At 41.5% G+C, this 144179-nt stretch overlaps 1 protein-coding gene across 2 annotated transcripts; it reads right to left on the bottom strand.

The window, feature by feature from the left end:
* Positions 1-45576: 45576 nt before the first annotated feature.
* Positions 45577-112831, bottom strand: msn.S (moesin S homeolog). 2 transcript variants are annotated; one of them, XM_018232910.2, is made up of 13 exons: positions 112663-112831; positions 77948-78031; positions 62165-62260; positions 59450-59724; positions 57626-57709; positions 56435-56581; positions 55905-56001; positions 54906-55069; positions 51121-51251; positions 49496-49656; positions 49113-49205; positions 46585-46818; positions 45577-46192 (listed from the first exon to the last, which is right to left on the bottom strand). In XM_018232910.2, exons 1-13 carry the CDS (start codon positions 112672-112674, stop codon positions 46028-46030), a joined length of 1743 nt encoding a protein of 580 aa, XP_018088399.1. In that variant the 5' UTR covers positions 112675-112831; the 3' UTR covers positions 45577-46027. The 2 variants fall into 2 exon arrangements, with proteins under 2 accessions (XP_018088399.1, XP_041431000.1); XM_041575066.1 differs by lacking the exon at positions 112663-112831 and adding an exon at positions 86492-86512.
* Between the last annotated feature and the right edge of the window lie 31348 nt (positions 112832-144179).

The raw sequence follows: 144179 nt of genomic DNA, 5'->3' as shown, positions 1-144179 counted from the left end.
CCTTGGCCATTTAACTACTTAAAGGAGTAATATATGGAATGCATGCAATATGAATGATGTTGTGGAACTACATCTCCCATAACCCCACAGAAGCTAAAGAAACCAGTCGCTGCTAGATGTCATCCAGGAGGTATTGTCAATAACAAGTGTAAAAGCTGTGTGTTTGGTTGCTTCTGATTTACTAGAGATGAAGCAAACCCCGCACCTGCTTTTGTATTTGTGGGATGGTTACAGAGAGTGTCTGTATGAAGTAGAAGGATTCCTAAATGTTAACAGTTGAACAGTGCCCTTTGAGTTAACCCTTTATATTGAATGCAAGGCTTTAGTCATAACCTTGTACTGGGGCAATTAGCTTGGCTTATCAAAGCATGCACCTCATGACATCAATGTTAGGGCCACTAAACTCCACTGTGCTATCCCTGCACTGTCCTTGCAGCTGCGAGCCGGCTCGTCTTATACTTGATGCAACAGTAAACCATCTGATGTCATCTCTCCAGGCATGCTGATCAGGGAACTTGCAATGAACGACACTGTAGGCTTGTGTGTTGCAAAACAAGTTCAGTTTATTATGGGTAGTACTACAACTTATATAGCATAGTAAACAAAGAGATTCCATTGTGATGTCATACACAATGTAACTACCCTATATTTGGTAATGTTTGAACACCTGAGTGGCTATAGTAGGTTTACACAGTCTACAACTTGTGTGTATTTGATAATAAGCATACTTGTGCAATCAAGTGTTCAGGCAGGAAAAGACATTAGCCCCTTGCAATCCCTTTCAATCCCCCTTTTAGTCACATAAGTGACTATACGCGAGCAGCATGAATAAGCTTAAGTTGCAAGCCCTCAGAAGAAGTAATTAAAGATGAAGTTAATTTCCTGATATAGGGAATTATACAGCAGAAAAGAAATGAAACAAAAATTAAGACAATCAATAAGGTGACACCGATCTGAGCTAAGATTTTTTTTTGCCAACGGAATTATACCAGAAGGTGGTGCCATCACTTTGTCTGATTGCAACTTGTCGTTCATTAGTAGACTGACCTCCTAAGGTGGCGATGGGGTTTGATCGTTCATGGCGATGGAGTGTTGTATTGCTCTTGAAAAACTGGTAACAAACTGATCCCAAAGGGCTGTGAGGGTTTGGGTAACATATGCAGTTAAGGATTATCATAATCGGGAAAAATAGAAAAAGGAAAGTGCCAATTATGCACCATAGTGCATATTTTGTGGACTTCCTCATCATCATCGGTGGTGTGAGGTCCTGAGACGTCATCTTCGGGTCCTTCTGTGACGGATTTGGTGGTGGTGTCATGTTCCGTGTTGTCAGCTTTACTCAGTTCCGGCGTTGGAAGTGTTGGCGCGAGTTTCACTCGTGAAGCGTGGATCCAATGGTCGCTGGCATCGGTGAGGACTGCTGTCCGTGTGATGGCAATCACTGTGACTCGTGGGCCAAATGGGAATCCCCCTTTTCGATAGCGATGGAGCTGTCGAACCACAACAGGATCGCCTGGGCGAAACATCACCATAGATGCCATTCAATGTAGTAATAAGATTACGTACATACTCCTCATGAATTAAATTAAGATCAGTGTGTTGGATGACTAAGGGGCCTTTGACCCAGGGAGTGGGAAATGGGCGTCCCATGACAATTTCAAAAGGAGATAATGTAGTAACTGAATGTGGTGTCATGCGTATTTCAGCTAGTACTGCAGGTAAAAAAGGACTTCCAATTAGTCCATGTGGCAGATGTGGCTTTGGTGAGCTTATCCTTTATGGTGCGATTCATTCGCTCAACAACACCGGCACTCTGTGGATGGTAAGGAATGTGAAACTTCCATGTGATTTGTAAGGTGGAAATTAGAAGCTGGAGGACCTTACTAACAAAAGCTGGGCCATTATCGGAATTAATTTGTTGCGGACAACCAAATCGGGGTATGATGTCATTAACTAGGAACTTAACAACGGTTCTACCCAGAGAGAGAAATGGTCGGTAAAAACAAGCAAATATTCCTGTAGTTTGCCAATCTTAGGAATATGAGTAAAATCAACTTGCCAGTGAGAAAAAGGTGCAATTGGGGGAGGCAAATTTTGGTGTACTTTGTGTGTTCCTAAGGTGTTGGCCCTAAGACAGGTGAGGCAAGTTTTAACAAAGGTAGAACAATGCTGTCTGAGATTCTTTGCGATGAAATGTTTTTGCATTTCAGCCAAAGTGAGCTTAGAACTCCTATGGCCAATGCCGTGAGCTTGAGAGATAAGTAGGGGTAGACTGTTTTCGGGGATACCCACTTTGCCTTGGATGGAATAAAGACCAAACTGGTCAAGGGTAAGATTTTGCTGTTCCCAAAAATGCAGGTCAGTCTGAGTGGCAAATGTTTGCAAATACTGTAAAATTTGACTGTCTGGACAATTCGGAGGTGTGTGGAGAAACATGGGGATGACAGTGGGAGTGGCAGAGGATGCAGTAGTTTTGGCAACCTGGTCTGCTAGGGCATTACCGAGGGAAATCTCATCAGTTCTGTTGGTATGTGCCCTGCAATGGATAATTGCAATTTCAGAAGGAAGTTGGATGGCCTGTAAAAGATTATCAATGAGGGCAGGGTGTGCGATTGATTTCCCATCTGTAGTAACATAACCTCTTTGTTGCCAAATTTTGCCAAAATCATGAACTACCCCAAAAGCGTATCTACTGTCACTGAATATATTAACGGGGCGGTTGGCAAACAAGTGACAGGCCCTGGTGAGTGCTATAAGTTCTGCTGCTTGTGCAGAATTAACAGGGATAGACTTAGTCTCAAGTACAATATTAGGGAGTTGGACAACTGAATATGCTGCTTTGTAGGTGTCATCGGAAGGCCTGGAGCAGGAACCATCAACAAAAACGTTAGTGGCATGTGACAAAGGAGTGTCAGTTAGATCGAGTCGAGGTGAGGTAGAGTAGTGGATAGATTCAACACAGTCATGAGGATCGAGTATAAAAGCATTAGTAGGGTCAGACAAATGTAATAGAGCATGCAGTATGGCAGCAGGCCCTTGAGTGTTGATTGCGTATTTGATCTGTAAATTTGCAGTACCTAATAGAATAACTTCATAGCCACTTAATCTTTGGGAGGTCATGTGTTGGGTGGTAATGTTCTTCAATAGGTGAGTAACCTGATGTGAGGTGTGCAAAATAGTATTGTGGCCTATTGTGACAGACTGTGACAGTTCAACAGCCATAGCACTAGCTGCTAAAGCTCTGAGACACGCCGGCATCCCCTGTACCGGAAGCGGCATTACTTTGCAAAAATAGGCCACAGGACGAAAACTTCCCCCAGATTCTTGAGCACAGACCGCAGCCATGGTTTTACAGGTGTCCTTGACATACAAATGATACGAAAATAGAATCACAGCACCATCCAAAGCGTATTTTTTCTTAAAAAGCCTTTATTGCATTCTCTGGCTTGGATCTCGAATAAACAACGTTTCAGGCCTATGTGGCCCTTTGTCAAGTTAACAAATTACTGCTGATTGCACAGTTTTATACTCACATATTAGATCGCCCTCTAGGGGCCAACAACCAAAATTGATTGATACAAAAAAAGGAGGGACATAAAGGCAACATTGTCAGATACATTATAGCATATGGAAAAGTATCCACTTATTTCCTGTAGATTCTATTCTTCCTGTAAAGGATTTAATTCTCATAGTATGGTATCTGCAAGACAATAAAAATGACCAATGTTTGTGGACAAAATGATTTAATACTAATATTAAAAACAATCATTAAAATACTATCGGTATATGGGATGTAAGTCATATTCGCGATTAAGGCCATGGGGTTCCAGTGTTTCCAGACGACGTATCCATTGTGCTTCCTTTTTTAGCAACATTTTAACGCGGTCACCGCCGCGCTGAAGTTTTGGAATATTGTCAATTATCTGAAATTTTAATTGCTGGACCCCATGACCCTTCTCAGCGAAATGACTAGAAACCGCTTGATCTAGTTTTTTTAGTTTCACTGCCGATTTGTGTTCCCGTATTCTGTCTTTTATGGCACGAGTTGTCTGCCCTACATAAAGTCGACCACATGGGCACTTGATTGCATAAATTGCAAATGTGGTATTACATGTATAAAAACCATGGATCTTTATCGGGGTGCCTTTTCGGGGATGATGTACCACATCGCCTTTAAGAACATTCGAACAACAGTTACACGACAGGCAAGGGAAGGTGCCCATATTTCTAGGGCGCAAAACCCGTTCTTCCCTTGAACATCCTCCCAAGTCTGATTTTACTAATGTAGATCCTATGGTATTGTTCCTTTTATATGACATAAGTGGCATGTTTTGGAAAAATTCTACCTCAGGGACCCCATCTCTCAATATGCCCCAATGTTTTCGTATGATTTTAGCTACCTCTTGGCTCACTGTATTAAATTTCAAAACAAAGGGGATACGCTTGAGTTCCCCCTTGTTCTCACATTGGAGACTTGCATGTGAGGCTTCGATTCCCTCACGTTGTTTTTTGAGGAGCCCTGGGGGATAACCTCTCTGGAGAAAATTTGTTTCCATTTCATCTAACCTCTCCTGTTGCAAACTACTCTCTGTCACTATTCGCTTGACGCGAACAAATTGTGATTTCGGTAGCGATTTTTTAGTTTGTATGGGGTGGAATGAATTATAATGAAGTAGAGTATTTCTGTCTGAGGACTTGCGAAACAAATCCGTAGTCAGAGTATCCCCCTTCCTTATAATAGAGGTGTCCAAAAATGCAATCTGTTCAGTGTTAGAATTCAAGGTAAATTTTATAAAGGGTAAGGCAGTGTTGATCTCTTGGTGGAATAAGTTGAGGGTACACGGTGGCCCCGTCCATATAGCGAACACGTCGTCGATAAAACGAAACCACGCAACACAATGTTGCTTAAATAATATGTTTGGATAGATAAATTTTAGTTCAAATTCATTCATGAAAATGTTCGCATATGACGGTGCCACGTTCGCACCCATGGCCGTACCCCTTTTCTGTGTAAAGAAACTGTCTTGAAACATAAAATAATTATTGTATAGGACTAACTCGAGACATTGCATTATAAACTTTTTTTGTGATCCATCCATGGTTGGATCCTCAGTCAGTTCGATGCGGACAGCCTCCAAGCCCCCATCATGTGGGATGGAGGTGTAGAGGCTCTCCACATCAAACGTGACCAGGATCGCATGCGATGGAACATGTTTAAATTTTTCCAATTTCAGCAAAAAATCATTTGTGTCCTTCAAATAAGATCTATGTTTCAAGACATAACCATTGATCATTTTGTCAACGAAGATAGAGAGCGGGGACAAGACAGAATTTATGCAAGAAACAATTGGGCGGCCAGGTGGATTATCTAGCCGTTTGTGAATTTTTGGCAATATATAGAAAATGGGGGTAACCGGGGCGGTTTGTTGGAAAAATTGTGCTAATGTAGGGTCAATTACTTTCAGCTGTAGAGCATCCATGATAAGGTGCTCTACCTTTTTCTGTATGGCAAATAAAGGGTTAACCTTAACACAGTCATAAGTATCAGTGTCTTGTAATTGTCGCTTTATTTCGCTAATGTACATAGTCTTATCCATAATCACTATGGCTCCGCCCTTATCCGCCGGTTTAACTATCAACGTATCATTCTGTTTGATTGCTGTCAATGCATTATATTCACTAGCGGAAATGTTATAAGGTATTTTATGTAACTCCCCATTTCTATATTTAGCCTCCAAATTCACCATATCACGTTTAACTTGAGTTACAAATGCATCAACAAAAACATTACCCTCATCGGGTCTATAAGTGCTAGGGGTCTTCAATCCCAAAGAATGTCCCATAAAGGTGTTAATACAAGGGTTAGCCCAATCACTTGTATTTTTTGCAAATTGTGATTTTAATTTAATGTCTCTGAAAAAACGATACAGTTCTAGATCTAGCTGAAAGAAATCTGGGCCAGTCACTAGGGCATAGGATAGCCCCTTAGCTAGAACTTGTTGCTGGTCTGGCGTAAGTGAGATGCTAGATATATTTACCACTATCTCCGCCTGCGGTAGGTTCCCGATCGGCCTCTCTTTTTTTCTTCTGTGTTTTCTCCCTGCGCGCCTTCTCCTTCGGACGCCGCATCTGTCGCTTGTGATCCACTTAAAAAAGAGGACGTTGTAGAGTTGGAGTCGGATCTAGGGCGTGTAGGTGAATAACCTCGTGGTGGATGTGCTCTGTGTCCCCCGTGGGTTCCCAGACTGCGCTTGTTTCCACCCATACCGTCATGTGAGGGCCTGTTCCAACGGTATACATTACCAGTACTGTAGTCGCCGGCATCTCTTTGGAACTTAGAGCGCTTCCGCGCTTCCACTTCACTCCGGAACTTCTGTATATGGTCCGTCAGCTTCTCGGTCCCCTCTGCAACAATCTCAGGAGGAAAGGAGTTCCGCATCTCCAGTTCCTGTGAGGCAATCTGTTGTTTGATCGCAGGTAATTCTTTTTGGAGACGCTCCATGGTGGCCAGCATTAGATCTAGGGAGCATTTATTAATGATAGCTTCCCATCTTTGGCAAAAATCTTTGTCCTCTGCAAACAAGGTGGGGCGCAAATGGACCCTCAAACCCCTGGGTATACGGTTAATCTTCACATACTCCGATAGTGTTCTCAGGTGTAGGTCATATGCCACTGATTTCCTTTGGGAATTTTCCAATTCTCTAAAGTTCTGCTTGCAGTCTGGGAACCCGCGGGGGACACAGAGCACATCCACCACGAGGTTATTCACCTACACGCCCTAGATCCAACTCCAACTCTACAACGTCCTCTTTTTTAAGTGGATCACAAGCGACAGATGCGGCGTCCGAAGGAGAAGGCGCGCAGGGAGAAAACACAGAAGAAAAAAAGAGAGGCCGATCGGGAACCTACCGCAGGCGGAGATAGTGGTAAATATATCTAGCATCTCACTTACGCCAGACCAGCAACAAGTTCTAGCTAAGGGGCTATCCTATGCCCTAGTGACTGGCCCAGATTTCTTTCAGCTAGATCTAGAACTGTATCGTTTTTTCAGAGACATTAAATTAAAATCACAATTTGCAAAAAATACAAGTGATTGGGCTAACCCTTGTATTAACACCTTTATGGGACATTCTTTGGGATTGAAGACCCCTAGCACTTATAGACCCGATGAGGGTAATGTTTTTGTTGATGCATTTGTAACTCAAGTTAAACGTGATATGGTGAATTTGGAGGCTAAATATAGAAATGGGGAGTTACATAAAATACCTTATAACATTTCCGCTAGTGAATATAATGCATTGACAGCAATCAAACAGAATGATACGTTGATAGTTAAACCGGCGGATAAGGGCGGAGCCATAGTGATTATGGATAAGACTATGTACATTAGCGAAATAAAGCGACAATTACAAGACACTGATACTTATGACTGTGTTAAGGTTAACCCTTTATTTGCCATACAGAAAAAGGTAGAGCACCTTATCATGGATGCTCTACAGCTGAAAGTAATTGACCCTACATTAGCACAATTTTTCCAACAAACCGCCCCGGTTACCCCCATTTTCTATATATTGCCAAAAATTAACAAACGGCTAGATAATCCACCTGGCCGCCCAATTGTTTCTTGCATAAATTCTGTCTTGTCCCCGCTCTCTATCTTCGTTGACAAAATGATCAATGGTTATGTCTTGAAACATAGATCTTATTTGAAGGACACAAATGATTTTTTGCTGAAATTGGAAAAATTTAAACATGTTCCATCGCATGCGATCCTGGTCACGTTTGATGTGGAGAGCCTCTACACCTCCATCCCACATGATGGGGGCTTGGAGGCTGTCCGCATCAAACTGACTGAGGATCCAACCATGGATGGATCACAAAAAAAGTTTATAATGCAATGTCTCGAGTTAGTCCTATACAATAATTATTTTATGTTTCAAGACAGTTTCTTTACACAGAAAAGGGGTACGGCCATGGGTTCGAACGTGGCCCCATTCATATGCGAACATTTTCATGAATGAATTTGAACTAAAATTTATCTATCCAAACATATTATTTAAGCAACATTGTGTTGCGTGGTTTCGTTTTATCGACGACGTGTTCGCTATATGGACGGGGCCACCGTGTACCCTCAACTTATTCCACCAAGAGATCAACACTGCCTTACCCTTTATAAAATTTACCTTGAATTCTAACACTGAAAAGATTGCATTTTTGGACACCTCTATTATAAGGAAGGGGGATACTCTGACTACGGATTTGTTTCGCAAGTCCTCAGACAGAAATACTCTACTTCATTATAATTCATTCCACCCCATACAAACTAAAAAATCGCTACCGAAATCACAATTTGTTTGCGTCAAGCGAATAGTGACAGAGAGTAGTTTGCAACAGGAGAGGTTAGATGAAATGGAAACAAATTTTCTCCAGAGAGGTTATCTCCCAGGGCTCCTCAAAAAACAACGTGAGGGAATCGAAGCCTCACATGCAAGTCTCCAATGTGAGAACAAGGGGGAACTCAAGCGTATCCCCTTTGTTTCGAAATTTAATACAGTGAGCCAAGAGGTAGCTAAAATCATACGAAAACATTGGGGCATATTGAGAGATGGGGTCCCTGAGGTAGAATTTTTCCAAAACATGCCACTTATGTCATATAAAAGGAACAATACCATAGGATCTACATTAGTAAAATCAGACTTGGGAGGATGTTCAAGGGAAGAACGGGTTTTGCGCCCTAGAAATATGGGCACCTTCCCTTGCCTGTCGTGTAACTGTTGTTCGAATGTTCTTAAAGGCGATGTGGTACATCATCCCCGAAAAGGCACCCCGATAAAGATCCATGGTTTTTATACATGTAATACCACATTTGCAATTTATGCAATCAAGTGCCCATGTGGTCGACTTTATGTAGGGCAGACAACTCGTGCCATAAAAGACAGAATACGGGAACACAAATCGGCAGTGAAACTAAAAAAACTAGATCAAGCGGTTTCTAGTCATTTCGCTGAGAAGGGTCATGGGGTCCAGCAATTAAAATTTCAGATAATTGACAATATTCCAAAACTTCGGCGCGGCGGTGACCGCGTTAAAATGTTGCTAAAAAAGGAAGCACAATGGATACGTCGTCTGGAAACACTGGAACCCCATGGCCTTAATCGCGAATATGACTTACATCCCATATACCGATAGTATTTTAATGATTCTTTTTAATATTAGTATTAAATCATTTTGTCCACAAACATTGGTCATTTTTATTGTCTTGCAGATACCATACTATGAGAATTAAATCCTTTACAGGAAGAATAGAATCTACAGGAAATAAGTGGATACTTTTCCATATGCTATAATGTATCTGACAATGTTGCCTTTATGTCCCTCCTTTTTTTGTATCAATCAATTTTGGTTGTTGGCCCCTAGAGGGCGATCTAATATGTGAGTATAAAACTGTGCAATCAGCAGTAATTTGTTAACTTGACAAAGGGCCACATAGGCCTGAAACGTTGTTTATTCGAGATCCAAGCCAGAGAATGCAATAAAGGCTTTTTAAGAAAAAATACGCTTTGGATGGTGCTGTGATTCTATTTTCGTATCGTTTATCCGGTTGGAGTGGACAACCCTGCACGTGCACCATTTCGATATAATTTTGGTTTGGGTGAGTGCTGACCAATTACTCCCTTGACATACAAATGAAAAGGTTTAACATAATTAGGTAAACCAAGCGCAGGTTGTCACGAACACGGTACTTCCAACCGCACGTGACTTTAGGTGTGGCTATCAGGGGTCACTCACTCAGTCTCTCACCCACCTTGCACACAGGTTAGACTAACCCAAAAGCACCCCAAACACCAACCAACACCCACAAAACTCATTCGCTGCCACCATCTATCATTCACATGCGATAGAAACCTAATGTGACCATTCCCCTGTTCTCTCTAACAGGTAATAACTCACAATTCACCAATGCATTAACACTCTCTCACTATAGTCAGTTAGTTCCAACTGACTCAACAAGTACTTCAGCATGCAGAGGGTTAAGGCTCACAGTTACACTCTTTCAGGCTAGGTTCGTTTAGAGCATCAAAGACAATCTTATTAAATTCTCTTTAATATTATAAAAGGTATAACAGTGCAAAATACAAAAAAGATGTTACAAAAGAGACATACATTCAATAATACAAACAGTTGTAAAATAAAAGGGAAAACATGGAAAACCTATACTTAACTCCAAAGATATAGAATTCCTGGTCCTGGAGGCAAGGGGAAACAAACGGGATAACTTCCAATCGCAATTGGTCCTCCAAAGTAAATCCAAAGTTTAGTCAGAAGAGCTGACTATTTATTAGTGATTTCAGGGCATCAGGTAACTGCACACTCCCCCCTCCCTCAGGAATGTAAGGGGCGTGGCCTAGCAGGACACGGATTGAGTTTTTTATGACCTCCTGTGAGTAGGAACTGGACCAAGAATATAATGACCATAACTCCTTATTGGAACATAGGAGAGAGATGATATTATATTCATTGGTTATTCATTCTCTCAGGGATTCCATAGATACTAAACATCAATACTGTGTGACCTGCCCCTGCCCAGATATCCATATCTAATACACAGAGTACCAAACCTAGTCGTGTTTGGACTCGTTGGAAAGATGAAATTGCCTCAAACCCATCATCAAGTTTTTATACTGTTGGTACAACAGGTCTGGGTTCTGTAAGGATAAATATATTTAAGGATACATTATATGCGACCTTCACTTCACCTTTAAGGGTCTTGCTGGGAACTTTAAGTTCTCACTCCTTGGGCTTCCCCCTCCCCATGGAATGGCTCTTATCAGCCAGGGCATGGAGGAGGGCATTACAGCTCTGACCCCTCTGACCATAGTGAAAAGAGGCCTGTTATGTGACTGATTTAGATGGCAGAAATATTTCTCATGATACCTTGGCCTGTTTTATTAACTATTACAGGCCTGTATCATGACACAGGTGCTGTAACCAATGTCTGTAGGAGAGAATGAAAAGCATTAGTCATTTGTTCAGTCCATTGTACGTAAGGTGGTGCATCCTTTTTAGTACATTGTCTTAAGATATTGTCAAAGTAAGAACAGTTCGGTATCCATTGACGGCAATAATTGACGATGCCAAGGAAGGACAGCATTTCCTTTGGAGTTTCAGGTTTTTTTGATCTTAGTCAGTGCTTGTACTCTCTTTGGGTTTATTTGTCTCTGGCCGTGGGAAAGAATGAATCCCAAATATTCAACAGTCTCAGCCCCCATCTGAGCTTTATATTTAGCAACCTTATGACCCTCTGCTGCCAGATGTTGCAGCAGTGAGGTGGTATCATGGTGGTTAGCTTCCTGGCTTGGACTACACAACAATAAATCATCAACATACTGAAGCAGGACAGAACCATGGCCGGGGGCCCATGACTTAAGGGTATGCTGGAGCACCAGGGAGTAAGCCACTGGTGAATCCACTAGGCCTTGGGGGAGGCGTTTCCAGGTAAGTTGGAACCCCTCAAAAGTAAAAGCCAAAAGTAACTGTGTCTCAGGGTCTACTGGAACCGAAAAAAATGCATTGGATAAATCCAAAACCGTGAACACCAAAGCATCACACGGAATGGAGGTAAGAAGAACCGTAATGTCTGGCACAATAGGTGCAATTGGTATAATTAGTGAATTAATAGCTCTTAAATCTTTTACAAATCGAAATTCGTTGTTCTTCTTAGGAACTGGATTGATGGGAGTATTGTAAGGAGACACAACACTAGTGAGGATATCCTGATTAAGGAATATCTGTATTAACGAGCGGATACCATCTAACTTTTCCTGTGAAAGAGGGTACTGTTTTATGTATACTGGATGTGAGTGTGGTTTAAGTAGTGCTTTGTAAGGTGTACAGTCAACAAAGCCCACATCAAATTTGTCATTAGCCCATACAGACAGAATGGAAGGGTTAGTATAAAGGTCGTTAAAATTTAGAAAAATAGAGTTAGTTTCGGAAACAAAAATATCTGCAGAAAAGCCCCCATCAGGGGAAATTCTGATGGATTGAAATCCTAACTTGTGGAATAGATCTCTGCCTAACAGATTTTCGGGGGAACCAAGGGATGAGTGTAAATGGGTGTGAAATGGTACGGGTAGAGCCTGGGCATACAATAGGTGAAGGTGGTGTTTGGAAGGTGGGAGTTAGTACCCCGTTAATCCCAACTGAAGGTATCGATCCGTGTCTCCCTCCCTTATAATATTTTGTATTAATGCAGGAGGTAGTGGCTCCCGTGTCCACTAGGAATAATAAATCCATTCCTGCAACGTTTAATACAATGTATGGGTCTGCACTGGATGAGGATGAGATGACAGGGAAAAGTGGGGTACAACCTTCAGGGCAGCCCTATGTAGAACCTGGTTATACCCATATCTTTTTCTAATTCGGGCATTTGGGGTATCTCGATTTTTATCAGTATCTACTGTATCTAAGCCAGATAGGGGGAAGGCCGGCAATGGGTAGGCTGCAGCTTCATACGGGGTGGGGCAGGGACAGGCATTGGTTGTTGAACCAATGGGGCTGCTTGGACTGGTGCTATAGGGGCAGCTTGGGGTACTATAGGAGCAGAAGCTACAGCAATGCAAATCTCATCATCCTCCACGGTGTCTGGTTTATGTGTCAAATTGGGGTAGATAGCCATGTAAGGGGGTGGGGTAGTATTAACAGTTTGATCACAGGTTGTAGAGCACTGTGAATTGTGTCGTTTAGATAGTTTTAAAACACCAGTTTTTCGAGGATTGTAGTTCTTAGGGAGGGAAGGTGTAGAGTACCAACCTGGGGCAATCTTAAGACAATTTTCCCCACCCGGTGTCATATATGTATAATCCCATTTAGGGTCACCTTCTTTCTTCTGAACACACATTTGATAAACTATATTCATATAATATAAATCATCAGCTCCATCACATGGAAAAGGATTGTCTCGCTCTAAATGTTCACACCAACCTGCAAGATTATCTACCCAGGGGTCAACATAAAATCCTCCAGTAGGACTACATCTATACACATACTGTTTGCAAGTCTCATTAAGGAGGGGCGGTGGTACATTTTTTGAAGTCTTACCACCCATCTTGATTCAAGACAAGTACAGTCTACAAATAAGATTAGTAAGTATCAAAAAGAGAAAAAGAAGGTATAGGATAGACTAATTGGTGGTGTAATGATTAAATGTAACTCACAGTTTTCCTAACGAGAACTGTTTATTTGTTCTTATATTATAGGCTGACTCTCTGTTCCAGGTTTATTCACCTATTGCCTGGACTCATAAATCTAAACTTTTTGCAGGAAAGATAGCCTCGAACTCTGAACACGCAAAGTTTATACGTCTACGGTGTATAATGGGACAAGAATAGGCCGAAGGAAGAGAAGTGAAATAGAGTCAACAGAAATATTGGTTAATCAATTATGTGGACTATCGAATTCAATAAAAAAACAAATATCTCAATACCTTAAATTCTTATCAAAGAACGTGTCATGTACGATTGCAACGAAACAGAGAAGCCAGGGCTGAACTGAGATCAAGGTCCCAACAATACCCGTTAGCAACTCGTGATCACTCTTAACGCTGCAACCATTCACAGATATATTTTAAAACACAAATACACAAATACACAAACAAGACAATAATACGCATGGAAAGATGAATCAGTCAGTAAGAAATGGTTCCCGTGCACAACCTGAGTATCCCTATTTTATTATACTACCATGGGATCTCTATAACCCGTCTCACCCATACATGAGACAGTCTCAACCATACATGAGACACTTATTTAAACTGGTAATCATGCCCTTGTCTCAACCATACATGAGAAAGTCTCAACCATACATGAGACACTTATTTAAACTAAGGAATCGGTCAATCGGAAAGAGCCAAAGGTAAGAGAAAAGACCGTCAGTTCAGACAGTGATTCTACTTACCTCTGGATTTCTAGCCGTTCCACATCTGACACCAGAAAACTGTTAGGGCCACTAAACTCCACTGTGCTATCCCTGCACTGTCCTTGCAGCTGCGAGCCGGCTCGTCTTATACTTAATGCAACAGTAAACCATCTGATATCATCTCTCCAGGCGTGCTGATCAGGGAACTTGCAATGAACGACACTGTAGGCTTGTGTGTTGCAAAACAAGTTCAGTTTATTATGGGTAGTACTACAACTTATATAGCATAGTAAACAAAGAGATTCCATTGTGATGTCATACACAATGTAACTACCCTATATTTGGTAATGTTTGAACACCTGAGTGGCTATAGTAGGTTTACACAGTCTACAACTTGTGTGTATTTGATAATAAGCATACTTGTGCAATCAAGTGTTCAGGCAGGAAAAGACATTAGCCCCTTGCAATCCCTTTCAATCAACAGCCAACACCATTAGTGGGCACTGATCCAAGTTCACAAGACTTGCACACGTTTTTCCAAAGCAACTTCTGTGACGTATATAAAGTGAATAATGTACCCCTATTGTAAAATATAAGGATATTATAAGTCCCCAAGGAGTTCCAAGTGCTTTAATACAGGTCAGCAAACTCAGAGGTGACATCCTTATTTTTTTCAATAGAGAGACACATCATTTAGTATAATACAGAAGTTTCAGTGAGTCATATGGAATTATATCATTAAGCACTGATATAACTGATGCCATCACTACTCACTATACTGTATGTATATATATATATATATAGCTATTCATCTCAGAACAAGGAGCCATCAAAAAGGAAAAATGTATACTGTGTTGAAGGAGTTGATCACTGAGGGTGCCAATTTTTTTAAATTTGCTTCTTCAGATCCTGGTCTGGTGCTCCTCTTTGCTGAAAACCCTGCCAGCTTGGGGTATTCTATTGAGTACTGTGCCAGCATCTTGTTTCAATATGAAGATTTTCATTCATCCAGGTCATGGTATATCTAGTATAGGTCAATCTAAAAACAACTGGACTTGCTGAGTAATCAATGAAGACATTTCACTACTCATCCAAGCAGCTTCTTCAGTTCAATTGACTGGTGTGGGAAGTTTTTGGCATATAAACTCTTGTAACTCTTCACATTGTAACTCTTCAAAGAGGTTACATCTGAAGAAATTCACAGAGGTGTTGATTCTGTGTAGTTGTGATAGGATTATCCAATGTGTCATGCAACTCATAGATACAGGTGTTACCTGTGAGAGTTGCATGAATGGATGTGTGAAGTGTTCTAAATCCGCCGGGGTACAGATGTTAGAACAGCATTGTATGTAGCAGACAGGTGGTGTCGAAGGCCCCCGCCTCTGTTCAGAGATGGTCTCTCCACCTTGACATGAATCGCCTCTTTCACGCCTCGTTCAAACCAGCGGTCTTCTTTATCCAAGATTTGGACCTTGCTATCTTCAAAGGAGTGTTTAAAAATGTTGATTGTAATTTGTGTAAATCGCCACTAGATGGCAGTGGAGGTTTAATTTAGTTTAGTTGTAATTTATTCCCCAGACACTAGAGGCCACTATAGATCACAGAAGGGCTATAAAAGGAAGTGCCCCCGCCCAAGGTGAGCAGTCTTGATGGGAGGGCGTGACAGAAGGGGCAGTTGGTCGGTGAGTGAAGACATCAATGATATATAGGAAACGCTCGAATAGGAAAGATCTTAAGTAAAGCGAGCACTAGGTGCATGAGCTAGTGAGGATAGTTAGCAAGGGCAGCTGTGGCCCCATTAAGGAGGAAAGTGGAATTTGTTTCCTATGGGCACTCCGTAATTAAGGGAATCAGTGGAAGTTTAGGACAAGGTAGGAAGGATACCTGGGTCTCTGGACAGGAATTGGATGGAAAAGGTCCTAACCTGGAAGAGTGGAGGGATATCACCCAGAAGGTATTTTCATCTGGTTCACCCCCTTACAAACGCAGTTTTAATCACCCCAGTCACTGTTTGCTCCGTACTACTGCTGTATACTTGTACCAAGTTCGTCTGGAACCGGGGACATGATTTACGATGCAGAACAGGTGTTATCTGGAACCATGGGACAGGTGCGGGTGAGTGCTCGCAGTTCATGCTATTACATACAATAACCCGCACATCACTATTGTTCATTAATGACTTTGGGGAGGGTATTGTAAGTAATGTATCAGTCTTTGCAGATAACACAAAACTATCCAGCCCAATTAATTCCATCCAAGATGCAGCATCCTTGCAATAGGATCTTGACAAACTTGTAATCTGGGCAGCTAAGTGACAAATGAGATTCAGTGTTGATAAATGAAGACTGAGTCTGAGAGAATGAAGACATGTCATGCACCTGGGATGTAAAAATATCCAAGCCACTTTTACCCTTTAATGGGACTACACTAGGCGAATCCATAGTGGAAAAGGATCTTGGAGTCCTTGTAGATAATAAACTTGGCTGTAGCAAGCAGGGCCAGGCCATGGTAGTTTGGCACCATAGGCAAGGGCTTCAATCAGCGCCCCGCCCCTGTTCTGTATGACCATTTCCCACCTAATCTATCCTGGAATGTCCACATTTTACTTTTAACACAACTCCTAAGAGAAAAGTGCAATATAGGTCTAAGCTAAAACCTGCTCAGTGATGTGGTAACCCTTTCACTGCCAGCATGCCCATTTTTGCGGTAGCTTGATATGTTGCTGCAGAGATTTCAACCAATCCTTGTAAAATACTGTGCTGTGGCAAAAACACCAGAAATATTTAACTTACAGTTTTAAACACATTCAACCTTCAAGTAAAAAAAGATAATAAATACAGTAAAATATTGAGAAGTAAATTAAATAGCAATTTTCTTGCTTTTATGGCAGCAAAATGATCTATAACAACATCAGAGCCTATTTTCTTTGCAATCTCATGCTCAATTGAAAGGATGCTTAAGTTTGAAAGCCTCTCTTGTCCTATAGTTGAACGTAAACAGTGGCATAACTCCCGAGGAAGCAGACCCAGCAGTTGCGGGGGAGCCCGGGGGTACAGGGGGCCCAGACTGGGGCCTGATTCCTCAGTAGCATGTTGCACCGGCAGCCAGGGAACAATTCGGGGCTGTGCAACGTCACTTCGAATGGGCGTGTCCGCCTAATCCTTCACTCTGCCTTCAATGAGGCGGGTGCTTGTGAGTTCTGTGTGTTAACCACGACAGCGCGCACTGTGGAGGGAGCTGGTGGCAGGGGCAGAATTTTTTAACTGACCAGGATCTTACTGGAGCTCTTCAACCCCACCCCACACACCCACACATCCCCTTTTTCTACCCCGACCCGCATCTACTCACTCTACTTGCAGCTATTGATTAACTTTGTACCTTGCAGCTCTCTGTCTTTATAAAGTTCCAAACGCAATGCACAGTGGGAATTGTAGTTTTCAACATTTCAGTAATACAGTGTGCAGACTGCTTTGAAAGCGTGATAGAGTGTGTGCAGGTGATAGGAGGCCTTTGGGTTTAACACAGGACTGGAGTAAGGACTGGCACACTAAGGGGCACAAATTGCTCTCTTTAGCCTGCCCTTCACTTTGCAGTTCTACTTCTACTAACTGCCACCAGAAAAGCCCAGTGCAATCCATATCATGCCCCAGAGCAGCACACTTGGCATTAAGATAGGGTTGCCACCTTTATGTTGGGCTGAGACCGGACGGGGGACGGGTCCGTGACTTCAGTGGGCATGTCTGTGATGTCAGTGGGCGGATCCGTGACATCAGTGGGTGGGGCTATGGCGCAGCGATCAGCAATTGGCCATGTCAATTTGGAAAACCGGGCAGGAATTATGGACCTGGGCAGCCCATACAAATACCGGGCTGTCCGGGTCAAAACCGGACAGGTGGCAACCCTACATTAAGACTATACCTCCCAAGTCAGGGCAAAGAATGAGATTTCTTTGAATTTCCCACTTACATACTGGTTTTGTTTGGAGAACTTTGTACCTGACTGTGGATAAGGTGATAAGGCAGCGGCTGACAGATAGTAAATGCACTTGGCTCGGAGGCTTCCCCCACACGAACAATCAGGATAGAGAGAATGCTGGTAAGAATAACTGACTGCTCCACCTTTATTAATCCTTACTCAATGTTTTTTTACGCTGTCTATATTCTCACTTCCCTTATCTTGAAGCAAATTTCTCCTCCCGTTGAACACTTATTAACTCTTTTAAAAGAGAAAAAAGTACCCCACTAGCTTCAAACTCGCTCAGCAGTCTCTAGTAGTTTAAAACTACCTAATTCAAATAGTCTCTATTGCGTGCAAATTTACTAATTGCTTTAATATAAATACCAAAAAAGTGCTTGTGCTATGATTTAACCAATTAAAATCCAATGATTACGAATTAATTAAATAATTGTGATACAATTCATTCTATTATATATACAGGGGTTAAGAGAAATTGGTACAGATATACCCTTAGCTATAACCAATTCTATTTAACGATAGTATATATCCTTTTGCAACAGGATATATTATAGTCTAAGAGTTAATAGTAACCCCCTCCAATCAGCCGGGACTGTGGTCTCAAATTTTAATCTAATCCTAGACTGGAAGAAAACTATATAGGCCTAAAAAACCACAAATCCGCGGGCTCTTGTGAGCTTTAGTATCAGATAGATTAGCGAAGAACCGAGCACTGGTTGAGGTTTGAGACCTCCCCACCCCTCCACTACTTTGAAAACCCAATTGACTTAGATATAAAAAGTTTAAGGTTAAAAAGGACTCAGAATAGTAATACTGGCTTTGTCAAGGCGTAATGAGAAAGCTCCCCTGCCGTCGGGTTTAAAACACTTCCGTATGGTGCGTCACCTTGAGGAGTTATCGCGAGACTTCATTCCGCCTGTCCTCGCCCACACATTCGACGTACGTCTTAGCTTGTGCGCGTCATCCTGGTAACCAGATTCACGCTATTATCCGACAAGGGGAATCTGTGAAGGCGCAACTGCCCTCTGACACTTCTCCATACATCTTATTAATACGGTCATGATTCTTAAGCAGTTGGGGGACTTTCTACTTGAAGTAGATCAATTAATTTAACCATTAACAGATTTTTACTGTGTATATATATTTAATTATTTAAAACCGTATTTATTAATTATTTATTAAAACATGAATTAAAAATATTTTTTATATTTTTATTTATTTATACATTAATCATGTTTCTTTAAAATTGGCTAAATGAATAGATCAAGTTTCTTTTCTAAATTTAGGTACTAAGGTGAATAAACTATTATTATTTTAAATAAAGGATGTAAATAAATTGTTCTCATTTATTCCCTTAGGGGACACTGTGTTCATTCTAAAGATCCAGTAACTCTCTCGTTTCAACAGGGTTTGTTCCAGGTTTCCTCTACGTATTCCTAATTCAACTTTTTCCAATGCCCAGAATCTCATTGTAGAGGGATCTTTATTGTGTGATTTTTTAAAATGTTGAGCTACCGTGGAAATTGTTTTATCATTCTTACTCTCATTTCCTGCTGTTCTAATCGTACTGCAATGCTGCTGCATTCTTGTTTTCAGCATTTGTGTAGTCATCCCTATATACCTCTTATTACAGGGACATTCAATACAGTATATTACACCTTGGGTCCGACAATTTATATAATTGTTCACTTTATGATTAATGCCAAATCGATCCTCAAAGTTAGTAATTTTTCGCATCTTAATGCACATATTGCAGTCGCCGCAGGGAAAGCACCCACAATTTTTGTGCTTGCTATTACGTGAGATCTGAAAGTGACTCCTAGTGATTAGGTCCCTCAAATTCAGACTCCTCTTATAGCATATTGATGCTCTTTTCTGTAATATCATTCCAAGGGTGTCATCTTCCAATAGTATGGGCCAATGTTTATCCAGAATGGTTTGTATCTGTGAACTATCAGCGTAATAGGTGGTTATGAATCTAACCACATTATTCGGTTCCTGTGTTTTTTCTTTGGTTACTAGGAGCTGGCTTCTATCAGTGACTAGTGCTCTATGATAAGCTTTTTTCAGTATCTTACCTGAGTAGCCTCTCTGTTTAAGTCTAGTTTTTAGTTCTATGGCCTGTTCTTTGAAATACTCAATAGAAGAACAGTTACGTTTAAGTCTTAAAAATTCACCAGTAGGGACCGATTTTTTTACTGAATGTGGATGGAAGCTGGAGAAACTTAGAAGTGAGTTGGTAGCTGTAGATTTTCTAAAGTTTTTTGTCACCAAATTCCCCTCCTTTGTGACCTCTATATGGAGATCAAGAAAGGAAATAGATTTTTCAGAGAGTTCCATGGTTAGCTTGATGTTACGATCATTACCATTAAGTAGAGTAACAAATTCAATAGCCTCTTCCCTGGTGCCATCCCATATCACCAGTATATCGTCGATATACCTAATCCATTTTAATATTTTGGGTTGGTATGAGGGCTGGATGTTCTTAACAATAGTTTGTTGCCAATGCCCCAAAAATAAATTGGCATAAGAGGGAGCACACGATGTACCCATGGCTGTCCCTTGTATTTGGAGGTAGAATTTGTTATTGAATGTAAAATAATTGTAATTTAACACAAACCTCATAAGTCTGCATAAAAAATCAATCATACATTCTTCCTCCCCAAGATCTTTGACCAGAAAATATCTTAAGGCTTCTATTCCCAGATCATGTCTAATAGATGTATATAGGGACTCTACATCCAGAGTCATGAGCAACACAGATTTTTTATTGCCCAGTTCTTCTATCTGGGATAAGACATCCAGTGTGTCTCTTGCGTAAGACTCTAATTTCTCAACCATCGGTCTTATTCTGAGATCAAGATATTGACTGGCCTTTTCCGTAAGATTTCCATTCCCGGATACAATAGGTCTTCCGGGAGGGTTGGATAGATTTTTATGGACCTTGGGAAGAAGATATAAAGTAGCTATCCTGGGACTCTCTACTGTCAGAAATATTAGTTCCTTCTTAGTGATTAGGTTATCCCCAACGGCTTGTTTTAACATATTATCATAACTTACGTTAAAATTATCTGAGGGATCCCCCAAAATCTCTTTATAACAGAGGACAGCTGTTTCTCCGCTTCTTTCAGATACATATCATTAGGCCACAATACAATATTCCCACCTTTATCAGACGGTTTAATCTGTATATCATTCCACCCTTTCAACTCTTTAATAGCTTTGTATTCATCTCCCAATGTATTATTCTCATAAATATGAGATTGGATATTAAGAATATCTTGGATGACCATATTTAGGAAAATACCCACATTAGGGCATATATTGGATGCTGGGGTAAAAACTGATTTGTTTTTGAGTTTCTTTTTCCATTCATCAGGCGAAGGATCTATACTATTGTCATTTCTTACATCAGCCTGATTTTCCTGGAATAATTCCTCTAAATCTTGTAAAGCTTTTAATTCTATCTCAGTTAACCCTTCTGCTTCCTCCATTTTATCCTTCCCAAAAAACTTTTTTAAAAGCAATTTCCTAGCAAATAGATTAAGATCTTTGATAGTCTCAAAGATATCCAACTGAAAGGTGGGTGAAAAAGACAATCCCTTACTGAGAATATTAATATGTGCTTGTGTGAGGTTATGACTGGATAAATTGATTAACAATAATCAATTTATCCAGTCATAACCTCACACAAGCACATATTAATATTCTCAGTAAGGGATTGTCTTTTTCACCCACCTTTCAGTTGGTCTCAGAATAAGACCGATGGTTGAGAAATTAGAGTCTTACGCAAGAGACACACTGGATGTCTTATCCCAGATAGAAAACTGGGCAATAAAAAATCTGTGTTGCTCATGACTCTGGATGTAGAGTCCCTATATACATCTATTAGACATGATCTGGGAATAGAAGCCTTAAGATATTTTCTGGTCAAAGATCTTGGGGAGGAAGAATGTATGATTGATTTTTTATGCAGACTTATGAGGTTTGTGTTAAATTACAATTATTTTACATTCAATAACAAATTCTACCTCCAAATACAAGGGACAGCCATGGGTACATCGTGTGCTCCCTCTTATGCCAATTTATTTTTGGGGCATTGGCAACAAACTATTGTTAAGAACATCCAGCCCTCATACCAACCCAAAATATTAAAATGGATTAGGTATATCGACGATATACTGGTGATATGGGATGGCACCAGGGAAAAGGCTATTGAATTTGTTACTCTACTTAATGGTAATGATCGTAACATCAAGCTAACCATGGAACTCTCTGAAAAATCTATTTCCTTTCTTGATCTCCATATAGAGGTCACAAAGGAGGGGAATTTGGTGACAAAAAACTTTAGAAAATCTACAGCTACCAACTCACTTCTAAGTTTCTCCAGCTTCCATCCACATTCAGTAAAAAAATCGGTCCCTACTGGTGAATTTTTAAGACTTAAACGTAACTGTTCTTCTATTGAGTATTTCAAAGAACAGGCCATAGAACTAAAAACTAGACTTAAACAGAGAGGCTACTCAGGTAAGATACTGAAAAAAGCTTATCATAGAGCACTAGTCACTGATAGAAGCCAGCTCCTAGTAACCAAAGAAAAAACACAGGAACCGAATAATGTGGTTAGATTCATAACCACCTATTACGCTGATAGTTCACAGATACAAACCATTCTGGATAAACATTGGCCCATACTATTGGAAGATGACACCCTTGGAATGATATTACAGAAAAGAGCATCAATATGCTATAAGAGGAGTCTGAATTTGAGGGACCTAATCACTAGGAGTCACTTTCAGATCTCACGTAATAGCAAGCACAAAAATTGTGGGTGCTTTCCCTGCGGCGACTGCAATATGTGCATTAAGATGCGAAAAATTACTAACTTTGAGGATCGATTTGGCATTAATCATAAAGTGAACAATTATATAAATTGTCGGACCCAAGGTGTAATATACTGTATTGAATGTCCCTGTAATAAGAGGTATATAGGATGACTACACAAATGCTGAAAACAAGAATGCAGCAGCATTGCAGTACGATTAGAACAGCAGGAAATGAGAGTAAGAATGATAAAACAATTTCCACGGTAGCTCAACATTTTAAAAAATCACACAATAAAGATCCCTCTACAATGAGATTCTGGGCATTGGAAAAAGTTGAATTAGGAATACGTAGAGGAAACCTGGAACAAACCCTGTTGAAACGAGAGAGTTACTGGATCTTTAGAATGAACACAGTGTCCCCTAAGGGAATAAATGAGAACAATTTATTTACATCCTTTATTTAAAATCATAATAGTTTATTCACCTTAGTACCTAAATTTAGAAAAGAAACTTGATCTATTCATTTAGCCAATTTTAAAGAAACATGATTAATGTATAAATAAATAAAAATATAAAAAATATTTTTAATTCATGTTTTAATAAATAATTAATAAATACGGTTTTTAAATAATTAAATATATATACACAGTAAAAATCTGTTAATGGTTAAATTAATTGATCTACTTCAAGTAGAAAGTCCCCCAACTGCTTAAGAATCATGACCATATTAATAAGATGTATGGAGAAGTGTCAGAGGGCAGTTGCGCCTTCACAGATTCCCCTTGTCGGATAATAGCGTGAATCTGGTTACCAGGATGACGCGCACAAGCTAAGACGTACGTCGAATGTGTGGGCGAGGACAGGCGGAATGAAGTCTCGCGATAACTCCTCAAGGTGACGCACCATACGGAAGTGTTTTAAACCCGACGGCAGGGGAGCTTTCTCATTACGCCTTGACAAAGCCAGTATTACTATTCTGAGTCCTTTTTAACCTTAAACTTTTTATATCTAAGTCAATTGGGTTTTCAAAGTAGTGGAGGGGTGGGGAGGTCTCAAACCTCAACCAGTGCTCGGTTCTTCGCTAATCTATCTGATACTAAAGCTCACAAGAGCCCGCGGATTTGTGGTTTTTTAGGCCTATATAGTTTTCTTCCAGTCTAGGATTAGATTAAAATTTGAGACCACAGTCCCGGGTACTCTGCCTTCTTTGTCTTTGTGGTGTCCCAGGGATAGAAAAAATTAGGTAGTAGATTTGGGACAACTCCACCTCCTCCTCTTTTCCATTTCTGACTTAATTTCTGAACCTGAGCATTGTGTGTTTTTTAATATTTATCCTATTTATTGCGGTCTCTATTTAATCAATTCTCTCTCAACTATAATTTATTGCAAAGCACTATTGAGCACTTTCAATTTTATGAATTTTTGATCAGTTTGGATGAAATTACTATTCTTCATTAATTGTTAAGCACTTGCACTTTAAAGTTTTTTAACTTAAAGTGATTGGAGGGGGTTACTATTAACTCTTAGACTATAATATATCCTGTTGCAAAAGGATATATACTATCGTTAAATAGAATTGGTTATAGCTAAGGGTATATCTGTACCAATTTCTCTTAACTCCTGTATATATAATAGAATGAATTGTATCACAATTATTTAATTAATTCGTAATCATTGGATTTTAATTGGTTAAATCATAGCACAAGCACTTTTTTGGTATTTATATTAAAGCAATTAGTAAATTTGCACGCAATAGAGACTATTTGAATTAGGTAGTTTTAAACTACTAGAGACTGCTGAGCGAGTTTGAAGCTAGTGGGGTACTTTTTTCTCTTTTAAATTATTAATTTGTATTGACTAAGGTCAGACCTCCGCTTCTACCGCAGGATAAATTTATTTAACAAGGGATCACTTTTTTGTTTGATTGTTCACTTATTAACTCTTTGAGCTTTAACTTCCTGATTAGTCTTTTTGAATTTAACAGCCGAGGCATGTATACATGGAATTAACCCTGTGCCATCCTACTGTGAATTCTGGGGGTATTTATACATGGAATTGCCCCATACCATCCTACTATGAATTCTGGGGATATTTATACATGGAATTGCCACTGTGCCATCCTTCTATGAGTTCTGGGGATATTATAAATTAAATTACCTCCTTCTTCCCTCTTGCCTAGCCCAAGGTTTCACTTTCAAATCTTGTAACCTTAGTTTTACAGGAACTATCACAGAGGTGAATGCTGTTCCCCATGCTGCAAAGCAGTTATAAAGGTGAGGGCTCTAAAAGCATTGCCCTGCCTAGGAACCTATCTAGTGTTAATCTAACTCTGATCATGGATGAGCTGAAGCGGGTCTCCCACAATTATTTGTGAATGTTGAGAATTGTTTTCAGTGTATTTTTCAGTATTTCCCAGCGACTGGTAGATGAGGAAAAGAATGTGAATAGTCATTGAACTGTACCAAAAAAAGGTTTTCATTTCGGCATTTACAGAGGCTGCATGTACACCTGCCAGGTTGAGACTGTGTGCTGCACAAGGATAATATTTTACAAATATCAAAACAAGCAAGAAAAAAGATCGCTGGCTTCTAATCTCAAGTGGACCAACTTGACGATGGATCTATATGCATGTTAACCCCAATCGCTCCTACCAATTTAAACAATTTAAGCAGATCAAGCATAACACTCTTTAAAGACGATTGAGGTAACTAGCAACCACACGGTAATTCTTACCGCATGGAACGGGATGGCCTGGGTGTCCAAACCCCAGGCCTTTCACTTGCAGTCAAACAGTTCTAATCCAAATCATAATGAACTCAGCTTTAGCTTGGCACTCACCGCGTCTATCTGATGGCCCGGGTGCTGTGCCCCGAACCCGTAGCTTGGGCGAAACAAATCTTCAAACAAGAAAAATGCACGCACTCCTGCAGCCGTGATAGTTGAGGTAAAAGAGTGTCTTTATTTCTTCATGTTAAAAGTAACGTCCTAAGGACGTTACTTTTAACATGAAGAAATAAAGACACTCTTTTACCTCAACTATCACGGCTGCAGGAGTGCGTGCATTTTTCTTGTTTGAAGATAATATTTTACATACTCATTTTCTTGGAAAATTCTTGCCTGGACTCCGTTATACATCCCAGCCATATTTGCTGCATTATCATAGCCTCTAGTATCCTTGATATCAATGCCATTTGTTAGTAACTAGTTTAACATTTCTGAAGCCAAGTCACTTTAAGTTTTCTCTTTGGTGTGGATGAAGTCTATAACATTTTCTTCAATTGTCACCTTCCCCTCAACCACACTGACATAACGTAGGATTTCACTCATTTGCTTTTGATCTGGTGTACAGTCAAAGAGCAATGAGTAGTATTTAGCTTCTTTTATCTTACCAATAATCTCCAATCACACTCTCTTTCATAGGATGCTGATAAACTCATCTTGATCTTATGAGAGAAGTAATTAGTGGAACCTTTTTGGTGAGTTTCAATCTTTTCTTTTAGTACTATGTTATGGTGGCCTATTACTTCTTTGTTATCTAGATATTTGCCAGCATGTGGGCTACCAATAACATCCATTGAGTCTCTAAATGCCAAGTAGTTCCTTGCACAGAATAAGATGGCTTCTAAAATGCACTTTAACACATTACACCACTTCTGCTAAGTCATAATTATTTTTTTTAGTTCCCCATCTATGAACTTTCCTTCCTTCGTCCTTTTTTCCTTGAGTTTCCACTTTGAATGGTTTTCACGATGATCTGCAGAATTGTCATGAGCTGAAATGCGTTGGTTCAAATTCTTCCAGTCAGAAAAGCCCTTTTTTGGGTTTATTAGTGAAAAGGTGTGTTTGCCAAACAAAATACATGGAAAACAAAACAATGCATTTGATGTTTTGGAGTATAATAACCATGTTCTTTTTCTTCAACTGGGTATTTGTTTGGTGAACCACTTAGGGTTAAAGGAGAGCTCCTTGTGTGACTGAGACTTTCCAAAATACCCATCTTTACCTTGATCGGGGCCCCCGCTGTACAAAGTACCTGGCCCTGAGGGTGGATCATTTAGATTTATCTCTATGTTAGCAATGTCTTCAGTCAGAGTATCTTCTGATATAGTGTCACCCTGTGTCATACTTTCCCTGGCAATATGTGAGCAGGTGGCACATATTCCAATGACACTTTCCTCACTGTCTGATTCTGCACAGCTTTTACTGGCATTAATTCTAAGTCTTTGTCAGATTCAAAATTAATTTCTGGAGCTGTTTCTATGATGCTGTTGCCCTGACCACTTAAACCCTCTGGTGTATTCTTCTGGATTTGAAGGTGTTTCTGCTTCTGTACTTTTGCTTGGTTTTAGTCATTTTTGAAACTCCTGTGATAGTTTACTTGCTTCTTCTTCCCTTATCTTTCTTCTTTTTCTGAATTCTACACCAGAAGGTTTTTTGGATGACATTTCTTACAAGTTAAAGTAAAAAAAAAAAAAAAAAATTAATTCAGGGTGTTCAGGCCATTTAGATCATGCATAAAGCACAATCGCCTATCAATAAAGTTTTCTCTGCTGGTGTACATAGAGAAAGGCAATTTTCTAAAAAAAAAAAAACTAAAAAAAAAACACATTTTAACACACGCTCAACAAGATAACCTGCCTATCATTGCACACACATATTGGGGTCAGAAGGCAACGGAACTCAGTCAGTCTAAAATGTTATTGTTACTTTTTTCCCAGATTTATCTTTCAGTCTCTCACTCGAAAAACTACCAGGTTGCTAGGTAAAATTGGTCCCTACCAACCATATATCTGCTGGAATGTTTGGAGAGATGCTGAACAAAAATAACTGGAAAAACCACAAAGAAAATTGACTCAGAATATTACAGAATCTACATCATACTAACTTAATTTAATGTAGAGTATCACTTTAATATAGGGTGAACTGATCACTTGAAAATTCAGGGACACTTCTGATAAATATATAATGTTGGGAAGCACTGGTTGCATTTAAAAAAAAACAAAAAAAAACTTCAATAAGTTCTGCCCTGCTCTTTGTATTTTTTAGACATGTTCCTGAATTGTGATCTCTTCATCCTACTTTAATGCATCACCATAAAACATCTGAATGGTAGACATATTATAAAACATAAGGCAGAGCAGGCATAAAATCTTGATACTCAGGGACCACAAGGCAACAACATTATAAAGACATATTATATTGATAAGCAGCAAGGAGTGAGGTTTGAGGCCCAATCTGAAGACAAATGGAGCCAGTGTCACGAGGACAACCTGATGGCTTACAGTTAAGGCACACTGAATTCTTAACTGCCCTTATTTAGTAAAAAAAATGTAGTCCTATACATTATAAACATCAAAAAACTTATCATTAAATCTAGGCAAATCTAGCTTTTTCCTGAATTTTAGTATTTTATTTTTATAATAAATCACACAAAGTCACAGGCAGTGCATCAGCCCAAACTTACAACCAAATAATCATAGCGCATGTAAGAAAGCAGCCCCCACCCCACAAATACAGCACACATAACTCTCCAGTACAACAGCCCCACCCCCCAGTCACACATGTTGCTCCACCTGAGGTCCAGATAGTCAGATAGAATTAATAAATGTGTCAGCCACATAAAATTAACCCCCTTCTTGATTTCCCCATTTACCAGTGCCAGCATCCATCATCTGGCTATACGGTATGTAACTGTGCCAAAAGCAGTCAATCCCTCATATTGCCCCCAAGTCCCCAATCTGTACCTGTGCCAGCAGCAGCAGCCACAAAATCCATCATATTATTGCCCCCAAGCTAAATCTGTTCTAGAAGCAGCTAAAAATCTATCAATTATCTGTTTACCTATGCAAGCAGACATAGGTCCCAAATTTCTATCTATGCCAACTAGGGATGTAGCGAACGTCGGAAAAAAAGTTTGCAAACATATTCGCGAACTTGCGTCAAAAATGCGAACGGTTCGCGAACGTCGCAAACCCCATAGACTTCAATGGAAAGGCGAATTTTAAAAGCTAAAAAAGACATTTCTGGCCACAAAAATGATTTTAAAGTTGTTTAAAGGGTGCAACGACCTGGACAGTGGCATGCCAGAGGGGGATCAAGGGCAAAAATGTTTCTAAAAAATACATTGTTGACACAGCGCTGCGTTTTGTGCTGTAAAGGGCTGAAATCACACTACATTTCTAAACCTGTGTAATAAACTGCTTTAAAACGTCCAGCGTCTACATGTAAAGGTTACAGCCTGTTCACACGCAAAGACGAAACGCGGCGCTTACTGCAACGCAAAAAAACGCAAAGAGCTTTAATGAATGATACCGTCAAGTGAGCAAATAATAGTTGTTAATTACTAGTTGAGCTTGTCACCTCCAGGATGTTCGTCCTGTTGGTGGCAATATTTCTGTAGTGGTGTGTTTAGCAGTCACCGTGCTTGTGCGCACGTGCACGGTCAGGCAGAGGTAATTCAATGTACAGTGAAGTGAACCAAAAAAACACTGATTCTGCAGTGTGGGCCCAGTTTTGGTCTACTTTATTGATCACCTGCGGTGACCATAAAAGATGCGATTTTGCCACTGTTGCAGAACCCTGAAAAATTAGGCATGTGTACTTTCCTGAAAAATTATGGTTTTTTTGTCGCAGCCACTGAAGCACAGAGGCCAGAAAAAATATGCCATATGAATGCTAAAAATATAATTTTTTTGGTCGCAGCCACTGAAGCACAGAGGCCAGAAAAAATATGCCATATAAATGCTAAAAATAGTCATTTTTTTTGTCGCAGCCACTGAAGCACAGAGGCCAGAAAAAATATGCCATATAAATGCTGAAAATATTCTTTTTTTTTTGTCGCAGACACTGAAGCACAGAGGCCAGAAAAAATATGCCATATAAATGCTGAAAATATTCAATTTTTTTGGTCGCAGCCACTGAAGCACAGAGGCCAGAAAAATATGCCATATAAATGCTGAAAATATTCATTTTTTTTTGTCGCAGCCACTGAAGCACAGAGGCCAGAAACAATATGCCATATAAATGCTGAAAATATTCATTTTTTTTTGTCACAGCCACTGAAGCACAGAGGCCAGAAAAAATATGCCATATAAATGCTGAAAATATTCATTTTTTTTTGTCGCAGCCACTGCAGCACAGAGGCCAGAAAAAATATGCCATATAAATGCTGAAAATATTCATTTTTTTTTGTCGCAGCCACTGAAGCACAGAGGCCAGAAACAATATGCCATATAAATGCTGAAAATATTCATTTTTTTTGGTTGCAGCCACTGAAGCACAGAGGCCAGAAAAAATATGCCATATAAATGCTGAAAATATTCATTTTTTTTTGTCGCAGCCACTGAAGCACAGAGGCCAGAAACAATATGCCATATAAATGCTGAAAATATTCATTTTTTTTGCTTGCAGCCACTGAAGCACAGAGGCCAGAAAAAATATGCCATATAAATGCTGAAAATATTCATTTTTTTGGTTGCAGCCACTGAAGCAAAGAGGCCAGAAAAACTCAGGATTTACCTGGATTCAAATGAAACCAGTAGGGTTTGCACCCTAGTTTGTAACGGTGGCGGAGGGAGGAGGACGCTAAAGGACAGCTGTGTGTGGAGTCATGAGGCGTGCAGAGAAGGACAGCTGCATGGGGAGTCAGAAACTCAGAACAAGTCTTCCGGCGTGCAGTAACCCTCCGAGATCCACCCCTCATTCATTTTAATAAAGGTCAGGTAATCCACACTTTTGTGACCTAGGCGAGTTCTCTTCTCAGTTACAATCCCTCCTGCTGCACTGAAGGTCCTTTCTGAGAGGACACTTGAGGCGGGGCAAGACAAGAGGTTCATGGCAAATTGTGACAGCTCTGGCCACAGATCAAGCCTGCGCACCCAGTAGTCCAGGGGTTCATCGCTCCTCAGAGTGTCGATATCTGCAGTTAATGCCAGGTAGTCCGCTACCTGCCGGTCGAGGCATTCTTTGAGGGTGGATCCAGAAGGGTTCTGGCGCTGCCTTGGACTGAAAAACATTTGCATGTCTGACGTTACAGAGTGGCCAAAGTGCTTTGTCCTTGCAGGTGCGCTCGTGGCAGGATTACTGGCACCTCTGCCCCTGGAATGTTGATGAGTTCCTGAAGTGACATCACCCTTAAAAGCATTGTACAACATGTTTTGCAGGCTGGTTTGTAAATGCAGCATCCTTTCAGACTTGTGGTATGTTGGTAACATTTCTGCCACTTTATGCTTGTACGAGGGTCTAGTAGCGTTGCGACCCAGTATAGGTCCTTCTCCTTAAGCCTCTTGATACGGGGGTCCTTCAACAGGCATGACAGCATGAAAGACCCCATTCTCACAAGGTTGGATGCAGAGGTATCCATCTCCGCTTCCTCGTTATCAAGGACTGCATCATCCACGGTCTCCTCCCCCCAGCCACGTACAAGACCAGGGGTCCCCAAAAGGTCACCACCAGCCCCCTGGGAAGCCTGCTCCTGTTGGTCCTCCTCCTCCACAAAGCCACCTTCCTCCTCTGACTCCACTTCTGACACCTCTCCCTGCGTTGCAGCAGGTGCCTGGGTTCGTTCTGGTGATTCCGACCAGAAATTGTGCGCTTCCTGCTCCTCGTCACGCTGGTCTACAGCCTCATCTGTCACTTGTCGCACGGCACGCTCCAGGAAGAAAGCAAAGGGTAGTAGGTCGCTGATGGTGCCTTCGGTGCGACTGACCATATTTGTAACCTCTCAAAAGGGCGCATGAGCCTGCAGGAATCGCGCATAAGCACCCAGTAACGGGGGGAAAAAATCCCCAGCTCTGCAGATCCAGTCCTACCACCCAGTTCAAACAGGTATTCGTTGACGGCTCTTTGTTGTTGCAGCAGACGTTCCAACATGAGGAGCGTTGAATTCCAGCGAGTCTGGCTGTCGCAAATCAAACGCCTGACTGGCATGTTGTACCGCTGCTGAATGTCAGCAAGGCGTGCCATGGCTGTGTATGAACGTCTGAAATGGGCGACACCTTCCTGGACTGCCTGAGAACGTCCTGGAATCCTGGGTACTTCGAGACAAAACGTTGGACTATTAAATTCAGAACATGTGCCATGCAGGGCACATGTGTTAAATTGCCCAGTCTCAGTGCTGCCAACAGATTGCTTCCATTGTCACACACCACTTTTCCGATCTTCAGTTGGTGTGGGGTCAGCCACGATCGGCCTGTGACTGCAGAGATGACAGGAGTACAGATCCGGTATGGTTTCTGCTTTCCAGGCACGTCATCCCCAAGACAGCATGACAACGGCGTACCTGGCACGTCGAATAGCCTAGGGGGAGCTGGGGGTGCACAGGTGTGGAGGAGGAGGACCCAGCAGCAGAGGAGGAAGAAGATGAAGAAGACGAGGTAGAGAGCGAAGGAGGAGTAGAGGTGGTGGCAGAACCGCGTGCAATCCGTGGCGTGACACCAACTCCACTGTCGTTGTTGAGCCACACATTCCCTGCTTCCCAGCCATTACCAAGTTCACCCAGTGGGCAGTGTAGGTGACATACCTGCCCTGACCATGCTTGGAGGACCATGCGTCAGTAGTCATATGGACCTTTGGCCCAACACTAAGTGACAGAGATGCGGTGACTTGGCTCTGCACATGGTGGTACAGGTGTGGTATTCCCTTTTTTGAAAAAAAATTGCGGCTGGGTACCTTCCACTGCGGGTGTCCCAATTGCTACAAATTTGCGGAAGGCCTCAGAGTCCACCAGCTGGTATGGTAAAAGCTGGCGGGCTAAGAGTGCAGACAAGCCAGCTGTCCAGACGCCAGGCAAGGGGGGTGACTCGCAGACATTGGCTTCTTACACTCAAACATGGCCCTCACAGAAACTTGGCTGGGGGCAGATGACTGGGAATGGGAACTGGTGGTCAAGGTGGAAGGCGGAGTGGAGGGTGGTTCAGACGGGTCAAGGACAGCAGAGGTAGAGCAGTAAGATGCTGGACCAGAAGGAGGGTGGCTTTTAGTTTGCCTGTTGCCTTTGAGGTGTTGCTCCCAAAGTGCTTTGTGCTTGCCGTTCATGTGCCTTCGCATAGAAGTTGTACCTATGTGGCTGTTGGGCTTCCCAAGACTCAGTTTCCTGACTGCACTCATTGCAAATTACAACACTTTTGTCAGAGGCACACACATTAAAAAAATCCCACACTGCTGACCTTTTTGAAGCTGGCAATCTGGCGGTAACAGTAGAAGTTGGCGGCGTTGGCGGCAATGGCGGGCGCGTTGGCCGGCTGACCACAGGTGCCGATACATGTTGTTGCCCTACTGTTCCCTGCCGAGCTGTCCTCCCTGCTTCTTCTAAGTCTTATTCTCCTCCTGCCTCTCTGACTCTCCGTCTCTCCATCTGAACTATCCTCCTCTTGCTTTCTTCTACTGGGCACCCACAAAACATCAATCTCCTCATCATCATTCTCCTCAGATGCATCAATTTCTTCTGACAGCTCACAGAAGGAAGCAGCAGCGGGGACCTCCTCATCACTCATTATGTCCATCTCTGTTGTGTTCTCTGCCAGAATTAAATCTGGTGTAACGTCCTCATCTCCTTCATCTTCTTCTGCCAATAATGGTTGCGCATCACTCAGTTCAAGAAACTCATGTGAAAATAACTCCTCTGACTCCAGTGAAGAAGGGACGCCAGTGGTGGAGGAAGTGTTACGTGGGGTGGCCATAGCAGTGGAGGATGAGGATGTTGTGGTAGAAGTTAGAAACGGTAGAGGATGGGGTGTGCTGTGTAAGCCAGTCAACTACCTCTTCAGCATTTTGGGAGTTCAGGGTCATTGCCTTTTTAAAACTGGGCAATTTCCTAGGGCCACAGGATAGCATAGCAGCACAGCCCCTAGTGCCTCTGCGTGGCGGCCTGCCTTTGCCTGGCATTATTTTTAAAACAACAACTCAGGTGGTGTTTCTGGAGACGGTATTATTATTGATATTTAGACAGTATGTGAACAAGCTCACACAGCTAGGTGGCAGTTGTTTGAAAATGAAGAACACACTGGGCAAACAATGCTACAAGGTCAACGTATACACTACTACAGCAGTGGATACGGAATATATTATTGCTGCTTGAAAAACGTCACTCAGGTGGTGGTTCTGGAGACGGTATTATTATTGATATTTAGACAGTATGTGAACAAGCTCACCACAGCTAGATGGCAGTTGTTTGAAAATGAACAACACACTGGGCAAACAATGCCTACAAGGTCAACGTATACACTACTACAGCAGTGGATACGGAATATATTATTGCTGCTTGAAAAACGTCACTCAGGTGGTGGTTCTGGAGACGGTATTATTATTGATATTTAGACAGTATGTGAACAAGCTCACACAGCTATATGGCAGTTGTTTGAAAATGAACAACACACTGGGCAAACAATGCCTACAAGGTCAACGTATACACTACTACAGCAGTGGATACGGAATATATTATTGCTGCTTGAAAAACGTCACTCAGGTGGTGTTTCTGGAGACGGTATTATTATTGATATTTAGACAGAATGTGAAACAGCTCACACAGCTAGATGGCCGTTGTTTGAAAATGAACAACACACTGGGCAACAATGGCTACAAGGTCAACGTATACACTACTACAGCAGTGGATACGGATATATTATTGCTGCTTGAAAAACGTCACTCGGGTGGTGTTTCTGGAGACGGTATTATTATTGATATTTAGACAGAATGTGAAAAGCTCACACAGCTAGATGGCCGTTGTTTGAAAATGAAAACACACTGGGCAAACAAATTGAAACAATGCCTGCAAGGTCAACGTATAACACTACTACAGCAGTGGATACGGAATATATTATTGCTGCTTGAAAAACGTCACTCAGGTGGTGTTTCTGGAGACGGTATTATTATTGATATTTAGACAGAATGTGAAACAGCTCACACAGCTAGATGGCCGTTGTTTGAAAATGAAGAACACACTGGGCAAACAATGCCTACAAGGTCAACGTATACACTACTACAGCAGTGGATACGGAATATATTATTGCTGCTTGAAAAACGTCACTCAGGTGGTGGTTCTGGAGACGGTATTATTATTGATATTTAGACAGTATGTGAAACAAGCTCACACAGCTAGATGGCAGTTGTTTGAAGAACACACTGGGCAAATAATGCCTGCAAGTGCACTACTATTGGTGCACTACTATGAAGAACAGCAAACAGCACTGTACACGTTAAAGAACAGTAAGATAAGTAAAATAAAAAAAAAATTATATGTATATTAAAAAAAAAAATTCTCGGGTTGGTGCTGCTGAACTACTAGGAGCAGCACAGTAGCACACCAGTCCCACTCCCCAACACTGCTAGACTAATAGCACTGGGCTCTTATAGTAGCAACTAGCAAAGTAAAAAAACAAAAAAGAAAATAAAAGCAGTCCTTACAAGGACTATTGGGTTATTACAGCAGTCAGCAGATGAGATCAGAAGAGATCAGTGCCCACAGCAGGCAGCTAGCATACAGAGCACTGCAGTAGAAGGTAGATTACTAGCCAGCAAAGCTACCTAACCTGAAATGTCCCTCAAATCCCTGCAGACTTCTGGTCCCTCCAATACAGAGCAGTATCAAGTAGATACTAGCCAGCAAACTTACTATCAGAACTGTCCTCAATCACTAACAGCTCTTCTCCCTACACTAGCTCTTCCAAGCACACACAGGCAGAATGAAAAAACGCTGCAGGGCTTCAGTTTATATATGGAAGGGGAGTGGTCCAGGGGGTGTTGGGGTGGTCCAGGAGGGACAGCTTCCTGATTGGGCTGCCATGTATCTGCTGGTCTGGGGTGAGAGGTAAAAAAAAGCGCCAGGTAAGGCGAACCCAAAATGGCGAATGTCACGCGACGTTAATGGAGCCAGTGTCACGAGGACAACCTGATGGCTTACAGTTAAGGCACACTGAATTCTTAACTGCCCTTATTTAGTAAAAAAAATGTAGTCCTATACATTATAAACATCAAAAAACTTATCATTAAATCTAGGCAAATCTAGCTTTTTCCTGAATTTTAGTATTTTATTTTTATAATAAATCACACAAAGTCACAGGCAGTGCATCAGCCCAAACTTACAACCAAATAATCATAGCGCATGTAAGAAAGCAGCCCCCACCCCACAAATACAGCACACATAACTCTCCAGTACAACAGCCCCACCCCCCAGTCACACATGTTGCTCCACCTGAGGTCCAGATAGTCAGATAGAATTAATAAATGTGTCAGCCACATAAAATTAACCCCCTTCTTGATTTCCCCATTTACCAGTGCCAGCATCCATCATCTGGCTATACGGTATGTAACTGTGCCAAAAGCAGTCAATCCCTCATATTGCCCCCAAGTCCCCAATCTGTACCTGTGCCAGCAGCAGCAGCCACAAAATCCATCATATTATTGCCCCCAAGCTAAATCTGTTCTAGAAGCAGCTAAAAATCTATCAATTATCTGTTTACCTATGCAAGCAGACATAGGTCCCAAATTTCTATCTATGCCAACTAGGGATGTAGCGAACGTCGGAAAAAAAGTTTGCAAACATATTCGCGAACTTGCGTCAAAAATGCGAACGGTTCGCGAACGTCGCAAACCCCATAGACTTCAATGGAAAGGCGAATTTTAAAAGCTAAAAAAGACATTTCTGGCCACAAAAATGATTTTAAAGTTGTTTAAAGGGGTGCAACGACCTGGACAGTGGCATGCCAGAGGGGGATCAAGGCAAAAATGTTTCTAAAAAATACATTGTTGACACAGCGCTGCGTTTTGTGCTGTAAAGGGCTGAAATCACACTACATTTCTAAACCTGTGTAATAAACTGCTTTAAAACGTCCAGCGTCTACATGTAAAGGTTACAGCCTGTTCACACGCAAAGACGAAACGCGGCGCTTACTGCAACGCAAAAAAACGCAAAGAGCTTTAATGAATGATACCGTCAAGTGAGCAAATAATAGTTGTTAATTACTAGTTGAGCTTGTCACCTCCAGGATGTTCGTCCTGTTGGTGGCAATATTTCTGTAGTGGTGTGTTTAGCAGTCACCGTGCTTGTGCGCACGTGCACGGTCAGGCAGAGGTAATTCAATGTACAGTGAAGTGAACCAAAAAAACACTGATTCTGCAGTGTGGGCCCAGTTTTGGTCTACTTTATTGATCACCTGCGGTGACCATAAAAGATGCGATTTTGCCACTGTTGCAGAACCCTGAAAAATTAGGCATGTGTACTTTCCTGAAAAATTATGGTTTTTTTGTCGCAGCCACTGAAGCACAGAGGCCAGAAAAAATATGCCATATGAATGCTAAAAATATAATTTTTTTGGTCGCAGCCACTGAAGCACAGAGGCCAGAAAAAATATGCCATATAAATGCTAAAAATAGTCATTTTTTTTGTCGCAGCCACTGAAGCACAGAGGCCAGAAAAAATATGCCATATAAATGCTGAAAATATTCTTTTTTTTTTGTCGCAGACACTGAAGCACAGAGGCCAGAAAAAATATGCCATATAAATGCTGAAAATATTCAATTTTTTTGGTCGCAGCCACTGAAGCACAGAGGCCAGAAAAAATATGCCATATAAATGCTGAAAATATTCATTTTTTTTTTGTCGCAGCCACTGAAGCACAGAGGCCAGAAACAATATGCCATATAAATGCTGAAAATATTCATTTTTTTTTGTCACAGCCACTGAAGCACAGAGGCCAGAAAAAATATGCCATATAAATGCTGAAAATATTCATTTTTTTTTGTCGCAGCCACTGCAGCACAGAGGCCAGAAAAAATATGCCATATAAATGCTGAAAAATATTCATTTTTTTTTGTCGCAGCCACTGAAGCACAGAGGCCAGAAACAATATGCCATATAAATGCTGAAAATATTCATTTTTTTTGGTTGCAGCCACTGAAGCACAGAGGCCAGAAAAAATATGCCATATAAATGCTGAAAATATTCATTTTTTTTTGTCGCAGCCACTGAAGCACAGAGGCCAGAAACAATATGCCATATAAATGCTGAAAATATTCATTTTTTTTGCTTGCAGCCACTGAAGCACAGAGGCCAGAAAAAATATGCCATATAAATGCTGAAAATATTCATTTTTTTGGTTGCAGCCACTGAAGCAAAGAGGCCAGAAAAACTCAGGATTTACCTGGATTCAAATGAAACCAGTAGGGTTTGCACCCTAGTTTGTAACGGTGGCGGAGGGAGGAGGACGCTAAAGGACAGCTGTGTGTGGAGTCATGAGGCGTGCAGAGAAGGACAGCTGCATGGGGAGTCAGAAACTCAGAACAAGTCTTCCGGCGTGCAGTAACCCTCCGAGATCCACCCCTCATTCATTTTAATAAAGGTCAGGTAATCCACACTTTTGTGACCTAGGCGAGTTCTCTTCTCAGTTACAATCCCTCCTGCTGCACTGAAGGTCCTTTCTGAGAGGACACTTGAGGCGGGGCAAGACAAGAGGTTCATGGCAAATTGTGACAGCTCTGGCCACAGATCAAGCCTGCGCACCCAGTAGTCCAGGGGTTCATCGCTCCTCAGAGTGTCGATATCTGCAGTTAATGCCAGGTAGTCCGCTACCTGCCGGTCGAGGCATTCTTTGAGGGTGGATCCAGAAGGGTTCTGGCGCTGCCTTGGACTGAAAAACATTTGCATGTCTGACGTTACAGAGTGGCCAAAGTGCTTTGTCCTTGCAGGTGCGCTCGTGGCAGGATTACTGGCACCTCTGCCCCTGGAATGTTGATGAGTTCCTGAAGTGACATCACCCTTAAAAGCATTGTACAACATGTTTTGCAGGCTGGTTTGTAAATGCAGCATCCTTTCAGACTTGTGGTATGTTGGTAACATTTCTGCCACTTTATGCTTGTACCGAGGGTCTAGTAGCGTTGCGACCCAGTATAGGTCCTTCTCCTTAAGCCTCTTGATACGGGGGTCCTTCAACAGGCATGACAGCATGAAAGACCCCATTCTCACAAGGTTGGATGCAGAGGTATCCATCTCCGCTTCCTCGTTATCAAGGACTGCATCATCCACGGTCTCCTCCCCCCAGCCACGTACAAGACCAGGGGTCCCCAAAAGGTCACCACCAGCCCCCTGGGAAGCCTGCTCCTGTTGGTCCTCCTCCTCCACAAAGCCACCTTCCTCCTCTGACTCCACTTCTGACACCTCTCCCTGCGTTGCAGCAGGTGCCTGGGTTCGTTCTGGTGATTCCGACCAGAAATTGTGCGCTTCCTGCTCCTCGTCACGCTGGTCTACAGCCTCATCTGTCACTTGTCGCACGGCACGCTCCAGGAAGAAAGCAAAGGGTAGTAGGTCGCTGATGGTGCCTTCGGTGCGACTGACCATATTTGTAACCTCTTCAAAAGGGCGCATGAGCCTGCAGGAATCGCGCATAAGCACCCAGTAACGGGGGGAAAAAATCCCCAGCTCTGCAGATCCAGTCCTACCACCCAGTTCAAACAGGTATTCGTTGACGGCTCTTTGTTGTTGCAGCAGACGTTCCAACATGAGGAGCGTTGAATTCCAGCGAGTCTGGCTGTCGCAAATCAAACGCCTGACTGGCATGTTGTACCGCTGCTGAATGTCAGCAAGGCGTGCCATGGCTGTGTATGAACGTCTGAAATGGGCCGACACCTTCCTGGACTGCCTGAGAACGTCCTGGAATCCTGGGTACTTCGAGACAAAACGTTGGACTATTAAATTCAGAACATGTGCCATGCAGGGCACATGTGTTAAATTGCCCAGTCTCAGTGCTGCCAACAGATTGCTTCCATTGTCACACACCACTTTTCCGATCTTCAGTTGGTGTGGGGTCAGCCACCGATCGGCCTGTGACTGCAGAGATGACAGGAGTACAGATCCGGTATGGTTTCTGCTTTCCAGGCACGTCATCCCCAAGACAGCATGACAACGGCGTACCTGGCACGTCGAATAGCCTAGGGGGAGCTGGGGGTGCACAGGTGTGGAGGAGGAGGACCCAGCAGCAGAGGAGGAAGAAGATGAAGAAGACGAGGTAGAGAGCGAAGGAGGAGTAGAGGTGGTGGCAGAACCGCGTGCAATCCGTGGCGGTGACACCAACTCCACTGTCGTTGTTGAGCCACACATTCCCTGCTTCCCAGCCATTACCAAGTTCACCCAGTGGGCAGTGTAGGTGACATACCTGCCCTGACCATGCTTGGAGGACCATGCGTCAGTAGTCATATGGACCTTTGGCCCAACACTAAGTGACAGAGATGCGGTGACTTGGCTCTGCACATGGTGGTACAGGTGTGGTATTCCCTTTTTTGAAAAAAAATTGCGGCTGGGTACCTTCCACTGCGGTGTCCCAATTGCTACAAATTTGCGGAAGGCCTCAGAGTCCACCAGCTGGTATGGTAAAAGCTGGCGGGCTAAGAGTGCAGACAAGCCAGCTGTCAGACGCCAGGCAAGGGGGTGACTCGCAGACATTGGCTTCTTACACTCAAACATGGCCCTCACAGAAACTTGGCTGGGGGCAGATGACTGGGAATGGGAACTGGTGGTCAAGGTGGAAGGCGGAGTGGAGGGTGGTTCAGACGGGTCAAGGACAGCAGAGGTAGAGCAGTAAGATGCTGGACCAGAAGGAGGGTGGCTTTTAGTTTGCCTGTTGCCTTTGAGGTGTTGCTCCCAAAGTGCTTTGTGCTTGCCGTTCATGTGCCTTCGCATAGAAGTTGTACCTATGTGGCTGTTGGGCTTCCCAAGACTCAGTTTCTGACTGCACTCATTGCAAATTACAACACTTTTGTCAGAGGCACACACATTAAAAAAATCCCACACTGCTGACCTTTTTGAAGCTGGCAATCTGGCGGTAACAGTAGAAGTTGGCGGCGTTGGCGGCAATGGCGGGCGCGTTGGCCGGCTGACCACAGGTGCCGATACATGTTGTTGCCCTACTGTTCCCTGCGAGCTGTCCTCCCTGCTTCTTCTAAGTCTTATTCTCCTCCTGCCTCTCTGACTCTCCGTCTCTCCATCTGAACTATCCTCCTCTTGCTTTCTTCTACTGGGCACCCACAAAACATCAATCTCCTCATCATCATTCTCCTCAGATGCATCAATTTCTTCTGACAGCTCACAGAAGGAAGCAGCAGCGGGGACCTCCTCATCACTCATTATGTCCATCTCTGTTGTGTTCTCTGCCAGAATTAAATCTGGTGTAACGTCCTCATCTCCTTCATCTTCTTCTGCCAATAATGGTTGCGCATCACTCAGTTCAAGAAACTCATGTGAAAATAACTCCTCTGACTCCAGTGAAGAAGGGACGCCAGTGGTGGAGGAAGTGTTACGTGGGGTGGCCATAGCAGTGGAGGATGAGGATGTTGTGGTAAAGTTAGAAACGGTAGAGGATGGGGTGTGCTGTGTAAGCCAGTCAACTACCTCTTCAGCATTTTGGGAGTTCAGGGTCATTGCCTTTTTAAAACTGGGCAATTTCCTAGGGCCACAGGATAGCATAGCAGCACAGCCCCTAGTGCCTCTGCGTGGCGGCCTGCCTTTGCCTGGCATTATTTTTAAAACAACAACTCAGGTGGTGTTTCTGGAGACGGTATTATTATTGATATTTAGACAGTATGTGAACAAGCTCACACAGCTAGGTGGCAGTTGTTTGAAAATGAAGAACACACTGGGCAAACAATGCCTACAAGGTCAACGTATACACTACTACAGCAGTGGATACGGAATATATTATTGCTGCTTGAAAAACGTCACTCAGGTGGTGGTTCTGGAGACGGTATTATTATTGATATTTAGACAGTATGTGAACAAGCTCACACAGCTAGATGGCAGTTGTTTGAAAATGAACAACACACTGGGCAAACAATGCCTACAAGGTCAACGTATACACTACTACAGCAGTGGATACGGAATATATTATTGCTGCTTGAAAAACGTCACTCAGGTGGTGGTTCTGGAGACGGTATTATTATTGATATTTAGACAGTATGTGAACAAGCTCACACAGCTATATGGCAGTTGTTTGAAAATGAACAACACACTGGGCAAACAATGCCTACAAGGTCAACGTATACACTACTACAGCAGTGGATACGGAATATATTATTGCTGCTTGAAAAACGTCACTCAGGTGGTGTTTCTGGAGACGGTATTATTATTGATATTTAGACAGAATGTGAAACAGCTCACACAGCTAGATGGCCGTTGTTTGAAAATGAACAACACACTGGGCAAACAATGGCTACAAGGTCAACGTATACACTACTACAGCAGTGGATACGGAATATATTATTGCTGCTTGAAAAACGTCACTCGGGTGGTGTTTCTGGAGACGGTATTATTATTGATATTTAGACAGAATGTGAAAAAGCTCACACAGCTAGATGGCCGTTGTTTGAAAATGAAGAACACACTGGGCAAACAAATTGAAACAATGCCTGCAAGGTCAACGTATACACTACTACAGCAGTGGATACGGAATATATTATTGCTGCTTGAAAAACGTCACTCAGGTGGTGTTTCTGGAGACGGTATTATTATTGATATTTAGACAGAATGTGAAACAGCTCACACAGCTAGATGGCCGTTGTTTGAAAATGAAGAACACACTGGGCAAACAATGCCTACAAGGTCAACGTATACACTACTACAGCAGTGGATACGGAATATATTATTGCTGCTTGAAAAACGTCACTCAGGTGGTGGTTCTGGAGACGGTATTATTATTGATATTTAGACAGTATGTGAACAAGCTCACACAGCTAGATGGCAGTTGTTTGAAGAACACACTGGGCAAATAATGCCTGCAAGTGCACTACTATTGGTGCACTACTATGAAGAACAGCAAACAGCACTGTACACGTTAAAGAACAGTAAGATAAGTAAAATAAAAAAAAATTATATGTATATTAAAAAAAAAAATTCTCGGGTTGGTGCTGCTGAACTACTAGGAGCAGCACAGTAGCACACCAGTCCCACTCCCCAACACTGCTAGACTAATAGCACTGGGCTCTTATAGTAGCAACTAGCAAAGTAAAAAAACAAAAAAGAAAATAAAAGCAGTCCTTACAAGGACTATTGGGTTATTACAGCAGTCAGCAGATGAGATCAGAAGAGATCAGTGCCCACAGCAGGCAGCTACATACAGAGCACTGCAGTAGAAGGTAGATTACTAGCCAGCAAAGCTACCTAACCTGAAATGTCCCTCAAATCCCTGCAGACTTCTGTCCCTCCAATACAGAGCAGTATCAAGTAGATTACTAGCCAGCAAACTTACTATCAACTGTCCCTCAAATCACTAACAGCTCTCTCCCTACACTAGCTCTTCCAAGCACACACAGGCAGAATGAAAAAACGCTGCAGGGCTTCAGTTTATATATGGAAGGGGAGTGGTCCAGGGGGTGTGGGGGTGGTCCAGGAGGGACAGCTTCCTGATTGGCTGCCATGTATCTGCTGGTCTGGGGTGAGAGGTAAAAAAAAAGCGCCAGGTAAGGCGAACCCAAAATGGCGAATGTCACGCGACGTTCGCGAACATTCGGCGAGCGCGAACAGTCGATGTTCGCCGGCGAACAGTCCGCGACATCCCTAATGCCAACAGCACCCAAAATCTGTAGCTGTGCCAGCCAGCAGCACCCAAGATTTTGCCCGAAATCTGTACCTGTGCCAGCAGCCTCCAAAATATTACCCCCTAATCTGAACCTGTTGTGCCAGCCATATTGTCCCGCCAAATCTGTACCAGTTGTGCCAGCCGTATTGTCCTCCCAAACAATGCAGTGTTGCCCTGCACAGGTAAAACTGCTGTGTTTGCTTAAGAAACACTACTATTGTTTATATAAATAAGCTGCCGTGTAGCAATGGGGGCAGCCATTCAAAGGAGAAAAGGCTCAGGTTACACATCAGATAACACCATTAGACAGAGCTTATTTGCTATATTTTATCCATTAGTTATCCTGTGCCATATAGCCGTTTTTCAATTTCCGCCATTGCTCCTCAGCAGCTTGTTTATATGAACTATAGTAGTGTTTCTAAAGCAGACACCAGTTTTACCAGTGCAGGGCAACAGTACATGATATTTTCATGACTTTCATTTTTTGGTGTTACTGTTCCATTAAGGGGCGATATAACTATGTATAAATATATAAGGGGATCATATAATAATTTCTCCAATACTTTATTTACCAGTAGGTCTTTGCAGCTGACGCAAGGTAACCCATTTCAATTAGAAGAAAGGAGGTTCCAGCTAAATATTCAGAATGGTATTTTTACAGTGAGAGCTGAAGATGTGGAATTCTCTCCCTGAATCATACAGGCTGAATCGTACAGGCGGATACATTAGATATCTAAGGAGAAATAACCCCCCCCCAGTAAGAAAATCCCCTACCTACTACCCTAGTTAGTCCCCCATCCCTGCTTCACCCTGCATAGTTAGTTACCCCTGTACGTATACAGGGCCACTAGTGTCATGATGCAAGGGGAGAACTTTGCCTCAGACGGCAGCAGGTGGCCAGTTAAAAGGGGCGGCAAAAAGCCTCTTGTAACCAGGAAATTCAGCTCCACTAGTGCAGAGAGCACTATTGTGCTCAATGCACTGATGATGCAGCCCCCTTTGACGCTACTTTTTAATCATGGAGCGGGAGAGGAGAGGGAGAGGAGAGGGGGCGGCATCTAGGCCGCTGCCTCAGGCGGAGCTCATGGGTGCCATCTTCCTGATCTCCAGTCTTCTTCGGGTCCTCTTCCTTCACTTCGGCAATTTCCGGCACTTTTGGCGCATGCGCAGATGCTACGAACTGGAAGACTGCTCCAACTGCGCAGTTAGACTTAAAAGGTTGAACTTGATGGACGTGTGTCTTTTTTCAACCTAGTTTATCATGTTACACACAAATAAACAGACTTTTAACATCCAAATTGTTATACTTTATTGGCACAGTTAGAACAAAATAAGTTCAGCCAAAACAAGGAAAAAAACAAAAAAAAAGGGGAAACAAAAATAACAACAAAAAAAAAAAACAGATTTTTTTTTTTAATGGGTCTGGGCATTGGGTTAGTAGGATGAGTACCTCACATGCAGACCCCTCTCTGCTGTTAATATCCTCTATATATATATATATATATATATATATATTATATTATATTATATTATATATATATATATATATATATATATAAAATATTATATTATATATATATATATATATTATATATATATAAAAAAAAACACTTTCATATGGGGGAGGGGGGAAACATATAACCAGAAATGAAAAGGTTAAAGTATGTCAAATAAAAAATACTAGAAATCTGAAGTTTAATACTGAAATTTTTTTTTTGCTTGAACACTATTATGTTCCCAAAATAACCTTTTTTTAATTATAATACAGTGTACAGTTTTTTTGCTTCCCATAAGAACTCTTTGCCTCTTCCGTGTACTAGTATTTACTAAACTGTGCAGAGCTAGAAAAAATAAATCATTATATTAGATATCACAGGAATAAATAATACTTTGTAGAGGGAGAAAGGAGCTGGCAGCGTAGAACTTGAACCACCAAGACAAAAGCACTCATGCTCGGTCCAGCAGCGAAGGGTTAAAAACCTTTACCAAGATCAAAGGTGATTTTTCACTAGCACTCAGGCTCTGATGAGGTCAAAGACCTTTTGCATATGTGAATACTGTTTATTAGGAAATCTTGAAGTTTCTCTATTAGTGTATATATGTATATATATATATATATATATATATATATATATATATATATATATATATATATATATATATATATATCTTACTTTTTTTTTAATTATGTCTCAAAGTGTAAAAATTGTTTGCATGTCAAAAAAAAAAAAAATCGGGCTTTTTTTTTCTTGTTATGGCAACTGCCATCTGAAAAACCCCAAAAGCTCTGCTGCTGCAGATCCAGTAACAGAAAGGGAAGGGGTGGTGGAAAGTCACCCACTGATTTATTATGCAATAAACATTGTGCAAACAGGAAGGTTTCAGGAACCCAGCGGAGAGATCCAAATTCATATTGTGATTTTGGAATGGCAGAATATGGCATGTAAAAAGCCTAACAAAATGATTGGTCTTAATAAAGGGAAATGGGCACATGGAGGTTCATTTTCTGGACCCTTGTACTGCAGAAGCGTTTCCACAGCCCCCTGTGGAATATGAACAGAACAAACCCAGATTATTTAGAAAAAAAAAAAGTGGATTTTATACCTTCCTGCAAAAGAGAAAGACTGGTTCACATCTTAACTGCCTATGATTGTATGGCATTAGACCCCGACTCATTTGAGTGGCGGTTCCAGCTGAGCCATGGAAAGGAAAGACACAGATCTGTGGAATGGATGAGGAGGTTATAGGATGTTACATGGATTCGAATTCATCTATACGCTGCTTGGTGTTGCCCTGGCGGATCTGACGGAGAGTCTTGTATTTGTCCCTTCCTGCACGCACATTCTCAGCATGGAGGATGTCATTGGTGGTTTTCTTGGTTTCATCTCTGGCATTGGCGAGCTCAGAGCCTAATAGCTGCACACAAAGCAAAAGGTACAGAGTATTAGCACTTACAGATGGAAGCAGCTCTGATAATAAACAGTGATTCCCAAAAGTGGTCAAATTGATCTACCCCGTAAAGTATGAGGATATTAGAAGTTACCTTTTAGTTGCATGACCTTTAGCCTTGTACTTTTATATGGTCATGGAACTCAGAGATGACTTCCAAAATCCTTATAGGTTTTCTATGGGGGCCACATTATTGCATATATATTATATAATTCATAACATGCTCACAGGATGGATATTAAACTGATATGTTCATTCAATGAGATCTATGAAAAACTTTGTTCATGCTGGGGGTGGGCTGCAAAACCCCACTGGAGGGGAGTATTTAGGCAGTCCAGCTACCATAGGCTAATACATACCAGCAGGTGCTTCTGCACTCTCTCATTCTTCTCTGCTTCTGTGGTGCGATCTTCTTCGCTTCGGTCCTTGATCATTGCTTCGGATTTAAGTTCTGCACTGGCTTCTGCGTTATTCTCGTCCTGCTCATCGTCGTGGTCGTTCTCAGCATGCACAGGCTCCGGTACATGAGGGGTGGTCATTACCAGTTTCAATTCGTCCTGGGTCTTCTCCAGATCAACTTGCACATTGTGAGCCTGTCAATAGTTAGCAAAACAGTTCAGAACTCCACATAAAGACATCAAAACTTCTTTTTAACCTTCACTTAAAGGAGAAGGAAAGGCTAAAATTAAGTAAGCTTTATCAGAAAGGTCTATATAAATACACCAGTAAACCCTCAAGTAATGCTGCTCTAAGTTCTCTGTCAAAAGAAACACAGCATTTCTTTCCTTTTATTGTGTACACATTGGTGTCTGTATCAGACTTCCTGTTTTCAGCATAAACCTCCAGGGCAGGGATTGAGCATGCTCAGTTTGCTCCTCTCCCCCTCCCTCCTCCCATCCCTGCTGTAAACTGAGCTCAGAGCTGTAAGTGAGCAGGGAGAGACTCAGGCAGAAAATGATGTCACACCAAGCTTATATGGCAGCTTCTAACCTAAACAAACTGAGACAGTGTCTAGAGCGGTTTACTCAGGTATATTTACTACAGGCTATAGTTATTCTGCATTCTGCAGAATAAATATAGCGTTCTAGCTTGCACTATTGTGGCTAATCTGTTGGCAATAAACTGTCTTGGAGCTTTCCTTCTCCTTTAAGGAATCCTGGAAGACACATGCAAATGACTCCTTAGGCCAACTATAAATTCAGTTACACAACATTCATGCCACTTGCAGAATGGGTCATAGCCCAGTAACCCCAAATTTGCCTGTTACGGCAAGGCAGTGCACTTTAAAAACTCCGTTACTCCCGGGACCCTGTAACTATGGTTTAAGCAGAACAGATAAGGAGCAGTACATTAAACTGGGAGGGAGAATCTGAGGTGGCAGGACTAATTTTTCAAATTAAACTGCTCAGAGTTGAGCACTATTTAAAGTTATGTTCACCTTTAAGATAGAAGTGCGTTATAGAATGGTCTATTCTTAGCATAACTTTTCAATTGGTCTTCATTTTTTTTTATCGTTTTTGAATTATTTGCCTTTTACGTTTAACTTTTTTAAATGGGGGTCACTGACCCTGCAAGCCAAAAACTATTGCTCTATGAGGCTCAATTCTATTATTGTTAAGTTGTATTACTTAACTTTATTTTCAGGCCACTCTTACTCATATTCTAATCTCACATTCGTACCACTGCTTGGTTGCTAGGCTAATTTGGACCCTAGCAACCAGAAAGCTGCTGAAATTCAAACTGGAGAGCTGTTTAACAAAAAGCTAAATAAAAAAAAAAATTACATAAAGACCAATTGCCTCAGAATATCACTCTCTGCATCATACTTAAAGTTAATTTAAAGGTGAACAACACCTATAAAGCAATAAAAAAAAACTATTTAAAACTATAAGGCAAAATGCATTTCACGCAGAAGCTGACTTGTAATATAGGTGTATAATTGTAATTTAATGAAATGTAATATCTTGATAACATCTAAAACAACACATTTTCCACTTGACATAAATATATATGTAGCCATCATCAAGCCTCACTGCCAGCAGACCTGTTTATCTAGCCCAGTGTTGTCCAGCTTCTGTGGTACCAAGGGTCCAAATTTTTATGGCCTACGAGGTGAAGGGTCGATAATGGAAACCAGTGTTGACCGCTCCCCCTTTTTCAAACCACATCCATGTGATCACAATAAATGTCAAGACGATACCCATATTAATGGAGGTAGCACACCAAAACAAAACAAATGGTTGATGCTCACTGTAGGAATTTCACTCATGACTTGTATATAATAAAAACAAGTTTTTGTCATATTAAGACATACCCTTCAATACATATGCTTTGTCCTCCCCAGTGGATAGCACAGCAACCCTCAGCATATAATTAAACATCTTGGGGACCCCCTAACAAGTATTTCCAAATGCTAACAACCCACCACCAGGTTCACCTATTACAGGCAGAGCAAACAAAATATGCCATGCACAGACAGCATAGGGCAGGCACAGTATGGCACACACAGATAGGGTAGAGCAGTCACAGGTAGAGCAGGGTAAGAGACTATGCACAGTGACACAATGCCAGAGTTGCTCTTAGTCAGTCTGAGATGTAAACAGTTTGGGCACTGTCTGTCTGAGGTGTGATCAATGCAGGTTCTTATACATGTGAACAAATACGGGGCTCTACGGGTGTGAACAATACAGGGGGCATAAAAATATGAAAAATGCAGGTGAGAACAATGCAGGACTTTACAGCCTGAATTTGAGGTGTGAACAATGCAGGGGCCAGTTGATCTCAGTTTTGATACCTTTTGAAAGGTATGCAATCAAAGCAACCAGACTTTAATGAAGGGACACAGAAAGGGGGCCCGCCAATTGGACAGCACTGATCTAGCCACTACCTTTTGCTGCCACGCCATGGCTTCCTCTTCCTTCTTCTGTCGAGCAATTTCTAGGTGGCTGATTGTTGCAGTCAGCTCAGACAGTTCAGCAGCCTGTGAAACAAAATATATCAGCTTAGCCATGGCCTATATCAGCAGACAGTCATAACCATCCAAACTGTGACATATAATGGAGAGCAGACATGTGGGACTACAGTTTGTACCCTGCCTCACTTGTATTAGCTGGGCTGAAAAACAGTATTAAGCAAGTAATAATATTAGGAATGCTTTCTAGAGCAGAGGTTGTTCTGTGACCCCCAAAATGTATAACACAATTAGAGATTTCCTTCTCTTCCAGTTAAACATTAATGCCAGTGATGATTCAAGCGGCATTCAAAACTTACCAGATGCTCCTGGTTCTTCATCTGGTCCTGAGATTGCTTCAGTAGGGCTTCTTTTGCTTCCTCCGCAGCCAATCGCTCCCTTGCAAGCTTCTCTGCCTCCTCCTGTGCCCGGCTTCTCTCTTCTTCCAGCTCCAGAGCCTTTCGGGTCTGTTCCTCCAAAGCTGAAGAGGGAAACATGGTAAAGGTAAATGTTATTAATGCACTGCAGTGTGTGCCTTCCGTATCAGTTCCTTGTGATGCCACATAAGAAGCTCAAAGAACTCTGAACACCACAGGCTGTGAAGAAGAGAAACAAAACAAGCAAGCACGGTACTCATTAAATAGGAGAGTTATAACCATACTCATATAAATATATAAAAGTCTATAGATACAAAGACAGCAATACATTTGTAATGATATTTATGTGAACTGTTTCACCCAACACCTACTATGTTGACTTAAGAATGTATTGGCATGGAACATACCACCTACAATATCAGACATCTGCAAAGCTCTGTTTGATTAAACCATGAGGGCATCTTGGCTTCAAATTGATATAAGAAAAAAAAAAAAAACGTCAATGAAAAAATGCTTTGTATGGGAATCTCTAGGCTGCAATAATTTGCCTCCTATGGCAGACCAGGCAGGAAAACCACACGAACAGGAATCTTTGGCCAATTTGGTGGACCAATCAGATCACATGCCTTGAGTTGGGTTTGTGAACTAGCATAATAAATTGCAACAGTAGGGGAGTGCTAAGCTTATATTTTTGGTGCTTGGTTGTGAATCCAAGCACTACTGTAACATTTACCAGAACAGTTCAGGGTGTGCGCCCACCATATGGACTGTGTTTATAGAGTTGGGCATAGACATAGGAGAAATATCATCAAGAACTCACAGATCCAATGAAAATGTATTTGTAAAGAAAAAGCATATTAGTTACAAAGAGCTTTACATGTTTTGTGCTACACAGCTCTTAATGATAGGTCTATTTACAACACCCGTTCATGGCATGATGGAGTGCCTACTGATATTTTGCATCTCTGTTACCTCCTACCTAATGGGCTGGGATCTCACAACTTACTAATGAGCTTTGACTTTGTATCTATACTCAGACGCATCCCTAACTACACTACCAGACAAACCTCAACACCATTATGTGCTGCCAATAAAATCTACTGGGGTAGCCAATGGTTGTACGAATTCCAGATGTTGGTAATTTTCATCCTTGGGTGCAAGGGGTTCTAAAGTTAGGGATGAGTATAAATAGAAGTGCGTCCCAACTCCAGGCCTTGAGACTCAAAGACTTTGAGACTTAAATTAGACTTAAATGTATTAATATTCCAGGTCAACTTGGAAAGGTGAGAAGAATTGACTTGACCAAATCAGCATAACTGTTGTTGAGACTCAAGGTTAGGGTTACCAGATGATTTGAAAATTCAGGGAGATGTCTAAAAAATGCATTTAGAGATGCTGCATTTTCAAGTCATCTGGTAACCCTACTGACTGGAGCTGGACAGCCCTGGTGTAAGTATGAATGACTGTTGAGGGTACCCAGCGTATGATATAAATTTATACAACATACAGCCATGAGCATGCAGTGCATTAAAAAGGCAGATGGAATATGTTACAACTGGATTCCTTACCTTCTTGCGCTTTCCTTGTCTGATCTTCAATCTGCCTTAGTCGTTCCATCAGCTCTTCCTTCTCCAGCTCAATTTTTTCCTTTTCCTTCTCAGCCAACTCTCTCTTCTTCTTCTCATTCTCCAGCAGAGCCCTGAGAGAGGGACACAAGGCCAAATAAAATTACTGGGTAATCAAGTGCCAGATACAGCAAGATAAAATGCACCTCAAATAAGGTATATGTGCCCATCCAAAACAGGCAGTTGCCAAATTGTAGCAATGCAGTGACCTACATTATCCAAACAGTATTTGCTTTAATTTTTGTAACTTGTAGTAGACGGATCAAAGAAATTTGCCCCTATACTCAATACAGGCAAACATGGAGTGGTCAAGCTTATAGGGGTTCAAAAGTAATTGGGTACAGCAAAGGAATTCCAACGGCACACAGGACTGTAAGAAATCTTCAAAATGTATTTCAAAGCGGAGTGCGATGCAATGTTTCGGGGAGTAAAACCCCTTTGTCAAGCATACGTGATCCACATACAAAGTGCAAATAAATAGAGCAGTGCATTATTCAATTAGCGTGTCATAATTAATTGTCCAATTAGATTAAGTTAGAAACACATCTAAAAAACTTTCTCGTAGCTAGTTAAAATAATCCTATAAATAGTGTACAATACATAATATATCATTACTGTTGAGGCACACGCGACGGAATTCCATTTCCTCGATGTAAACATTACACCGCAGGGTAACAGATTTGTAACATCAGTTTACACTAAACCAACTGATAAAAATAATTTGGTTCGTCCATCTAGCCAACATCCACCAGGTGTATTTCAGGGTCTCCCCAAAAGTCAATTACTTAGGGTAAGACGGATTACGTCTAATGACGAATTGTTTGAGCAGGAGTCCTCTAAGATCATTAAGAAATTTGTTGATAAAGGCTATAACAGAAAGGAGCTTGTAGCAATAAAAGAGAATGTTGCCACAATTTCTAGACAGGATACCTTACAAAAGAACAAAAAAACACATTCAGCTAACACACGGATCCCATTTATTTCCACCTTTGATACGAATTCTGCTAAGTGTAAAAAAATCATCTTGAAATATTGGGGAGTATTACAAGCGGATCCTAAATTTGGACAAATATTTAACCTTCCCCCCATATTTTCGTATCAACGGGGAAAAAATATTGGGGATCTTATTAGAACACGTACCACTAAAAGAGGTGATTTACATTTAACTACCAATATCAAAGGTACATTTCCCTGCAGGCAATGTGGTCATTGTAATGGGATTATTGCTGGTGATGCGGTGATGCACCCATCATTGGGTACTAAACACCAGGTTAACTGCTTTTCCACATGTGACAGCCAGAATGTCATATATTGTATAAAATGCCCTTGTGGTAAGTCCTATGTAGGACAAACCACTAGACCAATAAAAATTTGCCTAAATGAGCACAAATCGGTTATACGAAATTTTAAAGCAGATGGTAATAGCGAAGTCAAAGAGAAGGGCAAGACAAAAAAAGAGACACTTCTGGCTAAACATTTTTTCTCCCATGGTCATCAAGTGTCACAAGTCAGATGGCAGATATTGGAAAAGGTCACCGCAAGGCAAGGACAGGATATATAAAGGCTGCTTCTCCAAAGAGAATGTTTTTGGATTTGGCTTCTTCAAACTCGTGATCCGAAGGGACTTAATGAGAATTTTAACATGTCATGCTTTTTGTAAAAAAACTTGTTCAGTTTAGTTAATTTTTAAATTATATCTTTTTTTCTTTTACAGATAATCACTACAAATGGCAGCGTAAATTGCAAGCAGGGTCAGCTTCTCTTTGTTATCCCTGTATAGGGTAAGATCTAATTTAGAATAATACCTTGCAAGTGTTAATTTAACCATTTATGGCTGCATTGTGATACAGTAAATATTAATAGAATAATCTTTTCTGACTACTCACTGTATTTTTGTTCCTTCTATTGAGTACACTTCTGTGGTTATTAGTTTTTCTATTGTATGCATTTTTATGATATATTATGTATTGTACACTATTTATTGGATTATTTTAACTATCTACGAGAAAGTTTTTTGGATGTGTTTCTAACTTACACTGATTGAACAATCAATTATGACACGCTAATTGAATAATGCACTGCTCTATTTATTTGCACTTTGTATGTGGATCACGTATGCTTGACAAAGGGGTTTTACTCCCCGAAATGTTGCATCGCACTCCACTTTGAAATAAATTTTGAAGATTTCTTACAGTCCTGTGTGCCATAGGAATTCATTTGCTGTACTCTGCTGTGGGGCTTGCCGAACCTCTACCATTGTGCACCAGGCATATTGTTGTTATCTATTGGGTGTGCGAGATCCTGCCTTGTTCCTAGCTTCAAAAGTAATTGGATCATTGACTCAAAGTCTATTTCATGGGCAGGTGTGGGCAATTCCTTTATGTTATTATCAATGAAGCAGATAAAAGCCCTGGAGTTGATTTGAGGGGGGGGGGGTGAACAAACAACATGCGGTCAAAGGAGCTCTCCATGCATAAAAGCCATCCTTAAACTGCAAATCAGAAAAAAAACATCTGAGAAATTGCTACAATATTAGGTGTGGCAAAATCTACAGTACATCCTGAGAAAGAAAGCACTGGTGAACTCGGCAACGCAAAAAGACCTGGACGTCCACGGAAGACAACAGTGGTGGATGATCTCAGAATCATTTCCATGGTGAAGAGAAACCCCTTCACAACAGCCAAACAAGTGAACACCACTCTCCAGGAGGTAGGCGTATTGATATCAAAGTCTACCATAAAGAGAAGACTGCATGAAAGTAAATACAGAGGGTTCACTGGAAGGTGCAAGCCACTCATAAGCATCAAGAATAGAAAGGCTAGATAGATTGGACTTTGCTAAAAAAAAAAACATTTTAAAAAGGCAGCACAGTTCTGGAAAAAATATTCTTTGGACATATGAAACTAAGATCAACCTCTACCAGAATGATGGCAAGAAAAAAGTATGGAGGAGGAGTGGAACAGCTCATGTTCCAAAGCATACCACATCTCTATAAAACATGGCAGAGGCAGTGTGATGGCTTGGGCATGCAAGGCTGCCAGTGGCACTGGGACACTAGTGTTTATCGATGATGTGACACAGGACAGAAGCAGCCAAATGAATTCTGAGGTGTTCAGAGACATACTGTCTGCTAAAATCCAGCTAATGTAGTCATAATACTGATGGACAATAACCCAAAACATACAGCCAAAGTAACCCAGGAGTTTATTAAAGCAAAGAATTGGTATATTCTTGAATGGCCTAGTCAGTCACCTGATCTGAACCCAATTGAGCATGCATTTCACTTGTTGAAGACTAAACTTCAGACAGAAAGGCCCATAAACAAACAGCAACTGAAAGCTGCTGCAGTCCTGGCAGCGCATTAAAAAGCAGGAAACCCAGAATCTGCTGATGTCCAAGAGTTCAAGACTTCAGGTTGTCATTGCCAGCAAAGGGTTTTCAAACAAGTATTAGAAATGAACATTTTATTTTTAGTTTTTTAATTTGTCTAATTACTTTTGAGCCCCTGAAATGAAGTGATTGTGTTAAAAAAGGCTTTAGTTCCTCATATTTCTATGCAATCTTTTTGTTCAACCTACTGAATTAAAGTTGAAAGTCTGCAGTTCGAATGCATTTGAGTTGTTTCATTTAAAAGTCATTGTGGTAATATACAGAACCAAAATTAGAAAAAAGTTGTCTCTGTCCAAAGATTAACTGTAAATGCCCTGGAATGTTGGGATCTCCCTAACCTCTCCATCTGCTTCTGGTGCTTCTCCTCACGTGCTTGAGCCTTCATTTGCTGCACTTCAATGGTATCTGGTTTCCTGCGGCGCATGTACAGCTCATGGTTCACCATGCATAGTGCCAATATCCTCTTGTTGATCCGTAACCGTGGAGCATAAAACACAAAGTCCTGGCAAATAACAACAGATTTAATGGAGCACACTACTAAAAGTCATACAGCTCTGGCCACAGGTTTTACTATATCTTACTGGTTTTAGTATAAGTAAACTGGCCCCAACTCTGGATACATCAGCTCTTCTCTCAAACAGTTTAGCTACTCATTACGGACTTTCTTTTATAGCTCTAGTAATGGATTGTGGCCTCTAGCCAAGTAGCACAAACTTATGTAACCGCATAGAAACAAAGACAATCCATATAACATAAACACATAGGTATCAAGCAATGACAATGCTGAGCAGCTTGATAGGAACAGGCAGGTGTGTGTCGGGTTTAAACCACCAAGGTAAATTGCACTGACCTCCAATGAACTGACTTAGTACATTAATGGATAAGTAAACCTTAAAAAAAGAATGTAAATTTGCTCAGTGTGCTTTTCTAAGCACTTTTGCAATTTACAACTTTTGCAGTTAAGTTTTTATTAAACACCAATACAATGACCTTTATAAGAGCGAAGAGCAAAACCTACCTACCTGTTAGTTGATTCTTTTGTATAGTGCATACAAGGGGCATGGCCAGAACATGTTAGTACTACTCACTTCTGTTCATGGATGTTCATGTTTGTGATATGCAAATCCATGTTAATAATAATAATAATAAGAATAATGGATGACCCCATACAAATAACTTGTACAGAACCCCAAGATTTTAAATGGGGGCCCTGCTTTCAAAGGCTTGGTCTCTTAAGAGGTAGCTATAGTTACAGATTATTGGCTCTTAAAATTACCTTCCCATGATATAGCAGCAAGAAACAGAAGACATAGTTTGAGATAAATTCACAGACTTACGGGAGCTTTCTTGTCAATTGGTTTGATTACAAATTTCTTGTCATTGAAAGAAATGTTTCGAATCTCACTCCATGGAAAGCCAATCTTTGGTGTTAACCTGAATACAAAAGGGACACACATCACACTTATTGTACTCTCATTTGGAACAAGAAGCAAAAAGTCGGAAAATGAAAATGACATATTGGCACCATTTACAAGCACTGAAAGAGCTGACCTAGTGACACAGAAGAACATGTTATATCCTTAGGAATGCTCAAGCAAATTCTGGATTTGTAAGTTTCAGGACTGACTTGTGCTGAAAAGTAAAATTGCAGTTGTCAAGAGAAATCAATCAGCAGTTAGTCTAGGCCAGTCTATTACAAGTTGGAAAGTAAAAATCTAGTTGGCTGGTCTTGGCAACTGCACCTATGCAATTTAGAACCATATGCCAAAACTGGATCTTGGCCAGACAAATTTTCTGGTTCTATTAGGAAACTGGTTTGGTTCAGCAGCAGTTTTGATGCACGAAAAAGCAGAGAGATGCTACTTACCGATCATTCTGTTCATAGATGTTCAGGCCGAGAGCATCCACGCCAAGCCAAAGCTCCGAGCCTTTCTTATTTTTGATGTTGAAGTAGTTCACTCCATACATCTCCAAGTCCTGTGCTATCTTCAGGTATTCCAGTATAGCATCCTCCCTGCACACACACAGGACAGAGGGAATGAAGTGCAAGGCACTATTTCGCAGTCTGGCTCTAACTACAACAGCCAATCACTTCCATGTTTGATATCCTTAAACATCAATGCAGCTATGCCAACATATTTCTTTTAGTAGTGTTCCTCTGATAAGTCCAAGATCACGAAAATAGGAAGGACATTAAATGTAACCCTTTGATATGGCTAGCATATAGCTATAAGGGCCCCCAGTCTCCAACTGTCTCTCTTAAAAACTCCCCTACATCAGTCCGTGACACTCTGCCCAATGGTTGCCCAAATGGGGAGGCCATCATTATCAATTGTTGTTCAGTCTTTGTAGCCCCTCATCAAATACAGGAAACAGCTGAATGCAAACTAACCCTATCTCACTGTATATGCCAGTCATAAAGCTAATCAGAACTTTATAGAATGACCCCATGAGAATTTAGTATTTCCGGTTGCCCTGCAATTCAGTATAGGGGCACCCTCCTCTGTCTGTGTCAAGGATGGTATTCTGTGTGTAGTGCATGTTCCTTTACATTGCCTCTATGGCACCTCCAGCAATCAGCTCTATGTAGGCAGACATTCTGATTGCGATTTACTATTGACATAAAAAAAAAAGGAGTTGTGTCATTTTTTCATTTGTAATGGGTCAAGACAAAAATTCCTAAACTGCGGGAATAGAGAGCTTAAGTGGAGCCTAAATGGCTAATGGGCAATGGAGGAACAGACCAAGCTTTGCTTGGATTTGGGTGAATGCTTATAGTCAATTGCAGACCTTTGATTGGAAGAGGGGGAACCTATTCACCGGTTGTTGACCTTTTCAACATAAAAATATTATGATTGATTCATAAATTTTGAACCTTCTTTCGAGGTACTGGAAAGCAAAGTGAACCCAAAGCCAAACCACTCAATCAAGGCCTGTGTATTTCCCCTTATGCAAGCTTTTTAATTCTACATTAAGGCCTTGCATTGTTGCCTGCTATGTCAATCCTTAGACCATTGTTGAACATTTGGAAGCACTGCAAACCACCAATGATAGTTACCTGAGCATTCCGCGGTGCTCCTCATGCCAAACATGGATTCTGTCCTCCCACTGGTCTTTTGTGAGTTTATGCTGCTCCAAAACTCTGAAAGACAAAGAATAGTCTCAGCTGAAACATAATATTCAGCTTGCCATCACTTAGCCACTTGTCTCAGGGACCGAATATCTGCCCAATAACATATATTATTATATATAGTATAGGATTCATTACTTCTGCAAACAAACCAAATAACTCATGCACAGGAAATATTACTTGGTGCAATAAATTATTCTCCTGCTATTTGTCCAACCTCCTTAGGCTTAGAGTCATCCAACCCCTTCCTCAACTTGTTCCATTATGAAGCAATGGATTCTGAGACCTGAAGTCCTGCTGCTTTACAGAAAATCTGTGCACCCCCACTATGGAAATTAGAGGCACTTCAAATCCCAGAATTTATCATTTCACAATGGGAACAAAGTGTGGGCAGATGCTGCATTTCACTGTGAGCCTAAGGTCCATATGATCACAGATAGATTATCATGGTTTCCTTTCAATTTGTTGAATTATGGATGTCTGTTTAAAACAAAAATACACTTATAATTAATTTTGGAAGTTCAGATAGTGTTTATGTACCTTTTCTACTTAAGCTCATGTAACGCTAATTTGGTTACTGTCCCTTTAAATAATAGCTTCCTTGGCAATTCAGGGGCCTGAGTCCCTTTTGCAAGTCGAAAAGTACTGGGAACTGGGAATCACAGCGCAGTGCCTCCACCTAGGGAGCACTGAGGAACTTACCTCAGAGGAATCCCCTAGGAAATAATAAACACACACACTTTGCAGATAACAATATTTAACTTTATATAAACTGTAAAGTAGTAACTAATACAAAAGTCACGCCTGTATGGGAATATAAGGGACACTACCTAAATCCCAATTAGGTTTTAACTATCTGTTCAAACACAGTTCGTATAGTATCACAGTCCCACTTGTCTGGAAGGGTTAAAAAGCACACAGTTCAAAATGCAATGTCCCTTTCCCCAGAGCTCTTATTCCCCTGGTAGCGCTACCTTTCCCCAGAGTACCTTTTCCCTTGGAAAATAGCAGCTTCCCATGTAGCAGGCAAAATTACACAAGGCCTGTCTTCCTGTTAGGCTCAGTACTGTGGCAAATCCTCTCTTCAAGGGATTTACTCAGCGATTTCTCTCAGAGGCAGATCACACTGGAATCACAAGTAACTCTTCTCCAGAATCACTCTCACCAATGGCACTTTCCTCCTCTGAAGCTTTAGCAGCGTGGCAGGGTCAGACAGACTCTTTCTGCACTCTTGCAGACCTCACAGATCCAGCAGCTCTTGCAGGACTTTTCTCCCTTTTGATCCTTTCTCCACAGCACGTGTTAGACACAATCACACGGCCTACACACACAGATCCAGCAGGGCCTACACACACAGCTTCACAGTCTGGCACACCCTCTACTCCCAGGATGCACTGCGGTGTCCAGCCAATCAGGTCGCTCTCCAGCCTGTTACTGGGCTGAATGATGTCACAGACAGAAAAGCAGGGAAAGGATTTCTCTTCTCCCCTACACTCATTTGAATAAGTTCATGTAAAAAGGCAGGTATATTTTCCCTTAAATTGGGAATGCATTCCTACTCTGGTAATTAAAACACACTCTTTAATTTTGATGTAGTGGGTTTGTCGGACCAACTTGTTTTATCTTGCCTACATTAGGGGACATATGCAGCATGATGACAAAGATCCTGCAGCTTTTGAATGGTGATTAAAAGTGACTCCTCCTCCTGCGTCACACCCTGCTATTTTTTCTTCTTTATCACTTCATACTTACCTCTGTGGAAGAAGCTTATCCCCTGATAAATAGTCTGGCTTCTGTGCTTCTTTGTTGTAATCTCCATACTTGGCCTGCACGGCATATGATGCAAGCAGCACTGCAGTCTCTGGAGGGCAATAAATATCATCATTTAGGATTCCCTCCTTCACTTGCAGGAAGAAAAGCCTCTGGGTGATGTCCTGGATCAGTTCATCAGACACATCCTCAGGGTAGAACTTGGCACGGAACTTGAAGAGGAGTGGGCTATCTTTCCGAACATCCTGGGCTGTCACCTGAGCAAGACACAGACAAAACCGGACTTTAATTGATTCAGTAAAGTATGCATTTCAATTGGGAGCTTTCCTTGCCAATGCATCTGCAGATATCAACACTATCAGCATAGAGAAGGAAGTGCACCACCCATCACTGTGCATACTAGCAGGAGTCTAGGGGAACAATAACAGAATTATAGAGATACCCGATAACCAAAGCCGACAAAGAACAAGGCAGAATAAAGCAATTCTTGCAAGTATGTTATATTCCACAATCATTTTGGTCTTGCACTGCAAAGCATAAATACACAGCTTATTGTCCAAAGTCAGGCTTGCTTCTGCCACTGTAATTGCACACTCTGCGCTAAAAAGGCCAAATTTCTGGTTTGAAAACTGGAAATTCTGCTCTTAAAGGAGAAGGAAACCCAGTCGGCGCAAACCCCCCCCCCTCCCGTGTGTTGCCGACCCTCCCTGGCCTACCTGTCCCGCTAGGCAAATGCCCCTAACTTGTTACTTACCCTTCTGCGCAGGTCCAGTCCACGGAGTTCACAGGCACCATCTTCTCCCAAGCGGTCTTCTTCCTGCTTTGACCAGTGTTTTGGCGCATGCGCAGTAGGAGCATTTTGCCGGTACGGATCTATTGCGCATGCGCCAAAAGTCACAAAGTTTTCCGATTTCACTTCGTGAATTTTGGCGCATGCGCAGTAGATAGTACGGGCGAAATGCTCCTACTGCGCATGCGCCGGTCAAAGCAGGAAGAAGATCGCTTGGAAGAAGATGGCGTCGGTGAACTCCATAGACTGGACCTGCGCAGAAGGGTAAGTAACAAGTTAGGGGCATTTGCCTAGCGGGACAGGTAGGCCAGGGGGGAGGAGGGAGGGGAAGCAACACGGGGGGGGGAGAGTTTTTGCGGCAACTAGGTTTCCTTCTCCTTTAAGGCATTTTTGCCCCCTCCTCATTGGCGCAGTGCCCCTGCATGTAAACTCTTAAAAGTTACTGCTTCCCCAAACAGAAATTTAATAAAGGATAAGATACTGGACTTCATAGCAAATCATAATACTATAAGTTTGTGCCAGCATGGTTTTATGCGTAATAGGCCTTGCCAGACTAACTTAATTTCTTTTTATGAGAAGGTGAGTAGGGACCTCGATTCTGGGATGGCAGTGAATGTGATTTACTTAGACTTTGCTAAAGCATTTGATACAGTGCCACACAAAAGGTTACTGGTTAAATTAAGGAATGTTGGCCTGGAACATAGTATTTGTACCTGGATAGAGAAATGGAATATTTTCCATGTTGTTAGTGGAGTACCACGGGGCTCTGTGCTAGTTCCCTTGCTTTTCAACTTGTTTATCAATGACCTGGTGATGGGCATTGAAAGTAGTGTTTCTATTTTTGCAGATGATACTTAATTGTGGAAACTGGGCAGCAAACTGGAAAATGAGGTTCAATGTTGATAAATGCAAGGTTATGCACTTTGGCAAAAAAATATAAATGCAAGTTATACACTAAATGGCAGTGTGTTGGGAGTTTCCTTAAATGAGAAGGATCTTAGGGTTTTTGTAGATAAGTTATCTAATTCTGGACAGTGTCATTCTGTGGCTACTAAAGCAAATAAAGTTCTGTCTTGCATAAAAAAGGGCATTAACTCAAGGGAGGAAAACATAATTATGCCTCTTTATAGGTCCCTGCTAAGGCCTCATCTGGAGTATGCAGTGCAGTTTTGGACTCCAGTCCTTAAGAGGGATATAAATGAGCTGGAGAGAGTGCAGAGATGTGCAACTAAACCGGTTAGAGGATGGAAGACTTAAATTATGAGGGTAGACTGTCAAGTTTGGGGTTGTTTTCTCTGGAAAAATGGCCCTTGCGAGGGGAGATGATTACACTTTACAAGTACATTAGAGGACATTATAGACAAATAGCAAGGGACATTTTTACCCATAAAGAGGATCACTGTACCAGAGGCCACCCCTACAGACTAGAAGAAAAAAAACTTTCATTTGAAGCAACGTAGGTGGTCCTTAACAGTAAGGTCAGTGAGGTTTTGGAATGCACTGCCGAGTGATGTGATGGCTGATTCTGCTAATGCCTTTAAGAGTGGCTGGGATGATTTCTTGGATAGACATATCAACGGCTATTGTGATACTAAATTCTATAGTTAGTATAGATATGGGTATATATAATTTATGTGAGAGTAGGGAGGGGTGTGTGTATGGATGCTGGGTTTTCATTTGGAGGGGTTGAACTTGATGGACTTTGTCTTTTTCAACCCGATTTAACTATGAAACAAATGGGAATATTCTGCAGATAATTACACACAATAAAGCTTTCATCTAAAGAATAACAGGGTACACTTCCCTTTAACAACTGCATTAAGATTAACAGTCAATACAAATACTAGCTAAAAATCAATATTTTCAACGGGCTCCCAAAAATAACATGGTGAACATAGAACAGTTACCTTCTTGTTGAGCTTTAGCCATGTGGAGAAGCCCTTTGTGTCCTGATACTGTAGCCCAAAGAACCATACTTCCCGAAGGCCAATGGTTTTCACAACCTGTGGAAGAAGCAGCAAAAAGTACCCATGAACAGAACTGCTTAATGTACAACCATGTACACAAATTAAGCCAGATAAAAGCCGAACATCTATAGGGCTGATTCATGGTACATTATTTGAAGTTCTATTACAAGGTCAACCTGCTAGCTACAGTTGGCCATTGCTACCTTGCAGGTCTGGTGTCCTAGGTTCAGGCCTAGGGCCCTAGCCATGTTTGCACAGGTTTCTTCTGGGTACTCCACTTTCCTCCTGCACTCCGGAAATGTAGATGAATGCAGATATTAAGCTCCACTAGGACAAGGTGAAAATTTTATGTATGTAAAGTGATATAGAATATGTTTGTGCTATATAAAGGATAATAATATTGGTAATTAAATCAAGAGCAAATTAACTTTCTGGTTTGTGGGAAGCAATTGGAACACTGGTGGAAACCAATACAGGCATGGTGAGAACATACAAACGCCACGAAGGTGTTCAGTATTGAGCTAAGCATTACAAAACAGCAATGCTAAATACTGTTTCTCCTTTGATTCATGAATCAGGTCTCAAAATACACTCTCTGCTCCATCCGCAGGTCAAAAAAACCTATTAAAAACAAGCAAATATTGTGTTACAACTTGTACAAAGGCACCAAATGTAACAACTAATCCAAAAGAGCAACTTGTGCTTGAGAGTCAGAAAATGACTGGTACATGGATAACCTAAAGGGTATGGGCAGAGATTAAGCACATACAAGAAGCACATAATGCCTTTATTTGCCCAGCAGTATGACTGTACAAACACAAATAATGGTGCTAAAAGGAGGAATCCTCTTAAAGTAAAGTGAAATTCACTGGGGGGGTGACAGTGTGTTAGACACCACCCAGTGAATATAATCACCAAGCTTAGACTCTGATCCAGTGCTCCTGTCTTCTAAAAAGTGAAAAATTTTGAACATTTAAAGGGTATATTTGTGTATGACCATCTCAAGTACCACGGGCATGCATAAGAAGCCAACCAGATATAAGCCAGTGCAAAATTTCCTTTATTTTCAGGGCCTGCCAATTTCATACAGGAACATAGCAAATTCAAGGAAGAATAAAATGCAACACAGACATGAGCAATATCAGTGCCGGCTGTCATGATGCAAACGTCAGAAACTGGGGATCTCAGTATGGCCAAAAGCCTGGGACATAATGCATTTGTCTGCTCCTATCAGAATTCTAGCATCCTTCTGGGAACTGGGATAGCTGCAACAACACACCACTTTTATCAGCAGGGGCTTATTAACCATAAGGGCAAAGACACACGCTGCAATTCGGGAAGATTAGTCGCCCGGTGACAAATCTCCTCTTGTTCCGGGCGACTAATCTCTCCAAACTGCCTCCCCGCCGGCTAGAATGTAACCAGTGGGATGGCACTTGGAGCATTTTGTTTTCCGTAATTCCCTCGTGAGGCAACTTCAGAAAACAAATTGCTCCGAGTGCCATCCCGCCAGTGATTTTCATTCTAGCCGGGAAGGCAAGTTGGGGAGATTAGCCGCTCTGAATAAGAGATTTGTTGCCGGGCGACTAATCTCCCCGAATCGCAGCGTGTGTCTCTGCCCTTAATGAACTTTATTTTATGGGTTTACTTTAGGTGGTCAGTTACCAGCTTCACCACTGGTCTTATCAACATGGGATAGATTAAAAAACTGATTGTTTGGATGGGGTAAGAGAGTCAACAGGGAGTAAACTTATACTAAAGCGCAAGATCTTCTATCATGTTCGCACAGTGCTCTTACAAATGCTTTCCCTTATCTGCTTCATTGCGCTTAATGTAAAATAACTGGTACCAATGGCATCCTGGGATGTGTATATTGTTTCCAATTATTGCCTTGACATTTGCATAGGGGTACTGCTTCAGCACAGGAGAAGTGAACTGTTTTATATAAACAGTGTGGTGGTGCAACGATTAACACTGCTGCCTTGCAGTACTGGGCACTGGGTTTGATTCTGGCCTGGGCACCTTCTGCAAGGAGCTTATAAATTCTACCTGTGGCTGGGTGAGTTTCCTTCCATACTCTAGAAATGTACCAGCACCTGTGTGTGTGACTGTGATAGGGACCTTAGATTGTAAGCTCCACTGGGACAGGAACAGATAAATGATTAGCTGGTTGAAATTCCCATTTAAAAAAAAAAAGTTTGAGTCTCTATATCAACAGCAACAATGCTGAATCTGCCTTCATGATTCATGGCCTGCTCTTTTCAAGATGACTGAAGAATAACACTTTGCAGTTATAGTTGCTATGGATGCCGGGATAAACAGAATGTGGAATGCAGCTGCAACTGCTGACTGAAAATAAATAGACTTCTATGTTACACAGACCTGATTTTGCCTGTATGCCTGCATGCACATGTGCTTCCTGTGAGAGCACTAGGATGTGCGTCCCTTTAAACAAATTGCTGCCAAATAACACCAGCGCAATACACAATTAAAGGGCAAGTAAAATCAAATTTTTTAAAAAAATCTTTAGTATACATCGAAAAAAAAACACCAAGACAAATTAAACTTTAAAATAGCAAAGCATTTATAAAAAAATAACTTACTGAAACTCTGCTTCCGCTGCTCTTCAGAAAAGGTGATAGGGCGACGATCCATCGCACATCGCTGGATTTCTCCTCCCTGGCTATCACCTATATTCTACTGACAGCATGTGAAGGAAGAGTAACAACTCCAAGCAAAAGAACCGAAGCAAGTGAACGGAGAGAAGGGGTGTGTACCCATGCCTTGCAGCTGCCACACCGAGCCTGGAGTGTTCATGTACCATAAGCCACAGAGGAAGGCAATTTCAGGCAGGCCCCCTATTAGCTCCCAGGTGTCCGGCAGCACAGGAGGAGGAGAATGTTGCGGCACCTGTTCGGCCTCGGCTCCTGCCACAGGCTGCACGTTCTCCCCTGCACGACTTCTGTCGCCAGTGTCTGGAGGGTGCTGAAGCCCCGGGGATTCTCTCCAGCTGCGGTGCCCGGTCCTCCGTAAGTAAGGTGCCCATGGGCATTTATTGCAACCGTTCCAAAGTTTCCCATTTTTAGCACCGCTCACTGGGTGTCACTCATAGGTTATCCTTCAGTCTGATGCGACGGTTCATATATTACTGATGAAATGCCAAGTTTGCCCTTTTCTGTTTTGCGCTAATTAGAATATAAATAATGCTTATATTAGGCTTTAGGATTTGTAAACCGATTCACAATCTGTCGGCTTCCATGGATTGTGTTCTTGGGCAATGCGTGTGTTCACTTTAGCAAAAGCATAGGGGAAAGTCCTTAGCGCTAATGAATAAATGGAAGCCGACAGATTGTGAATGGGTTTACAAATCCTAAAGCCTAATATTAGTGTCCCTTGTTGCTCTTCCTTCACATGCTGTCAGTAGAATACGGGCGATAGACAGGGAGGAGAAATCAAGCGGTGCAGGATGGATGGTCGCCCTGTCGCCTTTTCTGAAGAGGAGCAGAGTTTTGTTAAGTTATTTCTTAATAAAGGCTTTGCTATTTTAAAGTTTCATTAGTCTTGGTGTTTTTCGATGTATTCTAACAATTTTTTTTTTAATTTTTTTTTTGATGTTACTGGTCCTTTCAAAGAAGTGGCTGATAAAAGAAAGGAACCAAACATGATTAGACATTTATGTCACCATAGAACCAAAGTGATCCTCCCGTGGCTGCTCTTGTAGATCTTGTATCATGTTTGCACAGCACTCTATTACAATTTTTCCCAGATATTTGCTTCCCTACAGTTCCATGCCACAACACAAACACATTGGTTCCCTCACACAGCAAGGTTATCGCTCTGTCAGCTCGGTTTGCTGCAGGGTGTCTCATTAGACAGGGTGTCGCTAACTATAACCTGTAAGTTTATTTACTTAGAAATGGGTCCAATCTTAGGGCTATTGTTTCTTGTAATATCAGCAATATATAATCCGCATAACTCTTTCCTTGATCAGCCACTCAGACAGTAATGGCCTGTTCAGGGGTGAATAAGTACCCATATGTATGGACAACTGCCTTTTAGGCTGTACTAAAAAAAAGAATCAATTTAACAAACCTGCTTAAACAGGGTATAGAATAAGTGAAACCTTTCAAGACCAGCGGAGGGAGCCAATGTGTAAACCCTGAAGTCAGAACAATGCAATAATGAGAAAAATCTCTAAATTACATGTGCCTCACATCTAGAAATCAAGTGTAGCCTCAGCCAAACTAACCAAACACTGAGGGAATTTGAAAGTCAGATTAGAAGAAAAAAATCCCATTTTCATGCTATACATTTATGAGTATATACAAAGAGTTTATAAACCCTAGCCTCACCAAAATGGAGACTCTATACACTCAATGGTCACACTAAACCAATGATTGTTGGACTTTTTAGTCCAAGCCCCCTTTGGATGATCAGCCATTGATCAGGGCAATAACAAGGTTAGAGATAAGAAAAAATATTTCTTCTGCGTCCCTCCATGTCAGTACACACGAGCAGTATTGCCCCTCCCAGACCTGGAGGTAGGACCTAAAACATAGCCAATCAAAATTAATCATGACCTATAAGACCACATAACTTCCTCCTTACCACCAGGGAGGTAGGATCTCCCTCCTCACTCATTTTTTATTGGTGAATTTTGATAAAAGTCAAACACAGGTTTTTGGTTTTTCTTGAATTTACTTGATGCCCCAAAATGCATAATCTGTAAATTATCGCTTATTGGGAAGAAATGCAGGTGTGGGTATATCCATGGTTCTAGCCCTGTGCTTAAATAGCCCCCCTGCTATATGTCCAGCAAAAGCACAAGATTCAATCTAGTGCTTTTTGGGAATAAATACATGTGTTGGCTTCCCACATTGTTACCTGTGAGCTTTTCTTGGCCTCCCCCATTTCTTCTGAGTTACTTAAGGTTTTACGGAACTTCTGCAAAGGGGCTATGGGTATGGATATCGGCTAGTTATAACAACCTGAATCTGGTGTGTATGATTTTTCAGTATCCACTGAATGTTTAAAATGTTCAGTGCACTGGGAAGTCTGCATGCTAATTAGCTAATTAAGTCCCTCAGCTAAACGCCATCAGGGATTTGGCTGGAGTTTCCATCCTGCTGACTAGTCACTATCTTTTAAGGTGCAGATGTTCCTTCCGGGCCTCTTTGCTATTTAATATTTTAAGTTTCATATTGGTGAACCTGAGTCCTCTGTGCAGACACAGAGGTTATATTTGCTCATGTTACAAGGTACTTTCAGCACTGGTTTAAAGGATTGCACTGCTGAAACAGTATAGCAATAAATCCAGCAGCACTCCAATATGTGAATCAATTATTTATTCATGCCATTAGCAGAGCTCTGCTAATGGCATGAATAAATAATTGATTCACATAATAATGAATAAATAATTGATTCACATATTGGAGTGCTGCTGGATTTATTGCTTTACTGTGGATATAGTCCTTGGCAGAGAGGAACACAGCTGTGCAACCAACGCTTCAAAAGGCGATTCAGTGTAGGTGTGGCACCTTTACTGATTTGACTGCACTGCTGAAGCAGTATGGCACCTCATTTCTTATGAGTCTGCTCCTAACAAGTAGTGTTCCACCTGACTGGAATAGTCCTGCCAACAATCCTTAGTATTCCTACTGTCTAGCTCATGTTATATCGTGGGGTGCCTGTGTTCCTCTGACTTCTTGTATTGTTGTCATATGAGGTCTTAGACTTGTGAGCCTGGGTTCTCTGTGCAGACACAGTAGGTATGTGTGCTCTTATTATACCAGATATTTTCAGGACTGGCTAGGGGTTTGTTCTGCTGTAGCAGTATTGTACCCCATTTTTTCCTGTGATGTTTCCACTCTTAATATGCAGTTTTCCTTATTGTATGGTGCATTTTTGATTCTATTCCCATCTGGTGGTTTTAGTTGGGAGCTCAGTTGTAGTGCAATTACATCTACTGAGTTTTGGTGGCTGTATGTTTCCCTTCTTTAATTGTTGGTATGCTGAAGGGCACTTACTGTAATGTCTGCTGGCACCTTAACAGGCTTGAAGCCAGCTAGTTATCTATGGCCCTCGGTTTGGGTGGCCTCTGGCCTCTTGTCATGGAGCTTGGCTTGTGTGGCCTCTGACCTTCATTATGGCTCTTGGCTTGTGTTAGAGCCCTTGTTATGGTCTTAACTCTCATGGATGCTGACCTTCAAGTGCTGCTTATTCTGACTCCAACTGCTGTAATAATGGCTGAATCCCCGTGAGACCTCCCTGCTGGGCTTCAATGGAGCTGTAACAACCACTGAGGAAACTCTTTGCCAGATAGCTGGACTCACCAGACACTTGTAGTCCACAAAGCTGCTTTATTTGAGGTGGATAGACAAATGTAGCAGTGGATGAATAAGTGCTGCAGGTCAAAAAGAATATTTCTTTCCTAACCTTTACGAGTAGCTCCTCACTCATGGAAGGCAGGAACACAAGAGGATGATGGGAGGAACTGACGTCACACATAAGGAAGGAATAGGAGGAGGGTTTACAAACCAGGAAATACAGAGCCTGCTGAATAGCTTTGGTCACTAGGTAGCAGCATAACAATGGGTATGCATATAAACATAAGCAATTAAACATATATAGTCTAACCCTGATAACTTTATCTGCTGGGGCAGCACACTCCCCGTCTGGTATTTTTAGATACCACTATATTATAATAAACATAACGCCAGTTAAGAAAAGGCAAAATAAACATTGAGCAGTTTTGCTTGAAGATCTTTCCTGTCATCTGAAAAACAAAGAGGAAAACAAGCATGCAGTGCAATAAACATGGCATTGTAAAATAACCCAATGTCCTTAGTAGGTTCTTAGTGGAAATCGGAGGGAGTCTCTTGCTTTAAGTGTTGAAGCAAATAAGAGTTCAATCCCAAAGGGTAAGATCAAAACAAGTTAAGTGATGGGCCCATTGAAAGTCTTTGTGGCACCATCCTTAGCAATTTTTTTGCAAGGGTTGAAACTTCAAGATGAATCTCAAAGTCTCTGTCTGGATCCAAGAGACCGAAGATATCTGCAGAAGTTGTAGATTCTGAGTTATCCTTGAGGTAGGCCACAAACGCTATGGCCTCAGTAGATGCATCTGAGAAAACATGACTCTCTCTCTCCTGGTTGGCAGCAAGAAATTTGAAGTATAGCACCTAGGTATGTGAAGCTCTTCCAGGGCCTTTAAAGAATGCTTCCATGACTCCCATTTTGATTGCTTATCAATTGGTAAGGGAGTGTCCCAGTCCTTAACAGTCTCTGATAGCTGTCTTAGTAAGGATTTACCTTGTATGGTGATGGGTGCTACAAACCCCAGTGGGTCATACAGGCTGTTCACTATTGATAATACACCACGTCTGGTAAATGGCTTATCTGCCGTGGTAACCTGGAAGCCAAATGCGTCGTGCAATAAGGCCAATCTTAAACCAAGGCTTCTCTGAATGGGTGGCTCATCTGTTCCCAAATTTAAGTTTTTAAATTCTGTGGCATGATCATTAGACTGGAAGGCTTTCATTACAGCTGTACTGTTTGAAGTAATCTTGTGGATTCAGAGGTTAGCATCAGAAAGCATACATTGTGTCCTTCTGAATAAGTCAATAGTCTCTTCATCTGTTGGTAAAGATTTAAGGCCGTCATCCACGTAGAAGTCTCTCTCTACAAAGTGTTGAGCATCTGCGCCATACTCACATTTACCTTCACGAGCAGTCCTTCTTAGACCATATGTAGCAACAGCAGGTGATGGACTGTTACCGAAGACATGCACTTTCATGCGGTATTCCATTACTCTGCTGTTGATGTCATTATTGCGGTGCCAGAGGAAACTTTCTATGGTCCTCTCGTATGATAAAACAATGGAACATCTGCTGGATATCGGCTGTGATTGCAACTGGCTACCTTCTGAACCTCATAAGTACTCCTACAAGGTTGTTAGTTAGGTCGAATACCACCCTGATTTGTTTTGGTTTGCATGGGTGATACACGCCAAAGGAAGGTAGGTACCAGCATTCATTGTGTTCTTGTAGTGGTGGGGCTCGTTCAGTATGATCATTGTCAAATATTTTCTTCATAAAGGCAATAAAATGTTCTTTCATTTCAGGCTTGCTTTTAAGGTTTCTCTGCAGTGAGGCAAATCTGGACATGGCTTGCTCATGATGGTTTGGGTGCAACCCAACTGTTAGAGTTGTCTTTAAAGAATTCAGTGTCCATAATTTTTATGAACTCTTGTCCTCAATGGAAGGTGCAATTTTGTTATCACTTGTAGTATGAAACACTGTATCCCCAAAGTTGTCATCACAGAAGATGGGAGTGACACTGGATACTGGCATCAGATACTTAGGATTCTCCTTTAACTCAAAATGATGTGGGCATGGTGTGAAGTGAGTTGCTTGTCCACTTCGCAATACAGGAGTTTTAAAGGAGGCAAATTCAGATGGCCTGTGCATTTTGTCTAGACAAACATCGCCCACTATTACCCAGCCTAGGTCAAGTCTTTGCGCATAGGGAGCATCACGAGGACAATTGCGCTGTCGCCGTACCTTATCGACTGTAAGAATGTCTCTTCCCAACAAGAGCAGGATTTCAGCATCCCTTTCAATGGCAGGAATCTGACTGGCGAGGTGCCAAGTGAGGTTGGTGGCATGTAGCTTCTGGTGTGGGAATCTCTTCCCTGTTATTAGGTATCTCATCACATTCAATTAGTGTAGGTAAAGGCAGATGAATGTTACCTTTAATTGAGGAGATAATGTACCCATTAGCCCTCCTGCCCAGAGTCTCTATATGACCAGCACAGGTATTGAGGGTATAGGGTTCTGCATCTCCCTTGATGTTGAAAATCTCAAAGAACTGTGGTCTTGCCAAAGATCTGTTGCTTTGGTCATCAAGCATAGCATAAGTCTTTATTGCTTTCTCCGGTCGACCTTCAGGATATACCTGGACTAGGCATACTTTGGCACAGCATTTGGGACTATAGCCTTCTCCGCAGACTTCGGTACACGAAGTTGAAATCTTTGTTGAAGCAGGAACACATCCTTGTTCCTCCCCGCCATGATTTGAGATGGGGGTTGGAGACTGTGGACTATCAGGAAGAGGTGTTGGATGCATTGCTGCAATATGCTTGTCACTGCTGCACTCAGTACACTTAACAGTCTTACAGTCCTTAGCAATATGGTCTGAGGAGGCACAACACTTATAGCAGACCCCAAACTTCTGGAGATGCTCCTTGCGCTCCTGTAAAGACCTTGCCCTGAACCCACGACATTTCTCAAGTGGATGTGGTTTCTTGTGAATTGGACACCGACGGTTGGGATCCTCGGTTTTCCCAGCAGAAGAAGTTGTGTCAGCTAAAGAGTTTGTAGCAGGAGGGATGTCTGTCTTTCTGACAGACACAGTGCCACGCAAGTCTCTGTGTTTAGTAGCTGTGTTGTCATTCCATGCAGATGGTGAGGCAGAAAGGTTGGGTTCACTAAAGCTGAAGCTTAGATCATTCTTGACCCAGGAATAGTCGCCGATGAATTTGCAGAAGTATGAAAATGGAGGAAAGGATACATTGTATTGTTTCTTGTACGTTGAGCCCGCTGTGGCCTACTTCTCTTGCAACCCGTATGGTAGCTTCGCCACTACTGGGTTCACACCATGCGCTGTATCCAAATAGCTAAGTCCTGAGAGGCGAGGATCTGCCTTAGCTAACTCTAGCTCTATCAGAAGGTCACTGAGCTCTTGCAGCTTGTGATTGTCTTTGTTGGTTATTTTTGGGAAAGATTGTAGTCTCTTAAAAAAGGCACTTTCTATGGCTTCAGACCTGCCATAATTTTTTTCAAGTCTTCCACAAGCAGCAGCAAGACCTGCATCTGGGTAGTCAACATGCACAGCTCTTAGTCTCTTAAAACGATCTGCAGACTCTGGACCTAGCCATTTGATGAGTAAAATCAAGTTCCTCTTTGGCTGTGAGGTTGAGGTCAGCAATTGCAGCTTTAAATGTAGATCTCCATGCTTTATAATTCTCAGGACAGCCATCAAACATAGTAACATAGTAACATAGTAACATAGTAAGTAAGGTTGAAAAAAGACACATGTCCATCGAGTTCAACCTTTTTTTTTTTTTTTGTTTGTTAACTACCTATCTGCCAGTTGATCCAGAGGAAGGCAAAAAACCATCTGAAGCCTCTCCAATTTGCCTTAGAGGGGAAAAATTCCTTCCTGACTCCAAAATGGCAATCGGACTAGTCCCTGGATCAACTTGGACTATGAGCTATTTCCCATAACCCTGTATTCCCTTACTTGCTAAAAAGCCATCCAACCCCTTCTTAAAGCTATCTAATGTATCAGCCTGTTCAACTGATTCAGGGAGAGAATTCCACATCTTCACAGCTCTCACTGTAAAAAACCCCTTCCGAATATTTAGGCGGAACCTCTTTTCTTCTAATCGGAATGGGTGACCTCGTGTCAGCTGGAAAGACCTACTGGTAAATAAAGCATTAGAGAGATTATTATATGATCCCCTTATATATTTATACAGTCATCATATCACCCCTTAAGCGCCTCTTCTCCAGCGTGAACATCTCCAATTTGGCCAGTCTTTCCTCATAGCTAAGATTTTCAATACCTTTTACCAGCTTAGTTGCCCTTCTCTGTACCCTCTCTAATACAATAATGTCCTGTTTGAGTGATGGAGACCAAAACTGTACGGCATATTCTAGATGGGGCATTACAAGTGCTCTATACAGTGGAAGAATGACCCCCTCCTCCCGTGACTCTATGCCCCTTTTAATACAGCTCAAGACCTTATTTGCCCTTGATGCTGCTGACTGGCATTGCTTGCTACAGCCAAGTTTATCATCTACAAGGACTCCAAGGTCCTTTTCCATAATGGATTTGCCTAGTGCAGTCCCATTAAGGGTATAAGTGGCTTGGATATTCTTACATCCCAGGTGCATGACTTTACATTTATCAACATTGAATCTCATTTGCCACTTAGCTGCCCAGATTGCCAGTGTTCAAACCTTGAGAGACTAACGTTAATGAGCTCATGACGTATCATGTACCTGGCAAAGTCAGACAGGTCTGATCTCTCACTCTTTGGTGCCTGGGGAACCTGGGGGTTGTATAAGCTTCCCGGTGTATAAAGGTGAGATGAACCAGGATAAAATGAAGTGGCGTAAGCATTAAGCAGTGGTTCGGTCTGGAAGGCTTTTGCTGGCTCTAGTTTAAACTGAGGTTTGTCACTGCAATTCACCTGGCATGGTAGGGGGTATCATCTCAAACTGAGTGACTACGTCTGTGTGGTTGGTCTGTCACTGTGCCAGCGGTGGCAGCTCCATGGTTTGGGTACTGTAAGGTACAGCAGTGTTAGTATTAACAGGTAAAAGAGACTGACCTGTATTATGAGTTGCAGGATTTATCCTTGGATTTTGTAAGATTGGTTGGTTGTCATTAGATGCATCCCGGTTTAGTACATATTTATTTGTGCGTTCAATAGGATCTTCAGACTCTGCTGGGATAGGGCAGTCTGGTTCATGCGATTCTTCCAGTGCTTGCTCAAAGACCTTTAACCTTGCAAAAGCTGCTGCCTTTTCCTTTTCCATTTGAAGAATTTCTAATTCAGCTTCCATTTCTGCCCTTTTACGTGCAGCTTCTGCTTGCTGCCTTGCAACTTCTGCTGCTGCCTCTGATTGCTGGCGTGCAGCTTCTGCTGCTGCCTCTGATTGCTGGCGTGCAGCTTCTGCTTGAATTTCTGCTTTAAGTTTAACCTCTCTTTTAGCATAGGAAAATTGCACCTTAACTGCTTCCGCATTAGCACGGGCCTCTATAAGCTTGTCACTTAGTGTGGATTTCCTAGAATGAGAGGTCTTGGAAGATCGTGATATGAGCCGTGATGATGTGGATCCTACACCTAGTCTCTTACAAGTGTGTAATCTTGAGCTCTGCCTTATCCTTAGCGCTTTGCACCAAAAAGACTCTTTCGTGGTCTAAGGCTTCAGATCTGTTTATCTCTGCTGAGGATTCCTCTATATTAGTACCTTAAGAAGGTAGTATATTTAGCAGACAGCCGCTGATAACGTTCATAGTTAGCATGAACAGACATGCATTGCACAGTTCTATCCCATAGTTCTGATAAATTGCTTGAAAACTCATCCCTTTTAATCTCATAATTAATTAATTTTGAGATGGCTTTATTATGCGCTTGGGCCTGACGCTTTGCTCTGAAGTATATATGGGGTTTTCTCCCTGGATGTCTGTGAGCTCTGGTGCACGGTGCACTTGGTTAGCTTCGGTTGAAAATGAATGCACAGAGCCTTGCTGAGACATTTTGCACTTTTGCTGAAAATGGTAACTGTCTCTTTAAGAAAGTTACAGCAGTGGCAGGGGTGTGGGCCAAACTGCAGCAGTGTTATAGTAGGACACTGAGAGCAGTGTATACAGCAGCTTGAGCAGCACAATAACACAATCCAGTTGCATAAAACAGTCCTGAACATTCACAGGGAACAGCATGTACTTGTATAACCATGTGCTTGCAGGGAGTTGTTAGACTGCATTAAACTTGGCTGCAGATTGAATATAAATGACTTGCCAGTGAGTGGAGACTTGATGGAACATACAGTGTGACAGCAGGTTATAGAATTATATTATTTTTGACTATTCTGACTCCAATTGCTGTATTAATGGCTGAATCCCCGTGAGACCTCCCTGCTGGGCCTGTATGGAGCTGTAACAACCACGGAGGACAATCTTTGCCAGATAGCTGAACTCACCAGACACTTGTAGTCCACAAATCTGCTTTATTTGAGGTGGATAGACAAATGTAGCAGTGGATGAATAAGTGCTGCAGGTCAAAAAGAATATTTCTTTCCTACCCCTTAGAGTAGCTCCACACTCATGGAAGGCAGGAACACAAGAGGATGATGGGAGGAACCGACGTCACACATAAGGAAGGAATAGGAGGAGGGTTTACAAACAAGGAAATACAGAGCCTGCTGAATAACTTTGGTCACTAGGTAGCAGCATAACAATGGGTATGCATATAAACAAACATATATATTCTAACCCTGATAACTTTAACTGCTGGGGCAGCACACTGCTGCTGTTGGTTTTACCATAGCCCTTGCCTCTTGGGTCTGCTGGATTTTTTACTATGGCCCTTGGTTCATGGGTATGCTGACCTTTTACCATGGCCATTGGCTCATGGGTCTGCTGGTCTGTTTCCATGTTCCTTGGCTCATGGGTCTGCTGGTTTTTTCATGGTCCTTGGCTCATGGTTCTACTGGCCTTTTTCCATGGCCCTTGGCTCATGGGTCTGCTGGCCTTTTTCCTTGGGTCATGGGTCTGCTGGCCTTTTTCCTTGGCTCATGGGTCTGCTGGCCTTTTTCCTTGGCTCATGGGTCTGCTGGCCTTTTTCCGTAGCCCTTGGCTCATGGGTCTGCTGGCCTTGACCATGGCCCTTGGCTCATGATTCTGCTGGCCTTGACCTTGGCTCATGGGTCTGCTGGCCTTTTACCAGGGCCCTTGGCTTTTGTTCTGCTGGCCTGTTGCATGAGCCTTTGGCTCATGTGGCCTTTTTCCAGGGCCCTTGGCTCATTTGTTTTGTTAGTCTTTTGACAGTGTTTTGAAGCTGCTAGTCTTTTCCATAGCACTTAGCTCAGATGTTTGCTGGCATTTTACCAGGGTTCTCAGGCTGTTGGCCTTTTTTCTGTGGCCCTTGGCTTAGGTGGCCACTGGTTTTTATTATTGTCCTTGTCCAATCCTTGCATGCATGGTTCTGATTACACCAGCATTGGGCATGATGGGCTGTTTGGTTGGACCTAGCATTAGTCGCACCATCAGCTGTTGTTTTCTCTGAGTTACACAGCCCATAGCTAGTTTTGGTGCTGAATGGTATTCAGTAGCTGCGGTTGGTCATATGTTGTCAGTTTTATAGCTTACCTTGCCTCTGCCTTTTATGCATTGTTTTTGTCTTGTATGCTACTACTTATTAGCTATAAGACTGGCTTGTGGGCCAGTATTTTGCAAGTTCAATACTGGCTTGTGCTCTGTTGTTGCATGTGTGGAAATTGTGTGTGGTGGCCTTGTCTCCAAGGGTGGCATTCACAATAGCTGGCTTATGTGCTATTGCTTGTGTGGTATGGAGTTCTCCAGCACTAGTGATAGATGCATCAAAGTTGTGGTTAGTTTTTGATCTGGATATATTGGTTTCCAGGTGGTTTCTAGGGTATTTTAGTTCTGAGATGGCCAGCGCCATTGTTCTGGTTAGGGCCTAGGTGGCCTTTTGTTTTAACAGTTGCAGGACTTTCCCAGGTGGGGTTTTATGTTCAATAGCCATATTGCAGGTATCACTCTAGTCGCTGAGGGAACCCTTAAAGCAGAATATGGCTATTATTGATCTGCAATGCTTGATCCTCATCAAGTGCCGCTCTCTGCAATTTAGTGGGTGGTTTTTCTAGCTCTTGTTGTCAGTTGCTTTCTATGTCCAAGGACATGTTGTTCATGCTCTTGTGCCTTTCGTCTACCTTTTCAGGGGCTATACGTTTTATCAGCTGCCCTGTTGAATGTGATGCTTTGTTACTCAGGGCCTTTTATCAGCTGCCCTGTTGAATGTGATGCCTTGTTACTCAGGGCCTCCTTAGCATCTGTTTGGTTATTGCCTTTATTCTGTTTTTTCCCACCCATTGTTTTTGGGGCATGGCTTGGTAGATCCGGTGTGTACTGACATGGATGGACGCAGAAGAAAATGAGAATTTCACTTACCTACTTGACTTAAATTCTCTTTCTTCTAGTCCCGACATGTCAGTACAGGTTTTCCCATCCCAAGTTATTTATTTTGGTTGCTGTACTGCTATGGCAAATGTATAACAGTGGTGAGGAGGAAGTCATGTGGTATTATAGGTTATGTTTATTCATATCATAAATACCATACAGAGGGAACACCCGCCCCCATGATACTTTTTCCAGATGTCCTCAGGATGGTCAGCAGTAAGGATATGCCTGGAACCTACATTTAAGTAATAGGTCAGATACAGAGAATGGATCATTGGATTGTAATGTGACCCAAAGCAATGAGGGCCCAATTCTTAGGGGATGCAAACAATAGGTCTCCTCTTACTGTAGCAAACCTGTAATAGATGCCAGACCACTGGAAAGGACTCTCTGTTTTAGCCTGGATCACAATTAGAATAGTGTCCAGTTTGCTTTGGTCCTGCTTAACAAGTGTTATTCCTAAAACCACACATGTAACTTGGAAACTGCTGTTTCAGTGCTGCTTATAAAGGGCAACGCATTACAGTAGTCGTGTGCATCATTAAAGGCGTAAAGAGTTGAAACACCTAAAGCAATGTCACTTGGAGAACCCGCATCCAGAGAGAACCAAGATGAGGGCATCAGCTATCAATATCTGAGTAAGGAACTAGAACATCTTGCTCACCTATAAACTTTCTCAATGGTCAGTGTTGCATTCTGGAATCAGAAAATACAGAAGGTTCTGTTGGTCTATGTTTGTTTGCCATTTCTGTCTTCCCCTATACTCTGGTCATCCTAATGAATCTACCTTATTTAACTCTCCCACAAACACAGGCCTGCTGCATGCGATTAATGGAACCCTACAAAATAAACCAACCACACCATCCAGTTAACTTGGCCAGCACAGAGTTGAGCTCATCACAACCTCTTTTTAAATTTTTTTTCAACCACAGCAAATCCAATTCCAGTTACCTGGTCAAAAAGTTGTTTTCCCGTGGTGTTGTGCTGGATAGCAAACTCCAGCTCAGCATCCATGGTGGTCACACGTACACTAATCTGAAAGGAACAAAAACACCTTTTAGTAGCTGCACAATACAGACTTACATATACACAACATCTTGCATTATTGACTGCATTTGGTCTTGCAAATGTATGCTTACTAAAAGGCACACAGATCCCAGATCCATGGTCCAAGCAGAACTCATTCCTGACCTATATACATGTGGATGATGAACATCAGAAAATTATTGTTCCATTTTGGAAATGATTGGGAGGCCCTATACAAAGACAACTTACCATACAATTAGTCTGATAATCACTGAGCTGCCTCAGCCTATGAAGGTTTTGGAGGTTTGTATAATTACAAGGAGAATTTGCCTGTCATGCAACAACCTTGCTTTGCTCTGATTTAGCTGCAGATATGTGCAGTCAGTGTAGCTTTGTCCATAGGTAACCTTTTTCTGAAGTACTTGTAGATGCCTTCAAAAAGGTCTGCATGCACTTTCCTGCTGTAGAAGGTTGAGTTTGGCAAACAATAAAAGTATCTACCTTATCAGTGGTCTTCCCATAGGAAGCAATCAAATCATTGAAATAAACTAAACGTCCCCTACAGGCGACAACCAGCCCATAGGCCTTCACAACCCACCTCTAAACACACACACCCGAAAAGTTCAATATACAGATCTACAGAAGAATGAGCAGTTGGAGCAGTCTACCTCTGTCACAACATCAGAGCATAAGTTAGTGAGCCCCCATGGTTTTAATTATTGCAACACTAAGGGATCTAAGCACAGACTGAAAGCACAGCATACAGAATAAAAATGGACATCAATCATAGAAGTGTGAATTGTTGAATGTATGGATAACTATTTCCATAGGGCGTAGGGATACACCGAATCCACTGTTTTGGATTTGGCCGAACCCCCGAATCCTTCACGAAAGATTCAGCTGAATACCGAACCGAATCCTAATTTGCATATGCAAATTAGGATTGAGAAGTGGAAAACATTTTTTACTTCTTTGTTTTGTTACAAAAAATCATGCAATTTCCCTCCCCGCCCCTAATTTACATATGCAAATTAGGATTCCTGTGTTCGGTGTATCCCTAATAGTGTGACATAAGAGTTACAAAAAGTACTGTGCCGAGACACAAAGGAGGTTCCTGACCTAAAGCGCTTACAAGCGTTAAATTTAACAGTGTTTAGCAATGATATTTATTAGATGGCAATAAACCAAGTATAAGAGTGAAGAGCATCAGTCATATACCACAACCCCTTCTGTGATGGACTATTTTTCTTCAGTACCTATACACAGCTACAGACCCAACAAGCTAGTGCAACAGCTGCTGGCAATCCTAGATGTAACATGTTTGAAAAGACTCAACCTGTATTTGTTAACATGCCAATCTTCTCTTTATTTCATTTTCATTTTATTCCAATGATCCAGATTTTTAAAGGGAATCTGTCGTCATTTTAAACTTTTTTTTTTTTTTGCATTTTTATAAAAAAACACATATCCATAAACACTGTCTGGCAAATAAAATGTTAATCCACAAATCCATACATAAGTTATTTTAGTTTGTATTTTGTCATGGGGGCTTCCATTTCTGCTCATTACACATTCATCCTGTGCTGCTCTAACAGCAGGCACAGCATTACCTGTGTGCTTGGAGGCAGCCACTCTGTAATGAAAAGCCAGGTCGCACTACGACATGAGAATCTAGCTGTACACTCCCCCTCCCCTCTCTGCCCATGCGTGTGATGTTTGGAGGAGAGAGGTCACATGGTTTGCAGGGAAGCAATTACTTTCACTTTCCTAAGTCCTGCTCTACAGCAGCACTAGCAGCCCCTCCTCCCACAGACACTATCAAAGCTCCTGCTGTTCTGTAAGTTTGTTCTCTGCATTCCTTTGGAGGGGGGAACTTTCTCTCCTTGCTGCCTTCCTAGTTTGTTTTACTGGTTACTAGATGAGGTAAAGGAGCTGTGAGTTCCCTCTGCTATCCACCTCACACAGACCTTGTTCCTTTCCTGCCTGCAATACTTCTTTTTACATTAACTACTTACTGCCTCCTTTCTCCTGAGCTATTTTAACCCTTCCTAGACTTCCTCTTAATTTTTCCTGGTTTTCAAGTATGTCCTCCTTATTTTATCCTTTTTCTATTCCCTGTCATCAGTCCTGGGAGTGAACTCCTGTGTTTCTGCCATTCATTTTTGTGTAAACAAATATAAATAAACTATCTATATAAAATATTTTTATAGTGCCCAAAATGAATTGTGTGTGTATATATATATATATATATATATATATATATATATATATATATATATATATATATATATATATATATATATATATTTATTTATTTTTGAAACGTAAGTGGGGGCAGTGATCACAGGACTATATTATTATTTATATGTTTGTATGCAGGATTTCAGTCCTTCTGAAGTGGTGTCAGTGGGAGCTTATCTTGATTCCTGCCTATTGTTCAATTGACAGGCTCAGCAGACAAGGCTCTATTTACATTACAGCAGCTTGTAGGAGGGAGGGGTAATGACATCACTCCAACTTGCAGTGCAGCAGTAAAGTGTGACTGAAGTTTCGCAGAGGACAAATCACATGACCTGAGGGCAGCTGGGAAATGTCAAAATGTCTAGCCCCATAGCAAATTTTAAAATTAGATATAAAAAAATCCATTTCTTGTTTTGAAAAACGGATTTCAATGCAGGATTCTGCTGTAGTAGCACTATTAACTGATACATTTTGTAAAAAACATGTTTTTCCACGACAGTATCCCTTTAAAAACAATTTCCTTTTTTCTCAGTAATAACAAAACAGTACCTTGTGCTTGATCTCAACTGAGATATAATTAATCCTTATTGGTATAGGTTTACCAAATTACCAAATTACGGAAAGATCTGCTATCTGGAAAACCCCAGGTACCGAGCATTCTGAATAACAGGTCCCATACCTGTATTTTCATGGATTACCTCAAGCCTCAGACAAAAAGTATCTCCATGAATTCTCCAAGTGCTGCCACTTGAGACAGTGATACCATGAAGTGGTTCTGGGAACTGAGCTGTCAATATAGGGCCATGGAAGCCATAGGCTGCGACATTATTGGTGTCACTTTGCTTTACCCAGCAGGAAACATCATGCAGAGCTTCTATCATGAATATAGATAATGCTTGTTATATAAAATACCATGGCTGAAGATAGGAAAACAAAACTTTATTTGGAGTTAGAATCATTCTCCCTACACATTTCCTGGTCTCCTGTTGTAAGGCTTCTGTAAATTTAGCAACACAACTAGACCATAGCTGGATCTTTTCTATATAAGCCCACACATTCACAGAAAAGTAAGCAGATTTAGCATACCATATCTGTCTGTCAGCAAAGGCGGCCCAGCAGAATAGCTCATGTGCCCATGTGACTATGGTCATTTTGCCCAAGACCAGTTATTTGCGGTTAAACATATACATTACTGTAATTTGGGGAAAGCTAAACAGTCTAATCAGCTCAGTTCTTCTGCATGTTGTTTAACTATAAATCCCAGCACTCCTTACATGTCTGTCTGGTTGGCATGCTGTAGCTTAATATCCATATGACTGCAGGTTGCCAGAGCCTGGCCCTCTGGGGGTAGAACTCAAAAGGGGTAATGTAATAAAAGGTACTAAAGCTAGCCACAGACGTGCAGATTTTATCCTTGTATCCAACGAACAATCGCATGTCCCAACCATCCAACCTGTCACTAACCATTCTGATTAGATAAAGAAGTAAAAGAAAAAAATCAGAAAACGTTCTGGCCTTGACAGCAAAAATTCTAGTGCCAGTCACCCATTGATATCGTCAGATAGGCAATATATGCAGAGAAATTATCCTTAGCTCACAAAAATCTTACCTGTCTGATCGATTAAACGACCGATCGCCATGGTATGAAAAATGTTGGGACAATCCAACAAGGTCTGAAAATTGTACAAACCTTCAATTCATACCACTATATCTTTGTGTCTACGTTGCCCAGGAGCAGCAGCCCACAGCAACCAATCAGCAGGTAGCATTTACTGATCACCCGTTGAAAAACACTGTCGGTTGCTATAGGTTACTGCTACTGCCTTTTATTACATATGGGGGTAGCTATTCTACCCCAGAGAACCTGTGCCTGGAACTTTAATGTCAGACCAATGGTAAAACAGAATGAGTTTATTGCCTCGGCACTGTGTGAATAGAGTGGGGATAAGGGGCATGAGTGAGTCAGAGCAGTGTCATCCAATCTCTCAGCCTATCACTGTAAAGGTTATTCTGTAACAGGGATTCTACCCAATAACCCAAGGAAATGGTGAAAAGATTAACTCTATAGGGCCTGTATCCCTATAGGGCCCTACATATATAAATGCACACTAATGGTACATTAGTTACAATAATCAAACAATATAGCAGATACACCCTAGCACCCACATAGCATGATGCATATATCAGTGCATTTAACCAGGTTTATTTCTTCTTATTTACCAGAAGACCCTACTGTGTATGATCTGTTACAGTACCCCCTGCCTGCAATTACTGAGGAAGCAAGCATCCAAAAGTTACTCAACTAATTATTAGAAAACAGTCGTTTACGCCCAAGTGTGTGAGGGAGAGCTGTGTGTTTCACTGGCAGCCACATTTGCACTGGAGTTGTGTGGTTCAGGCACAATGTGTTTCACTTTCCCTCCCCCACCGTCTCTAGCACCTGCACACACTCACACAGGCAGCTCTCAGACTGGTACAGTTATCAGTACGGAACATTCCTGAGGCCTCTCCTGTGTGGTACTTTATTGCTTGCACACCCACAGTGTGGCACACATGCTATGCACTGCTCTTAGGGACTACAGGAATAGTTTGAGCTACTGTTTAACATGTGAGCACTGTACTAGTCTAGTCAGTATAAGCTGCCCCAAAGCCTCAATGGTCCAGGCTGAGGGCTGCAAAATATGGTGGTGTTGTAGTAACATACCTTAGAACTTCTACATTCCCATTCCAAAAGTAACTCATGAACCATCCCATTCACTCTCCATGTCCACTCAGAAGGCCTGACTAAAAAAGTGGGTATTTAGTCAATTTGTCCACCCACATGCTAGATCAAATCTGGTTGATCTGATTGACCGTTTGGCCACTGGGCGAACAACCAGACTGTAACATGGGCCAATGGAATCATGAGCTACAACCACTACATTCCAAAAGTTACTCAGACTGTCTCACCCACTGCCCTGTGTACCCATTGCTAATCCAGGGACTGGTCTGACTTCCATCTTGCAGTCAGGAAGGAAATTCGTACCCCCTGACAAATTGTATCGCTTTATATGGAAATTCACAAGGCCTGACATAAAGCTGGCCAGATTCTATGGTCAAACGAACTTATTATAACATCGGGCATACCAGCTGACTGAGCAAGGACTGCAGCAACTAGCTGATTTGGTCCCCAATCTGACAAGAAAATCAAACTTGCTGGCTTGGTAGCTTGCCGATTTTCTGCCTATGTTGGTCAGGTGAGCCAGTCAGAGGCCAGATAAACTGCTTAATTTGTCTAAAGGGCCACAATCACAGATTAAATCTGTCCATGTATGACTACCTAATATGTGCAAACTAAAGGCAGCCATACACCAGAAGATCCACTCAACTGGTAAGGTCCCCAAACAAATAGTTACCGGATTTGTCTACCCATAGATCAAATTTGTTGGATTCTATGGGCCAACAATCACATTGCAATTGGGGACAATGCAATTGGGACCAGTTGGGCAAGGACCACATTAGATTTCCAAAACTGACCGATATTGGTGGGGCAGGCAGCCCGTTTGCCCCTACAAGCTATTATGCAATAGACTCAGCAAAGAGGGACCAACCTGGCAGAGAGTATATGCCCATGTATGGCCAGCCTGATACATTTTCCCAGCATCAATTTATTAAATAACAAATAAAACCCTCCAGGAATATTCTGATTTATTTTGTAAATGCAGACAAGAACTTCTAAATGTTTTTGTTGGTGGAGAAAAGTAACATAAAGGAGCCTGTCGTTATTCTGATAAAATCTCTTTACAGTGCAGTACTAGTTGTTGAAGATGAATTTGTTCCAAAAAGAAAGGAACTGCAAAGAAGAGATAACAAGGTCGCACATCCTTATTAATAATATAATTAGATTGTGTGTGTAACTTGGAAACCATGAAAGGAATAATTAATGCCTTAAAGAATGTTTTTGATGAGTGAAAGTAAATTCATTCAAAATAAATTCATTGTGTCCACACTTTGATGTGTTGTCATTATTATATCTTGTGATAAACAATAAAGAGTTAATAGTGCAAGGGGTGCTAATTACGTAAGCAACAGTTCGCATTCCACTAGTCTGTAGAAGAAGGAATCACTCAATAAAACATAACATTTAATAGTTCATTTAAAATCAAAAGAGGGATTTAATGAAATATAAAAACACTTAAAAATATGATGTATCCTGATCTGGTTTCACAGTTGTGAAAAGAGGGACAAAAAATGTGCCGTGTGTAGTGTGGCAAAAATTTTTTTTAGGCCACACCCATTTTTGTGACCATACCCCTTGATGACCATGTTCATTTTAGACATTGTAAATAAGCCATATCACTTTAAATGGGCAGGGGGAGCTGTATAGCAGTCCACACTAAGGGAATGTGGAAAGTCAAAGTGCAACTGGCTTCCAGGTTATTGGACTACAACCAACTCCCAGCACCATCACCCGGAGAGCTACAGCCTTGGCCCTGGGCTAGTGGGGAGAGAGAAGAGGAAAGAACCTGTGCCTGGAACTTTAATGTCAGACCAATGGTAAAACAGAATGAGTTTATTGCCTCGGCACTGTGTGAATAGAGTGGGGATAAGGGGCATGAGTGTGGACACAGCTGGCATCACGCACACAACAGCAAATGTACCAATCACTCACACACACACAGTAACACACACACAGTAACACACACCCACACAAAGTAACACACACAAAGTAACACAATAACACACACACAAATTACTCACACACTCAAGCTGAAACTGACAGAAAGTTAGCTCTCCCTTGCCCTGCTGCACCTGCACGGCATTCTCCTTCCTAAATCAACCCCTCGCCCAAGAAAGAAGCAGTTGGCAGCAGCACCAGTGAGATGAGTCTGACGCCATGTTTCAGCCCCCCCCCGCACTACACTAACTCCAGTCTCCAGCCTGGGGAGAGGGTGGAGTTTAGGACTGAAAGAGCCCTTTCCGGCACACCTCTGCTCTCAGACAAGGATGGTTCCGCCCCTCATGATGTGGTTAGAAACTTTTTTTTTTTTTTTCTTCTGTCTGTTCACAATGCCGGGACTCTCCCGCTGAAAACAGGACAATTGGGATGTATGTTAAAGCAACACCAAAAGTTTGGACATGAACACAGTAGGTTAAATAACCAAAGGGAGGACAGACCCAGTGTACTGTACCTTGCAGTATTATACAGACATATATGTTTCCAATACGGTGTGCATAGAATAACTGTCGCTTTGTCCTCGCAGAGGCACCTAAGTAAGTGTGGCCTATTCGCTATCGCTAGTGCAAATGCAACACCAAAATTTGGAAAGGGGCAAAGCCCAAAATTAAGTCTGTGCGAGTGCTGGTAACAACATCACCAGTCTGTCCAACGCTACCTTCGTTATTAGAGGGAAACTGCTGCCACCATTCAGCCCACCCTCCAGAGTGCCTCCTCCCCACCCTTAGACCGCTCGATAGAGCAACCGCCTGACGTATATTTCGCCTGTATAGGCTTTCTCAAAGGAAAAATGGCGCCCAAGTCTCGCGATATTTACATCCTCTCGGTTGCACCCATTGGTTGTCAGTAGTCATGTGATCATTAGGTAATAACTGAAATTCCACTGTGCATCCACTGGATCAGAGTATCATGCACGAAAAACAATAGTATTACCAATCCAAAATTATACATTTATTTGTGTGTTTATTTTATAATGTCTTGTAGTACCAGAAAAGTTAATCAACGCATAATACTAAACTAGTTGATCTGTTATTATGTATTTAGCATATAGAGAGATGTGTTAATTCATACAGATGAGGGGGATAACTTGTAAAATTCTAGCAGATTATATCTAAGCAGATATTGTAAAAGGCGCCAAATGTTTTATCCAAATGTTTAAAAAAGTATTTCCTTTTTCTCTGTAATGATGAAACAGTACCTTGATCCCAACTATAAGATATAATTAATCCTTATTGGAGGCAAAACCATTCTAGTGGGTTTATTTAATATTTAAATTATTTTAGATTTAAAGGTATTAAGATCCACATTATGGAAAGATCCCTTATCTGGATAACAGGTCCCAAGTACCCCAGACCCCAAGACCTGTAAGTACATGTTCTTTTATTCTTTGGGACCTGGATGTTGGGACAAGGAGAATTACTCCCATACATGACAAACATCGAGAAACATTTATATCAGTTGCAATAAAGAGTGCCTAAAAAATAATTTCTATATTACAGGGTTTTACTTACAGACATCAGGTATTTTCTGGAAAGAGCAGAAGACCAAGAGAATTGCGACTCCCTACACCAACCTCTCGTTGTAACAGAGCCAGAGTTCCAGGTCACATGAAAGTGCTTGCAATTTTTGAAGGGATTACAAATTTAACTAACCTCCCCCCCCCCAATGCTGAAGCATTAAAAGGCCTTTTCAAACAAAACGAGCAGCACAAGCAAAATGCCTGACTGAAGCTCACTCTGTGATGGGTGGACTTTATAGAACATTAGAAGCTTGTTAGGTAGAGCAACCTATGTTTATTAAACTGTATCCGGCCAACAGCATTTTCTAAAAATGCATGTCCTCAATTATGGGCAAGTGGTATTACATTATGTAGCCACTGACCTGTGGAGAAGCAGACTTTGGTATCTGGCAGGAGAAACACCACCTGCCTAAAATCTTAACGGCAACTTTAACAATTGGTGGAGAAGGAATAAAAAGGTCCGGGAACCTACTATCTACCTAGGTCCGGGAGATCCAGATACCAGAAAATAACACTTTTTTTTATATCCATCATAACATTATCTTTGAATGCTATTTATAATTTTGCCATAAAAGTATTTGCCTGATGTTTTTACGTAACCTTTCTTACCCCCATGTTCCTCTATGAGGGGGCTGCCATATTTGTGCAGCAGTAGGTGGTTAGCATTAGAAACACCAACTGACCGACTGAGAAGGGACTGTTAGGTTGGCAAAACAGTCAGGTTTAGGAACTTCAAGTAACAATTACTTACATAGCTGCCCTATCAGCAAAAAACGATCAACGTGACCTATATTTAACTAAATGTAGATTAATATTTTAAAAAGAAATTTTTTAGTGTCAGTATCACTTTATGGTTGAGCTAGGGAGCCTGGTTCCAGTAAGAACAACACTACTCATCACTACAATAGTATTCTTTCATATTTTGTGTTTGGGAAAGATTACTTCCAGTTTCAACACAATAATTCCCAGTGCTAATGAAGCAATTTTGCCAAGATTGAGTTGGAAGAACAAAGCCCAGATCTCTCAACCCAGCTAAACATCTTTGGAATCAACTACGGCTCAGACTGGGTGCCAGGCCCAATTGCCAACAACTCTAATGTCCTCTAGGCTAAACGGAAGACTCATCCAACACATAGGAAAAACCCTGACAGCCATAATAAGAGTACCAATTTCACATTAATACACTGGCCTTTAAAAGATTTTTGACAGGCAGGCACCTGAACACTTTTGGTTATATAGCATAGTATGATTAGTATGGTATGGTATGCTATAGGTTAAAAAAAAAATAAATTAACATTATACCCAAAAGAGAATAAGAAAATTTAAAAAATGTGCATACCTTTCCACTGCCAGCTACAGTGACTTTCCCAAAACCTTAGTGATATGCCACATGAATCGAGACATTCTCTCTGGAGCCAGAGACCATAACCATAGAACCATTTTCAGTGGACTGGTGGATTGTTGATTGGGCAAGTTTAAAATTGTCATCTTCTGATATCCCATTTGAGCCAGTACATGGTGTATCCACAGGCCAACTCAATCTGATTCCAAACAGAATCAGGCCAGGCCACCCAGAACAACTGTTTCTATACAGCATTTTCTATGGAGCAAATTACTAGCAATGGTCAAAGTGAAGTCTGCACAAAATTGCGTTTAACTAATACTGCTCAAGTGGTACTAATAATCCTGTCTTCTAGATATCACTGGCACCTACATGATATGTTCCCATATTGGGCACAAAGTCCTTCTGTTAATCTAGCCACATACATATGGTTGGAAATTGCTTAAAAAAGTAAATTCTGAGCAATTGGAAACTTGAAGGTCAATGTAACTCATGGATTGTCCAAAAATCCACTTCTTACTGCAGCCATGGTAATCACTGTTTGACACACACACACACATTAATTGTGCCAGCAGCTGCATTTTCAGGCCGCGGTAACACAGTGTGATACTCTCAGCAATAATGATAAACCATAATGGGAAGTAGTTCACAGCTACTTTCCCAACTGCATTATGTTACATTGTAATGGCAGAGATCTACTGGTGGCAGCTTGCTCTGCTTTCAGGTCAATGGAAAATGAAGTGTAGCAGATTAATGACACTTATTACCACTACAAGAAGCAGCAGACAAAATGCTCATAGTAATAATGGTTCATTGGTATAAGCCATAATGAATATGCCACAAGGAGCATTTGTGCCATGATTGTTTTGTATTTAGGTGTATGTAAATATGCATATTTTGCACAAAAAAATTGTTTCCCAGCCATGGATAGTAAAACTGACAAAACAAATGTTGCCCTTTGACCTTGCAGAGTAAAGTAACAGGATAAAGTCTGCTATAGTGCAGAGTCACCTCAAGCTGGGCCTATTACAGGAAACCAGCCACATCCTCCAGCAGCAGAGCTCAGCATCACTGCACGTGGTACAGGGGGAGGCGAGCTGGGGGGGATGCCGTGTGGGTGATAAAAGCAACAAGCACGCAATTTGATAGTAACCCAGCCCGCCAAGCACAACAAGAACTGACACTGAAGGTGAATAAAGCTAGGAAGGGCTTAGTGCATTGCTAGTAACAGAGCAGCTCTCACTCCACTACATACTCACAATGCAATAAGTTTAGAGTCCAACTACAGTTTAGGCTGGGTCTTGCAGATCATTTTCTTGACTTTTCTCAAATCAGCTTCTCAGCCTGCCTTCCACCCACCCCTGTATAGAATCACTTTTGCTGGTAAAGCATTTGCTTGTTAAAATGTGGGTCAGAATCTAACCAGTTGAAAATACACAGGACTATCGTGAGCCAAGTGTCTCCTTACTGCCCCCACAGGCACTAGCTACTAAAATTAAATAATAGATTTGCTCTAAAATATATTGATCAGGATCTATCAATAGAAGGATTCAGGTCATGAGTGAGGGGGACAAGAACTGCATGACCTGTCAACAACTCCTTATTAAATAGGTCTCCAGCCTCTAGCTGCTGCTAGACTCCCAGCATTGAGGGCTAAGAGGGGAATACAGGAGTTGTGATTAAATACCTCAAAAAACTGAGGTTTTTATTCCAAAGAATGAGGTTCCACATGGATCTCCACCACAGAGGACATCAAAATTATATATCCATAGTTTTTACAAATAATGTAAATTTAATGTTGACAAATAATGTGAGGGTATATTTAACAGCCATGTGTTGTGTGGGTCCAGCGGCAGAACTCCCTCTGTGTGATATCACAAATTAGGGTTTGGGTGATCCAGAGAGAAGTGGGTTCCATAGGGGTGGGTCACAGTTCTTGTGACCCACACATCACTCACTTTGACCTCTCCACTATTTGGCACAGGTCTGGCCAGAAAAGCCTGGAAATGGCATACTGCAGAGTAGGGATGTAGCGAACTGCCGTTTATGTGTTCGCGAACGCCGTTCGCGAACACCGGCCGCGAACACCGGCAAAAAATGCGAACAGTTCGCGAACTGTTCGCGAACTTCGAACATCCGAAAATCGTTCGATTCGAACGATCGAAGGATTTTAATCGTTCGATCGAACGATTTTCGTTCGAATCGAACGATCGAAGCTATTCGATCGAATGATTTCATTCAATCCAATGGCTTCGATCGTTCGGTTCGAACGAAAATCCTTCGATTTAGCGATCGAATGGTCGAATGGTAGAACGATTTTTGACGCGAACGCCTATTGGCGAACGTCGCGCGACGTTCGCGAACATTCGGCGGACGCGAACAGTCGAAGTTCGCGCGAACTAGTTCGCCGGCGAACAGTTCGCTACATCCCTACTGCAGAGGAACTGAAATTGGTTTAAGCTTCACAAAGCAGAACCAGGGGCAATTCCCACGCAGTTAAAGTGGACAATTCAGCAAAAGTATTTATAACCCAAACTTCAGTCACCACAGTCACCAAATGTGCCTTTTCCTGCAACACAAGGCAGTCTTCTGCAGATCTGATATCTTATTCTGCCCAAATTATACATATCTTAACTGTATTACATTGTCCTGTGATACATAAAGTTCTGTCTTGCATAAAAAAGGGCATTAACTCAAGGGATGAAAACATAATTATGCCTCTTTATAGGTCCCTGGTGAGGCCTCATCTGGAGTATGCAGTTCAGTTTTGGACTCCAGTCCTTAAGAGGGATATAAATGAGCTGGAGAGAGTGCAGAGACGTGCAACTAAATTGGTTAGAGGGACGGAAGACTTAAATTATGAGGGTAGACTGTCAAGGTTGGGGTTGTTTTCTCTGGAAAAAAGGCGCTTGCGAGGGGACATGATTACACTTTACAAGTACATTAGAGGACATTATAGACAAATGGCAGGGGACCTTTTTACCCATAAAGTGGATCACCGTACCAGAGGCCACCCCTTTAGACTAGAAGAAAAGAACTTTCATTTGAAGCAACGTAGAGGGTTCTTCACAGTCAGGACAGTGAGGTTGTGGAATGCACTGCCGGGTGATGTTGTGATGGCTGATTCAGTTAATGCCTTTAAGAAAGGCTTGGATGATTTTTTGGACAGACATAATATTGTGATACTAAACTCTATAGTTAGTATAGGTATGGGTATATAGAATTTTAATTAAAAGTAGGGAGGGGTGTGTGTATGGATGCTGGGTTTTCATTTGGAGGGGTTGAACTTGATGGACTTGGTCTTTTTTCAACCCAATTTAACTATGTAACATAATGTCACTCTTGGGTATAGAATCCGTTATCCAGAAAGCTCAGAATTACAGAAAGGAAGTCTGCCATAGACCCCATTATAATAAAATAATTACATTTTTTAATGATTTCCTTTTTCTCTGTAGTAAAAAATACCTTGTACTTGATCCCAATTAAATATAATGAATCCTAATTGAAAAACCTAATTAGTGTTTAAATGATTTTTTAGTAGACTTAAGGTATGGAGATACAGATTACGGAAAGATTCCTTATGCGGAAAACACCTAAACATTCTGGATAAAAGGTCTCAAACCTGTATAACAGGGGCATTCTAGAACCTTTTATTGATTGGCTAGATAAGCATAACATTGCCAACACTGGATTGGAAGCAATTTGTAAATCTGGCCTGTATGTATCTGACTGTAGGGCCAACCCCCACATACAAATCATTCTGCCATTTATGTTCGTCCCCTAGATACCACATGGCCCATAAATCAGAAAGCTCCAAATTACAGAAAGGTCAACTTCTATAGCTCCGTTTTATTTCTCCGTAATAAAACTGTACCTTGTACTAGATCCCAAGATACAATTTATGCTTACCAGAGGCAAAACAATCCTATTGGGTTTTTTTAATATTCAAATTATTTTAAGTAGACTTAAAGTATGGTGATTCAAATTACGTAAAGATTCCTTAACCAGAAAAGCCCACACCCCGAGCATTCTGGATTAGTGGTCCCATACTTGTACTGCAGGCCAACCATGAGGAAAACAGACACTGCAACAACAACAACTGCCCAGCTTGTAAAGAGGGCCCACAGTGATGATAAATTCTCTTATTCTTAAAGTTTAGGGGGGGCTCTAAAATTATGCAAAGCCCAATAATTTACTACAAGATCCCTTCAATAATAAGGTGAATTACAGAATCCATCTTAAAGGGATACTGTCATGGGAAAAAAAAAATTCTGAAATGAATCAGTTAATAGTGCTGCTCCAGCAGAATTCTGCACTGAAATCCATTTCTCAAAAGAGCAAACAGATTTTTTTTATATTCAATTTTGAAATCTGACATGGGGCTAGACATTTTGTCAATTTCCCAGCTGCCCCAAGTCATGTGACTTGTGCTCTGATAAACGTCAATCACTCTTTACTGCTGTACTGCAAGTTGGAGTGATATCACCCCCTCCCTTTCCTCCACCAGCAGCCAAACAAAAGAACAATGGGAAGGTAACCAGATAACAGCTCCCTAACACAAGATAACAGCTCCCTAACACAAGATAACAGCTCCCTAACACAAGATAACAGCTGCCTGGCAGATCTAAGAACAACACTCAATAGGAAAAACCCATGTCCCACTGAGAAACATTCAGTTACATTGAGAAGGAAAAACAGCAGCCTGCCAGAAAGTATTTCTCTCCGAACGTGCAGGCACAAGTCACATGACCAGGGGCAGCTGGGAAATTGACAACATGTCTAGCCCCATGTCAGATTTCAAAATTGAATATAAAAAAATCTGTTTGCTCTTTTGAGAAATGGATTTCAGTGCAGAAGTCTGCTGGTGTAACACTATTAACTAATGCGTTTTGAAAAAAACATGTTTTCTGATGACAGGATCCCTTTAATATAACCAATTAATCTCATTTCAGAGGCACAACAAGTACAAAGATAATTTTGCTTAAATGAAAAACATAAGGAGGAGCTTGCAAATGCTGTTGTCTGGCCTTAGGAGTTGCTTACAGTAGAACCCCCATTTTACATCTTTCAGGGGACCGGGGAAAAATATGTAAACCCGGGAAAACTTCAAATCAGGAAAATGTGTTAAAGGGATACTGTCATTGGAAAACTTGTTTGTTTTTTCAAAACACAACAGTTAACAGTACTGTTCCAGCAGAATTCTGCACTGAAATCCATTTTTCAAAAGAGCAAACAGATTTTTTTATATTCAGTTTTGAAATCTGACATGGGGCTAGACATATTGTCAGTATTCCAGCTGCCCCCAGTCATGTGACTAGTGCTCTGATAAACTTCAGTCACTCTTTACGGCTGTACTGCAAGTTGGAGTGATATCTACCCCTTTTGCCTTCCTTCTCCACTGCCTTCCTTCTCCACTAGGGCTCACCACTTTTGCCTGGAGAGTCACATTTCCCTCCCTCTCACTGCTGCTGCATTCCCGGCTTTCTCTACCTGCTTCACTGATAGGAGTGGATATGGACGGTGAGGGAAAGCCTTAAATAACGAAGGGTGTTTTTATAGCTAAAAATCTAGCTATTAGCAAAGGACAGGGCTAAGAAAACTATGTAAAATCCGGGAAATCATAATGTAAAATGAGGGAAATGCACCCATACGAATGCATTAAGAATGGTGGGACTGTAAAAAAAGAATTAAAATGCGGGAAAACGTTAAATCCATGGTTATACTGTATTTGGTTAAGGATTCACTCTAATTATTTACTGAACAATGTAGCTAATTAACATAGGTCATTCATATGCAACTTGGCCCTCTACCATTTAACTTGAACAAACTTACTAAAAAAAAATTCCCCTACTTGGTCAAAAGAGCCAACTTGTGGGATAAGCAGACGCATTCCAAAGTTACACATCAGAAGAAATACGGGAGAACATTTTATTTCTACATGCGGGCATAAAGTCCAATGTTATGGATCTTGCTCATATTATTTTCCATAATTTACCCCTGAAAAAATATCTAAGGCAGGGTTAATTAGTATTTATGCTAGTTAACTACAGGTATGGGACTGATATCCAGAATGCTCAGGACATGGGGCTTTCCAGATAACAAATCTTTCCGTAATTTGTATCTTCATAATTTAAAAACATTAAATAAACACAATAGGCTGGTTCTGCTTCCAGTTAGGATTAATTATATCTTAGTTTGGATCACGTACAGAGAAAAGGGAAATCATTTCTAAAAATTTGGATTATTTGGATAAAATTGAGTCTGTAATACTTGAACTAAGAAAAATATTACCAGTGCACACAAACGCTGTGACCAGACAGGAAGATTCCTACATGAAAATGTTGAGTGTAGGTAGTGATTTATGATGGAATACTTTCTAAAATCTGTGTGTTTTGCAAGGTCACCAAGCTTTGCCTACCCAGGTGCTTGGTCTATTTATTCTGTTTAATTACTTGTGCATGGCTGAAGGCCAGATGGTATGGTCAAGAATAGGCAGGGTGATGGGCACAAGGCATGCAGCTTCTGACCAGACAAGCAGGCTCCATTTTAAATTCCAGGGCTATCACAGAGCTTGCTGGATTTGCAGTTATTAGCAGCAATGCCAAATGTTGCCCATCCCTGAGCTACCTTTTGTTTAACAACAAGCACTCCCTTCGTTTAATTTCAGAAGCAACTTCAGCCCAAAAGAATAGTGTTCTAGATTAATGTGCCCTCATGATTCCACATAAAGCAGTTGGCTTCAATCAGGAGAACATTACTTTCGCACACACCCAGTAGAAACAAAGGTGCCCATTCTCCGCTCTGCAGAACAAGGTCAGTTCAAGAGTGAAGTAATGGGAAGATTTATAGAGCAAGGGCTTTATTATGAAAGGCTACACTTAAACAGCAATATTGATAATAGTCATTTTCATGGTCTACAACCAGCTGTTCAAAATGAATCAGCAGTGCACAACCAGAACAGGTAAAATATATATGGGGATCAGGTGCATTTAAAGGAACACAAGGTTCCCCTAGTTTTCTTTATCTCCTCTTAACACTGTATACCATCCATAACAGAAGGGAAATATGGCAGTTTAAATTTCCCAACCACTACTCAGTGTGGTGGACCAGAGTCAGGCCAAAAGCAAAGCACCCCCAAGTCAAACACTTAACCATCGCCCACCTACCCCCCACGTCACCACGAGGTCACCCATTCCGATTAGAAGAAAAGAAATAAAAATAAAAAATAAATATTCGGAAGGGGTTTTTTACAGTGAGAGCTGTGAAGATGTGGAATTCTCTCCCTGAATCAGTTGTACAGGCTGATACATTAGATAGCTTTAAGAGTTGGATAGCTTTTTAGCAAGTGAGGGAATACAGGGTTATGGGAAATAGCTCATAGTACAAGTTGATCCAGGGACTAGTCTGATTGCCATTTTGGAGTCAGGAAGGAATTTTTCCCCCTCTGAGGTAAATTGGAGAGGCTTCCGATGGGTTTTTTGCCTTCCTCTGGATCAACTGGCAGTTAATAAAAAGAAAAAAAAAAGGTTGAACTCGATGGACATGTGTCTTTTTTCAACCTTACTTACTATGTTACCATCACCATTGAATCACCTACTTACTAATTTTCACGTTCAGGGCTAGAGGAAGAAAAAGCAACAATATATCAGTCTAGGGTAGTAGCATCCCCCCTCACAGTTGTGCCATAGACACCCATAGTTCTAGGAAGCCTCAAGATTCAGATTTAGTAGACAATTTTGTCTTAAACATGACTTCAGTGGCTATCACCCATGAAATGCACTTACTGAACTAACATTCCCTAAAGCTAGTAATACAAGTGTGGAAAACTTGTACGGCACTCTAAGGACACAACAGAGCCCATGACTTCTGAGTAGGTAGACCGCTAATAAGTGTCTCCTGGTTTACTTTCTAGCAGTGTTCTAATGCAATCATAGTGGAATCCGAAAGGATTTCCCCTTTTAACTGATCCTTGTAGACCTGCAGCAACAGAGAAGGGTTGAACTGCATAGGAATCGTTTTCCACACTATCTTTGATCAAACCTGTTGAAGAGATCAGGCTATAATCTTGCACATAAATTCTGGCAACTGTAATATATCAATGGTGTCCATAAACCGAGACAATTTAGAGGGCAGCATGGGGCGCAAGCCATATAAATTATCCTAGAAAGCATGGGCCCCTGGCTTTCAGTTAGAGTTGCCACCCGGCCGGTATTTTACCAGCCTAGCCGGTAAAACACCTGCCAAGGCCGGTATTACAAATTTACCGGCAATGCAATTGCCGGTAATTTGTAATACCCGTCAAAAAAAGTCCCTGGCCTACACCCAATTCGCAAAGAACTTACCTTTTTTCCAGCGCTGTGCGATGTTGCTCCGCCACTTTTGTGGCACGTCGCGTAGCTCCGCCCGCTTTTAACGTCACCTTTTTTAAAAAAGGTGGCAACCCTACTCTCAGTGGGTCACCAGACTGGTCATTCTGGAGTTTCTCAGTTGACAGGATTACTGCTCTTCTAAAGTAAATAATAAATATGCAAGTTCCAGGAAAGAAGCAATAAATGGACTAAGAAGAAATCTCTGATCAGTAAAAAAAGGCAGAGATCACAAATAGCTAAAGGGGAGTTATATAGTTACTCACAGGCAGCACAGCACACTACTTGCCCTTTGTCCACAGAAAAAAAGCTGTATTCAACATTTGATATATTGCTTTTCCCTTCTATTATGCTATGCCTAATACTCCCTTATTGGTGAAATTTAGCTGAGAGATTCAGAAGACAAACTTTTTCAGTTTCAAAATAACCACAAACAATTATTTGCATCTTGGTACTTTTTGAATTCCATATGAAGGACAGATTAGCAATGTGAGTCAAGCATTGCTGATAGCATGTTCAAGGGGACCCTTCCACCTTGCTTGATGTCATTAAGAACAAATAATAGATGCCCCCATCTTGCATATGACACAGGTATAAATAACTGCCAGTACCATTTTCTAATAAACAAAGCCCTCATTCTGGAATTCCCAGGAATATGAGTCACTGGGTGATGTGTAGTCTCCTCCACATATTGACCTAACTACTTTTATGACCGTACAGAAGTGACATACTTTCATCCTAATGTCAAAGAGGTGCTAGGATGAATGGCACAGAGCCACCACATTTTCCAATGAGCACAAAGTGGGCTCAGAATAGAGCTCACTAATTATGAGCAAAGTTGGCTCAAGGCCAAAGGTTGACTGCCCCACTGTATGAAACTCCTGAAGAAGACAATATTCAGGGCTGGGAAGATGATCTCATACAGATCAACAAATACAGTAGTCATTCATGGGAGTCTAAGTCTGGCAAGTGTGCCTTGCCTTAAACTTTAATACAAAACCATCAATATTTGGGCTTCCCCTGCATAGTGCATGCGTGGTACCACCATATGAGAGCATACCTTTTAGTCTGCTCAGTCATCCTCCCTACAGGTAGGGCTACCATCAGAGCTGGCACAGGCAGGACTCCAGTCAGTGGCCCATTTAAAGTAGGGGACCTGCCAAAAGTGGTGGGGCCCCAGTAATCCTTATAGTAACCCTGCCCACGGGACCTGACACCTGGGCAATACATTATACAGGTGCTTTGGGCAAGGAACAAAGTGTACTGCACTCACTCCTAGTGTACTGCACTCACTCCTAATGCTAGGGGGAAGTGATAGTACAGAACCAACATTGGCAGCAATTAACTGAGAACAAGAGGTTTTTGTTACTTAATATTTCCAGCATTTCTGTAACCTAGTAGTAAAGGAAAAGTTCACCCTTAAATTATTTATTTATTATTTTTAAATGTACATGAATCATTCCATTCAGGCCTTCTAAACATTATCCTTCATTACAAAGTGCATGCTGCTTGATTACTATGGTAAATAAGCCCTAGCAACCAGAGCACAATATAAATGCTAAGCCTAAGAATTGCAGGCGAAAAAATGTAAATAGTTTTAAAACATTTTAAAAAATGAATACAGATCTGCAAACTTTCAATATTCCTCCTTACATTTTAAAGATAACTGCCCTTTCAGTACTGCATCATCAGTATGCAGTTAGATTATTAATATCTAGAACCTTCCAAGCTTTACCAGCCCCTGAACTATTGCCAGTCAACCAGTTTGTGAGAAAGCAAGGGACCTTGTTGTTTCACCTGAAACAGTACCAGCCAGACTGCCAAATAAGGCTCTACCCAAAAGCAGCAGCCAGGAAAGGCCTGGGCACCTAAGGTTAAGCAGATGAAGCCTTTAGTCATCCATTTCCTACTGATGCTGGAGTCCAGCCAACAGACAGTAAAGATCAGTTAGTATAATTCTTCCCCAGATTATTTCAGTACACATGATGCCAGGCTACCCCCCGAAGACTTTATAGAAGTTACAAGGGTGCTGTAAACCTTTGTGTGTATGTTTGGCATATATAATGTCCTACATGTAATGCAAAGCATTTGACACACATCTTGTGGATGATTAAGTAACTGAATTAGACCACTTACCACTGTAGATAATGGGGTGAAAATGAGATCCACCCTCAGACTAAAGTTACATAGTTACATAGTTAAATCGGGTTGAAAAAAGACAAAGTCCATCAAGTCCAACCCCTCCAAATGAAAACCCAGAATCCATACACACACCCCTCCCTACTTTCATACAAATTCTATATACCCATACCTATATTAACTATAGAGTTTAATATCACAATAGCCTTTGATATTATGTCTGTCCAAAAAATCATCCAAGCCATTCTTAAAGGCATTTACTGAATCAGCCATCACAACATCAACCGGCAGTGCATTCCACAACCTCACTGTCCTGACTGTGAAAAACCCCCTACGTTGCTTCAAATGAAAGTTTTTTTCATCTAGTCTAAAGGGTTTGCCTCTGGCACGGTGATCCACTTTATGGGTAAAAAGGTCCCCTGCTATTTGTCTATAATGTCCTCTAATGTACTTGTAAAGTGTAATCATGTCCCCTCGCAAGCGCCTTTTTTCCGGAGAAAACAACCCCAACCTTGACAGTCTACCCTCATAATTTAAGTCTTCCATCCCTCTAACCAATTTAGCAATAGTGCACGTCTCTGCACTCTCTCCAGCTCATTTATATCCCTCTTAAGGACTGGAGTAAAGTTGGCTATATACTATAAGATACACTTGTTTGGCGAGGTCCCCAGACAAGTGGAACTTAATTAGATTTGGCCACCAACAAACTGGACCAAATTCGGATGATACAAATTGGCTGACCCTCGGTATCGGCCTACAGAGACCAATTGAGATAGGACTACATCAATGCAAAGATGCAGTCCTTGCCCAACAAGGTATTCAAACCTGCCCCTACAAATATCAGTTGGTTAGGCAATCAGAAGGAGCCAATAAGCTGCCAACTAGATTGGCCAAGAAGACAGCTTTTATTGATTTATGTATGGCCATCTCTATAATATGAGGAATTAAGCTTATGGTACAAAGGTCGTTTTGACTGGAACTGCCCTCCAGCAGAGAACAGTGGCAAAACATCCATGACTATTAAATTAAAAAAGGCCCCTACTGGACAATCACAAAGCCATGACAAGAGGAAGAGCAAAGGTCTAACTCTAACCCCCAGATGTAGTAAAGGGCACAACGTTTGCCAAGGAGCAGTAATCAATAGCAACCAATGATATGTTTGATTTCTATGGTGTTTTTAAAGTCGTATTTATCTAAAGGTGAAAGTTCACACTGGCTCCACCATGTTTTACAGATGACGTGGTATGCTTTGGATCATGAGCTGTTCCACACCTACGCTGTATTTTTTTTCTTGCCGTCACTCTGATAGAGGTTGATCTTGGTTTCATCTGCCCAAAGAATGTTTTTCCAGAACTGTGCTGGCTTTTCTAGATTATTTTTTTTAACAAAGTCCAATCTAGCCTTTCTATTCTTGAGGCTTATGAGTGGCTTGCACCTTGCAGTGCTCCCTCTGTATTTACTTTCATGCAGTCATCTCTTTATGAACTTGGATATCGATACCTCCTGGTGAGTGATGTTCACTTGTTTGGATGTTAGAAAGGAGTAACCATGGAAATGATTCTGCGATCATCCACCACTGTTGTCTACTGTGGACATCCAGGTCTTTTTGCATTGCTGAGTTCACCAGTGCTTTCTTTTTCAGGATGTACCAAACTGTAGATTTTGCCACTCCTAATATTGCAGCAATTTCTTGTATGGGATTTTCTGTTTTTGCAGCTTAGGGATGGCTTGTTTCACCTGCATGGAGAGCTCCTTTGACCGCATGTTGTCTGTTCACAGCAAAATCTTCCACATACAAGCACCCCCTCAAATCAACGCCAGGGCTTTTATCTGCTTAATTGATAATGACTTAACAAAGGAATTTCCCACACCTGCCCATGAAATAGCATTTGAGTCACTTGTCCAATTGCTTTTGAGCCTCTGAAATGAAGTGATTGTGTTAAAAAAAAAGGCTTGACTCACATTTTTATGCAATCTTTTTGTTCAACCCACTGAATTAAAGCTGAAAGTCTGCAGTTCAACTTTATCTGAGTTGTTTCATTTAAAATTCATTGTGGTAATGTACAGAACCAAAATTAGAAAAAGGTTGTCTCTGTCCAAAGATTTATGGGCCTAACTGTATGTCCCAGCAAGCATAAGTCCTTGGCCCTCTGGACTGTAGGGCTCACAGTGCTTCACAATAAAAACTGGGTAAATAGATAGGCTGTGCAAAATAAAAAATGTTTCTAATATAGTTAGCCAAAAATGTAATGTATAAAGGCTGGCGAGATTTGATGTATAACATGTCAGTCAGAACACTACTTCCTGCTTTTCAGCTCTCTTGGTTTACACTGACTGGTTACCCTGGCTACCAGGCAGTAACCAATCAGAGACTTATGGGGGGGGGCACATGGGTCATATCTGTTGCTTTTGAATCCACGCTGAATGCTGAGGATCAATTACAAACTCGCTGAACAGAAATGTACCATGTGGCCCCCATTCAAGTCACTGACTAACTCAGAGTTTTAGAGCTGAAAAGCAGGAAATTGGATTCTGGCTGTTTTATTAGAGATCTGTTCACTCCAGCCTTTATACATTACATTTTTGGCTAACTAACTATATTAGAAACATTTTTTTATTTTACACAGTCTATCTATTTACACCGGTTTTATTTTCACACTGAACTATTCCTTTAATGTCTGCCCCATTTATTTTACTTCTTGGAGTAGAGTACAATAGAAGAATACATGTGGCCTTACACAGACACATAGAAGCTGCCAAGTCAGCCCTGCCAGGTCAAAGTTGGCAGCTTGCTAGCTTATGTATGGGGCCCATCAGATGGCTTGCTAGACTAATATCTCTGCCATACATCAGACAGATATTTATGGGAGAAGTTTGAAAAACTCTCTTTTAAAGCATGTCCCCAATTCCAATTATGATCCTAATCAATGTCCCCAATTTGGCCAAATGCATTTGTGGTTAAATTGGGTACATGCACACAATGTAGGCTACAATGCTACAAAGGCTCAGCTTAACTAAAATGAACCAGTAAAGCCAGAAACTGCCATAAAGCTTATAGGGCATAATTTCTTAGAAAGCAATCATATTTATAAGGTGTTATAAGGTAACAGGGAACATGGGAGCCTGCCCTAGAGTCTCGTTCTTTAAAGGAGAAGGAAACTCCCTGGGCGCAAAACCCCTCCCCCCCTCCCCTGTGTTGCCCCCCTCCCCTCTGGCCTACCTGTCCCCCACTTGTTACTCACTCCTCTGCGCAGGTCCTGTCCACGGAGTTCACAGTCGCCATCTTCTCCCACGCGCCAAAAACTTTGTGACATGCGCAGTAGATCCATACCGGTAACTGTTCCTACTGCGCATGTGCCAGAAGACGCCGGTCAAAGCAGGAAGAAGACGCGTGTGGGAGAAGATGGCTACTGTGAACTCCGTGGACAGGACCTGCGCAGAGGGGTGAGTAACAAGCCCTGCAGACAATGGAGAATGCATGTGTGTACACACCCATAGGTGAACACTTTCAGAGTCTGAGTTCCAAAGATGTGACTTTTGCTCTGACTAAGAGCTCACACACACATAAACTGAACCCAAGCCTATATACCAAACACTTTCCTCCAAAATGTACTTAAGTGACTTTCCTTTTATCCAACAGTTTGATTCCAGTTTATATAACATGTAGGGTTAATGATATGTGCAGCTAATCTGCCCACAGTGCAGGGTATGGCACAACGTGTTGTCTGCATTCATGTTTGAGAAATATGTTGCGTATGTTAGACAAAGGGCATGCCAAGGCATGGGTAAGCTGGTGTAACCTTCACCCCTGCTCAATGACCTTCTTAGCTGTGGCGGGCCTGCACATCAGGAGAGCTATTAAACTGGCACTTTCAGAGGGAGACTTCATAATGTTAATATCCCTAAGTCATGAAGAGAATGTCACACACACACACACACACATTATGCAATCCCCCTTTGTGCTGGCCAGATCTAATGATTCTACTTTCCCCTGCAAGAATTCGGTCACCAACCAAACCGTGCAACTAATATGAAGCAATTTAAAAAAAAACGCCCACTCCCTTCCTCAACTATTGCCTTTTTCTAATGTAAAATACCTCCATTGCAGCACCATGTGCTGGGCCAAGCATGGGCAGGACTGGCACTTAGGGGGTTATTAATCAAAGTCCGAATTTATGTCAATATTTGCTGAAAAAAACTCAAAAATCCGCACAGGTTTTTTCAGTTTATTTATTAATATACTTTACTGAAAATTTTGTTTGCAGGAAAAAATCCAAAAAAAACTTGAAAAATCAGATTTTCACAATTTTTTTGGTTTTTTTCCGATTTTCAAGTTTTTTCGGATTTTTCAATTGAAAACTCAGATTTCTTATGTTTTTTGCCCGAAAACTCAGAGGTATTGCACGAAACCCAGCACACATCAAAAAATCATTGGGACTTCTCCCATTGACTTATATGCAACCTCAACAGTTCTGAGATGCCGGATTATCTGATTCGGACTTTTCCATCCTCGACGGTTTAATCAATTCCAAAAAACACACACTGCATCTTGGTATGAAGGCTTTTGTGCAGTAGTCTATTTAAATGTTATATGCTGCAAAGTGAAAGTGCACATACACTAGCTCTGTTAATCCATTTAGGTTTGGTTAAATGATAGATCAATAGATAGTTCATTCCACAGTGGGGCATCTGGGGTCCCCAGACTGTAGACAAGTTAGGGAGTCATTTGGAGGTCAAATAGGCTAAAATTTACAATGATAAAAGCACCATCTGTACATTGAAACATATGAAGGGGTCAAAATTAAAAACTACTTTATTACCACTTGAAGGTGCTATTGTAATACAGTCTATGGAGAATGGCTCACCCAAGGGGAGGAAATGTAGCATTTCCCACTAAGAATATATAAACTTATATATTATATATACACACACAGTGCTATAAATTCATTGTTATTAAGGTTGTTCACCTTCCAAACACTTTTTTCAATTCAGTTGTTTTTAGATTGTTCCCCAGAAATAAAGACTTTTTTCAATTACTTTCCATTATTTATTTTTTACGTTTTTTCCAAAATCCAAGTTTAAAGGTGAATGTCTCTGGTGTTTGAGTCTGGCAGGTCAGTAATTCAGGCGCAGACTCTAAACTGTTACAATTTTGCAACATTGAGTTGATACATTTCTCAACAGCATCTCTGGAGTATTAGCAACAATTGTATCAATTCAAACACCTACCTGCAATGAAACCTCAGCAGGGACAAAGATAAGAAAAATATCAACTAAATGTATCCATTTAGAACAGTTTACAGGATTGGCAACCCCCCCTCCCAGAGCTGCTTCAGAAGGAAAGAAATTACATTTTATACTTCAATATTAGAAAAACCATCGCACATAGAAAATATAAAGTCATTGGAAAAAGTCGTTATTTATGGTAATCTATCTGAAAACAACTAGTTGTTTGAAGGTGAACAACCCCTTTAAATAACTGCCCTGCGTGAAATGGGACCAGTGGGAATTATTAATTAAAGTATCAAAAATAAGTTCCTTAATGGGAAAATAAACAAATACATAAAGATGCTATTTTCTCCCACTCATGCTCATAGATTTATGCTTATTCTATTCTTAGACTAGGGTTTTAGAATAAAAAGAAATGAAAAAAAAGGGGGGGCATGTTTAATCCTCACAGTCAAGGTATCCATGGCTGTAACTAAAAACATACTACCTGAAATAGAAGGCTGCTAACTATAACCATATTAAATACAATGGTGTCTCCCCCTGTTTATAATGAAGATCTGTAAAAAAGGCATTTTAGGAGCCCGCGATTCCCTGCCCAGCAATTGTCTATTAGCCTAAAATTTATATTGCTCTGGTGTGCCATTGCCATTAATGTTTCAGTGCCCACGTATTGGGATTTTAAATCAAAAATAGCTTGAAATGGGCACAAGGTAGGTAAGAGAAATACACAGCGGAAAAAACACCCAATATTCACCCCGAGCAGCTCAAGCCTAAGCTTCACAATGGGAAATCACAAAATAGTTGTAATCAGTGGAACTACCGGGGCAGCAGGGCCCCCAAGCTGGCTAGTTAATTTACTGGTTGTAATACTGCCTTATGAAAGGATGGATCAAGTACTGGAGGTGATAATGGGCTCATATTGACTTCACACTATCTCGCTGTCTAAAGCAAGCATTTGCTTTTTGTATTACTGCCCTTTCACTTCAGTAAGGTGAAAATGATAAATGTGCCACAGACAGAGGAGCACAGATGGGCCCCACCCAGTGAGAAACAGCTCATAACCAGCCTACAAATGTCTCCTCAACTTAGGTGGAAATTCCCAGACTGGATGAAATTCATTAAAACCTAGCAAGGAGCCACCCTAGAACTGACAACATCACCCAGCAGCAGTCACATGGACTTACATACTCTCCTGCACTTTTAAAATATTAGATCAGGGATGTCAACCTTAAAGGAGAACTAAAGCCTAACTAAAGAATTAGGTTAGAAATGTTGTACATAATGTTTTGGGATTCTGTACCAGCCCAAGGAAACCACAGCCCTTTAGCAGGGATGATTTGTGTCTCCAAAGATACCCCAGTAGCTTCCCATCTACTTTTCTGCTAATTCACTGCACATTTTCTGTGCTGCTTTGACATACTGAGCTTACGGACAGACTCAAAATATACAGTACACATAGAATATAAATGTCACAGTATTATTTATAGGGATGCACAGAATCCACATTTTTGGATTCTGCGAACCCCTGAACCCTTCACGAAAGATTCGGCCGGATACCGAACTGAATCCTTATTTGCATATGAAAATTACTGGTGGGAAAGTGAAACATCTTTTACTTCCTTGTTTTGTGACAAAAAGTCACACAATTTCCCTCCCTGCCCCTAATTTGCATATGCAAATTAGGATTCGGTTTGGCCGGGCAGAAGGATTCGGCCGAATCCTGCTGAAAAAGCCCAAATCCTGGCCGAATCACGAACCGAATCCTGGATTAGGTGCATCCCTAATTATTTATAATTGTAATAATGTAATTACTACATGGCAGCATGGAAACCAACTCAACTAGCATCCGGATTGAAGCATCAATGTATATTACAGGCCAACCTAATCTCTGCTTGTTAATTAGCAATGACCGCTAAGCTTAGCTTCTCAACAGCCTCTCAGAGCCCACTGAGCATGTGAGTGTCGCAGACACTTTCAAAGGTGGTGACCCCCTGTGACAAGTTTTGGATCATTGCTGCTATTGAGATGCTGAAACTTTATGCTGGTGCAACAAGTTCAGTATATAAAATATGGCATTTTTAGCCACAATAATTTTTAGGGTTTAGGTCCACCCAACTGAGGAAAAGGATACGGGAGCTGATAAGAGTGTCATAAAACTATCAAGGTTAAAACTCATCAAAGCCAATAAACTGGAGCAGGGTTAACTTTCAAGGAATACTTTCACAGACTTTTTGGACTCATCACACATCAGGGAGGGAGGAGAGCAAAGTGTTTGATCAATAAATCCCCACTATAAATATTTCCTTCTTAAATGTAACATATGTTGAAAGAACAGAAAATGATGAATTGCAGAACTAACAAAAAATAAATACATTAGCAATTATAAAAAGAGAAATAACACATTTATTTTAATCCACTACAATTGCAAATCCCCTTTAAATTGGAGTGCCCCATTAGTGATTCAGAATAGGCAGCTCACTGCTGTCCCACCACCGGATATATGTGCAGTGAAGAACAAGCATGGCAGGAACCAGACTATTACTCACAAGCAGCAGCTCAATGGCTCAGCACTATAATGTCTGAGCTCTAAAGGGCAATGTGAAAGCAGCAACTGAGCACAATAATGTTCTATATAAGTACATTGCCTTTTTTATAAATATATATACACACACATATATACATACATACATATACACATTTATATATATATATGTAGACATTTCGAAATTCTAATTTTCAAATTCAAATCGAATTTTGACTATTCCCTAGTCGAAGTACACAAAAATTAGCTCAAAATGTTAATTTTTCCATTTCGAATTTTTACTAGGATAAATCTGCCCCATAATAATCCCATGCATCCCCACTTGGTGCCATGCAGAAGGCTACTGGGAGATACAAGGTCAGTGTACCATGTGGTGTTTGTGCTCCCTGTATTTGCAACCCAGACCTCACTTATGCCAAGCAAATAGGAAAACTTGTGAACCATGTGAAAACTGTGAAATATGGGTTTCGGGAAAATCTGGAATCACAAATGCTACTTGCAGGGCATAATCTGGATTATGAGGGTCCAGTTGTGCAACCCTTGCATAAAAAAGGTCCTTATGTGCTGCAGCAGTTTCTGCAATCCATTAAATGCTCCTGTTCTCCTATACCCAGACCTATATTCACCTGTAAATCACTCTCTGCACGTAAAAGAAAACCATTATTTCTACTATTTTGTACTCAAAAATAGGGTCAATAAAGAGCAATTAACAAAAACCATGTATATTAGGATATTAATCAACCACTTATTAATTCTGAAAGTACAAGATTTAGGACACTTAACTCATTTTTGTCAATGGGTAAATAGATTAAAAGCAGTTAAAAGCAGTATTTTTCTGCACTGCTGAACCAGCACAGAAAGGAACAGATACGTGCTGAGTTATAAATACAATTAACTTTTAAAATGTGCAATTAATGAATACTGGAATTTTGAATAGAACTCCAGTTTATTTTATTGGAACCACTGGCTGACTGCTCTCAGAAGGTCCCAGAAGCTCATTTGTGCTGGACTGGAAAGGAAAGATTTAAAGGTGGTTATAAATAGACATTTGACTGGGTATAAAGGCCTTGATATTTTAAAAGCAACAAACTCTGGGATGCTTACAACTGGCAGCATGGATTCAAAGCAAACTTCCAATTACAGAATAATTTATATGCATATAACATTTTTCAACACTTTACAGAAGTTATACAGCATTCACATAAGTCCATACCACGGTGAAGCTTAGAATCTAAGGTCCTTATTTTTTTATTTGTGTATGAATCCATACACACTTTACACATGGCTTCCAATAACAAGGAATCAAAGCATAATGCATTTTTTTATTAAAGCAGCTAAAGCCATTTCTGTCAAGCGACGCATGAACTTTATATATTCCAAAAAATAAACTCATTGTTGTCGATACAAAGATGCCAGAAGTCACCTCAATCACAGGACCTGTATCAAAGCATGAATCTGAAGGCCATGGCACGCTTAGGTATAGCCAAAAAATGCTTCATTTCAAACAGAAACAAAGCACAGACTCTGCTCTGAGAATGTAATCAGTGCAAGCTTGTTTCCTCTAGGAATCACTACTCTGCACAGGGTAAAAAGTTTCAATAAGGGACACAGTTACTTAAAGGGATTCTGTCATGATTTTGATGGTGTTAATACTGTTTACAATGCAAATAATTCACTCTACCCTGTAAAATTTAATTACAGCAAGTGTATATATTTTTTTTAATTTATTATATTGGTGTGTAGGCAGCCATCTCAGGTCATTTTGCCTGGTCAAAAAGAGCCAGCACTTTAGGATGGAACTGCTTTCTGGCAGGCTGTTGTTTCTCCAACTTATTGTAACTGAATGTGTCTCAGTGGGACTTGGCTTTTACTATTGAGTGCTTTTCTTAGATCTACCAGGGAGCAGTTATCTTTTGTTAGGGAGCAGTTATCTGGTTCCTTCCAATTGTTCTTTTGCTAGGCTGCTGGGGGGGGGGGTATCACTGCAACTTGCAGTGCAGCACGAAAGAGTGACTGAAGTTTATCAGAGCACAAGTCACATGACTGGGAGCAGCTGGGAAACTGACAATATGTCTAGCCCCATGTCAGATTTCAAAATTGAATATAAAAAAAATCTGTTTGCTCTTTTGAGAAATGGGTTTCAGTGGAGAATTCTGCTGGAGCAGCGCTATTAACTAATGTGTTTGAAAAAAAAATACGTTTTCCCATGACAGTATGCCTTTAACTAAACTTAAAGTGTATGTAAACACTCGCTCAGCCCCACAAAACTGTGTAATTGAATAAAGTGTAATTACAATTAAAAAACAATATTTTCTAATCCCTTTTTGTACCTCCTGGTTCTAACTTTTGAAGCAAAGTAGCAGAAGTACTTGCTCTGCTCCAACCTAATAAGTAGCTTGACTTCTGCTTCTGCTAAACTTTTTCAGTTTATGCCCCCCTTTCAGGGTGCAACCTTTGGCACCCCTTAAGGGTCCAGCCTTTGGCCAGGGTCCATCCTTTGCCCCCCCTTCAGGATCCATCTTTTGGCACCCCTTGAGGGTCCAACCTTTAGCCTGCCCCCCTCCACCCTTCAAGGGTACCCCCTGATAGGTCCAAACATTGGGCAAGGCTTTAGATTGAGCCCTATTCCATTCCTCCCTAGGCAGGCAGCCACAGTTTGGGATAAATTGTGTTACACTGTCAATAGTCAAAAAGCATAAATTCAGAAAGTAGCAAGCTACTTTCAAAAGCAGTTCACCGACTTTTTGTAATTACTTTCAATTATTTTTTTATTGTTTTTCTAATACTTTGTATAATAAGCTTTTGTAATAAGTGTAATGTGTGTAATGTTTATTTTTTCACATTCTTATGTCTTTCTAAAGAAGCTCTGAGAGAGGGGGTCCAGACTCTGTAATATGTTCTATACTGATACATTAGTTTAAAGATTTCTTATTTGTCCCTGCTGAGCAGAATCCCGGAGTTTCATTAAAGGCAGCTGTTAAAACATACAATGGTTGCTAATATTCCACAGACTGATGGGAAATGTATAAGCTAATGTAGCAAACTAACAGTTCAGAATCTGCACCTGGATCATGGAGCTGCCACACAAAAAACAAGAGAGAAACATTCAAACACAAACTTCAATTTTGGAAAAATGTTAATACAATCTGAAAACATCTGAAAAAAGTGTTTGGAAGGCGACCAACCCCTTTAATAAATATAAACCACAGAACAGGTTGAATTAATCTTGTAAAGTAGCCTTCTACTTTTTAATTACTAATTATTTTTTGGTTTTAATCCCCAGGTGGCACTAGGCACAGTAGCTGATCATCTCTGTGACTCTACTTCTTCCTCCTGCAAGGAGAGTCAAAAACTCAACTGTCAGTTCTTTCTATGAGAAGAAGGAAGGAAGCGCAAAGGTCAGCAGTGGGGGTGCTCAACTCTATATCAGGGCTTTTTTCCCCTGCAGAGTTTGCTTGAAATGTTATGTTGACAAGTTAAACTTTCTGTTGGGCCCACCACCGGATTAATGCTACACCCAGGCTGTGTAATATTTGACAGCTTTAACTAAAAGGGCAAGAGCAGTCAACCGTACTTAACTAACCCAGACATGGAGTTTTTCCTGGGCAGGGTAACAGATTCCTTTGAATTAACGTTTTGTGTAATAAAAATTATATTTTGAGACAACTGGTCTTCATTCTTTATGGTATTTGTATTATTTAGCTTTCTTATCAGCAGGCCATCAAGGCCATGGTCTTGATTACCCTAGTAGCCTGGCAGTGGTTTGAATGAAAAAAGAGAGGTGGTAGGGAATGATTTTATTGTACGATTTTCCCAAAAAATCCTTCAAATTAAAAAAAACTTAGCAAAACACACAGGAGGTCCCCCATAGGCTAAACAGCAATTCAGCTGGTTTAAGTTGGCGGAGTATTGAAGTCGAAGTTTTTTAAAGAGACAGTACTTCAATTATCGAATGGTCAAATAGTCGAACGATTTTTCTTCGAATCTAAGTCGAAGTAAATTCGAAGTCGTAGTATCCTATTCGATGGTCGAAGTATTCAAAAAATTACTTTGAATTTCACATTTTTTTACTTCCCTCGAATTCACTCCGACCCTTGATAAATCTGCCCCCAAATGTACATCAGATTTCAACTGTGGGGGGACAGCCTTACCCTGACACATGCAAAAGCATGGAACTGCAGAGCTAGTGTATAAGCTGAAGCATGCACAGGATTTATAGAACAAGACAGGGCGTATAAGGTATATACTGCTGCAGGCTTTCCTGCCTACAGCGGCACCAAGGATTTCTTCCCTAGATATAAATACGGCTCACACAGAGGATGCTCTGGCAGAATAAAGTCATTCAGCAGAGACCATGAATATCAATGGGTGTAAGAAGCAGTCTCTCTCTGCCTGGAAAGAGGCCAAGCCAAGTGGGGGAAAAGAGAAAGATCGGTGAGCAATCCCAAATTCTGCCCTTCTGCAAAAAAAAAAAAAAAAAAAGTGCAACAGCAGAAAAATCTGTACCAAAGCAAAAATCTGAATAAATGTGAGTGAGCAGCCTCACAAGAGGTGGGGAGAGAAGCTTTCACCATATGCTGTGTGGAAGGGGGTGTTATTAAGAAGGGGTCCCTAAAAACTCTAACTACTTTAGCATCACTGTTGGCACTGCCTAGTTGGCTGCTTCAAGAAGAAGCAGGTAGAGGAGACACCCTAAACTTAAACACCCTTGGGAGATGGCTTTGACAGTTTCTTGTCTATCATTACAGGTAGGTGGGTTTATTCAAACCACAGACAGTAAATCCCGACTGCAAGTCACACTGACTCCCCAACTCAATTTCACAATGTTTCTCCTTCCTCTAGAAGTGCATATTCTAAGGGTTTAAGGCTTAAAGAGACCCTGTCATCGGAAAACATGTTTTTTTCAAAACGCATCAGTTGCTGCTCCAGCAGAATTCTGCACTGAAATCCATTTCTCAAAAGAGCAAACAGATTTTTTTATATTCAATTTTGAAATCTGACATGGGGCTAGACATTTTGTCAATTTCCCAGCTGCCCCTGGTCATGTGACTTGTGCCTGCACTTTAGGAGAGAAATGCTTTCTGGCAGGCTGCTGTTTTTCCTTCTCAATGTAACTGAATGTGTCTCAGTGGGACATGGGTTTTTACTATTGAGTGTTGTTCTTAGATCTACCAGGCAGCTGTTATCTTGTGTTAGGGAGCTGTTATCTGGTTACCTTCCCATTGTTCTTTTGTTTGGCTGCTGGGGGGGGAGGGGGTGATATCACTCCAACTTGCAGTAAAGAGTGATTGAAGTTTATTAGAGCACAAGTCACATGACTTGGGGCAGCTGGGAAATGGACAATATGTCTAGCCCCATGTCAGATTTCAAAATTGAATATAAAAAATTCTGTTTGCTCTTTTGAGAAATGGATTTCAGTGCAGAATTCTGCTGGAGCAGCACTAACTGATTCATTGTGAAAACATTTTTTTTCCCATGACAGTATCCCTTTAAGGTTTGCACCACTGCAACCAACGTGAACTACAAATCCCAGAATCTCAAGCTGAACATTGTAGTTATCTCAACAGGGCTGAATATGGAGGAGTCTTTTATCAGCCTTATTTACTGAATTACAGTCAGCAGACATACACACCTAGTCTAGTAGGTCCTATGAAGCCAAGATGAACTATACTTCAGAATGAAGAAACACCCCTACCAACACTGATTCTATTATGCCAAATGAATAGGGGGACACGCTGGTTTCACCATTATGAGTAACTTCATTTTGTTTCCACTTGAACAAGTTGTGACAGCACAATACTCCTGCCGACTCCAGTCACAATTATGTCATTGGAAATGACTGAACTCATTCACTGTTAGAGTCGCGGATATATAACAAGGGAGGCACTAGAAATTGGCCAGGGCAGCCTCAATTTTTTTTGCTATTAAAAGTAATATCTGGCTGGCTGTTTTATACTGTCTGCACTGCTAGTTCTGACTAGTTCGGTCTCATCTCTTGTCAACTGAAAACTGACTTCTGCTGCACAGTGTCAAGTCGGAAGAAGAGAACAGAAAGGGCACTGCTTTGCATTGCAATGACACAGATATATAGAAAGCAATCGTAATTAATGTATATTAGAAAGCTGCTTAGATATTTAAAATAATTGAATTTTTCCACACATGTACCACTGGGCTTCTTTCCCTCAACAGACCCTCCCAATCCAGTGTAACGAGTTTACCCTTAGATGGTGAAATACAGGGGGCTGTATTTGCAGGAAGCCACCAGGCATATTTGAATAATAAAAAGTCGCAAAGCTCCTGTTGCTGTGACAGGAAACGGTGTTGACGTTTTAATGTCCCCCTCAATCTGCCAGAAATGAGACAGCCCATTTAATTTAAGCAAGTGCAGTTAATTAAGTCTGTCAGACAATGCCAAAAGGTCATACTCCAGCTTTACAACAGTTCCCGTAATTCCCCACCCCCAGCAGAAGTGGCGGGATGGAATTTATAGTCTTATAACAGCTGGGACTAGGAAGCCGAGAACAGAGAAAGTTGGGGGAACTCACAGTTTTTGGCATGGTGGCTACTGTTGAGGTCTCTCTGTCTGACTTGTGTCCTGGCTCGTTCAGCGTTTCCCCATACAGTGGGTTGGTGCCAGAGGGTCTCCGCGCTGTCTGTCTGTAGCTGTGCTACTGATCCCCTGCTGCTAACGGAATACTAAGATCTGGCAGCTGTAACCACACCCAGCTAAGGAAGGGCTGGCCCACAGAATAGTCTCTCCAACTCCTCCTACAAACCAGTGGTTCCTCCCACCCAACCCCAGTAGCAGTGAATCCCAGGCAGGGGAAGAGGCTGCTGTGAGTATAGGGAACAGATTGAAATCTGTCTGTGGTGCTTGGAACATCATACAAAGTTAGTCAAGCAGGTTCATTGCAGGGCTGCTGTTAGGGTTGCCCACAAGGGCCCTTTGGGTCTGAGGGGGCACTTGATTGCTATTTTTAGTACGTTCTCTTCTGCCCCTCCCATGCTGAACACTACATAACATTGGCTTCTAGTGGCCCAAGGCTGCTGTTGCAAGGATGCTGGGAGTTGTAATTGAAAAACAGCTGGAGAGGTGCAGGTTGTACATACCTGCCCTGGTTTCAATTTTTTTTCCTGGCCATCCCCCATCAACATGAAAATTCACTAATGAGTTAATCTCCTGCTACTCCCAGCCTGGACAGAAGAATTTTAAGAACCCATAAAGCCCACCCCCTCCTGGCTCACATCAGTCTTTTTCTTCTGTCCCAGCCTGGGCATAGTGTGAGAGGGTTAACAGTTTAAACTAACTCTCTTTTCTTTATTTTACAGGACAAGAAAGTACTCACTTATTTGCCAAGTTGCAGTTTTGTTTCTGCACCCGTAGCCCCTGTTCCGTATTGACAATTGCGTTGTCAGGAAGTGGACCCTGTGCGGCCGGGGTATTATTGCTGCTTTGCAGTGCCTGCTAGTGCTATGCACACCCTGAATGGAAAGCTGTTTGGCGCCAATCTGGATTTTCCTTGCTGCTGCTACCTACATGTGCACTATGAGGGATCTGGCTGCATCTAAAAGAGCCGCTTCAAAAGCTGCCGAGTGAGTACCATGCTTTGCACTTTGAAAAAATAAGAACCTCCAGAGTGTTATGCTTATTATGCATTCTCCTACTGGTTTAAGTGCCTCTGCTCATTCTGAAGAGCCCAGTAAAAGTGGGTAAGTGAGATTCAGAAGCATTTAACAAGTCTGCAATGCAGGGCATAGAATTTGAAATACATTTTAATTGAATATCTTTCTAAGAAGGTGAATTGTTTCACATTATGCAGCCATTCCTTCCACCTCCTTGCCAGATCAGGAGTCTTTAATTAAGAGAGCAGTATCCCAAACCCTTAAAGGAGAAGGAAAGGTAAAATTAGAAAACTATCCCAAAATGTTGCCAATTACCCCCTGTCCTGAAACGCTGGGTTTGATTATGTCTGTGTGCCTTTTAAAAGCTCTGTTCACATTACAAACTTATCAACATTTCAATAACTATGAGGGCGCCATGTTCTTAACCCTATACGTCACTTCCCCATTAAACTTATATCCTCACTGCCTTCCCTGTGCTTGTAACATCGTTGGTTAAACACACAAATAAATGAAATACTGATTACAGACCTCAGTCAGATAAAACACGCAGCCTTTCCTCCCCCTTCCTCCCCTGTTCGCAAAACTATCTTGTAAGCGGAGCGGGAGTTTAGAGAGATTGCGTCTCTATGGTTACGGAAGCTCTCTCGCTCAGCGTACAAGTGTTGCGAACAGGGGAGGAAGGGGGAGGAAAGGCTGCGTGTTTTGTCTGACTGAGGTCTGTAATCAGTATTTCATTTATTTGTGTGTTTAACCAACAATGTTACAAGCACAACGTTTAAATAGGCTGTTAGAACGGACCAAGCATAGATAGTAATGTCGTTTGGGTGTCATGTGACTCGTATAGCTTCTTGCACAGGGAAATTTATCTGCGCATGCCCAGGGCACGGAGGCATGGTTGTGCGCATGTGCATGCCCTGAGATGGGGATTTTTATTAAGAGACTGGGGTGATATACTTTCAATCTACTTGGCAATAATTTGGAATTCAATTTCAAATTAATTTTACAAGAAAACTAAGTTGGAGATACGCTTCTGGTAAGCAGATCTTAACATACTGGCCAGTACTTTGAGAGACAGTGCTTCTGCTTAAGATCTCTCTGTGCCTATTAAGGTTTTCTCTATCTAGGAAATTTATTTTAATAAAGGGCCAGCAGCTAAGCTCAGTGACATGGTCAGCTATTAAAGAAAGCCTACAGCTGTACTCATTTGCCTTGTAGAAAAATCAAAGATGTACCTTTTATACAGCTAAAGAAGGGGGGCTGAGAGGGAGATCTCGCTATTTGACCAAAAGCTTTTAATCCCCTTATTAAGACTGTTAAATGTACCCTCAATCTGGAGGAGTTTGACCAACTAACCAGTTCTCTTCTTTTTCCAAGGGCTCAGACCTTGTGGCACAGTGCCTGGTTTACGGCTGTGGAGCTTTGAGTTCAAATTCCGGCTGTGACCCTTTTATGAATATTTAAGTGCCAGATTTTTTTCAGGCAGAATAAAAAATCCCAAAAGAGTTCTTTTTGAGAGATAAGTGTAAGAGCTGTATCCTTTTTTTCAGGTGAGATGAATGGATCTGATGGCAGACTCCAATTGCTAGATTAGCTAAGAAGGCCGCTTTGCCAATTGTTGACATTTCAGCACTGGAACATCCCAGAAATTAAAGAAATGTTATGTCTTCTGGATGGCCTATAGCCTACTGTAGCTCTGTGGCAGTTACAAAGGCCCTTTCTATGTGGGCAAAGAATCTTGAACAAGTCATTGAGGATAAAGTTCCCAGAAAAAAAAAAATAATAAAACTTAAAAGTTCTGGATATCAGCTTGCTCTTTGTCATTGAAGTTGCAGCGCAGAGCCCTTTGGGTTTAAATATGGTTTGCAGATACTGGCTCCAGGAATTTCTTTGCAAGATGCCTTTTGAAGGGAAAGGATTATTTGGGAAAGCCTTAGATGACATGGTCTCCAAGTCTTCAGGGGGAAGAGTACTTTTCTTTCCCAAGCAAGGCAGTTCCATGACAATTCCAGGAATGTTTGTAGGTCTTCTCCAGAAGAAGGCAGGACTCCCAATCCGGAGAATAATTTAGATTTTCATCTTGGCGATCAGGACAAGGTTCTATCAGGTCCAGAGTTGAAGTCACAAGATCTCCCAAACCTTCCTCAAAAGCTCATTTACAGTCACTCCGTCCAGCCGACCCCAGCTTGCTCACCTTTCAGGAAGTCTCGGCTAGAAAGGTTCAAGATTCATGGGTGAAAACTTATGTATCTTTCAATTATTTGTTCCTACTGCAATTCCTCAAGATGTAGGGAAAATGACATTTCTTGCCGGTGTTTCCAGGGCTGTTAAGAGAGCTGTTAAGTGGTTCCATCTCAGGAAAAAGGAAGAGTTTTCTATTCTCTGCTATTTGCTACTGGAGACTTGCGTCCAATATTAGACCTTGAGGAATAACAGATTCCCAGAAAGCCAAACTTTAACTGAGACCCTTGCTACTATAAAGTTTGTAGTTTGTCCAAGAGATTGGCTAGCCTCTTTAGATTAAAGATGTTTATTTGCATGTGTCCTTTGCTTTAGAAGATTTCAATTTTGTCTCTAAGACCAACATTACCAATTTTGCTGTCTTCGCATTGACCTTGATACTTCTCCCAGAACTTTTACCTAAGTTCTTGTTGTGATAATAGCCAAGCTAAAGGGCAGGAGAACATAGAGATCTGCCATTATCTGGATGATTTACTTTAGGGGTGAGTGATCCAGCCACATCACCATCCATCTCTTAAAAAGGAGGTTTTAGAGAAGTTTGGCTGGATCATAAGGGTAGCCAAAAGTCAGATGATACCATGCCAGAAAATGGCATACCTTAGAGCTCAAATTGATACCTGTCCTTCAGGTAACGCAATTTTGGGAGAGGTCATTCACATCTGGAAAGTAATTTGTGATCATTCTGGGCCTTCTGATTTCAACTATAAACTTGGTGAAATGGACCAAATGGAGGATGTGGTCTATTCAGTTATTTTCTCAGGCAGTAGGATCCTATAGCTTGAAAATGGCAATTCAGATCAACACAAGAGTGCATAGACATCTAGCCTGGTGAAAAATACCCAGCAATCCCTGCAACGAGTTTCCCCTCGGGAAACCAGCTTGGATGGAGGTGTTCACAGATGCCTCAGGGGCAGGTAGAAGACCTTTTCCTAGATACTGACCAATATCCTGGAGCTCAGTGTGGTTCTCCTAGGGTCTGCAGTGAAGATGCAGTGGATGCAGCTTATTTTAAAAATCAAGGGGAACAAGGAGCAAGTTCTTGCTCAAACAGACTGTCCCAATCATGGAATTGGTTTAGATCCACCTTAAAGATTTAACTGCTCTGTACATTCCAGGAGCGCAATATCTTGGGGCAGATTATCTCAGCCAACATCTATTGGGACTGTCCTGAGCTGAATATGATGGGGATAGATCTGAATTCCAAGCTTCAGATCTTCCTCTTCAGAGTCCCTTGTGTGGGACTATGGCAGTGGATACATTAAGGATCTTAATGTCAAGGATGGACATGATGACCATTCTTCTACTTGGCCCAGAAGACCTTGGTATCTATTCCTGAGAAGACTGTCAATTGTGTTTGTTACTACTTCCCAGAGGTCTCCTTCTCCAGGGCAGTTGGAAGCATCCAAACCCAATCACCAACTGATGGTATGGAGGTTAAAAGGAGGATCCTAAGAGAGCATGAATGTTCTGATCAGGTCAAACCTTTATCAATGCCAGAAAATGCAATACAAATTGTAAATATTATAAAGCATGGCAGATATTCTCTTACTGGGCTGTTGAGATGCATCTTAATCCATAAAATCATCTGTGGTGAATATCCTGAAGTTTCTTAATATAGGGCTACAAAAGGGTCTGAGTCTCAGCACTCTGAAAGACCAAGTCTCTGCATTGTTCGCGATTTGGAGAAGAGGTGGTCGAGAGATCCATTAGTAGATATGTTTTTCCTTTCAAAACTCAAAATTCGTCCACCGTTGAACTGGTCTATCTGTCCAACCTGGGGTCTTCCTCTTGATCGGAGATCCCTCTCTACTGCATGACTGAGCATTTAGATCACGTTCTTTGTGGTTGCTTACTCCTAGTTAGCTGTGAAGTCAAACTTTTGATGCAAGCCCTTCGAGGGCCAGGCCCTTCGATAGATGCTCCTTACAGGATGTTCCACGAGGAGAAAGTATTTCTCAGACTATAATCACTATCCTGCCTTAAGTTGTTTCTAAGTTCCACATTAATTAACCAATTGTATTGCTGTCCTTGGAGCCTCCAGCATCCTCTCGGGATGAGGATTCAAATATAGATATAGTCTTACAATGTTTTGAGATTTATTCAGAAGAAGAGAAGACTTCAGAAAGTCTAGAATACTGTTTGCTGTGTCAGCAGGAAGGAGAAAAGGGGAACTTGCCTCCAAGTCTACTCTTCCTGGATAGTCAAGACCATATTAAGGGCTTTTAAATAGCAGGGCAACTATTTGCCTAGGGGAGTAAGGTACATTAGACACTTGGTATGGCAGCCTCATGGGCATCAGAGGCAGGAGTGTCTTCTGATATGATCTGCAGTTACCCCTACTATGTTTCTTTTTAGACTCTACAGATTCGAGGTTATGTCTTCATCTCAGGTCCTGTTTGGACAGTCAGTTCTCTTATTTTTTAGCATGTTGGGCCATATAAATTGAAGTATAATTATTTTCCCTCCCTTGTGGTTTAATTGCTTGGGTATGACCCATTAGTGAATTTTCATGTTGATGGGGGATGGCCAAGAAAAGGGAAAATTAATATCATACTTACCGGAATTTTCTTTTCCTGGCCATCCTCCCCGTCAACATGCCCTCCCTATGGTGGCTTTATAAACAGACTAATGTGAGCCAGGAGGGGGTGGGCTTATGGGTTCTTAAAATTAACTATCTTCTGTCCAGGCTGGGAGTAGCAGGAGATTAACTCATTAGTGAATTTTCATGTTGATGGGGAGGATGGCCAGGAAAAGAAAATTCTGGTAAGTATGATATTAATTTTCCTTTTTCCGGTCTTTCATCAGTGCCAAACTCTGGCCCTGGGCATTTGTAGCTGCCACATGTTCATGTAGCTGCCTATAAATATTTCTCTTGGCATTTTATGGCACAAGAGGGCTTTTTTACTTACATAACTACAGTAGTGATTAAATAATATTGAGCCCCAAAGTGATACTGCTTAGCCCCAAATCCTGCATGCCATAACCCCCTACCCTCCTAAACTCCGCCCCCGCCACACACTCTCTGCAACCCCTGCAGAGTACTCATAAGAGGAAAACTATATTCACCCTGCTGGCTTATGTCACATGTAGCAATTTGTGATGTGTTGCCCTCCATGCAGAGGCGGGCCATGCCGGTCAGGCGCCCTAGGCAAACCAACGGGCCAGCTCTCAGACTCCGTCTGCGTGTGATTGGCCATACCTCTTGCCTGTATAACCCTAGTCCTGGCCCTCAAGTCTCCCAGTTCTGCCCGCCTCTGCATGGAGGACAACACATAACAAATTGCTACAAGACGAGTAACATAAGCTTGGCCCTGCACAAGATGAAGGCAACCAATGGTGACCCAGCAGTGCTGCAGAGAATAAGCAGAAGTTGGTGAGGGGACAAGGCACAGGACAGGGGTAGGCAGCAGAAGAGGAATGTGCCTGGCAGCCCCCTGCTGCTGTGCCCTTGGCGTGTGCCTCTTCTGCCTAACCCTAGTTCCAGCCCTGCCAGGGGTGCTGCACCAATGAAGCGAGTTGAGAAACTCACCTCAGGCAGCAGCGCCCCAAAAGTTAACAGGGGTGACAAAATGCTGCACCTGTAATTTTAAGAGGCAAATTTCTGTTTTTTCAAACCACAAATTCTGCTCTTCTAGCGCAGAGAGCGTAATTCCACTCTCTGCGCTAGCCTCCTGGACCCCTCTGTCGATGTTGTGGACCCCCCTTCCACCCCCTCCTGAGCATAAAGGTGAGTGTGGGGGGTGGGGCAGCAGCAGCAAGCTGCCTCAAGAGGCAGAGGGGACACGTTTGACCCTGAGCCCGGCCTCCATGTTATTATTCCATCAGATATTGCTCTCATTGATTAGATCACAGTGGAAACAGAGCAACCCACATAAATCATGGGGCATGCCACCCCTGCAACTGTTCCATTTTTTTCAGGACAGTCATGATTTTGACAGCTCAACACACAGTCCCAGATTCTTACTGAAATGTCCCAACTTCTTTTTGATCTCCTGCACTGAACAGACAGGAAAAGATACAACGTTTCTAAAAAACATAATTGGCTTTTGGCAGAGACCCCAGAATACGTGGCATGTAGATACATTTGTTACAATTTAAGATAAGAAAAGAAACAATTGTAACTAGTTACAATAAGCAGGTCTCTTGGGGAAACTGACTTGCAGCTTAAAGAGCAATTCATCTTAATTAGCAAAACTGTAATAACACATAAAAACCCCAGAAATGTGTAAAACTTTCATTACCTGCCTAATTTTGTAAAATTTACATGGTTATTAGGGGGTATGGCCGCAAAAACAGGTGTGGTCAACAAAAAATGTAGCTCCGCTCCACAAGGCAAATATTTTTGTCCCTCTTTCTATTTAATTTCCAAAATGTTGGGAGGTATGATAGGGTCCCATGCTACTTAGTTTTCTGGCTCCCCCAACCCACTCCAGTGGGATATGCATTATAAGGAGGCCTGTAAACATTTTTGGGAGTCATCTGTAGTTATATCAGGCCAAATTAGATATGAGCCTGACAAAGGAAGTGGAGGGGACACGGCAGGCAAGGGGACAGGCTAAGGGAGGAGAAAGGGAAGTGGGGGGCAACAAGTGGAGCTCATCTGTGGGTGCCTGGTTAGTAGATCCTGAGCCTGAGGGTATTGCATAAATTAGTCAGATTTCTACATGCCGAGGTTCACCTATAAGGTAACTTTTATTATTTTATAGAACAGCCAATTCTAAGCAACTTTTCAATTTGTTTCAATAGTTATTTGCCTTTTTCTTCTAACTCTTTGAAGCTTTCAAATGGGCATCTCTTACTCCCTTCTAAAAAACAAATGCTCTGTAAACTACAAATGTATTGTTACTTTTTATTATTGATACTTCTATTCAGGCCTTCTCCTATTCATATTCCTGTCTCTTATTCAAATCAATGCATGGTTGCTAGGGTAGGTCAAGATGCAAATTGAAGAGCTGCTGAATAAAAAGCTAAATAATTCAAAAACTTTCAATACTAAAAAATCAAAACAAATTGCAAATTGTCTCAGAATATCACTCTCTACATCATACTAAACATCATCTTAAAGGTGAACAACCCCTTTAAAGGGAAACTAAAGTCTAAAATATCATAATGCTAGAAATGCTGTATTTTGTATACTAAACATAAACATGAACTTACTGTACCAGAAGCATAATAAAAAAATGATTTATGCTTTCAAAGTTGGCCACAGGGGGTCACCATCTTGTAACTATGTTAAGCCATCTTTGCAAAACCAAGACCATGCACATGCTCAGTGTGGTCTGGGCTGCTGTTGGGAGGCTAAATTTAGGGATTGTCATAAATGATCAAAACAGCACAAATAATTTCTGCCATAGAAGCCGATACAGCAAGACTGATTAATAATCAGAATATGCAGACTGCACTGGGCCTGTGGATACAAATCTCTGCTCTGTCGTCGGCTGCTCTACAGGGAAACAAACAAAGCAGCTCCTCCTGCTGTTTGAAAGTATGATCGTTTCCCTGCAGAGCAGCTAGGCACCGTCTGAAGTTTCCTATCCTCAGCAGTCATAAGTAAAAAGAATGGGGCACAATTTAGTATGAAAGGAGCTCACCACATACTTAGATCAGGCCCGTCCACGGGTATCCTGTGTCCGATAACCCAAATCAATATGTAGAACTGTAGTGTAGATGTGGAACAGATCCAAGGCGGCAGTCAAACTGCAAAAAATCCATTTATTGGGGAGTGTACAACATGTTTCGGGACAAGCCCTTTATCAAGTGTATAGGAACAAACAAAACATCCAACATTTAAATCCTGTGTGGCCAATCACACCTTCAGTGGGTTGTTACTTCATTTAACCCTTGTGCTACCCCTAATCATGTGACATCTGTGTACAATCAATGCTGCTTGGTGCAGTAAAAAATTTTTTCATTCTTAAAAACAGCAATAAGTTAAAAACTATTCTAACATAGTAAACATTTAGTGTAAACAGACAAAACAGTGAATAAATATTTCATACATTTAAATATAGCAGCGCTTCAACCCAATTGGTAAAATACTATTTACTTGATTCTCCTTTTTTTTGTAGATAATTCTGAAGTATCCAAATCCATGTATAGGTGCATTAGTGCTAAAAATCAGAGTAATACAATAAGAACATAGTGTCAGTAAAACATTTACAAAACGACTTAAAATGCAGGAAATTGCTCCGTTTGGCCTAACCTGCAAAAATAAAGAGAAAATGCTGAACCAGCCTATCTAAACCACCTGTTTCATAACAATGTTGCAAATTTAAATGATTACCATCTATAATTGTTTGGCAACAATAGTTGCTAGCTCACTCTATGCTATCTATGTTGCAATAGGAACTCTTGCTTAGTTTTTAAATGTGTTATAGTGATCCTCCTGTTTTGATGGACTCACCCATCTACGATTCGGCCGACGATTCTCGGCAATGCCGTTAGCTCACTAATTATAATACCTGAGGACAACAAGATACATTATACCATTAAAGAAAGCATATCAAATTATAATGTTCATTTAACCCTTTCGGGGAGGTACATTCTAGCCGGCTGATCCATCTTGCCTCCCTTTGTAATAGTAGATTGTTATGATCTCCTCCTCTAACTGGGTTGGGTACCACCTCCAACACCTTCCATTTCAACTGGCATGCATTGTGTTTATGCTCAAAAAAGTGTCTTGATACAGGGGTATCAGAATAAGTACCAGCCTTAAAATTTCTTATATTACCCTTATGTTCCTTGATCCTCATGTGTACGGGTCTTATGGTTTTACCAACGTATACCAGCCCACATGGGCATTTTAAAACATAGATAACATATGCGGTTTTGCACGTAGCAAATGTATTAAGCTTAATTTCTTGCCCAGATATTGGGTGATGAATATTGGGACCTTTTATGATGGAACTACAACAATTACACCCTAGACACGGAAAGGTGCCTACCTTCTTCCTAACCATTGGGTTATACTTACTGTCCGTCTTTTCAATGGAACATAGTGTGTCACTAATAGATTTCCCTTTCTTATAAGCAAATCGTGGGGGTTTCTTGAAAGCCAGACCAGAACTGGTGTCAGTCTGTAATATGGGCCAGTATTGTTTTACAATTTTTTCCACCATTTTACTTCTCTTATCATATTTACTCACAAAAGTTATTCTTTCACTGTCCACTCCCTTTTTTCTTGGTTTTAATAAATCTCCCCGTTCTATCTTCTGTACCTCATTCTCTACTACTCGTAGTTGCCCTTTCGGGTATCCCCTCTGTACAAACCTCTCTGTTAGCTCTTTGCATGCCATTTTATACCCAATGTTACTTGATGCTATTTTCTTGGCCCTCATATATTGTCCCTTAGGAATAGCATTAAGGGTCTGGGGGTTATGGAAACTTTTCCTGTGTAGGAGATTATTCCTATCCATTTCTTTGCGGTATAAATTGGTACTCAGGCTATTATTTTCCAACTTAATCTGTACATCCAGGAAATTAATTACAATATCGGAAACCTCCATAGTAAATTTTACTGTCTTATGTGCTGTATTGGCCTGTTCCACCATATCAATAAAAGTTTCACGTGGTCCATCCCATATAATCAGTATATCATCCACATACCTGTAATAGTGGACGATATACTGTAAATATGGTTCTCTCAGGAACAATTTCTTTTCTAAATCGAATACAAACAGGTTTGCTAGGGACGGTGCCACCGCAGAGCCCATCGACGTCCCTTGCCTTTGCCAGTAGAAGGAGTCTTCAAATTTAAAATAGTTTTTTTTAAGCACAACTTCAAGACAGTCAAGTATAAAATATAATTTAGCATTGCTCATATTGGTTTCCAAAAGGGCTTCTTCTATGCATTTAATTCCCTCATCTTGGGGTATTGCCGTGAATAAACTTTGTATATCGATACTGCATAGAAGAACCCCTGGGCTCAATTTAGGAACCCCCTCCAATTTGATCAACAGATCGTTGGTGTCCTTAAGGCAAGTGGGTAGATTACGCACTAACTCCTGTAAATGGTGGTCAATAAATTTGGAAAGGGGTTCTAATAATGAACCAATACCTGACACTATGGGCCTACCTGGAGGGTTTTCTAGTGTCTTATGAATTTTAGGAAGCACATACAAGGTAGGAATCCTAGGGAAATCTGTGATTAAAAACTCCTTAGTTGTTATATCAATCACTCCCATATCGAATGCTTCCATTATCATCAATTCAATCACCTTTTTTAACTGTGTCGTTGGATCCTGCTCAATTGGGGAATAGTGGCCTGGTACTTCCAATTGTCTGTGAACTTCCAATCTATATTTAGTAGCGTCCATCACTACCACCGCCCCTCCCTTATCAGCTTTCTTAATGATAATTTCCTTGTTATTTTTGAGGGCGGTAAGGGCTTTTTTCTCTGTTAATGTGAGATTATTGGTCACCTTTTTGTTCCTATCCCAAACACTTTTTACTTCCCTTGTTACCACATTAATAAAGGTTTCTAAGGCCGGACTAGTTACATCTGGAACATATGTACTTTTCTTTTTTAACTGGGACCTATATACATTGGTTTGCACATCAGAAAAGTTCATTTTAAGTTTAGCCAAACGAATGAACTTATAAAAATCCACCTCCCAGTCGAAAAATTCCACATTATAACTGGGCACAAAGCCTAAACCTTTGTTTAGTACACTTAGTTCTGGTTCAGTCAAGGTATAAGAAGATAAGTTCACAACTAGATGATTTACCTTCTGCTGTTGTTGTTGCTGTTCCGATATCGTTGCGGGTACGCCTCCCTTGCAATAGGGTAACGTGGATTTTTTCTCTCCGTTGCAACTGGCCCCTCTTTGGGGTGAGCCCCTAAAAAATGCTGCTTGTCTTTGCCCGATCCTTGTTCCTCTTCTTCTGTGCTGGTATATGCCGACGAATCCGCTGTATAAGGCTCACGCTGCTTTCTATAATGCTGTCGAGGCTGCCTCCAATTACCTCCATGGCGTTCCTTCTGGGCGCTGAATTTCCCTGGCGCTTCGGCTGCTCGTGGTTGGGGCTCGCGGTTCATTGGCGGGCTGTCTGGCCTTCTTATTAGACGCTGCTTACTCCGCTCGTCTTTCCAGCTGTACACCTGCCCACTTTCATAATCATTCCGGTCGCGCTGGAATTTCCTCCTCTTTCGCTCCGTTATCTCAGCCTGCAATTTTACGAGCGCTTCAGTATGGTCACGTGTTACAGCTTCCATATTGGTGGCTCCCAGCTTGCTTGCCATTTCCACCTTCATGCTTTCCAATGCGATCGTTAACTCTTTCGTTTCCATATCCAAGCACTCAATGGTAAGTACCATATAGTCCATTGAGCACTTGTTACTGATTTCTTGCCATCGTGTGTTCATAAGGGGAATGGCTGTACATAAATTCGGCTTATTCACCACTCTCAGTCCCCTTGGGATTATGTTAGAGCGGACATATTCAGTCAATGTGGACCGATGCAATTTCAAATTCAATAGCCGTTTTTCCAAAAGCAAAAGTTCCTCTGCTGGTTCCTTTTTGTCAGAACACCCCAGGTTAAGGACAATACTTTCATCTTGCCCCAATATTCGTTCAATCTCGATATTGCTATATGCAAATGAGGATGTTGTTTCTTTATTCTCATTCCCCAGTTGTGACATCTTGGTCACTGTGAAGCTGCACTCTCGTAACACAGTCAATATATGCACAATTTAGTATGAAAGGAGCTCACCACATACTTAGATCAGGCCCGTCCACGGGTATCCTGTGTCCGATAACCCAAATCAATATGTAGAACTGTAGTGTAGATGTGGAACAGATCCAAGGCGGCAGTCAAACTGCAAAAAATCCATTTATTGGGGAGTGTACAACATGTTTCGGGACAAGCCCTTTATCAAGTGTATAGGAACAAACAAAACATCCAACATTTAAATCCTGTGTGGCCAATCACACCTTCAGTGGGTTGTTACTTCATTTAACCCTTGTGCTACCCCTAATCATGTGACATCTGTGTACAATCAATGCTGCTTGGTGCAGTAAAAATTTTTTTCATTCTTAAAAACAGCAATAAGTTAAAAACTATTCTAACATATCATTAAGAAAGCTGATAAGGGAGGGGCGGTGGTAGTGATGGACGCTACTAAATATAGATTGGAAGTTCACAGACAATTGGAAGTACCAGGCCACTATTCCCCAATTGAGCAGGATCCAACGACACAGTTAAAAAAGGTGATTGATTTGATGATAATGGAAGCATTCGATATGGGAGTGATTGATATAACAACTAAGGAGTTTTTAATCACAGATTTCCCTAGGATTCCTACCTTGTATGTGCTTCCTAAAATTCATAAGACACTAGAAAACCCTCCAGGTAGGCCCATAGTGTCAGGTATTGGTTCATTATTAGAACCCCTTTCCAAATTTATTGACCACCATTTACAGGAGTTAGTGCGTAATCTACCCACTTGCCTTAAGGACACCAACGATCTGTTGATCAAATTGGAGGGGGTTCCTAAATTGAGCCCAGGGGTTGTTCTATGCAGTATCGATATACAAAGTTTATTCACGGCAATACCCCAAGATGAGGGAATTAAATGCATAGAAGAAGCCCTTTTGGAAACCAATATGAGCAATGCTAAATTATATTTTATACTTGACTGTCTTGAAGTTGTGCTTAAAAAAAACTATTTTAAATTTGAAGACTCCTTCTACTGGCAAAGGCAAGGGACGTCGATGGGCTCTGCGGTGGCACCGTCCCTAGCAAACCTGTTTGTATTCGATTTAGAAAAGAAATTGTTCCTGAGAGAACCATATTTACAGTATATCGTCCACTATTACAGGTATGTGGATGATATACTGATTATATGGGATGGACCACGTGAAACTTTTATTGATATGGTGGAACAGGCCAATACAGCACATAAGACAGTAAAATTTACTATGGAGGTTTCCGATATTGTAATTAATTTCCTGGATGTACAGATTAAGTTGGAAAATAATAGCCTGAGTACCAATTTATACCGCAAAGAAATGGATAGGAATAATCTCCTACACAGGAAAAGTTTCCATAACCCCCAGACCCTTAATGCTATTCCTAAGGGACAATATATGAGGGCCAAGAAAATAGCATCAAGTAACATTGGGTATAAAATGGCATGCAAAGAGCTAACAGAGAGGTTTGTACAGAGGGGATACCCGAAAGGGCAACTACGAGTAGTAGAGAATGAGGTACAGAAGATAGAACGGGGAGATTTATTAAAACCAAGAAAAAAGGAAGTGGACAGTGAAAGAATAACTTTTGTGAGTAAATATGATAAGAGAAGTAAAATGGTGGAAAAAATTGTAAAACAATACTGGCCCATATTACAGACTGACACCAGTTCTGGTCTGGCTTTCAAGAAACCCCCACGATTTGCTTATAAGAAAGGGAAATCTATTAGTGACACACTATGTTCCATTGAAAAGACGGACAGTAAGTATAACCCAATGGTTAGGAAGAAGGTAGGCACCTTTCCGTGTCTAGGGTGTAATTGTTGTAGTTCCATCATAAAAGGTCCCAATATTCATCACCCAATATCTGGGCAAGAAATTAAGCTTAATACATTTGCTACGTGCAAAACCGCATATGTTATCTATGTTTTAAAATGCCCATGTGGGCTGGTATACGTTGGTAAAACCATAAGACCCGTACACATGAGGATCAAGGAACATAAGGGTAATATAAGAAATTTTAAGGCTGGTACTTATTCTGATACCCCTGTATCAAGACACTTTTTGAGCATAAACACAATGCATGCCAGTTGAAATGGAAGGTGTTGGAGGGGGTACCCAACCCAGTTAGAGGAGGAGATCATAACAATCTACTATTACAAAGGGAGGCAAGATGGATCAGCCGGCTAGAATGTACCTCCCCGAAAGGGTTAAATGAACATTATAATTTGATATGCTTTCTTTAATGGTATAATGTATCTTGTTGTCCTCAGGTATTATAATTAGTGAGCTAACGGCATTGCCGAGGATCGTCGGCCGAATCGTAGATGGGTGAGTCCATCAAAACAGGAGGATCACTATAACACATTTAAAAACTAAGCAAGAGTTCCTATTGCAACATAGATAGCATAGAGTGAGCTAGCAACTATTGTTGCCAAACAATTATAGATGGTAATCATTTAAATTTGCAACATTGTTATGAAACAAGTGGTTTAGATAGGCTGGTTCAGCATTTTCTCTTTATTTTTGCAGGTTAGGCCAAACGGAGCAATTTCCTGCATTTTAAGTCGTTTTGTAAATGTTTTACTGACACTATGTTCTTATTGTATTACTCTGATTTTTAGCACTAATGCACCTATACATGGATTTGGATACTTCAGAATTATCTACAAAAAAAAGGAGAATCAAGTAAATAGTATTTTACCAATTGGGTTGAAGCGCTGCTATATTTAAATGTATGAAATATTTATTCACTGTTTTGTCTGTTTACACTAAATGTTTACTATGTTAGAATAGTTTTTAACTTATTGCTGTTTTTAAGAATGAAAAAAATTTTTACTGCACCAAGCAGCATTGATTGTACACAGATGTCACATGATTAGGGGTAGCACAAGGGTTAAATGAAGTAACAACCCACTGAAGGTGTGATTGGCCACACAGGATTTAAATGTTGGATGTTTTGTTTGTTCCTATACACTTGATAAAGGGCTTGTCCCGAAACATGTTGTACACTCCCCAATAAATGGATTTTTTGCAGTTTGACTGCCGCCTTGGATCTGTTCCACATCTACACTACAGTTCTACATAAAAAGAATGGGGAATTGTACTGCATACAGTCAGGTTTCTTCTAAAAACGGTACACGTTTTTAATAAAGGTATAGTGGTGATAGTTTTTCTTTTTCACTTTTTCATTAAAGTAATAATGGAATTTTTTTGTTGCCTTTAAATTCCCTTTAAAATCATTTTACATAATACTGTGCATTCTCTGTCATTATCCCTTATGCTCCCTAGATTTCTTGCATCCGCTCAACCATATATTCCCTAAGCAAATATTGTCTGATTTAGGCTATGTGTATTCTCCGCAGGTGGAGAATCCGCTGTCCTGCTGCCTTTTGAACTGCAGGTGGATTTTGGAGCAAACTTTTTTCTATCACAGCCTACATCACTTCCAGTTTTCAGCAACAGCACTTCCAGTATAATGGTGGTAAATGGGTTGCAGATAAGGCAATTGGGGACCGGGTTGGGTAATGGATCCAAGGGGATCCAGATTGCATATAGGGGGGTTGTGGGGTCAGTCTGGGTCTCAAAAATTGGTTCCAGGCAGGACTCTACCCTAGGGTCTCTTAATCCCTCAGACAGCTCAGATTCAAAAGACAGTCAAAAAGACAAGGCATCCCCTACAACTACAATACCAAGAATCATATCACACAAATAATATCCTCAGTACCACAGCAGAGGATTTCAGATGATATCCAGCTTATTTCCCTGTTATACATAGGCACAGCTGCAGCAACTTCTTCAGACCAACTTCCCCACCCTTTCTCTAACCAAGTAATTTTTATATAACCAACCCCTCTCTCAATCTGACGCATTGGCAGACCTGTCAAAACTTATTTGTTATCTCCATAAGATATATCTAGATCAGTGCTGTCCAACTTCTGTGGTCCAGAGGGCCGAATTTTTTCCGGCCTACTTAGTGGAGGGCTGATAATGGAAGCCAGCGTTGACCACTCCCTGTTTTAAATCACACCCACTTAAAACCACACCCATGTTACCACAAGATCATGTCCACATTAATTGTGGTAGCATACCAAAAAACCAAATGGTTGGTGCTTACTGCAAGGATATCACTATCACTCATATGTGAAAAAAGTTGCCATATTAAGATATACCCTTACATCCATATGCCTCCTCTTCTCCTTGGATACTACAGCACCCCCAGTACATGATGATTAAACACCTTAGGGGCCCCTTACAATAATTTATTTTCAAACGCTAACAAACTCCCAGAACAAATACCAGCCTTATGTTCCACAGGCAGAGCAGGGCACATACTGGCAGAGCAGGGCACAAACAGGCAGGGCACACACAGGCATAGCAGGACACACACAGGCATAGCAGGGCACATACAGGCAGAGCAGGGTACATACAGGCAGAGCAGGGCACAAACAGACAGAGCAGGGCACATACAGGCAGAGCAGGACACACACAGGCAGAGCAGGGCATAAACAGACAGAGCAGGGCACACACAAGCAGAGCAGGGCACATACAGGCAGAGCAGGGTACACACATGCAGAGCAGGGCACAAACAGAGCAGGGCACAAACAGAGCAGGGCACATACAGGCAGAGCAGGACACACACAGGCAGAGCAGGACACACACAGGCAGAGCAGGGCACACACAGGCATAGCAGGGCACACACAGGCAGAGCATGCCCTGATCTAGATAGTGCTGAGTGCAGCACCTACACAGCATCTCACAGCCCAGTTTACAGTTTAGATTTAACTTTTTTAAAGTAATGCAAATATAATGTACTGTTGCCTTGCACTTGTAAAACTGGTGTGTTTGCTTTAGAACCTCTACTATTGTTCATATAAACAAGCTGTTTGTAGCCATGGGGCAGCCATTCAAAGCTGAAAAAGGAGAAAAAGCACAGGATACACAGCTGATAATGGATAAGCTGTGTAGTATACTATAGGAAGCATGCAAGCTCTATTTTGGTTGTTTATCCTATTCCTTCCCTAAGGAGGAATCCTGGGTTAATTTTGAGTTTACTTTGTTACAAGGGGATCCCCAGCTCTGGGTATTTAGCCTATCCCCTAGTGATCCAGCTTGTTTTTCCCTAGAAGCCTTTTTAAGGCAATGGCTGTAATTACGATGATCCCAATCGCACCACCTCTGCTGATGCAGCCATACAAAATCTCAGGCAAGGCAAGTGGCAGGTCAAGGTGTATTGTTTTGCAGCGCAATATGTTGGCGCTATATAAATACATGTTAATAATAATATTGTACAGAGTTCCACCGATGAGCAGTAGAGACGGGCTGGAAAGATTCTGCTCTAAAGAGTCAATATAGAGCGGGACTCTCGCCAGCTATCAGAGATAACTTAGTTTATTTCCCCTTTCCATCCTCCTTAGACTTGCTAAGCAATACAGATTGATAGGAGGCATAGGGAGCGATGCCAAGAAGATTCCCCTAGGAATATTCCCTCCAGTTCCTCCACAGATTCGGCAGATTAAGCCATTAGCCACTGCACCTAGATCACTAGATCGGTTCTACCAGAATCAGCTCAGTGACATGGTCAGCTATTAAAGAAAGCCTACAGCTGTACTCATTTGCCTTGTAGAAAAATCAAAGATGTACCTTTTATACAGCTAAAGAAGGGGGGCTGAGAGGGAGATCTCGCTATTTGACCAAAAGCTTTTAATCCCCTTATTAAGACTGTTAAATGTACCCTCAATCTGGAGGAGTTTGACCAACTAACCAGTTCTCTTCTTTTTCCAAGGGCTCAGACCTTGTGGCACAGCGCGTGGTTTACGGCTGTGGAGCTTTGAGTTCAAATTCCGGCTGTGACCCTTTTATGAATACTTAAGTGCCAGATTTTTTTCAGGCAGAATAAAAAATCCCAAAAGAGTTCTTTTTGAGAGATAAGTGTAAGAGCTGTATCCTTTTTTTCAGGTGAGATGAATGGATCTGATGGCAGACTCCAATTGCTAGATTAGCTAAGAAGGCCGCTTTGCCAATTGTTGACATTTCAGCACTGGAACATCCCAGAAATTAAAGAAATGTTATGTCTTCTGGATGGCCTATAGCCTACTGTAGCTCTGTGGCAGTTACAAAGGCCCTTTCTATGTGGGCAAAGAATCTTGAACAAGTCATTGAGGATAAAGTTCCCAGAAAAAAAAAAAATTAATAAAACTTAAAAGTTCTGGATATCAGCTTGCTCTTTGTCATTGAAGTTGCAGCGCAGAGCCCTTTGGGTTTAAATATGGTTTGCAGATACTGGCTCCATGAATTTCTTTGCAAGATGCCTTTTGAAGGGAAAGGATTATTTGGGAAAGCCTTAAATGACATGGTCTCCAAGTCTTCAGGGGGAAGAGTACTTTTCTTTCCCAAGCAAGGCAGTTCCATGACAATTCCAGGAATGTTTGTAGGTCTTCTCCAGAAGAAGGCAGGACTCCCAATCCGTAGAATAATTTGGATTTTCATCTTGGCGATCAGGACAAGGTTCTTTCAGGTCCAGAGTTGAAGTCACAAGATCTCCCAAACCTTCCTCAAAAGCTCATTTACAGTCACTCCGTCCAGCCGACCCCAGCTTGCTCACCTTTCAGGAAGTCTCGGCTAGAAAGGTTCAAGATTCATGGGTGAAAACTTATGTATCTTTCAATTATTTGTTCCTACTGCAATTCCTCAAGATGTAGGGAAAATGACATTTCTTGCCGGTGTTTCCAGGGCTGTTAAGAGAGCTGTTAAGTGGTTCCATCTCAGGAAAAAGGAAGAGTTTTCTATTCTCTGCTATTTGCTACTGGAGACTTGCGTCCCATATTAGACCTTGAGGAATAACAGATTCCCAGAAAGCCAAACTTTAACTGAGACCCTTGCTACTATAAAGTTTGTAGTTTGTCCAAGAGATTGGCTAGCCTCTTTAGATTAAAGATGTTTATTTGCATGTGTCCTTTGCTTTAGAAGATTTCAATTTTGTCTCTAAGACCAACATTACCAATTTTGCTGTCTTCGCATTGACCTTGATACTTCTCCCAGAACTTTTACCTAAGTTCTTGTTGTGATAATAGCCAAGCTAAAGGGCAGGTGAACATAGAGATCTGCCATTACCTGGATGATTTACTTTAGGGGTGAGTGATCCAGCCACATCACCATCCATCTCTTAAAAAGGAGGTTTTAGAGAAGTTTGGCTGGATCATAAGGGTAGCCAAAAGTCAGATGATACCATGCCAGAAAATGGCATACCTTAGAGCTCAAATTGATACCTGTCCTTCAGGTAACGCAATTTTGGGAGAGGTCATTCACATCTGGAAAGTAATTTGTGATCATTCTGGGCCTTCTGATTTCAACTATAAACTTGGTGAAATGGACCAAATGGAGGATGTGGTCTATTCAGTTATTTTCTCAGGCAGTAGGATCCTATAGCTTGAAAATGGCAATTCAGATCAACACAAGAGTGCATAGACATCTAGCCTGGTGAAAAATACCCAGCAATCCCTGCAACGAGTTTCCCCTCGGGAAACCAGCTTGGATGGAGGTGTTCACAGATGCCTCAGGGGCAGGTAGAAGACCTTTTCCTAGATACTGACCAATATCCTGGAGCTCAGTGTGGTTCTCCTAGGGTCTGCAGTGAAGATGCAGTGGATGCAGCTTATTTTAAAAATCAAGGGGAACAAGGAGCAAGTTCTTGCTCAAACAGACTGTCCCAATCATGGAATTGGTTTAGATCCACCTTAAAGATTTAACTGCTCTGTACATTCCAGGAGCGCAATATCTTGGGGCAGATTATCTCAGCCAACATCTATTGGGACTGTCCTGAGCTGAATATGATGGGGATAGATCTGAATTCCAAGCTTCAGATTCCTTCCTCTTCAGAGTCCCTTGTGTGGGACTATGGTAGTGGATACCTTCTCCTAGAGTTTGGAGGGTTTGTTTGCTTATATCTTTTCTCCAGTACAGATAATATTGAGAGTCCTCCAAAGGATCTTAATGTCAAGGATGGACATGATGACCATTCTTCTACTTGGCCCAGAAGACCTTGGTATCTATTCCTGAGAAGACTGTCAATTGTGTTTGTTACTACTTCCCAGAGGTCTCCTTCTCCAGGGCAGTTGGAAGCATCCAAACCCAATCACCAACTGATGGTATGGAGGTTAAAAGGAGGAAACTAAGAGAGCATGAATGTTCTGATCAGGTCAAACCTTTATCAATGCCAGAAAATGCAATACAAATTGTAAATATTATAAAGCATGGCAGATATTCTCTTACTGGGCTGTTGAGATGCATCTTAATCCATAAAATCATCTGTGGTGAATATCCTGAAGTTTCTTAATATAGGGCTACAAAAGGGTCTGAGTCTCAGCACTCTGAAAGACCAAGTCTCTGCATTGTTCGCGATTTGGAGAAGAGGTGGTCGAGAGATCCATTAGTAGATATGTTTTTCCTTTCAAAACTCAAAATTCGTCCACCGTTGAACTGGTCTATCTGTCCAACCTGGGGTCTTCCTCTTGATCGGAGATCCCTCTCTACTGCATGACTGAGCATTTAGATCACGTTCTTTGTGGTTGCTTACTCCTAGTTAGCTGTGAAGTCAAACTTTTGATGCAAGCCCTTCGAGGGCCAGGCCCTTCGATAGATGCTCCTTACAGGATGTTCCACGAGGAGAAAGTATTTCTCAGACTATAATCACTATCCTGCCTTAAGTTGTTTCTAAGTTCCACATTAATTAACCAATTGTATTGCTGTCCTTGGAGCCTCCAGCATCCTCTCGGGATGAGGATTCAAATATAGATATAGTCTTACAATGTTTTGAGATTTATTCAGAAGAAGAGAAGACTTCAGAAAGTCTAGAATACTGTTTGCTGTGTCAGCAGGAAGGAGAAAAGGGGAACTTGCCTCCAAGTCTACTCTTCCTGGATAGTCAAGACCATATTAAGGGCTTTTAAATAGCAGGGCAACTATTTGCCTAGGGGAGTAAGGTACATTAGACACTTGGTATGGCAGCCTCATGGGCATCAGAGGCAGGAGTGTCTTCTGATATGATCTGCAGTTACCCCTACTATGTTTCTTTTTAGACTCTACAGATTCGAGGTTATGTCTTCATCTCAGGTCCTGTTTGGACAGTCAGTTCTCTTATTTTTTAGCATGTTGGGCCATATAAATTGAAGTATATTTATTTTCCCTCCCTTGTGGTTTAATTGCTTGGGTATGACCCATTAGTGAATTTTCATGGGGGATGGCCAAGAAAAGGGAAAATTAATATCATACTTACCGGAATTTTCTTTTCCTGGCCATCCTCCCCGTCAACATGCCCTCCCTATGGTGGCTTTATAAACAGACTAATGTGAGCCAGGAGGGGGTGGGCTTATGGGTTCTTAAAATTAACTATCTTCTGTCCAGGCTGGGAGTAGCAGGAGATTAACCTTTTTAGTGAATTTTCATGTTGACGGGGAGGATGGCCAGGAAAAGAAAATTCTGGTAAGTATGATATTAATTTTCCTTTTTCCGGTCTTTCATCAGTGCCAAACTCTGGCCCTGGGCATTTGTAGCTGCCACATGTTCATGTAGCTGCCTATAAATATTTCTCTTGGCATTTTATGGCACAAGAGGGCTTTTTTACTTACATAACTACAGTAGTGATTAAATAATATTGAGCCCCAAAGTGATACTGCTTAGCCCCAAATCCTGCATGCCATAACCCCCTACCCTCCTAAACTCCGCCCCCCGCCACACACTCTCTGCAACCCCTGCAGAGTACTCATAAGAGGAAAACTATATTCACCCTGCTGGCTTATGTCACATGTAGCAATTTGTGATGTGTTGCCCTCCATGCAGAGGCGGGCCATGCCGGTCAGGCGTCCTAGGCAAACCAACGGGCCAGCTCTCAGACTCCGTCTGCGTGTGATTGGCCATACCTCTTGCCTGTATAACCCTAGTCCTGGCCCTCAAGTCTCCCAGTCCTGCCCGCCTCTGCATGGAGGACAACACATAACAAATTGCTACAAGACGAGTAACATAAGCTTGGCCCTGCACAAGATGAAGGCAACCAATGGTGACCCAGCAGTGCTGCAGAGAATAAGCAGAAGTTGGTGAGGGGACAAGGCACAGGACAGGGGTAGGCAGCAGAAGAGGAATGTGCCTGGCAGCCCCCTGCTGCTGTGCCCTTGGCTTGTGCCTCTTCTGCCTAACCCTAGTTCCAGCCCTGCCAGGGGTGCTGCACCAATGAAGCGAGTTAAGAAACTCACCTCAGGCAGCAGCGCCCCAAAAGTTAACAGGGGTGACAAAATGCTGCACCTGTAATTTTAAGAGGCAAATTTCTGTTTTTTCAAACCACAAATTCTGCTCTTCTAGCGCAGAGAGCGTAATTCCACTCTCTGCGCTAGCCTCCTGGACCCCTCTGTCGATGTTGTGGACCCCCCTTCCACCCCCTCCTGAGCATAAAGGTGAGTGTGGGGGGTGGGGCAGCAGCAGCAAGCTGCCTCAAGAGGCAGAGGGGACACGTTTGACTCTGAGCCCGGCCTCCATGTTATTATTCCATCAGATATTGCTCTCATTGATTAGATCACAGTGGAAACAAAGCAACCCACATAAATCATGGGGCATGCCACCCCTGCAACTGTTCCATTTTTTTCAGGACAGTCATGATTTTGACAGCTCAACACACAGTCCCAGATTGTTACTGAAATGTCCCAACTTCTTTTTGATCTCCTGCACTGAACAGACAGGAAAAGATACAACGTTTCTAAAAAACATAATTGGCTTTTGGCAGAGACCCCAGAATACGTGGCATGTAGATACATTTGTTACAATTTAAGATAAGAAAAGAAACAATTGTAACTAGTTACAATAAGCAGGTCTCTTGGGGAAACTGACTTGCAGCTTAAAGAGCAATTCATCTTAATTAGCAAAACTGTAATAACACATAAAAACCCCAGAAATGTGTAAAACTTTCATTACCTGCCTAATTTTGTAAAATTTACATGGTAATTAGGGGGTATGGCCGCAAAAACAGGTGTGGTCAACAAAAAATGTAGCTCCGCTCCACAAGGCAAATATTTTTGTCCCTCTTTCTATTTAATTTCCAAAATGTTGGGAGGTATGATAGGGTCCCATGCTACTTAGTTTTCTGGCTCCCCCAACCCACTCCAGTGGGATATGCATTATAAGGAGGCCTGTAAACATTTTTGGGAGTCATCTGTAGTTATATCAGGCCAAATTAGATATGAGCCTGACAAAGGAAGTGGAGGGGACACGGCAGGCAAGGGGACATGTAAGGGAGGAGAAAGGGAAGCGGGGGGCAACAAGTGGAGCTCATCTGTGGGTGCCTGGTTAGTAGATCCTGAGCCTGAGGGTATTGCATAAATTAGTCAGATTTCTACATGCCGAGGTTCACCTATAAGGTAACTTTTATTATTTTATAGAACAGCCAATTCTAAGCAACTTTTCAATTTGTTTCAATAGTTATTTGCCTTTTTCTTCTAACTCTTTGAAGCTTTCAAATGGGAATCTCTTACTCCCTTCTAAAAAACAAATGCTCTGTAAACTACAAATGTATTGTTACTTTTTATTATTGATACTTCTATTCAGGCCTTCTCCTATTCATATTCCTGTCTCTTATTCAAATCAATGCATGGTTGCTAGGGTAGGTCAAGATGCAAATTGAAGAGCTGCTGAATAAAAAGCTAAATAATTCAAAAACTTTCAATACTAAAAAATCAAAACAAATTGCAAATTGTCTCAGAATATCACTCTCTACATCATACTAAACATCATCTTAAAGGTGAACAACCCCTTTAAAGGGAAACTAAAGTCTAAAATATCATAATGCTAGAAATGCTGTATTTTGTATACTAAACATAAACATGAACTTACTTTACCAGAAGCATAATAAAAAAATGATTTATGCTTTCAAAGTTGGCCACAGGGGGTCACCATCTTGTAACTATGTTAAGCCATCTTTGCAAAACCAAGACCATGCACATGCTCTGTGTGGTCTGGGCTGCTGTTGGGAGGCTAAATTTAGGGATTGTCATAAATGATCAAAACAGCACAAATAATTTCTGCCATAGAAGCCGATACAGCAAGACTGATTAATAATCAGAATATGCAGACTGCACTGGGCCTGTGGATACAAATCTCTGCTCTGTCGTCGGCTGCTCTACAGGGAAACAAACAAAGCAGCTCCTCCTGCTGTTTGAAAGTATGATCGTTTCCCTGCAGAGCAGCTAGGCACCGTCTGAAGTTTCCTATCCTCAGCAGTCATAAGTAAAAAGAATGGGGAATTTTACTGCATACAGTCAGGTTTCTTCTAAAAACGGTACACGTTTTTAATAAAGGTATAGTGGTGATAGTTTTTCTTTTTCACTTTTTCATTAAAGTAATAATGGAATTTTTTTGTTGCCTTTAAATTCCCTTTAAAATCATTTTACATAATACTGTGCATTCTCTGTCATTATCCCTTATGCTCCCTAGATTTCTTGCATCCGCTCAACCATATATTCCCTAAGCAAATATTGTCTGATTTAGGCTATGTGTATTCTCCGCAGGTGGAGAATCCGCTGTCCTGCTGCCTTTTGAACTGCAGGTGGATTTTGGAGCAAACTTTTTTCTATCACAGCCTACATCACTTCCAGTTTGCAGCAACAGCACTTCCAGTATAATGGTGGTAAATGGGTTGCAGATAAGGCAATTGTGGACCGGGTTGGGTAATGGATCCAAGGGGATCCAGATTGCATATAGGGGGGTTGTGGGGTCAGTCTGGGTCTCAAAAATTGGTTCCAGGCAGGACTCTACCCTAGGGTCTCTTAATCCCTCAGACAGCTCAGATTCAAAAGACAGTCAAAAAGACAAGGCATCCCCTACAACTACAATACCAAGAATCATATCACACAAATAATATCCTCAGTACCACAGCAGAGGATTTCAGATGATATCCAGCTTATTTCCCTGTTATACATAGGCACAGCTGCAGCAACTTCTTCAGACCAACTTCCCCACCCTTTCTCTAACCAAGTAATTTTTATATAACCAACCCCTCTCTCAATCTGACGCATTGGCAGACCTGTCAAAACTTATTTGTTATCTCCATAAGATATATCTAGATCAGTGCTGTCCAACTTCTGTGGTCCAGAGGGCCGAATTTTTTCCGGCCTACTTAGTGGAGGGCTGATAATGGAAGCCAGCGTTGACCACTCCCTGTTTTAAATCACACCCACTTAAAACCACACCCATGTTACCACAAGATCATGTCCACATTAATTGTGGTAGCATACCAAAAAACCAAATGGTTGGTGCTTACTGCAAGAATATCACTATCACTCATATGTGAAAAAAGTTGCCATATTAAGATATACCCTTACATCCATATGCCTCCTCTTCTCCTTGGATACTACAGCACCCCCAGTACATGATGATTAAACACCTTAGGGGCCCCTTACAATAATTTATTTTCAAACGCTAACAAACTCCCAGAACAAATACCAGCCTTATGTTCCACAGGCAGAGCAGGGCACATACTGGCAGAGCAGGGCACAAACAGGCAGGGCACACACAGGCAGAGCAGGACACACACAGGCATAGCAGGGCACATACAGGCAGAGCAGGGTACATACAGGCAGAGCAGGGCACAAACAGACAGAGCAGGGCACATACAGGCAGAGCAGGACACACACAGGCAGAGCAGGGCATAAACAGACAGAGCAGGGCACACACAAGCAGAGCAGGGCACATACAGGCAGAGCAGGGTACACACATGTAGAGCAGGGCACAAACAGAGCAGGGAACATACAGGCAGAGCAGGACACACACAGGCAGAGCAGGGCACACACAGGCAGAGCATGCCCTGATCTAGATAGTGCTGAGTGCAGCACCTACACAGCATCTCACAGCCCAGTTTACAGTTTAGATTTAACTTTTTTAAAGTAATGCAAATATAATGTACTGTTGCCTTACACTTGTAAAACTGGTGTGTTTGCTTTAGAACCTCTACTATTGTTCATATAAACAAGCTGTTTGTAGCCATGGGGCAGCCATTCAAAGCTGAAAAAGGAGAAAAAGCACAGGATACACAGCTGATAATGGATAAGCTGTGTAGTATACTATAGGAAGCATGCAAGCTCTATTTTGGTTGTTTATCCTATTCCTTCCCTAAGGAGGAATCCTGGGTTAATTTTGAGTTTACTTTGTTACAAGGGGATCCCCAGCTCTGGGTATTTAGCCTATCCCCTAGTGATCCACCTTGTTTTTCCCTAGAAGCCTTTTTAAGGCAATGGCTGTAATTACGATGATCCCAATCGCACCACCTCTGCTGATGCAGCCATACAAAATCTCAGGCAAGGCAAGTGGCAGGTCAAGGTGTATTGTACAGAGTTCCACCGATGAGCAGTAGAGACGGGCTGGAAAGATTCTGCTCTAAAGAGTCAATATAGAGTGGGACTCTCGCCAGCTATCAGAGATAACTTAGTTTATTTCCCCTTTCCATCCTCCTTAGACTTGCTAAGCAATACAGATTGATAGGAGGCATAGGGAGCGATGCCAAGAAGATTCCCCTAGGAATATTCCCTCCAGTTCCTCCACAGATTCGGCAGATTAAGCCATTAGCCACTGCACCTAGATCACTAGATCGGTTCTACCAGAATCTCCTCTGAAGAAATTGTTCGTAGACAGCTTGTGCCTTTATTGTAGAGATACATCTCCGCAACACTTATCCCAAGGGGCCAGGAAACGACAGAGCCTTACAGGTCTGGGGAGTCCTGTTTGGGTCATGCCATTTCAACTCCCCAACAATCTTCTTCGAAGCTATTTTTACCGGTACTCTCAAGTTGGGATAAGGGTTGCATTAAGTGTCCCTTCTGGACACTTTACATTGGACACTGGATTTTGGGGCGGCTGGGAACTTATCAATTTCATATATTTTTTATATAGGAAACAGGGAATGGCTGGCCATAAAATGGGCTTTTGATGAGTGGAGACATCTTCTAAAGGGCACTAAACACATGGTTACCTTCCTTACTGATCACAAGAATTTGTTGTATATTGAATCTGTAAAACGCCTACATCGTAGACAAGCCAGGTGGGCATTGTTTTTGCTCACTTCAATTTTATTATAACATACAGGCCAGGAGAAAAGAATCCTAAAGCAGATGCCCTTTATAGAAATTTTGTCTCCAGTCATAAAGAGTAATTCAAAACTATTCCTATTGTACCTAAGGGGTTAATTGTGGCAGCCCTGAACCCAGATCTGCACAGGTTAATTCTCCTCCTAATGTGCCTTCTGGCAAACTTTTTGTTCACTAAAGTTTTCACGAGGCAATTTTGGCAGAGACTCTAAAGTTGCTAGTCACCCAGGCTGTAGTAAAACCTGGTTTTTTTTTTTGTCTCATTCACTGTGGTGGCCAAGTTTGAGGCAAGATGTTGGCAAATATGTCAATTCATGTCTAGTATGCCAATGTTGTAAAGGCTCTGAGATGCCTGCTATCAACTCTTTTGTATACCCTCCCCACCTGCCCCAAATGTATGTAATAAGAGCCACACTTTCAGCATATGATCTGGGACAGAGCAGAGGTCCAGAATTTCTGGAGAGAGGTAAGTGTAAGAGGTACAAAGTTAAGTACCCCCTAATAAAATGTGTGCAATAAAACACATTCAGCACTTACTCAGGTGTGGATTTCCCCAGAGGGCGGCCGGAGGCCAACCTCCTCCTTCGCCCCCCCGTCAGCAACATTGCGTGCATACGCATGTTTTCTTAGTGGCGCGATAAGCGCCTATCATTTAGTGCTCAGGAATTAAGGCGATTACCATTGCCGCTGGACGGCATGCTGCCCCTTAATTTCTGCCACCATAGGCCCGGGCCTTTGCGACCGCGCCGCAAATCCGGGCCTGCACTTATTTGTATTTTGTTTCCTGTAAAACCATATTTGCCAGGAACATTTCCTGCTCTGCTACTGCCGAGGGAACTAATGGGCACAGCTGAGGTAGGAACTTGTACAAGATTCACCAGTTCTCATGTGCAGGAATAAGAAAATGTTCCTGTTGTCTTTCAGGTAATAATCCTGATGTTCAGATAATAGCCTAATGTTTTAATAACTGATTGAAAAAATTTATATGCCACTGTAAACTAGTTTGATACTGTCTCCAGCACATACAACCTGCAGTGAGCTACAGCAGACAGACAGTTACACCTGCAGTATAAGTGCACATGTTACACAGTAGTTTATGCTGATTACAGATCCTTTATGTTGCCTGATATAAAGTCTACTGTTTTATAAAAGCCACAAATATATTTATAGGATTGCTATTTCTTATTTGTATTTCCAGAACAGTATTGCTAGAACAGTATGATGTTATATTACCTGTTTACTGAATTACTTGTATAGAAGTATATTTGTTTACTTAGTTTAAAAACTTTTACATGATGCAGCAGTTCCCATGTACAGGAGTAAGAAAATGTTACTGTTGTCTTTCAGCTCCCTGTAATAAATGGAATTACTTCTCTCTTATCCTACCCTCACACTCTGAATTCATTTTCGTATGTGCAACAAAAATGGCGCCCGAACAGGAACTGGGTGAAAAATAAACTGCATCATAAAGAAAAATTCACTCAGTCTAGAAGTAAAATTCCACAGTCAAGAAAGTGTGTGTATTGCATGGGAAACTAGAGAAACAAGAGAGACGTCAGCTGCTTTGTGATATATGTCAATGTGGTGCTTGCATCAATTAAATCCAAGATGGAGTTAGAAAGAGTGCAAAATAAAATCAGTCAATTGTTAATTGGGATTGCAGTAGATGACCTGATTAAGACATGCAGTTTGTTAAAGTAACAGAAGAGAGCATGGTAAAATGGAAGTCTTGCCGCCATTTCATGGGGCTGATTAATAATGTACTTGATGCTGTGGTTGATACAGAAGAAGAGGATAGTGCAATGTCCTTCCTAAAGAAAACCAAGAAATTCATTATGGATTTAAAGAAAGGGTTGCCAGCTGAAGCTCACAGTAACAGAAATAGTGATCTTCAGGCAGAACAACAGCAGCTTGAAAATTTAACCCTTTCACTGCCAGCCAATTTGGCCACTTTGGAACTTCTATTGCCAGACCGTTTTTGAACATTTTTTGCTCTTTCACTTTAGGGGACTTTCCTGGGGGGGTCTTTTAGTTTACCCATGAAAACAAGATATTGTTTTTTCAGGACAACCTAAGCTTTCAAAATATGCAAGAATTTAGTTGTCATTCCAGTCCTGTAAAAAGATATGGGCTTCTAAGTGTATAAACAAAAAAAAAAAAAACAGTTTCACATGATACAAACGCATATATCAGAAGCATAATTTATTTTATGCATGAGAACATGGCAGATTTGGAAAGTTCTGTGTCTCCAGAACGAGCCAATACCAAATATATATAATTTTATGGAGATTTCTCACTTCGATAGATCAAAAACTCCGAAGCAGTAAACTACCAAATTTCCAAAGCACCGCTCCACAAAACTGCATACATCTGATTTCAAGGCCAAACATTCCACTAACAGTAGGTTTACCCTAAAAAACTACCCCTTATTGGAAAGAACAGATTGTAACGAGTTCAAAATGGGTAAATATATATTTGTACTCCAAACTACCAAGTTGCAATTCTTTCCTAAAGTTAGCAGTTTTTATAAAAATGTGTTACATTTTTGAAAAATTACCTCAAAGTGTCCAGTCTACAGCATTGTATCTCCCACATATCATTATATACCAAGATACAACACCCCAAATATGAAAGCCCAGGGTCCGCTGAACAGTTTGATGCCCAATATGCATAGGTGCAGCTAAGTATGTGGCGTATAGGGGCCCCAGAATGAAGACACCCCATATGAGTGATCAGTTCTGGAATTCCAAATACTGCAGAAGCCACAAAAAAGAAAGCTCTCTGTTTGATTTCAAATTAAGCAGAGCAATCCCTGTCTAAGGCAGGATTTTTTGTTCTCATTTGGTGTGTGAAGGTGTTAGGTACTCGGAGTGTGAATTTGGGGTATTTTTGAGTTGATTTACTTTATTTAAAATCGATTTTTATTTTGACCCAGAAGGTGAGTGATTGCTAGCCCAGTTCCCTTCACTTCCTGTGGGCTACAAACTCATTGACAGATCCCTTACCCCTCCCCCACACCTGGGTGTCAGTTTCACTTGTTTTTTGTATTTAGTTTCAGCTGAAATTTATCACAATTTGCACAGATTGTGTGTGTGCTTTTATTTTTATCCTTGTTTTGTAAGGAGAGAAAGCTAAAGGGAGAAGGATTTAAGAAAATAAAACATTTTCTAGTAGCAGTACAACTCCCAGGCACCTGCTCACATTAACCCTCTCCCTGCTAAAGCTTCTCATTGTTGCATTTACTTTTGTTGATTAATAGAATTAAGCTTACTTTTTCGTGGATTGTTTTGTAAAATAATGGGAGGGAATAAAAAACAAAATTATAAAAAAATACCTCAGGCTCCTAAAGGAAAAGGAGCTGAAAAACCTGGCTGTAGCTATGCTAAAAAGCAC

The sequence above is a fragment of the Xenopus laevis genome, chromosome 8S (assembly GCF_017654675.1).
Source record: "Xenopus laevis strain J_2021 chromosome 8S, Xenopus_laevis_v10.1, whole genome shotgun sequence".
Lineage (NCBI taxonomy): Eukaryota > Metazoa > Chordata > Amphibia > Anura > Pipidae > Xenopus > Xenopus laevis.
Note: the sequence above shows the minus strand (reverse complement) of the source record. Positions and strands in the feature narration are given on the sequence as shown.

Excerpts from the sequence above, each read along its gene's own strand:
- msn.S (XM_018232910.2), bottom strand. Across the intron at positions 56,582-57,625 it reads GAGCACCGCGGAATGCTCAG|GGAGGATGCTATACTGGAAT; the intron begins GTAACTATCATT and ends GTGTGTGTGCAG. Across the intron at positions 49,657-51,120 it reads GACAAGGAAAGCGCAAGAAG|CTTTGGAGGAACAGACCCGA; the intron begins GTAAGGAATCCA and ends TTCCCTCTTCAG.